Genomic DNA, 144,179 nt, shown 5'->3' with positions numbered 1-144,179 from the left:
GATAATCAGACAGGTTGTAAACAAGTAGGGCTCGGTTTGATATCATCATGGTACTGATCAAAGTATTTTGATTCTATCTACTTTCAAAAATGACTTGTTACTCTGCACCAAATTTCAATACTCAGGTTACATCCATACTAATACATGTTCATTTCTAAACATATTGTTACATTTACATAGGAGTAAATCTTGTCATCAGTAAACTCACTCAGTTTCAACTGAGGTAAATCTTACAGTAGAACACCTTATTTTTACTTGTTTCTAACTAGTTTTTGGCCTGAGTTTCATGTGCTGCAGTAACTGGAGGCCTCTCTGCGTTCAGCCAACAAGCTAGCGTCTAATGAAAGCCTGTTTGTGAAGCGGTTTTAGAGCTTTTTAATTGAAAGCATTTTATTTACAGCAGCAGTGAGAGTGAACCAAAACAGATAAATTACAGGTCAGACAGCTACATAATGAGCTGAAACTTCCCAATAAAACATCACTATGAATGACAGCTCTCATATTACATAATTGTCATTTGACACAGTATGATTATAAAACATTCAGACTGTAACGGGTTTAGAAACCTCACATTAATCGCTATTCCAGTGTTGCCAAGTAATTGGTGAGCACAGCTTTTGGTGTGTGTGTGAAGGAATGATATCTGGAAATCGTACTGTGTTGACAAGACTTCTATATGTTGTCACTGCACTCAAAGATTGATTAAATAAAAAAATAAAAACTATTCAAACAACAAAATAATAGCAATTCAACTTCTTAACACCATACCAGTAAACTAAAATGTAAGGGTGTTGGTGTGCCTCCTCATCATTGCATTAGGTAATTGCCTCAGATCACATTTGATTGGAAAAATGTACACATACACCTTTCAAATAGTTTTATAATAAAGGGAAAATAGAGATTTTGGAATAAAAATAAAGAACATACTTGTTATATGCCAGGAGGTAACTACAAGGAGGCAGGAGTGGATCTTGGAAAAGAGTATTTTCTATTTCACTACGGGGATCAGAGTGTCTCCCAAAAATGTTGAAATATTCTCTTAAATCTTCACCACACATTTTTTCCACTGTGTATTTTTATCTTCTGGTCCATCTCTGTGCAGCACAGACATGCAGAGTGATTTACATAAACAGAGAGGGAAGTGAGAAAGAAAGAAGCAAAGAAGTTAGTGGGACAGTGAGGGAGACAGAGACAAAGACAGACGAGACAGACTGATAACAACACAGACAAAAGGCAAAGATAAAGAGAAAAGAGAGATGGAAGGAAAACCAGAAGACTGAGCGAGAGGCTCTGCGAGAGGTGGAGAGAGGTGGAGAGAGAGAGAGAGAGAGAGAGAGAGAGAGAGAGAGAGAGAGAGAATGAATTCAGTGGCATTTTCCTGTGCATGCTGTTAACAGGCTTATAGCAAATGAGTGCATGGTGTATTATCAAGCTTTTATAGCCTGAAGTAAAACACTACACACACACACACACATTCATAATCAAACACACCCTCACACACAGACAAGCACATACAGTGTATACTTATACTCACAAGCATTTACGCCAGCAAACGCATAAATATAAACACATGCTGACAGTGTCTCTCTCTTTCTCTCTCTCTCTCTCTCTCTCTCTCTCTCTCTCTCTCTCTCTCTCTCTCTCTCACACACACACACACACATTGCACACACAGATGCACACTGTCATTAGTATGCCGTGGCACAACGCTGTGAGGGCAGCAGAGGAGTATGATGAATATGTTTTTGGCACAGAGCGAAAGAGACAGAGGAGAGGAGGGAATGGAGAGAAAGAACAGAGGAAGAGGGAGGTGGAGGAGAGAGGAGAGAAGAGGAGAGGAAACGAGTGATAGCAGGAAAGAGAGATGTTCCTAATGACTTTAGAAAGTGACAGAAAAACAGCAACCCCATTACCACTGCAGGAGTGTCCTTTGTCTCTATCTCGCTGTATTTCTCTCTCTTCTCTCTGCACGCTTGTGATGACAGATCACCTTGGTCAGAGCAAAGTCAGGCTTAAAAGTTCAATCTTTATATAAAAGCACAGCTTCAGCTGGTACAAATGCCCAGCACAGAAAGGGGAGCGTGGTCATGTCGACTACACACCGTGGCTAACTGCGAAAACATTATTCGTATGTGTGCTGTTACATGTTGTAAATGTGAGAAAATGTCAGCTGTGGAGGTTCAAGATACATCTACGGATTAAATCAGTCTTAAAGAAATAAACATAATAGCCTCGAGGATGTGCTTGAGGAAAGTGGTCGACGAAGGTGGTAAGTGCTGTATTCATCCAACCGCATCTAATTAGGACTGCTGTTGATAAAAGTCCGTCAAGTCAACACAAAATTTAAACCAACTTCAACTGGATACACATAGTCAGAGGTTTTGGCTTATCACAGTCGGAAAAGCAGAGACGTTACGTAAAACATTAACAATGGCTCTGTTGTGTTCAAGTGGGGCAGTGAGTCAGCATAATCAGTTCCAGGATACTGAAACAGGTAAATGTTATTCATCAGGCAAACCTGATTTATTTTTATTTCCTTAATCTAGACATTCTCTTCTAACTGCAACACGTCGTAGAACTTGTCCTATGAAACGTGAGTCTAAGCAGTGATTACCAAACGTGAGTCAGGTGGGTCATGCAGTGGATCATTTAGTTTTTCTTACAAAATTGCAGTGATGTTGACAGATTTGGCTGTTGGTCTCCACCAGGGATTTAGTTCAGAGCACGTAAACGAGCGTGCACACGAGTGCGCTCACGGGAGTCTGCACAGTTAAGCTGTGGCTTCCTATTTTAAGATTGTATACTGTTCCTTCAATAATCGATAATGTAAATTTAAAAAAAGTTCAAAATATACTCCTGCCATTTTTATCAGTTGTCCTTGATTACGCATCGAAGTGTTATTGTCCAATATCAGTCCCAACACGTCCGTGCAATAAAAGCCTTGTTAAAAATGCTTTTGTCTACCAAACGCTACAGTGTTTAATTTGAAATGGATACAGGACGTATTAAGTTTGTAGTAACTGAATGGCGCAATAATTTTAACAGACAAGCAGGTGTGGATCAAAACGAGGCTTCAAGTTGATGTGAATCAATCAATCCACTTTAAATGTCAGTATGACAACGTTGACCAATCCATTTGTTTTTATTGACTCTCTTGCATTTCATATGCTTTAGATGTGATTGGGTCTTCAAGTTCTTAAAACATGTAAATTAATTTGATTATGGGAACAGTGAACATGCTGTTTCCTCATTTGGAGAAAAGAAGCACCAAGGTGCTGTTCGGGTTCGGTCTAGCAGCACCGCACCTTTAGTCTCTACCGTTCTGAACTTGTTGAGATTTGTGAGGTTTGTTACTTCCCAACAATGCTACGTTCTGCTTTTAGTAGACACTGAAAAGCAAGTGCACAACGTGATTGGTTGAAGACTGCTCCAACAGTTTCAAAATTAAGCCGAGGTCCACGCCCATTAACCAATCTCCACTGACCTTTATGTTCCCACAGTGACTTGGTCTGGTCATAACAGGCTATCCACACAATGCATTCTGGTGATTGGAGTAACTGTTGACAGTGTTTCTTGGTATTGAGGTGAGCAGGGCCGACCTTTCACCGGTTCACCGTCTAAAGTATATAGTTATCGCCCGACTCCAAACCACAGTTTTGGTTGGTTTGACTGTAACGGCAGAAATGTATCATAAATAAAGAAAAATATGAAATGTGTTGATTGGATGTTTGTAGAGAAGACAAGGGCGGTAGAACAAAGGTCAAAACACTCCATGGAGCGGGACTTAAATTAAAGAAGCTCAAGCCTGAGTTTTGGAATAATTATCCTTATTGTTGGCTGTGGTCATTTCCGTTAAGATTTATTGTCTGTATAATCACCAGTTTTGCTAAATTGCTGCTATGATGCAGAACACGCACCTCATCATGTGTTTGCTCTTGGGGTGATTATAGGTATTGCTTCTCAGAGCTCCGATTATGTCCAGTGGCATGAACTCTGTATTATGCGCACAAATTATGTCTGTCACAATGCAGTAGGATCTGTACTATGTTCTGCTAAGAGCAGCATAATGTATCCAGGGGAAAAAAAAAAAAAAGAAAAAGTGCAGAGGCTACTGATAAATCTTAGAAAAGAGATAACATGTAACAAAGAACCAGCGCAAACTACACAGTCAGCACAAACTATAGCAAACATGGGTGTGTGAGGTATGGAGAGGCATCGATCGATGAGTTCAAAAGGTTACTGAGTAAATGGAAGGGGTTAAAGTGAGTACATGGGCTTAACGGCATGTGTGAAACCAAAACGTGTTCATTTTGTCTTTTACCCACTGTATATGCTCGGTATTGGATGTCTCAAACTGACTCAGGAAAGAGGCGAGGATGACCGTCCAGGACAGATTAAAGATCAATCATATTTGTGAGCTCAATCAGAAGTCTTTGAGGATGTAAAACTCTTCAGTGGACTAACTGTGTCAAATCCAACTGGCAACCAATGGAAAGATGCTAAAATACGGGCTCTGGAGTTTCTTTGTTTTTGCACAAGTGAAAATCCAGAAGCTGCTTTATTTTCAGCAATGCAACCTCTGCGCGAGAGTTGCATCAGAAATTCAGGAATTTCAACTCGGCATTCAGGTGTTAGAAATGCTTTACAAAGTATCTCACGCAAAGTAAAGCGACATCGTAAAGACAAGCAAAGAATTCATTGTTCAGTTGCCGTTCAAGATGGTGTGGGGGTGTTTAAAGCCTTGTTAAAACTGTATTGCCGGGAATGCTGTGAAACATTTGGATGTCTTGCACCCACATGAGAAAGAAGAGAGAAGAGGATATGGAGATTTTAGAAATAAAATCATATACGTCTCTAAAAGCTTTAAGGTCTGAATTGTCTGTCTTTCGGTAAAACAGCTTGTCCTTTTTCAATTCAATTCAATTCAATTTTATTTATATAGCGCCAAATCACAACACAGGTTATTTCATGGCGCTTAACACATTAAAGTCCTTACAGCAAGAGTTTACAATATTATACAGAGAAACCCAACAATCCAACAATTCCCACATAAGCTAGGAGGGGAAAAAAACCCTCCTCTTTAAGGGTGAAAAACCTCCAACAAAGGGAAGGAAAAACTCCCTCTTAACAGGAAGAAACAGGACATATATAAAAGAAAGGACAGAAACTACGCGAGCGAGGGAACTGAATGGAGACAACAGACAATAAGCAAAAACTATGGGAGAGAAAAAGATGGTGAGGTATGAGTCAGTTAAAGAGTAGGAGGAAAGAAAAGAAGCTCAGCATGTAATGAGGTCCCCCAGCAGCCTCGGCCTATAACAGCATAACCAAGGGTTGGTTCAGGTCTACTCGAGCCAGCCCTAACTATAGGCTTTATCAAAAAGGAACGTTTTGAGTCTAATCTTAAAGCTAGAGAGGGTTTCTGCCCCTCGAACACAAACTGGGAGCTGGTTCCACAGGAGAGGAGCCTGAAAACTGAAGGCTCTGCCTCCCATTCTACTTCTGGAAACTCTAGGAACCACACTTTACGGTCACTTTGTCAGGAACAACACTTGGAGCTGTGTTGTAACTGGAGATTGAGATTGAATAAACACCGGTTGGGTTGTTCTTTATTTAAATCCAAGTAAAGCCACCAGCTAGCTAAATATATTCACACATAGATCCTCTCCATGAGCCCTGCAAGTCTCTGCAAAGCCAAAGATCTAAGGAGGTTTGTTGTTCGAGCCTGCAGCTTTGCATCGATCTATCAGAAACTTCTCTGGTCCAGTTAATCACCTTTTTCCTAGAAAGAGAGAGAGAGAGAGAGAGAGAGAGAGAGAGAGAGAGAGAGAGAGAGAGAGAGAGAGAGAGAGAGAGAACATGGAGCCAGAGGCAAGAAAAGCTCTTCTTTTTGTTTGACTAATTCATTTTAATTGTTGGGTTACAGTGCTTGGAGAGAAATTAATGGGCGATATTTGCAGAAATTGAGTTTACAGTTTTTGTTTTGTTATTGTAATTGATGTAGTCATGTACAAAATTGACTGGGAGTTGACAAAGGGGGGGAAATAGGATGAGGGAGAAGGGTGGGGGTTAGGAAAGGCTTCACTGACAAACTTAATCACCCCATTCTTTCACTGAAAGGAGGACAAGTATGAATAGAAATAAAGGCGTGAACACAGAGTGGGGGTGAAGAGAGAGGGCAGGGAGGAAACAGGGGAAGGAGAGGATAAAGGAAGAGAAGATAAAGAGAAAATAGAGAGGTTTCCTTGTCATTTTAGTGCTCTTCTACTTATGGATGAGAGGAGAGAGGAATAGAGCTCATTGAGGAAAGAAAAGTGAGGGTAAGAGGAGTGAAGGTTGAAGAGAGTGAAAAGGAAAAACTAGATGTTGGCTTTAAGTTGCAGCAATAAGTAAAGTCTGAGTTGTTCTGTAGTTTTTATTCCCTGTAAAATACTTCACAAACCCTCTTTATAACAGCCTGTATATATATCATTTCAATAAATATTACTATCATTTGTAGTTGCAGTTAGTCAGTCAGTCTAATTATATGACTTTTAAAATATAGACTTTTATATATTTGTGTGCATGTGTGTTTGTGGGGGTTACTTATCCATGATATCGTCTCAGGTCACTATTGATCTTGAATTGAACTTAAGGTGCAAATTTCTAATGCATTGTTTTACACTACGAGTAGTATTAATATTATCCACTAAGTTATTTAATATATAGAAATTGTAAGTATGGAGCACACAATATGCAGAGTTTAACACATACATTTTCATATATGTTATTGTTTATATATCAGACTCTGGTGTTGACAGAGTAGGTTTCATATCCCCACATTTTGGCGCTGTCTTGTAAATACCATGTATCTCCATGTTTGGTCAGTTATTCTGATGAACTGAAGGATTTACCTGAACATGTTTCTGTGCTGTTGGTTAAACAAACCAATGCATGATCTGAGCTGTTTTTGATGCTCATTAAAAGCTGTTCTTAAGATACTTGGGTTGACATCTTGTTGATTATTTATTTAAACAGTGCTACTGTAATTTAATTTAATTGAATCTAATCTAAGGATCGATCAATTAACTGACACTGTCCAAGGAATGGATTTGAATCAAGCTGTGATGATCAATAGAATCACTTTAATCCTCACTGTTGATTATGAAATACTGTATCAATCACACTATAGTGTTTTTTTTTTTATTATTATTTGTATTTTCAGAAACAAAATAGGTTTCCAATTGTTGCCTAACAAGAACGTGACCAGTCTGATAAGAAGCAAAGCCATGACATTCATCCTGTGTTGGATATATTCTTGATCTTGCACAGAATCACATGTTCTCCATTTTTCTCTCCGTTATTTGTACAAATTGTCCTCGGAATTAAAATATGAATATAACCTTTAGTCTATGTTTATGTGTGTTGACAGGTGTCTGAGAAGCCCAAAGCCAGAGGCACAGCCCTAAGGTAAGACAAATAGCCTTTGTAACATTACAATTCATTAATCTCAAATTGTATTTCCATTGTGTTCCAAAAATATGGAGCGAAGATGTACACATTTTGAATATCGTAGCTTGTTAGATGTGTCACTCGTTTTGGCCAAGAGAAATGAAGTGAAGTGAAACCCACACATAGTTTGCATTCGGACAAGCAGTTCGAGCCTCATCCTTCTGTACTGTGTGGTGGCCAGTATACCTTTGGTTGAGTATATAAAGTCATTGCAGTCAGTGACTTTCAATATCAAGCCAACAACAGGCTTTAAACGAATGTTCTACATGTGAGGTAGCTGTGGCCAGTGTTAGATGATTCTTTGGTCTTTTTATTTCTGTTGTTTTTTTAAAGCCCTGTTACGGTCAAAGACGTCTCAGTGGCTGTACAGATGTATCAGATAGTCACTGAACCCTCAGTGGGAATGTACAGATGTATTATTTTGAGTGACCAGAGGCTGTTTGAGGGTTTCAGTGAGCATCAGAGATTCATTTTAGGATTGGTAATATTTGAAAGCTTTTGTAAATACAGTCACTATTAAGGCTTTTGGAGGTTCTATTTCACTGAAACATATCAGTGATAACAGGTGCCTACATGACACCCTCAGGCTGCATTCACACACCCAAACCTAACGTTCACATTTAGGCATCCAGTGTCTGTCTCTACATACTATTTGTCACGCATGGGCCCTTTTTCTTTAACACTGCTGTGAGATATTTGAAGCATTTAGGAGTGTGTTGTTAGGTTGTTTGTTATCCTGTGTTATGTTAATGTACGTAAGTGCAATTGTGAGATACTTGTACTTTTCTTCCTGAGTATTACTTTAATTTATATAACCTTACACAGCTGCTCTACTAGATTTCAGTTAAAAATAAAACTTTTTACGCAACCATGTTTATTAGACAACTTTACTAGTTTTCTCAATCTCGACCAGTTAACGAACGAATTACATTATTTTTAAATGTTAATGCATCGCTAATAATAAGTCTGTAATCCGATATAATATATTGAACTGAATAAACTGCCTGCTCTTAGTGTTTGGCTGTCTGTGCTGTTTCTGAGAATTTGATTCTGAAATTTAAAATTATTATGTATTGATATTAGATTTGTTGTAAAAAGCTACAGTTGTCCAGCTGTTCAACACCAATTATTCATGAATTAAATAAGATGAAAGATTTTAGTCATAAATTACCACTTCTGGTGGTCAGTGACAGATCTGATTTTTTTTTTTTTTTTTTTTTTTTGAAGTTGCAGAATATCCTTTTATCATAAAACAAAGTGTCAAACAATCCTATCCAGCAAGAGGGCGGAGCTTCTGCCGTTGGAACAATTTAGATACTTGTCTACCATAAAAACAAACCCTAAAGTTTGTTAGGGCGAGCAGCTTATTATGACCCATAAATAAATCTTTACTAAGACAGCACCATGTAGCTGCTATAGTAATTATAACTGCAGAATGAAGTGATGAAGTTGTAGAGCCACAAAGTCCATGTGGGGTGGATGGATGGGTCAAAAAAGTCACTTATCTATTACATCCTTAGACTAAGTTCAAACTCTTCTTTTTCTGTCTCAAACCAATCCAAATGTTTCTTTTAACCTTGACCACTTTATAACCTTGACCATGTGTTTACCATTGTGACCGTGACAACAAAGGTCCACTTTTAAGCCTAAACCATAATCTTTCCCTAAACCATTTAATTTTGTGCAGAAACCTTTTCAAACAGAGGTAAAAATATTTTTGCTATGTTTCATGCCAGCGGCAGTCGCACTAATTCAGGAAACGCTCCTATGGGTGACATTTAGAGGGGACGGACAAATGACCTATACAGTCGTTCAGGTTGGAGGACTTCTTGGGAATTTAGCAACAAAAAACAATTATAAGTGGCATATTTTTTACACTTAAAATTCATAATAAATACATAAACCATATTTTGATATCGGAATTACAGGCTTAGGGCGTGATTACACAAATATGTTCAGATGTTTTAGTCATCACTGCTAAAGTCCAGCTTTCTCTGGAGGAGTGTTTTGTTTTTTCTTTAATTTCATGTAATTTATTCTGACTATGGGTTAAGGTATGAGCTAATTTGTAATTTGAACTAATGGTGAATCTAATTGGCAGGAGACAATGCAGATGGAAGACTAATAACTTTTCTGGAGGTGGTACAGTCCATTTGCATTACTTTAAACATTGTTTCATTCATCATTCAGTGCTGTGTGGGCTACATATTATTGTCTTCTTGTTCAGTGTTAACATCTCAGGGGAACATGTCACCTACTTAATCATTAGAAAAAATGTTAGTTGCATTTGTAACATCACAGAACGTTGGAGAGAATTCATGTAAACAGCTGATTTTGGCACCGAGATACATTTTTTATAAGTTCTTCTTTAGCTTGGAATGTGTTTTAAAGCCCAGACAGCTGCATGAGAATATAAGAATCTTTTATAAATGAGGCTCGTTGTGTTCACAATCTGAGGATATTAGTATGCAAGTCTGGAGTGACGGTGTGTGCGCGTGTGTGTATGTGTGTATGTGTGTGTGTGTGTGTGTGTGTGTGGTGTTGAGTAGATTGGGCTGCAGAGTGAATGGGCTCATTAGCGGTAGCAGAGTAACACATGGCCTGGGGCACACACAGACACACAGACATACAGCACACTCTCGCTCTCCCTCTCTCACACACACACACACACACACACACACACACACACACACACACACACACACACACACACACACACACACACACACACACACACACACATCCACGGTGACGCTGGGACTAGAGATGCTGCAAGCAATCTACTGGCTGTATCCCCCATGGAAAACAACACACTGTCTCACCCACACTTCTTGCACCCTCCATACAGACACACACACACACGCACACACACACACACACACATATATATATATATATTAATCCTTGTTCTGACAGACTCATCCACACACCAATCATTATTCTGCTGCCACACACACACACACACACACACACACACACACACACACACACACACACACACACACACACACACACACACACACACACACACACACACACACAGATGCAGCCACCCACCATATCACCCCACCACATTGTATATTAGATCATATCATTTTTATATTACTGCTCTGTAATCTTGAATATCTGTGTACTGTCTGCCTCTGTTTTTTGTCCATTATATTCTTTGTGCATCATTCATCACCTTGGTGAGCAAATAACGATATGATATGGATTTGTCTTTTTATTCTAATTTTGTTTAATATTAATGGCACTGGAGTGTAAAAGAAGTACTTGTTGTAATTGTGGGGTTGGTGATCCTAGTACTACCATTACCATCTTACTGGATGGGTAATGTTAGTTCAGGCTACCGTGACTTGTTTGAAATGGATGTTGGCTGAGAGCTGTTTGATTTAAAGGTCCTGTGTATTCATTACTGGGATGAGCAACTTTTCCGTCATGGGGAAATCAATACGCTGATGCAGTAAAACTCAACAAAGATAAAAACAGGTTGCTGTTGCAGGTTGCCGAGTCCCTGTTTCCTGTGCTGTGTACACCAACAGGAAACTTAACAGAATGCTTTTGGGGTAGAGAAGAATCTAGTTGAAAGTTACATTTTCTATTCGTTGCTGAGTAGAAACCTTCCTCCAGATTCCACTAATAGCTGCTGCACTGTCTTTCTAAACTACTCTGAAAGTGTTCAGAGTGAACACCAAGCACATTTAAGAGGTAGCGTGATTGCAAGTCAGGAGAAAGATGGACGTAAATAGACACAAATTCTCTGCGGGCCGTATAGTGAGGTGAACAGTGTGAGCCTAAAAACTTCTGACATGCACAGAAAAAGATGTCCTTGTTCTGAGGTTTTATGACATCCATTCAATAATGTACCAGGAAAAAAGGAAAACGAGATGGAGATGGAGAAAATAACAACCAGAAAGAATCAAACTTTTTTGAGTTTGAGATAACCAGTCTTGGTGCAGTCAGCACAGACGCACATGGTCAGTCAAATATATTGACCTGGCAACAGCCAGCTTAAGCTTCAGCTTTTCTCCTGATGACACCATTAAATAGCACAGCAACATTTATAAGCACTAATAAGCTTGGTGATACACTTAATACACTGTAGCTGGTAAGCTAACAGCTAACAAATAAGTGCTCATCAGCTGCAAACTGTTACTTAGCATACCAGCTGTCCGGCTGGTTGCCAACAGGACAATAAGTTAATACATATTATATATTGAATGTGTGCCATTACATTCTCTCCGGGTACTGCGGCTTTCTCCCACCTTCCAAAGACATGCAGGTCAGGTTAATTGGTGATTCTATAAATTGCCCTCAGGTGTGAAAGAGAGCGTGAATGGACTTTGTATCCGTCTGTCTCTACGTGTTGGCCCTGTGATGGACTGGCGACCTGTTTTGGACTCTTTGGCTTGCTGTTTCCTCGTAGGTCATCACTGTCGAGATGGTTTGCTGTTGGTCAGTGGTGTAAATTTACTTGTTAAAGATCACCAAAGTTGAACTTTGCAAAAGATATGTACTGATTCACTCTCAGTTTGCTCGTAAATGTCGCCATTAAATGCGGGGGCCCTTAAGGTTACATTCCCTGGTAGCAGGTTTGTTTATTTGTTTGTTTGTTTTTCTGTTTCACTCCAGTGTTTATTTTTGGAAATTGGTTTGTTTGGCCTTGTAAAATCAATGGCTTTTGACATCAGAAAAGGCTATCTCTGTCTTCTTCCAAGCAGGTAGTGATAACCTTAAAACAACAAGAGTCTTTACTTCTAAATGGAAGCTTATAATGAATGCCTTTGTAGAATGTAATACTCAGATATTTATCTGCAATAAACTGCAGAAACATAAACCTGCTGAAAGAGAAACCCGTGGTCTCACTTCACTTGTCCTATAATGTAACTCATCAGAGATGAATGCACTCCCATTCGTGATCAATAATACAAACATGTTGGAAGGTTACAAACAGACAGGTTAAGCAGGGTAGGTGCACCCTGCCAGTCAGGTGCATGTAGGGTGACATGAGTTCAAATGTGAAACACCTTTTCAACACTGTCACTCTCATGGCTGCCAGGGAGCATTACACCACATATGTAGAAATGGAAACCTATTATAGCCTTCTCCACAGTAGCGCCCCAGGCAAACACTCTCACACTCAACCAAACACAAACACAGACGTACACGCTGAATGATTGAACTCATCAGCAAACGTTCTCATGAAAAAGTGAAAAAGTTATATTTTTCTGATTTGGAATTTGATACAAGAAACCATCTAATATAGACGTACTGCAGGATTTTGTCTGATCCAATCCAAGTATTAACTTGAATAATTACTCAATGAACCAAAGTGCACTGAAAGATGATTTGTTGTTTCAACATTATATTTCAGGGTACCAGAAATGTCAATAGCACAACCTCCTCAAAGTTGTAAAGAAACAAAGCAGCAGGGTAGAGATCCTGCTTGTATGTGCCTGCATGGTACCATGAACAGTCACTGCATGTTCCCTCCCAGCCAACATGGTCTCAAGCTCGTGTGCAGCCCTGAAACACAGATACCCCCCCAAAATGTCTCCTCTAATTAATGCATTTACAACCAAGACTGTTACTGTTGCACAAACAGAGCAAAGCACAGTGATGTGCACACAGCAGGGGCGGGTGCAATAACCTTCATGAGTAAGTATTCCAAGGTGCATCGCTTCATAAACATCAGTACTGGTTTTACACATCTTTCTATGACCACTGGTACATGCACATTTGTGATTTCAACATCGGCAACGAGCTGTTCTAGAGAGCCAGGCGAGGTGTTTTTAGTGACATTTGCATTTTAGGGGGAGCAGAACATCACTGTCCAAGACCGAAAAAGGCACGTCAGGTCAGGAGCGCAACCAGGTGGACACCACTGTGAATTCATCCCTCAGCGTCAGACTGTCTACACCAACTGAATTAGACATTCGGAGGGATCTGAGGAAAAACATTTAGCGCCGACACCCTGAACTTTGGCGCAAAGGCAATTGGATTGTCCAACATGACAAAGTGGCTCCTCACAGCGTACTGAAAACACACAAGTTCCTGTCTTACAACAACACAGTCATTGGTCCCCACAAAAAGAATGGTGCCAAATCTGGCGAGTCCCCCGACTCGCCAGATTTGGCACCATTCTTTTGTCCACCAAAAATGTGACACAAAATTTGATGTAAGCTCTGCTCAAGTTTCAGGTCCACGGTGAAATAGCAACTGTGCACATAACAGTGGTCACAAAACTACGTGTAACACAGGTGCTTGTGTTGATCAAGCTACGTAACTTGGAATAGTTACTCATGAAAGGTATTGGGAAAGTCCTGAATGACAGATGAAGTAAAGATAGCAGATGTGTAACAAATACAAGTAGTAAAATATAATAGTTAATATAATTACAGCCATACATAAGATATATTATCTTTACATTACCTGTAGTTTTAAAGTATAAAACTTTTGCTCCCTTAAGGATATATTAGAAACAAGACAATGTAAAAGTAAATATCAAAAATAGCCCAAAATGAAAGTAGCACTGGGCATTATAAACTGTAGAGGTCTCTCTTTAAAAATGCTCATCTTTATAACATTCAAAAAATGTCCACATTTAAGTTCAAATTGGGTTTCCAGGAGGGGACAGACTCAGGAGTGTGTTACTGAATGAAGAGTTTCAGCTCATAATATGGGTGATAAACTCGAAAATAATGATTGCAATGAAAATGATGATGATAAGGATATTCCTTACCATCCGTCTTTATAATAAACCATATTCCTCAACATCGTTAATTTAACTTCCAGTGATTATTGATTGGTGTCTGAATTGTACTCAGCCACTACTGATACAATTTTGCACCAGGGTTTTGTTAGTGGGTCAGATAGTTTAATGCACTTGGTTTACTGCAGTAGACTAACTTTCTTAAATCCTGTCGAAGTGCTCCATAAATTACAGGTTTGCACACAGGTCTGAGGAAGGTAAACAAGCACACATCCAAGTCGGCACATAAACACACAAGCGCACATGCTGGAGTGTACACACACATGATTGAGAGGCAGACAGAGGGAGATTGTAAAGCCAGCTGTGCAGCACGAAGCTCTGCCAAGTGGAGGGCAGAAGCAGTGAGCTGAAGGCAGATGATAAGATGACAGATGAACTGAGCCCAGATGGCCTCCACATCTTCACTTCACAATCCAATAACACCGTCAGAATTTTACATATTTTCACTCAGCTCTTCAGTTATTTTAGGTAGCTATATTTACCTGTTCAGCATGATCCCCCTTCCTCACACTCGGTTACATTTTGTCTCAACTGGCTGCAGTTTATCTGAGCCATGGCCTGTCTGGCCCCAAGCCATCCGCTCCATTGTCCACAGAGGCTGATCAATTCGGTTTCACAGTGGAAGCAATTGCAACATTAAAAAAAAATCTGCAACTGTGTATTGTATGGTGATTGTCCTCCTTATGTTCAATTCCTGCTGCCTAATTAACGGTGACAGAGTCCAAACTGAACAGTGTTACACAGTTCGACCCCGGAGGATTTAGAAGAGAGCAAAGAGGAGAATATAATGATTGTAGAAAAATACAGTGTGTCGCTTCTCTGAAAATCATGTATGAGAAGTAGAACTCTCTGTATACAGGATTGAATATAATTAACTATAATTAATGTCCAGGTAATCAATACATGGACAGGACATACCACCAAAAACAATATTGCTAAAACTAATTTGATACTAATTAAGCAGCAATTTCTGCAAACGTTAATATCAGTTTTTGTTTTGTGTAAAATAGTGTAAAAACAATGAAGATCTGCTTTATGAATCCAACATGAGTTTTCTGTAATTTGTCACTACTGTTAAAAATATAAATTTCTAAAGTGAAAAATAGTTCTTTATCGTAATCCTTCTTGAATTTTGCCTTTTTCGTTGATTTATTCTTTTCACAAAATGATGTCAGGGTAGTTTAATAAATAATCTAAAATAAATAGTAAAATAACAGAGATGTTCGACGACCCTGTAAATGTGTTTCCAATGACCTTGGATGGAATATAAAGTCAGACATATTTCAGAAGTACAGTTTTAAGAGAAGAGCAGGGACAGTTGAGGCTGAAGTGTCTTAGAGGGAGAGAAGAGGCTTCAGGACACAATCAATACATACAGGTGGTAATAAAGACCTTCACTCAAGTCATGGTTGAACATTCATAGCATCAAAGAAAAGAGGAAAAATGCTCCTCATATCCTTTATCAGGACCAACCATGAATCTGAACTGAATGTGCCTGCTGGGAACAGGCCCAGGTGTCCAAGTTCCCAGGGGGCTACTGGTCTGTGCCAGCAAAATATCCAAAAAAGGACACAAAATACACAAATGAAACACAAAATGACAACAAGGGGATGCAAAATGACCAAAATCATGATACGACCACAAAGAGATGTAAAAGGTTACAAAGATACTCAAAACAGATATAAAGAGATGCAAATTAGCTGTAACCAGATGCAATTTTTCTCAAAAGAGTCATGATACAACTACAAAACCTCTGAAAGATACACACTTTGAGACAAAACGGCTACAAACAACACAGCTATGTGGTGTGTGGTTGTGTTGTGTCTCTTTCAGTCTGGTGGTCTTTCTCATCTGTAGTAGAGATGGTGGAGGGGCGTGCACATGTCTGCACCCAGGGGCCCAGTGTTGCATAACTATCAACATCTTTTAACCCAAATACAGTTTCCCAGTTATGTGCCAAAATATGCCACTAAGTACCTTACCAAGGTGTTGTGATTACTACATAAATTATATTCCTATTCCAGTTTGAAAAGGTGCTATCAGCATTGCAGAGCAGTTGCACAAAGGTGGTCAGCGTTGTTGATGAGCATAAAAAGCACAGTAAACATGACTTATTCTGTTCTCAACATTTAACCAAGGGCATGATATTTCTCTAACCATCACCATGTTAGGAAACAGAGTTAATGCTTTGCTAAATTGTGCTACTAGCTAATTAGCAACCTAATGAAAACAGCTATCAATAATCCTCCCTGACAACAGAGCAAAAACCCTCCACTCAAGGGCTTTTAGAAGTGCACTCATGTAGTTAAACGCTCTGGAAAAAGCTAGATTAAGACTTTGAGGTAAGATGATTTTTGATTGTTGTTTTCAAGGTCAGAAATTAACTTTCAAGTGTTACATTTTGAGCTGCAGTTTATAATGTTTTATTCATTGATTGTTACCAGGAACAAAGGGACAAACACTAAAAGCATCCATTTAAAGTGTTTCAGCAGTCAAAGTTTGAAACTTTAAGATGATGCCCTTTTACCTGATGACATAACTGAACTGTGTCTCAGGTGTGATGTAAGCCAGTTCCCCTCTTGACCTTTTCTGTGTTTCCAACCATAAATACTGGCAGCTTCGTGCAGTCACTCTAGACATAAGCGTAGCTCTGCAGCAGCCTTTAAGTATGTGGGTGTCATGTGGATCTTGTGAGGCCCACTGGACGTATCAAACCAACAGATCATTTTGTCAAGGCTGTGAGGCTTTCATTTCCCCTGTTGTGCTTGTGATTTTATCACACAAACAAACAGACAGACACCAAAGCTTCTGTTGGAGCCTGAAGATCTGACAAAGGCTATTTTGTAAGTCTTATCTGTGTTACTTATGCAACATTGACACAGGCATACACACAATAAATAGAGAGCTCTGTGTCCTAAATAAGCACAACAGGCTTGATGCATAAGATACAGAAAAGAACAGAAAGTCACCAATGTCAAACACTGAAGAGGAAAATGCCTTTAATATAACTCAACTATACTCTGAATGTTATTTTTTTATATATATATATATATATATATATATATATAGGTCTTTATGTTCTACACTATTGGGGCGGAAAAAGCTTATAATTGCATGAATTATTTTTCAGTGGACAGTTTACCAATGTCCTCAACATTAGATAGTACCCTGCTGGCTGTGCACACTGTCCACTGTCCACTCACTGCAGTGAGCGTAACTCGGACAGATATGTGGCCAAAAATAACTATGAAAACAATGAAATAAAGTATAAGATTTACCAAAAGTAAAAAAGGGATTTTATCTAAGTATGGTAACCCCTGTGGCTCACTGATGCTGATAAGATCTACTCATGTGTTAACACAGCAGAAGTGATGTGTTTAAAAACAAAAACACGTTTGTGTGGATTTAGCCTAGATATCGAAACTTGGTACTGAATGACAAGGGACTTCAGCAGTAGATAGTATCAGAGCAGTTCCATTGGTGGCAAAAAAAAAACTTTGAATTTGGGAAAAATTATAATTTGGGTTAAAACGATGACTTGAACCACGTGTTAAGTTGAAGTTACTTAAAATTATGCAACTTTCATCACAACGGCAACATTAAAGACGGATTTAAAAATCTCTCCTGACTTGTGGTTGGAAACGGAAAGCGAACACCAGTATCTTGCAACCAGCGCTGTGCAACCTTTTTCATCATGACAACAATAAACGTGACTTCAAAAAAATATCCCGACTCCTGGAAATGGAAAGGTAACAATGGTCACAACCTTTGTCGTCATGACAACAACATGGTGATTTTAAAAATCTCTCCTGACTGCTGCACTCAAGTTCGCATTCGTATCAAATCAATCATCAAACTTTCTTCTTCCTGACAAGGAAAAACTCTCAATAGAAAGAAGTCATCTGCATGCATCACCTCTCCAAGACACCACATTGTTTTTATTTATGTGACCACTTGAGGTCTTCTAACTATAAATCGTAAAGTTAAGCGATGAATTAAAAATTTTAATTAAAAGTTAATACTCTGAAGCAGAACCGCTGAATGTAACAATAACTTCAGCAGAATGGTTGAATTGTGGGTTGTAATAAGCTGCTTGAACCAAAGGTCGTTTTTTTGGAGGAGGAAAGTCTCGGATAAAGAGCTGCACTTCACTGTTGTACTTCAACCACAAATACATTATGTTTTATCATTTCTAACTGACTACAAGAACAATGTATTTAAAACAAATACTATAGTAACTCGATGTCCATCAAATCATTCATCAAGATATTTAAATTCACTCCTGCCTGAAGTTTACATGTCTTAACTTCAGCTAAACATCTTAGAAATGTTCCCGAAATGTCCAGTTAAAGCCGATCTGTCAGATTGCACCAGGTGGTGTTGCATTTTAATTTGGCACCAACTACGACATAAAAAATTTTTTGACAGCTGACGGCTGATTTCTGAGAATAGAGGAGGAAAGCGAGCCAGATGTAATGCTTTCACACACATACTCATCTCCTTTCATCTCGTTCCTCCAACACATACTGTTTGTGTTGCCAGAATAAAATAGGCAAGAGAGCGCTCAACTGAAAATCCCATTGAGAGCAGGAGACACTCACACTTCCCTTTAACTTCACACAGCGCTGTTTAGACAATAAAGACAAACTTATCAGTGTGGGAAATATAAACTCCCCTCATGCTTCCAGTCAGTTTTATCTTTTGGCAAATGAAGGGATGAAATGAAATGCCATAAAAAAAACGACCATCAAATGTATTAGATGCCCCTTGCACTATTTTGTCTGCCATGCACAGTCTGTCAGATTTTCTATTGGAGCTTAAAAGAGACATTTCATGTCGTAAACATCCAATAACAAGACAGTGAATAAAAAAAGTCATGCAGGCAGACTTAAATCATTCATTCCTCTATGCACTGCTTAAGGCCGCAGACGGATTCATACGTAGCGAAGCCCGGCACTCGCAGAAGTCCTCTCTTATCCAGCACTAATGACAAGTGAGAACAGTGTACATCTATACAGCAGACACTCAGCTCATGTTTGCTCTCGCCTTGATTTCTTGCCAAAATGTTTTATCGACAATGTGAGCTAGCCCACCAGGGGAAGTGATTTGTTTCCCTGAGTTACAATGTAGGCACTCATCAAACAATAAGGTGCTTTAGTTTTAAGCGCCCTCCAAATAGTATTATTTTTTGTGGCAAAAGGAGAAACAGTTAGACTGTATATGTGATAAACTGAAGACTCTCTGCACATCCACTCTCGATCAATTTGAATCGAGTGGGGGGAGAATCCTGTCTCATCAATATTCTCCAGGAAAAATAAATGCCAGCTTTTGTTCTCTAAGCGGCTTTTGTCTGAAAAAATAAGTATCCAGTTGGGGATACTGAGGTCATGTCTTCTGTAATATTTTGGAATTTTTGGGGGTTATAATAATCTCAGGGGATTACCTATACGGTTATCAGACTTTTTTTTTTCTAAGATCCAGCACTTTTTCCAGTGTAATTTTATGCAGATTGGTCGATGAAACAGCATTTAGACGGTTATGTAAGCAACTAGTAACTAAAAGTAATTACTGGGAAAACAGAGACAAAATCTTTGGAGTAGTGTTTTATGTTCAGTTTGTTAGCGCTGTCGACTTGAAAAGAAACCAATTAAAATAAACGTGTAGAAAATATAACTGAGCAGCTAGTATGAAACTACAGAGCCCCCGAAGGGTCATGGCGAGATTTTTACTCTACTTTTGCGTTCCCTCCCAATATGTTTTGGGTTACCTCGCAATACTTTTCTTCTTTCGTTCACTCGTACACAACACTCCACATTGAACCACAGCAGCAGCCAAAGTCCAAACTATATCCAGCCAACAATATCCTTCTCTCACAGCGGGCACAACAGCTGCAGCTCTGCTCACAACAAGCCGAATACTGTCGGACATCGGCCTTTTTAAATGAAAGAGCATCACAATGTGTCACAACATCTCTCCTTCCCATAATATGTGTGTTTCCTTTAACTGGAAGCAGGTTACAGCTAAAATGGACCAACACACTACTGTTTCATAAGGACCAGACCAGCTGAATGCAAACAGACACGTGGCTCAGAGTGAATGGAAGAAGAAAAGCATTGTGAGGTAACACAAAAGTAGTCCTCACAAAATTATCACCATAACCCTTCGGGGGCTCCCGATGAAACATCTCACCCCAATCCCCCGAAAAAGAAAAAAAACCCTGATTAAAAGAAGAAAAATAACGAGACTTTGGTGACCAGATTCTTTGTCTTGTGAACTCGGTATTCTTAAAATCATGGCTCCCGCCCTATTTTGCAAAGTAAAGACATTTGGAGGTCGAGCAGGTGGCAGCCTCATGTTACGCTGTCTGCTGCTGTTCAAAACAACAGAGACTTGATTAGATGTTTGCCTCATATGTCCATCCAGAAACTTGTCCATTTGATAGATGAATAAAGAGTCCAATACTGCAGTTGCACCGCAGACTGGATCTTTTGGATTCGAACCAATAATACTAATGAGCCTCCCCTGCAAGAGAGAGCTGCTGCTGACTCACACACAGGACACTTGGTTCCCTTTAGTTACACATCAAAAGATTCTTTAAAGCCAATAAGGGACATAAAAAGGAGACCTAGACATTACTCCGGGATATGTCTGCTATCACCATCTGTCTGGCATTTCTACCTCGGTCCTCCAGTAATTCATGCATAAACAGACTGTTCTTGAAAAAAAAAAAAAAAAAAAATTAAAAAGAGAATGAAACCATGTTTGACAATCCTGACCCAAGAATGTCATTTCTCAGTTATTTCAGCACATAATTTGTCAGACTACACCTAATTTTCTTAACAAACAGTCATAGCTGCTGATGGACAGAACACAGGACAGTCCAACATAAACAGATACTTCAGAAACAACCCTGCTGCCAAACAAAAACATCAATATGTGAAAAACTAGGAAAACCCGAGAATATGTTGAAAGAGAAAGAGTATCAATAAACAATTACTTTTACTATAACTGAATCTGCAGATACATTTTTCAATTCATCGATTATTTTGTCTAAAATAACAGAAACAATTTAACTTGCCTTTAATATTTTCCCACAGACCACAGTGACATCTTTAAATGCCTTCTTTCGTCTGAACAAATTTAAAAAATTTCGTGTTATTATGTTTACTTAAAAAAAGGCAAATATCCTCGATTCGAAAAGCTCATAATAGAAAATATTTGACATTTCCAAAAAATATTAATATTCAATAACAATTCTGAGATTTATAAAATTTAAAACAGATGATAAAGATATAATTAAAGAAAATAAAAAAACATAATTTTGTTATCAAAATAGTAATTATCTGGCAATTGACTGATTCATTATTTGATTACTAATCACCAACTGTGTGTGTCATGTATGCACAATTTAAAAATTACAGCAATGTGAAGAAAACAGTGTCCATCACCCTGCACAGTATTCGTTGCAATTTTATAGATGCAAACATTATCATTGTATGACTCTACAGTTATCAGTGGGGGCATTGAATTGATTAATCAGCGCTGACACAAAATAATTGATTGCTATGAAATCCTAATTTCCTGCCGATCATAGACTAAGATACAGAGTGTCTATTGTATAGAGAGTAGGGAATGAGTTAACGAGTGAATGATTTTTCTGAAGTTCAATGTACAAATTTTAAAATTCTTCCTCTCTAATCTATCATATCTGTATGTATTATATCCACTATGGTATGTTTGAAGCTGCATTAGCTAATATTTGTAACTTTGATAACGTACTTGTGAAATATGTGCGAAGGGTGTCACTTTCGGTGATAACCCCGCAGAAAATGATCACTCTCTGAACTGTCCAGTTCTCCTCCTTCACCTCCTTTTCAAGAGCAGCAGACAGATATTTTCCACTAAAAATCTCTGACAAAGCCGCCGTACACATCCTGCCTTCAGCACCAAATGGCAAACAGACAAGATTAGCTCATGAAAAAAGCGGAGCATTTAGCATCAAAAGAGCCAAATATTTGTTTCAGGAGTGGGTGGAGACCAAAAATACAGTTAAAAGATGACTTAAAATCATCAAAATGAAGGACTTAAGGCTGGTTGTTTTTAATGGGCAACTGTTTGTTGACATGTTCACCATATCAACTGTTAATGTGATAACATGTCAACTTGTTTGTTCACAGCTTATCATGCTGCCTCCAAGTGGTCAATACAAATATGTTAATACTTTGTATATTTAAAACTTAAGTAATTGCACTGATGATGGTATGACCATTGTTTAATATGGTACAGGGTTGTCTTTGGCACTCCTGTTGTGTCTCCTCGCCCTGTCAGCAGTGATATACAGACTGAATCTTTGTCTGAATTCACTTGGCCTCGTCAATACATTTTCCCCCGGTCACAGGAATAATGTGGATGAAGGAAATTAAAATGATGCTGCTAAAAGAAAGAGCTGAATGGATTGAGGAAAACATTTATTGAATGGGGAATTGTATTGCTGACTCATTTCTTGTTTTATTTTGATTCTGATTTACCAGCCAGGCATAAGCAATGAAAGACAAAACAAAAACTTAGAAAACATATTGCTATTCTCTGTAGGTATTGCATTGTTCAGTAAAATAAAAACATATCTAGTTTTCTTGTATTGGTGCAAAATATTTTCTGAAACTGCTTCAATGTTTTACAAACACACAACTGGCTGGGAATGCATAAAGTATAAGGACACACATACACACAAACATGTAAACAGGGATTTAACTCAATGCTTTGCCAATATTGTTTCAACTGGGATGCTAGTAGAGCAAACGGAGTTGAAAATTTAATTGAAATTGAAAGAGAGAGGAAAGGGGAGACAGACAATACATGAGTAATGATAGAAGAAGAAAAACAGGGCAGAGACTGCATTCATACAGTATCTGTCACTCTGTGTGTGTGTGTGTGTGTGTGTGTGTGTGTGTGTGTGTGTGTGTGTGTGTGTGTGTGTGTGTGTGTGTGTGTGTGTTGCCTGAGGAACAGTTGATGGATTTGCTGCTTGACTGCTCACACAGATTGGTGCCTGCTGTGATGGCAGCCTTGAACTGAAATTACGTGCACACTCACACACACATACACCCACAAAGAGAACTACACATAATTGCAATTTCTGTGTGTGCGTGTGCGTTTGTGTGTATTCTTAAGTTCGGCCGAGCTGGTGTATTGCCTCCAGGAGGCCATTTAAAGCACTGTGGAAGGATGGATGAACACAAGGCCAGCCGAAGCACCAGAGAAGATGAGACAATTGAACGGGTTCAGAACGCAGTGTTTACGCGTTTATTAATAGCCGTTTTATTATATTCTCTGTCTGATGCTGTTTAGTGAATCTGCTACAAGGTGGTTGGCTTCTCTGATTATTATCCTTGTCTTAAAAACTGCTGAAATGAAAAAAAAAAAAAAGAAAAAAAAAAACAGAAAGGAAAAAGGATTAATTTATACAGCTCGGAGAGTTTTACTTTTCTTAAGAGCATGATGTTATGTTAGTAGGAGGAGGAGATTATTACTTATCTTGTTTTGGTAACTGAAGATAAATGTTTCCATCTTCGTTAACAGTAAATCCATAAATTAGAATAATGTGTTGTTTTGAAAGTTGTGGTGAAGATTTGTTATGTTCCTGGTGGTTGTGTTAAGTCGGGATGTATGCAAAGATGAGGCAGAATGAAATGAACATCCAACTGCACCACCTGGAAATTTCCCCACAAGAATTAACCAAAGATCATTAGTAAGAGTAACATACGGTGTTGTGAACTGAGACTGTACTGTATAAGTCTCCACCAAACATATGATAATTGTCCAGTGCTCTTCTTACCACTTCATTGGAATGGCAAACAGTCTCAGCTCACAGCTCATCTTATTCAAACTAGACTAGTAGGAAGCTAAGATTGTGACACCAAAGCCGTCGAACAAAAAAGGAGCAAGACAGAAAGCTGTGACCTGGCGGGAACCTCTAATAACTTCTGACACTGATCTATGACTACTTCTGAAGTAGAAACTACCTGGCAGGATGAGTAAAAAAAAAAATTTAAAAAAATAAAAATGCAATGAGTCAGTGAGGACTGCAGGGCTTCATTCAATAGCTGTGAAGAAAACACTTCCACACATGCCACTTACATTTGTAAACAATCCATCAGGCTAAAGTCCATTAAGGGTTGTGAACCATGTATAGATACAGTCTATATACATGTATATAAAAATAACATATGCAGGGCATTTCTAAGATGTTTTTCCTTTTTGTTTCACCATCCAAAGTTGAGTGTGAAAAAAAACAATTAGTGAACAAATATTTTTTATTTTTTCCAGTAGAAAAGTGAATTTAGCATTTAAGTCTATTCGGCTGCACAACGTTTGGAATCAATAACAAGACATAAGAGACTTGAGATGGAGAGTAAGAGGTTTGCCCAGCATTTTAAAACCTTGTCACCTTTTTTTCCAGATTTGAATTTTTTTATTCAGGTTGACAGAGTTCATGGAAGGAGAATAGTGGTGAGATTGAAAGTGTGACTGATTAGACCTGTTTATGGTGTTATGGTGTATTTTATTTAATGGTTCATAAGGCTGACTATTCCCTTTGGTGAATCTGTGGGCCCTTGAAGATAAAGTCAAACATCATCGGCATAAAGAGGAATCTTGCGTTTGGAATTTGCTATGTGAATTCTTTTTGTTTCTGTCGGACACTGTTAACAGGTGGTTTATTTAATGTCAAACAGCAAAGGAGAAAGTGGATGTCTCTGTCTAGTCCCACAGAGTGGGAAACTTTGTGGTGAAACTTTTTGACATAAACCTATTGGAAGTGACAGCATCCAATGGTCTGCTTCTTGGCGTCTGGTAAAACTGTTTTTGTTTTGTTGTATTGTGACATGTTGCTTCTCTTCCCCCTTCTTCCCTTCTTTCTGTCTTTCTTTCTTTTTTAGCGGTGCATCGGGGAGCAGCAGTGAATCAGAGAGCAGCTCCGAGTCTGACACAGACGAGTCAGAGAGCAGCTCCAGTGACAGCGAGTATAATCAGGCCTCCCGCACAAACACTCCGGAGGTAGGATGACAGCTCTGTGTTTGTGTGTATCTATTCGTCTTCGCAGTAACTGTGTGCACAGTGGATGACATGATCATGTGGAATGGTTAAGTGCAGTTCAACTCAAAGTTGTTAATTGGGCAAACAAACAAATACATTTTTCTTTTGGGAGAAAAACATACTATAACTACAATATTATAGTCCCAGAACTAGAACTACTCGATTTAATGTGCTGTAAAATAAATGGGAAGATCAGTCAGTACATGAGTCATAATGACAGGTTTCACTTTTGCCAGCTATCAAAATCTTGTTTTGCCAGCTTCTACTCTGCCAAGGTAGAGTTAGCATTAGCTTCCTCTGCAGAATTCTATTTTAACAATCATTCATCATTTCAGTGATAAAAAAATATTGATATCATGGGTGTCTTCATCTCTTGCAAGTGTCTCCAATTTTGTTTACATTTTGTAAAGCGGCAGATGCACTTTCATTGCCTTTTTTACTCTCCCTTGATTCACTATTATTCACTGGGACTCTGACTGTCTGTGCATTAAACAGTCTCTCGATGGTCTTCTGAATGTCATAAAACTCCAACTGCAGAAAGACGAATTATAACATTATTTATCACATTATTTTAATGACTCTACGCTTCCTGGTTTAATAGGCTTATGCAGTCACACACACTGGAGGAGAGTCAGAGAAAAATACAGATTAAGAGGAAGAAAATCGTGACGGTGGTCCAAACATGCGAGTAGCATACAGCACAGCTCAGCGGCAGCTATGACACAATAATCCACAAAACAGAAACAGAATAAATTGTTGTTTTTAAATATCAATGAAGCACTTTTTAATGATTTATTACTTTGGCAGCCTTTCAAAACATCATTTCAAACCTCCCTTGAGTTTTCCAGGGGTTTGTGACCAAGTGAAATGTTGACACTTCAGATATGACGTCCTAATAAGATGTAGGTGTTGTAGAATGTATTTACTGAAATATTTATCAACTTGTTGTTTTTATCCTCCTCTAGCCAGAGCCCCCTTCTACTAACAAGTGGCAGTTGGACAGTTGGCTGAATAAAGTCCAAGCTCAAACCAAACCCCTAGTACCCCCACAGCAGGAACATCATGGCTCAGGTCAGTAAATATCTTTGTCTCTCAGTAACTACACACCAGATGGACGAGATGAACATGTTTCAGTTTGATTAGAAATACTTACTCTGGTCAAACGGTCCACTGCTTAGGATCCATCAATCAGGGTCCAGAGACTTTCTCTCCAAGAAATGAAACAGCAGGAGTGGGTACAGCTGCCAAGACCAAGCCCTGTGGATCCAACAGCAACCCTGTTCCAGCTGCACCAACAGTGGAGCACAAGGATACGAGGACCACCTTCTGGTAGGTGCTACAAGTGTGGAAGACTGCCAGAGTAACTTTTTAAATAAGATCTGTTGAATAAATGAACGAACGAAACATTGACAGATTGATGAATAAATTGTTGGCTGCAACTGACAAAAATGTGTCTGTAACCATAAAAGAAAAATCCATGTTTGCTCTGTGCAGCCCGGGCAGAGAGAAGGCCAAGGCCAAGCTCAGCCAGAAGCTCTCAGGGGAGGGCCAGAGGTCGAAGATGAGGCTGTCGCCGGGCCTGTTGTCAGGGCCAGAGGTCACAACTCCGAGGAGGAACACCACAGGGAAGAAACAGCCCAGACGGACCGAGAGGTCAAACAGTGTGGAGGATAATCAGAACCAGACATGGAGCAGAGCAAATCAGCACAGGTACGAAGGAAGGGAGGAACTTACAGCTGTTTTATGTTTTGGATGAAAGAGCAAACAGAATTATGAAGAATGTTGATTTATTGGCAAAGCTTTTTGGCCTCCTTTACACAAAAGATCAGGCTGTTTTCTCAGTTTCTCATGTGAGATAGTGTCACATTTCCCTAAATTATTACTACAGATCAACACTGCAAAATTATTCATTTATCTGGATAAAAAATGGCAGATATAGCAGTCATGGATATATTGTATTTCAATGAAAATAATAATGGTCACTCCCCTTGGCAACCTCACATTCTATTTTTAGAAATAGAAAGTTTACATCTACTTTTAAAACAGGATTAAACCACAAGTGGCACTGAAAACGAATGGCTCATAACTTTAAACAGTAAAACGACATCATCTTTATTGTGTATATATGAAACAAAAAACTCCCTTTTAATCAATAAAGTGAAGTTAGTTATGCTTTTTGTCTTAACTACATCTGTAGAAAAACACAACAAGAAGACGAAGTTGCTCATTCCGTTTCAACTACAGCCTGAGATTCTGAAGAGAACAAGACAAATGCAACATCATATTTACTGATTAGTAGCTGTCTATTATAACTGCCATTATACATGTTATTATTATAACTATTACGATTACTTTTAAGTGCTGTAGAACCCTGCCTAACACTACCACAGTATGGAGAGCTGACAAAGGCTCCAGAGGATCTCAGAGTTTTTTGGCAGCTAACCCCTGAAGACTGTCCCTCCTATGTCTGAGGTGAAAAATGCTCAGACTGAGTGCAAACCACATCAAACTCAGTCTTGATGTTAGGCTAATTAGAAATTAGAAAAAAAAAACTCCTTCCTCTCCTTCTTTCCATTTTAAGGTTCCCACATCCAAACAAGTTCATCTGAATGCAAGCTGTTTTCAATTATTTCATGCTGTCTTATATTTTTTCATTTGAACACACGTTCACCCCCTGGAGCTCGTCAAAGCCAGCATTATCTCTGACTGTTTGTCAGTGTACAACTGCACATCCGTAGCTTGGGCGTCAGTGCCTTGCTCAAGGGTGAATCTAATTCAGGTCCTCTTATTGTATTTCCATCCGCCAGCCCTGCAGCGAGAGAGAAGGACCTGTTGCCTCCCCCCTCCCTGGAGCATCAGAACCCCCCGAGGCCACGAAGCAAACCCCCCAGTGGGAAAACAGCTCCGAGGAAAGAACCTCGCAGTGCTACCACCTCCAACAACAACACAGTCACTCCACCAGCAGCGCTACAGCAAGCACCTGTGCCCGCGCCTGCTGTCAGTGTAAACCAGGTTAGTTTTGTGTGTTTTGACAACTAGAGTGTATGACTCAAGCACAGTCGGACCATTTCCCTGCACTTGTACACATCTGGAATACAGTTCAAAACCAAGTCCTGCACATACTGTATGGAACACATTTTCCATGTATCCTGTACTGATCACTTTATTTTAGTCTCTAGATAATTTGTCAGTCACACAACTCAACAACATGAAAATGTATTATTACTTGACAAATGTGCAAAACATTGAGAAAAGGTAGAAAGAAAATCACTCTAAGACATATATAGAAAAGAACAGGGAAGATTTTATAACAAATATAGCAGTGAAATGGATGCAGGATGTGAAAATAGAGCTCTTCTTTACTTCAGTGGTTTAAAGCTTAAACAGCAGCATGTAAAGGAGTCCAGAGCAGTGTTTGATGGTTACTTATGACATGTAATAAGTGACAGATTACTATTACCCTGTTAAAAATATAAGAAGTAATGTAACTATTTGGATTACTTCTTTAAAGTAAGGTAACTTACTCCAACATGTGTTTTAAACTGAGCGATTAAGCTGAAATGTCCTAAAAAATAAATGTAAACTAGGCCATGTAAATGTCACAACAGTACTCAATACCGATTACTGTCAAACTTAAACTAAAGGCTCTACAATATAAACTGAACTAAGATTGGAAGGTTTTGGTTTTAAAGTACAACCAACAAAACAAATGACAAGACAGCAGTAAAGGAAAAATGTTCCCACAACTTCAAACCAAGTCTACATTCAGGTTGATTTCATGCGGAGTCATGGTAGAACTTTCAAAAGGGGTTTGTACAATTCACAATTTTTGACACCGGTTCCAGAATGATTCTTTTTAAATGTCCCTTCATTTTACCCGACTCGGTGTGGTCGCTCAGCAGTGCACATTGATTTGATTGGCAGATGAGAGGCGGTGCAAAGTCAAACAAGAGAACCAGTCAAAAACTGTGGTCAGAATTTGAGTGCTTTCTTGAAAGCAAAAGCACGCAAAGCAACAGAGTGAATGTTACATTCTATATAAGATATTTAACAAAAAGAATAGATTATTATCAACCACATTTTTTTAAATTGACTAAAAAAAAAAAAAAGTATTCTCAGTAACTGTGACAGATTAGAATTACATTTATTGTGTAATTTAATTACATGTAACTAGTTACTCCCCAACACTGGTCCAGAGTTATAAAAAATGCTTTAAATGTTGATTATTTAAATTTCAAGACAATGCAGTAAACTTAATTTATAAAAAAAAAAATTGGAAGAACAAAAACATCAGCATTACACAATGCTTTGTGGATTCTTTTAAGGAAATGCCATATTTGTTTTGTTTTTTGTTTTTCATCTAAATGACACTGGTGATTCACATCATTATTGTTTTTTTGCCTTGAACAAAATGTTCCTCTCCATTTTTATGCTCCTAGTTTGATGAAAATACTCTTAAAAAACTCTTCACCCACTGAGACAAAAAACAACCTACAGACTGAGAGCCAGCAGTCAATGAGAATGCAACAAGGAAAACTGCAACAACTAGCATATCCAAACATGTCCTGTCATAACATAGGACAAGACTTAGAAAAGTGACCCAGCATGACATGTGTGACCCTGATATCTGCCAACACATCATCAGCAGTCTGAGCTTCAATCAACAAAGCAGCCACTCAGAGCCCCAAACTTTATTTCATTCTCACAGTACACATAATTAATTATCCGCTGCCTACTTATAAACATGTTGGTTTGTTTTTGAAATGATAATTGGCCTCAGAAAAACTAAATAAAAGAATATCTTTCCACTTATCCCACTAGTCATGAGGCTTTAACTCCCCTAATGTGTATCAACTTAAAAGTGCATTATTTTAGGTTAGAAGGCAAATGCAGAAATAATCATGACACAAAATTACACCGAATATTGTGTAATGGTTTTGAGATTAATTACTAAGGGATGGGTAGGAATGAGGGGGGATGCCCTGCCCCTTGTTTGCAAAATGACCAAATTGCATCCCCCTTATTAACCTGCAGCGCTTCCTTCTCCATCCCCCAAGGGTAGAGAGAGTGCCGGCGCAAAGGGACTGCTAACATGAATATGTTTGTCTAGTCCCATTGATCTGTTATCTGACTGAGGATTGTGCTAGTTAGAATAAATGGCTTTGACCATGGCTCTGAAATACCAGTAGCTTAACTGGGTATGTATGTATAATGCTCTTATCAGACCATCCCAGCTGTTAAAAATATAATAAATCACACGCTGTCATTTTTTATACAATATTTTATGCTATACCTATCGAGGTGCATCACAACGCCTCCTGTCAACGACAACCCGAGACTACACAGCTGCACATTCCCCTGTGTTGCTAAAAGATATAACCTCACCTAAATTACCTGAAAATCCAGATGAGTGCTCACATCTGCAACCTGTGCTGTGAGTGCTGTCACGTCGTTTGATCCTCTGCCAACGTTAGCTGCGCTGAACAGCTGGCAGGACAGCTAATGTCAACAGTGAGAAGAGGTGAACTTTCCAGAAAGCAGAGCTGAGGACTTTTGTTCAAGAAAAGAAAAGCTTTTGCCAGCAGTGTAAATAAGCATTTTACTGGGGACAGTTTTCTCCTTTTTTTTCTCTTTCAACAAAACACAACATGGCATTTACAGAGAATGGATTTTGCAGATGGCAACATGCATTGGAAAGATTCCAATTTTCATGTCTGCCAAGTGAGTGGGTTTTGCTGAAGACTGGGAACATTAGTGGTGTTTTCCTCACTGCATCTGCCTCTGTAGCAGCTTTCTAATGTTGATGTAGCACAGACAGTGCTGCTCTTCGCTCGCTTCTCTTTGTTTCAGTCGAGGATAATTGATCGGCATTCAGCATCAAAGGGTCAGTTTTGATTCAATTAAGACGAGGCCAGAGATGTAGGTGTATACATAGCTTTTGTAGAAGAAAATAAACAAAAGGGATTGTGGCTGCTTCTGCTACCTGGCACACATCCTTCATGGAAGAAAAAGAATTGACAGGATGTTGAATTAATGATGCACAAGAGACAGAATCAGTTTCATCACTGGGAAGATTAAATTAGGTGATATTTCATATTTTTGTTATTATAAGACATGGTCTCTGATTAGAGCTTACAGGAGATGTGATCTTGTTCACCGTCAGTTCTGCAGACAATGACCTGCTCTATACACACTTGGATAGTCGGACATTATACATACATTGTTCCAGGAAGCTTGCGGGATAAAATCTGTTTAATGTCCAGTTCAAAAGATCCAGACATACAGCTCCTCCGGCTCCTTTCTAGAAAAGTTCAGGGTTGCAGCATATGTGAAAGCAGCTTTCAGCATTCATTGGGTTGACCAATGGCATCACTTTGTTACTCTCTCACAGGCATTCTGCTGTAAATACTCACAAACACCAAATGTGTATAAATACACAACAAACAAGAAATTAAGTAACCTTTTTAAAACATTAAACTATATGTGACCTGTTTGTGAAAATATATGACTTCAGTAGGAGTGAACTGAACTTGAAACTGAGCTCAACAGACAGACTGAGGAAGTTAAAAATTCATTCTTTAAATAATGTGAATGAAAAAAGAAAAATTTCTATGGAAGTCATAAAATTGATTTCTAAGATGGAACTGTGAGTGTTCAGCATTCAGTACTTCTGTGTGAAAACTGGCTTCCCTTGTTTTTCTGAATGTTGGCTGCACTTCTTCTCAAGTAAAAACATTTTAAAATGTATTAATGTTGACAACACAGCAGTCAGGAACAAATATCACTGCTGCCATCAATGAGGATGCACTTTCTGCCAACTTTTTGAAACTGTGCAATTCCATCTAAGAAAGGATTCAAAAGAAGAAATGCAACATGCATCTTTTAATTTGCATGTGACAAACAGATTGCCTGCACTGAACTGTGTGACTTGTGTTCACTGAATATCTCTGACATTCAAAATTAGACACTAAGACATGTTTCATTTCACTTCACAGATCAGTAGAACAAGCTGGAAGCTTGTGCTGCCTAATTTGCATGGCATTATCACATTGAGTAACACTGTATATGCTTTGCTTTGATTATAATGTTTGACTACAGTAGGTTTTTTTTTTACAGGGGGTTAAAAGTGCATCAGTATATCAGCCAGATTTATGAGACTGTAGGTAGCTGTAGATAAAAAGCTTCCTTTTTATTGCTGTAGTGGTTCGACTAAGTGGAGAAAATACAAGCAATGTGTGTTTTATATGTGCCTTTTCCACATTTGTGTGTATTTCTTTTAGGTCTGTGCATATGAATAATTACAACTTATTTAAATTAATCTCCTTTTTCTTTGGCCTTTGTTGTCATATATTTTCATATATAACAGGACAAGAGGAAACACAGAGGTCCTAGCACCAAAATCACACCCAAGTCCCGAGAATTCATCGAAACAGATTCCTCCTCCTCCTCGTCCGAATGCCAGTCAGATACAGAGGAAGCCATCAAAATCCCGGCTGTGCCACCTCAGACGACACGTTCGGCGATTAACACACAGACTCTGTCCAACACGCACATACACACGCCTCTTCCCCCGTGCCTCAGCTCTGCTGGCGGTGTGGGGAGTCTGGGAACATTTGGAGGGAAGGGACTTCGAGTCAAAGATGGTAGCAGTGTGACCATTAATGGTAGCAGCAGTAGTAATGGTAGCATCAGCAGCGGCAGTAATGGCAGCAGTAGCTGTAACTCCCTCAGCATTAGCAACATAAGTGGTTCATTTGGCACATCTGTTCCTGATCCTGGAGGGTTAGGAGGGCAGAGCAAGGACCTGGAGTCCATGTCACCACCTTCCAATATGGGACATGAGGTGCCTCTTTCACCCTTGAGGGAGTACCATGAGATTCAGAATTTATGGGTGAAAATCGACCTGAGTTTGCTCAGCAGGGTGCCCGGCCAAGGTCTGGGGGAGAGATCCCGGGTGGGAGATGCTGGAAGGGATGGGAGTGAAGGGAGAGACAGAGAGAAACAGTGCGAGAGGGAGAGGATAGGTGTGGCAGAGAGAGAAAGACAGAAACAGGACGAGAGAGAGTGGCCAGGGCTGAGAGAGAGACAGAAGCTAACGAAGGGGGAGAGACAGGAGGAGGAAAATGAGCGATTAGTGCAGGACAGAGAGAGGCAAGGTGACAGAGACAGATTAACAGAGAGAGAGAGGCAGACGGACAGAGAGGACAGAGACAGATTCGGACTCGGGGAGAGGACGACAGCGAGGGACAGAGAGAAGATATGCCAAGGTCTGGAGGTCCTGGACAACCCCCCAGCGCAAGAGCAGAGTAATCCCAGGCTGGCTGGGAGGACGGAGAGAGGAGAGAACGGCGGTAAACACAGGAGGCAGGCAGCTGCAAACATGGTGGTTCCAACAGAGAAACACACCAGCAAGAGCAAGAGGAAACACAAGGTGTGAAGCAGGATTTATCTCCTGAAATTCTCCTCATCTGTGTGTTTTACTCTCTTTAATCTCTGTGTTTTCTGTCTTCCCAGTCTGACCACGGGGAGTCATCAGTCAACTGCAATAAGAAGCTACGATTGGACAAAGACTGTCTGCTCCTCCCACCCTGCATCTCTCCAATACACAACCACAAGAACAGCTCCACAGAGTAAGTATTAACAAAACACACTCACAGGATTAGCTCTGTGAAGGGACAAAAGAGAATTAAGAGGAAACAATACAGTAAGGACAGTCAGTGTATAGATCAGATCTCAGCATCCGTCCCTCACTACCAACAAGGCTGATGTCCAGGAGACATTCTATCAGAGGAGGTGGTTGCTGCGCTGATATACAGTCCACCATAGTCTCAATAGACCAGAATGCAATGCAGACTCAAGACATCCTGTGAAAGGTATTATTTATCAATCAATCAAACTTAGTGTAACACCTTTGGTACAGGTGAGAGTAGTTCAAAGAGCTTCACAGATGATTGGCAGGCTGATAACAGACAGTTCAAAGGGAAAAAAAAGAAATGAATTCTGAGAGCAAAGCGCATAGGAAATAAAAATGATGGAGAATTCATAACTAAATCGTTATCATGTAGCAACAACTATAATTGTAAAACTAAATTATTAAAATAAAGTAGATTAAAAAAACAAAGGGAAATAAAACCAACTAAAGGAAACAGGAGACAAAACAAGATAAGGTCAAAATAAAATGAAACTGTTGCCACAAAGTGTTCAAATCAAAAGCAGTGTACAGTAGGTTTTAAATTTGATTTTAAAGATGTCAACGATGAGAGATCTTCTCAGATCCTCAATCAGAGAATGAAAACTTAAAGCCGCCTCACCAAACGTTACTGTCTTACACTTTGGAACAACTAAGAGTCCTGAGAGACCACCCGGGTTCAGAGATGGAGGCATGTCAGGTTGGTGCATGACCATGAGAAGACAAGGAAAAGACTGCTGACAGCCGTTAATGTAAGGACTTTAAAATCTGTTTAATGTGTTCTCTCACTCTGGTCCTGGTCAGCAGAGCTCTGAAGAGTCAGCTGTAAGTGATCTTGAACTTTTTTAGGCAGACCAAGCAGGAGAGTATTACAGCAGGCTAGCCTGTTGAATATAAGTGCATTTTACTTTCTTCAACTGAGGGAATACTTCCTCTGAAAACAATGCAGCTTTAGATCACACTGAGAAACAAGAAACAAGAGGACCTCCTTAGTTCTACTTGTGGTCCAAAACTCAACAGGATACTTTTAAATCTGTTACATCAAAACAAATTTCTCTCGACACTTCACCACTGGTATGGTAATCATTCGCCAGTAGTGGAAGAAGTATTCAGATTCTTTACTTTAGTAAAATTATAATTACAGTAATGTGAACATTTTCTATTATAAGTAAAAACCCGGCATGAAGAATCCGACTGAAATAAAAGTACAGAAGTATTAGCAGCAAGATGTAGTTAAAGTATTAAAGTAGAAGTACTGGTTAGATCCCTCTGACTGATATTATTACATATGACATCATTAGATAGAGACTGAAGCATCAGTGTATAAACAGCATGTTAGTGTTGAAGCTGCTGCAGGTGGAGCTGGTTTGAACTACTTTATATACAGTTTCATATCCAAGAACAGCAGATCAATGTGAGGGGTCGTCAGATGATTACTGGAGGAAAAAAAACGAAATCTTTGTTCCACAAATCTGTTTTCAGTTTTTCTTGAGATATTGAATCATTTGAACATTTAGTGAAATGAAACCATGTTAGAAGTTCAGAGGGAACAATCGCTATTTGGTGAAGCTTTTAACAACTCTCAGACATCAGAAATGTGACCGGACTACACACTGCTCTTTGAAAATGCCAGAAGACAAAAAGGTTGAAAACCACTGGTTTAATCTTGAACAATGTATTTTGAAAGTTTGTTTTATTATCCATTGTTTAAAACCTTCATCTGAAAAGTTACTAAAGCTGTCAAATAAGTGTAGTGAAGTACAAAGTAGAATACTTACCTCTGAAATCTGAAGTGGGGTGGAAGTACAAAGTAGCAAAAAATGGAGATACTCCACTTAAGTACAAGAACCTCAAAACTGTATGTAAGTGCAGTACTTAAGTAAATGTACTTAGTTACTTTCCTCCCCTGTCATTTGCAATCCACCTTTACAGAGCAGTTTAGTGATTGTGGAGAAACAAACACTGTCATGGATTACTTCGGTGTTGTCAGTAACAGTATGTCCAAACCATGTTAGGAAACAGGGTGGAGACGTATTCATGCTTATTGTGATCGAAAGTTTCAAGTTCCCACCTTCCAAAAAAGGATTTAAATAATTCCTTTGAACTGAAAAAGTCGTCTTCTCATACAACTATGAGTTTACTGGAAACTGAAATTTTTTAGGAAGGCTTACAAATTTGTATGTAGTGATGAAGCCACTAGACAGGCAAGTTCAGTTCACACTGTGACACAGGAATGACAAACTGTGAATTTCAGCTTTCCCTGTGAATTATTAAAAACAGACTAAGCTGGCTGTCGCTATAAATAAGCCTCAACATGACAGCTACAGAGGAAATATTTTTATAGCATCTCAGCGTTATCAAAGAGCATACAAGCAGCAAGAGGTGGAGGAGAAAAGAGGGAGCAACCTGGAGTTGAACCTGTGACACAGTGTGGTCGTCGCCTGTTTAGCGTCCAGGAGGATTTTCATGGAGGCTGTAAACTGGGTAGTGTGAGCATCCTGCTCAGACCCAGCTAGAGTTTCTTCTGACAGTTATTCTAGCTGTGTTAATCAGTGGGGTCACATTTTCACAAGAGAGCGATGAACTATTCAAATGAAAATTCTCTTTTAGCTGTTTTTGTTGTTCAGCATTTAAAAACTGGAAAAACCGAAGTCTTGAAATGTCATTTATGGCCATAAATAGACTGAAATCACATTTAGTCACCCTTTTTGCCGTAAAAAAAAATATTTCAGTGTGTTGGATGTCTTGTTAAATCACTAAATTCATAGAATTTTTTTTTTTTTTTTTTTTTTTTTTTTTTTTTTAATCTATTTTTCACCCCATACTAAAATATAGTTGTAAGCTCTTTTCAGCTCCTTTTAAAACTGACATTTTATCCTGATTGGTTATAACATATGAATCCATTACAGATTTAAATTTCACATTATCTTGTACTTTTAAGGTAAAACATGCATCTAATTCTCTGCGACCATACTTTAGTTTGACCCATCAGTAACATTAAAATTAAGCCAGAACAACTTAGAGTGAATTTAACTCAGTATTAAATAGGTGGGGTAATGTCCTAAACTGAGTCTCTCTCCACCCCAGTGATTTTTAGTGTGTGTTTGTGTATGTGTGTGTGTGTTTGTGTGTGTTTTCATTATTAAAAGGAAGAGAAAACAACTCTTGGGTGAAATATCAGAGGTATTTCAGCTGGATGAAGGAGTGTGTCGGTGTGTGTTGGATTGACAGCAGACTGCAGGCTGAGCTACAGCAGCAGGACAAGTCACCAAAAGTCAACAAACTTGTGCTGCAGCTCAGTTTAGTTAGCAGTGGTATTGAAGGGGAAGGCACATTTACATGCTGTTTAATGCGCTGCAGCTGAGCGGCTAATTAGCGGACTGACGTCAGCAGCGCTCTTTTTTTGTTCATGGTTGTAAGAGACTTTAGCAGAGAAGCTAATGCAGGCTGTTTTTTCAAAGTCTGTAGTTCTTGTGTGTTGCTGGTGCTCTGGGACTCAGTATCTGTTTGGCTGTATTGAAATCATTTCTCCATAAAAATATTTCTACAAGAAAGGAAACCAAAACTTCTCAATGAATTTCAGGAATTTCTGCTGTTTGGTTCTTTATTTTTCTCAAAGGAGAACAAGTGATTTACAGAGCAGATATACTGTGTATGCTGCAGCGGACAAAAAAAACCTGATATTTAATTTCAGTTGGACCAGAAATCTTCCCACTTGGCCAAGTAACTGTTGAGTCATTTAAATATATTACAGAGGAATATTTGGCAGATATACTGTGGTCATTTTATGCTAAGGGCCTCTCAATTTCTTAACTTGTTATGGCTGTAAAATAACTATCACCTGCTTTCACATACACACACACACACACACACACACACACACACACACACACACACACACACACACACACACACACCAGCATCAACTTAAGGACAGACACACACACAAATACACGCAAATTAGCATAGTCATACACACAAACACCCTCACACACATCAATTATGCCATGCACAGACGCAAAAGCACAGACGCATGCTCATATATTCACACACACACACACACACACACACACACACACACACACAGCAACTAATTAGTCTTTGTCTCCCTGATTTGGTATATTATCACTAATGTCGGAGCCTGGGGCCTTGTTCTGCGAGCTCAGCAACTTTCTCGCTGCATCAAACCCCCAGAGTTTCCAGCAAGAGGAAAAACATAAAAATATTATCTGTTGTGTTGCAAACAATATGAGTCACAAGAGCTACAATAAGGCGGCTGAGGGAATAATCATCGATGTGCTACCAGGGAAGGCAGAATTACAACAATTTTAGAAGGAAAATATCATTCAGCAGCTGCAAATGAACTTGCAACAACATACTGGAGTTAAATCTTGTTAGCTCAGCTTATAGAAGCAGAGTTTTACATGCTGCCAGAAAAACAAATAATTTTTTTTTTTTTTATAAACTAAAGAGATGGGGGACACAGAAAAATGAATTAAGCACAATAAATCTGTTAATTAGCTCCTAAATTCTGTCTCATGTATCGGTGTGTCACATCAACAAAAGATTTATGACGCAATCCAAAATATAATATGAAAACAAAAAGACAGAAGGATCTACACATCCGGTGTATATTCTACACAGAAAGAGAGTCCTTGAAAAAGAACAGCAGCAGCTCAAAGAGGGCTGGAAGGAGGTTGAGGAGACGGGGTAGCTCGGAGGGTCGGTGAGGGGGTCGCAGTGCTTCGTGGGGCAGGATAGTGTGAGAGATGGAGGTAGGCTGGCTCTTTTAAAATAACAGAAACCAGTCACACAGCACAGACTTTAGGAGCTGAACACAAGAGAAACCAGCATTATTGGGAGCCATGTATCATATGATCATCGATTCATTCCAAACCTCTGTTCTCCAAGATAATTACAGAATAATTACAGCACAAATCCTGCACAAAACCTGCAGTAAAAAGATAGTATTCAGCACCTTTATGCAAAATAAACATCTCACTGCTTTGTCATTTCTGTGCTTGTGTGTGTGTGTATGTGTGTGTGTGTGTGTGTGTGTGTGTTCAGTACCTCTCTAAACAGGAAGCAGTCTCGACGGCGCGACGAGAAGCTACTCCCACCCCTCCTGTCCCCCCTCTCTGACGATCCCCCCCGTAAACGAACCTGCGACGGCAGTTCCTCCCTCAGCCAGGAGGGCGGCGCCGCTGGCGTGCTGCCCTGCCCCACCTCCTCCACGTCTGCCTCCTCTTCCTCACACAGACACAGGAGGGGTGAAGGAAAGGCCTCATCGCATGTGAGAAATGGAAATGTAAGTGCTTGTCACAGGTCAACGAGCTAATCTGTTGTTATTTAAATAATATACCATTTTAGTGATGAGAACATCCATGTGAGAATAAGCCGCATGTCCTGAGTTCTTATTATGAAACTGTTACACTGATGTGAGGTCATGACATACCTGTACAGTTGTATTATCTCTGACATGGATTTACATCGTGACTTAAAAAGCAAATTTCAGTATGAAAAAGAATAATTAATGTGAATGAGGTAGCTGATGTGGTTCTTTCACCGCATCTCCTTCTATCAATCTCTACTCAAAACCTTGACAGCTGTAATTCAGCCACAAAGTGAATCCATCACTGTGCATGAGAAGCCAACAATAAAGTTTAAGCAGCTGCTCACTTAAAACCACACACTATAAAACGAATTAACACAATTAAAAGCACATATTTCAATTCCCTTTGTACTACAGGAAATGGATTCCCACGGTGAGAAGCCCTTTGGAGATGGTTACCATGCCAACGGCCATTCAGACTCCGAAGCGTGGTCAGAAACATTGATGGATCCTGCAGAACCTCGCAGGCCGAGACTGTCGTTTAGTGACACGTACGTAAAGATTACACACCACAATGTGCCCTTTCATGCATCTAATGATTCATTACAAGAATAATACTGATTATTCAACAAAATATGTTGTTTTGATTTATATTATTGTCACATTTAATTAATTGTACGTTTAGAAAAAAAAAAAAAAGACCATTAAAAAAAAACAACTTAACATGCATGAATCACAAGACTCAGTTTAAACAGACCTGAGGTTGGCAACAGGTCAGCGATTGGAACTGATCTTTCCTAAATCCAAGACTGCGCTCTCAACTTTTAGTTGTTTCAGAGAGATCCATCTTCTCATCGAGCTTTTGCTCTTGTTCAGTTTTAATACACTGTTTTGGAAAGAAGCATCTGCTAAATGATAATGATATAATGTACCAGTCCAATCAAAAAAATAGACTTTTCTGCAGGTTCTAGCACGTCCACTCAAACCCGCTCACATCTGAGACATATTCACCTGAAACCTGCCAGCCCGATTAAACTTAATAATATGTGGACCCAGCCAAATAATATTTGAATATTATGAACTGAGTGGACCCATGAGAACCTCTTATACATTCTCCTGTCTGTGTTAAAACAACTTGTCTTATTTTTCTGTAACTCTAAGGAAAGGCCTGAATAGCAGCTTGTCAGTGTAGGTGGTTGAAACAGTGAAACATTTGTCCAGTTATGTTGAAACCTGGAAAGATGATACATTTTTCTTACTTGTCCCACAAGGGTTCTGCATTATTCATGAAACAACATGTTTTGTTGTTATACTAAGGTTACACTAAGCCTGAGGTATGTATACCTAAGTAGGCGACTGTGTATAGCTCATTGCAAGCTACTTGTAGTCAGTGATTATGTAAATCACTCTATATCACGCAGGATGGGGGGTTTTTTTGTTGGTTTTTTTTCATTTTTGTTAAACAGAATGTTGCTGCAGACGTGCTCTTTATGTTCTATCTTCCACTCTGCTGTTTCCAGAGTCCACAGCGCCGACTACTACATGCAGGAGGCCAAGAGGCTGAAGCACAAGGCTGATGCTTTGGTAAGATGCAGTGCGGCTCAACACCACACTGACAATCAATCACTAAAAGATGCACACATTTCCCCTCAACGTGCTCGAGCACATAGAAGAAGCGAAGGGAAGACAGATGGTTGGATACACACAGATAGCAAAAACTGATAGGAAGACACACCATGTTAACATCTACAGTCTAGACTGTTAATTATGTGTGCACTGTAAGTCTCCGCAGAATGAAAATCTATTCCGTACTGTATAATTTGTGTTATTTATTGCACCATTTGTCTCCAAGGGAACATTGCATTCAAGGACTGATGATGTCGGCAAGATTATACAATATCAAAAGAATTATCGGATCCCCCCCCCGAACAATGAAATGAGATTTATTTAACTTGTTATTTATCTTGTGTTTACGCGTTGTTTCCTCAGATTTATCTGGGGATTTGCATCTTATTCAAGGAGAAGGCTGTGCTTTTGCCATAATGCTGTTAAGACGTCGCTTACTCATGTCTTCTCTCACTCTCTATTATATTTCTTTCATCTTCATCTCTGTCCCTCTCCTTCTGTCTTTCTTTTTCCTTTCCCACCTGCAGATGGACAAATTTGGTAAAGCAGTGAACTACGCAGACGGCGCTCTCTCATTCATAGAGTGTGGAAATGCCATGGAGCGAGACCCACTCGAGGCCAAATCACCGTATACGATGTACTCGGAGACTGTGGAGCTAATCAGGTAGGGATGGATGGGAAATGAACAAACAGGATTCACTAAACGCTTCATTTTACAACTCTCTATTTTCCTGATGAGTTTGTAGACTGAAAGAGATCATTTATATTATTTCCTGGGGAGGTTCCTTCAAAGCATTGTGTCATTTGGTACTAATTATAGCGGAAATGAAGACAATGCTTAATTGTAAAGTTAGCCGAGTGTGGGGTGCTGAGAGAAGGTTACTGTATATAAAGATGTATAGTAATTATGTTAAATGGCTTTGGTCCTTTCTGTTAGGACCTAATATCAATACTCTGCAGCCATTGAAAACAGTAAAAAAGGAGGCAAAGTGAAACATGTTTTTAAAGCAGCTGCTGCAGTTAAACCGAACTGTGTTCAGGTGTGAAGGTGTGAGGAACAGTGAGTGTGTGTGCTCTTATGCAAGAACTTCAACCTTGTCCGCAGTTCCTCATGAAATATAGCAGAAAAATGCAAAGTTTTCAGAGCAGTAGTGAGTAATAATAATCGTATATTATTGTAGCGGACTTTAACTCTTGCTCATTTCCAAAACATTTGACAAACCTCACTTGTGTCTCTTTTGGTTATTTTGATTCGTGGCCAGTTGAAAACTTATGTGTGCATGATAGAAAGACTTTTGTGAATGTATCAACAAGCATTACTTTCTTAAAGGATATATTAATACATTAAAATGCTACACATTTTGATGATAAAGAAAAGCAAAATAAACATTTGTTCCTTCTGTTAACACCGGTGGGCAACGTTGCAAGACTGCGCCTGATTAAATCTGGCTGCCATCCCCTTCAAAGTACTCCCCTTGTACAGGAAGTCCCGTTCCGTAAGCGTGTCAAGCACCATCGGCAATTCCTCCTCCACCGTGTCAAAACGGTGACCCTTCAGCTTGAACTTCATTTTGGGGAACAGAAAGAGTGTCACAGGGATCCAAATCCAGGGAATAGCAGTGATGAGCAGTGACGATTGTGTTGCGAGTGAGAAGCTCGCATGTTTTGAGCATGCTTTGAGTGGGCGCATTGGCATGCTGGAGAACACCAAGTGCCATCGCGCCACAGTTCAGGTCACTTGTGCTGAATATTTCACCTCAGACGCCTCTGAACATCACAGCTCAACTCGGTGTTGACAGTCTGATCCTGGGGGACGATTTCACCGCACAACCCAGCGATTGTCAAAGAAAACCACCATCATGCCCTTAGTTGCACTGCTGATGCGTCTTCTTCAGTCTTAGACTGTGACGTTCTGCCCTTCTTGAAAGATGAATACCACTCAAAGCATCTCGCCGGGCTCTTTGCTTTAGTGCTATTGGTTTTCTGAAGCATGTCATATTCTGGAAATCAACAGTTGATGTTCGTTAGCTGCTAAAGTTTCAGGTACTTGGCGATATCGTGAATGCCCACATACAGTGATCACAAAAACATGTGGAATTCAGGTGCTGATGTTGGTCATGCAACTTGACTTGAAATTAAAACAATAATTATTGCCTCCCCTTTATCCATGCGCATTACTGTGCTGCTCTTTGTTCGTGAGTTACAGGAAACAGTCTCAGAACCTTTTGATCACATCTTACCTTAAACCCAAGAAAACAAAAAAACAAAACAATTTTTAATTTAATCGTGACATTTTTGAATAAAAACTAAATTATTGTGAAGCCAGTGCTCTATTCACAAACAGCTCGACTCTTTAAAATGTTTTGCCCTTTTTTATCCACAGCCTCACAAACTTGCAAGGTTGCTAATCAGTGTAATTCAAATAGCATTGCATTACAGGGTCTCTGCAGGTTTTCAGCATTTGAGAGCTGCCAATGTGTGAAGTCGCTAAGTGCAACTTCGGGAGAGCAAACTGAGAATAACAAATGACTGCTGTGTCTGAAAGCTGGCAGCTTGACAGCAGGGTGGTGTAGTGGCACACGCTCTTTTAACTCAAGAGCTCAGGTTCAAGATCTGCAAGTCTGCACTCATCCATCGTGCTGAAGTGTCCTTGAGCAAGACACTGAATCGCTAGCTGCAGGGCTGCCGATCAGTGGCTTTCACCTCTGACCTCGCTGAGGAGAGAGCAGTGGGAAGGACAGGGATTTTCCTTCAGAGATCAATAAAGTATTAAGGCGTAACTCGAGTCACTGCTGAATTTCATTTAGACAGATCTCACCATCTCACTAAGCAGAGAGGGCTGATTAGATCACCGAGAGCAGGAGGCAACAGCTGACCCAACAGTATGCTTTGAAATTCCTCGTAAATAAGCAGAGGAGAATCCATCCTTCCATAGGGTCAGATAAAGCTAAACTGGAGCTTGTTCTGCCTGAGGCCACTTTAGCCGGGGTTCAGTTGGCGGCCAGCGAGCTGAAGGAATTAATCAGACTGCCAACTGTGTCTTTGAAGGATTTTATCATTTAAACAAACTTTGAGTGTACGTGAATTCACTTTTTGAGGAAAAAACATTTATGTTTGCATTTAACCCTTATAAATCTCTGGAAATACGAGCAGAGGATTAATGAGCATCTCTCCGCTGCAGGTATGCCATGAGGTTGAAGAACTTCACCAGCCATTCAGCCACCGTCTCCGAGAAGAAACTAGCTGTGCTGTGGTACGATTCTCTTCCATTTTCTGTCTGTGTGTGTGTGTGTGTGTGTGTGTGTGTGTGTGTGTGTGTGTGTGTGTGTGTGTGTGTGTGTGTGTGTGTGTGTGCAGACACCAAAAATTTCTCCAAACTGTCTTTTCTACCTGTTTTGATTTTTTTTTTTTTTTTTTTTATATATATCTAATTTATAAGTTAATTATTAAATTAGCCTGGGAGTTTTGTTACACCCCATACCTTCCCTCTCATTTCCTGTCATCTCTCTACTATCAAAGGCAAATAATAATTAATATGATAACCACAATTTTACAATAAGAATGTAGTTTCAAAGGATACAAAAATAAAAAAAGGACGTTTTCCGTTTCAAAAGGATTTGTGGTGTTTCAGGTTAGAGCATTGGGGCTGTCATGACATTTCATCTAATCTGCAAAACTGATGAGTAAGACCACTGTACATGTTTGGACAAATTTAATTTACAAATATGTAACCCAAGCAAATCAGCAGCCTAAAAGTGTCTCGTTTTATTATGAGACCTGAAACAACAATAAGTCAAAGCAGGGCTGCGGTGCAACAGAGATGAACAGAAAAAGATGTTGGATGCTAAAAACATCGTTCTTGCCAAAGCCAAGCGGTCCTTGACTTAGGCAGGAGGTCAAGGGGATTTGTCAGTCATGGAGATGGATAAGAATATTATAGGCTTGTAGCAGGTGACGGTGTGCTGTTGGGTGCAATGACCTGACAGCGGCGACGGAAACCTGCGTAAATACTGTGAGGATGCTGCTGCTGTGAGAAACTCTCCATTCACTCAGAGACAACCTGTACATGACTTAACGACAGCCCTGCACCACTCACCAGTTTCATTTGTTCCTATATTTTTATGACAGATGATTGAAAATTTGTTAATGTGACAAATTCTCTTAAATCACTCGCTCATGCCACTTGAGAACAAATCTGTGCAAGTGGTTCCCCATGAGGACCACTGAATCTGAATATACAGGCGACAGACCATAAAATACACAACATGCGCAGCTTTTTATTTGTAGAATTATTTGATTTTACTATAAACCCACAATGATCCACAAACACTTTGAGTGTGCGATTAAATTAATTCACAATGCACAAGCATTGTAAACACGAAATGTGCTTTTATATAATAGTATTAAAGATTTCCCACATTGGTTACTTAACTGAAGTTCTTCGTAATCCACCAGGACTTTTGGGGCGAGTTTGAAGTCCGGGTGCATTTTGTGCAGATGACATGAAAATAATATTGAGGATAGAGCTTTAAAGGGAATTTGTACAGAGGATTCATCTGCCTTCTAATGCTTTTGTTTCCATAGTAACCGCTGTCTGTCTCTGCTGTATCTGAGGATGTTCTATCTGAAGAAAGACCACGCTGTCAAGTACTCACGGTCGCTCATGGAGTACTTCAAGGTAACACACACACACACACACACACACACACACACACACACACACACACTTGGACACAGACTTTATTTCCTTCCTCTCTCATTTTCTCCCTCTGTGACAAACACGCAAAGCCAATTACAATCCCTCAAATACATTTCATATTCATTTTCATGGTGCCTGTGCATTAATTTTGCATGGCGTTATTAAAATCCATTCTTTCTCTTTGATATTAATGTATTAATTAGCTCCATCAATCATCGCAGTGGATTGTTAGGGTTTAATGTGCTTGTTTTGATTAATTATGTTTAGTTTAATTAATTACTGAGGATGTCATTATCACAGTGCTGCATTTGCATTGATGGGATTGGATTTCTGGGAAGCGACTGACTGGGGTTTAGCTGTTCATGTGTGCGCAGGCTGTGTACATACAGTATATGTTGACAGAAAGTCGGAGCAGATCATTTAAAAAAAAAAAACCTGTCTAACCAGTTCTGTAACACAAGACACACTCATGTGGCTCTTAAATTTTCGACACTGAATAATATTACATCCTATTTAATGTTCAGAAGGTAAATATTTTGGCTGGTGCTTTTGTCTACAATGGTTCTTTTGAAGTATTTCAATCCAAAATAAATTTTGACTTTCAATATGATTAAATAGTGTCTAGTGTTTAATTACGTCAAATTAAATCAGCTAGTTGAGCCTTAACGTAAATTTCAGCTTTGTAACTTTTGAATAAAAACAAGCTTTTTGGCTGACTGACACATTTACAACAATGTTTATTAGTGTGCTGTCCATGTTAAGTAAACTAATAAATGAATAGGGAAATAGATAGTTATAATTAGAGAGTATAACCTCTTGAGAAATAATCATTACTGAGTTATAGGGAATGTGAAGGTACACACTGCAAAACAACAGTATTTGGACAATTTAAGTTTTGTGATAAACAACATAGATCGTTGGCAGTCCAAGACCGAATAACAGGCCCGATGCACCACCTCCACTCACAGACCTGGACAATTTGTTTTTGGACTGAGTGCATACACTTTTCCTTAGTTTAAAAATGATGAATCCTTAAAAGACTGGGAAGAGTTTTATGGTGGCTGGGTGCAAGATCTGCTAATTCACAAGCCGCCAAAATAAGAGCAAAGTCAACTTCACAAGAGCAAGGTGGCACTCCTTGTTTTGGCCCAATTAACCAAACCAAACAACAAAATATTCAGCTCTGGGATTATTTTAATCAGTTATAGGCAGTAGGGTGGATTCCTCGCATTATTAAGTAAAAGGGCACTCGGACCTTCACCAAGTTCGATTGTCCATCCTCCCATGATATTGCTAATCTGCAACTTTAAATGTCTTTATATATTCGCAATTCGCAAAGTCACCAATGACCCCAACTGCTATGCAATGCAGTTTAAGATTGGAGGCATTTAGGATGCCAAATTAGCTTTTTTTGCAATGTTAATGAAAGGTAAATATATGTTGTTGATCTGCCACGTGATTCAGGAAAAATCAGGCCAGTAGTTTTCCAGTAATCCTGCTGACAAACAAACAAACAAACAAGCTACACTAAAAACATAACCATTGGCCGAGGTGATAATTACAACAGAAAATCAAACAGCCTCCAACTAATAGGTCCAATTCACCAACAGAAAGGCAGCAGCATCCTCAAAAATTCAACACAGTATGACATCCACATTCCCTGCTGTCAGAGTTATAGGTGGTATCACAATATGATGCTGGAGACAGCAGGCTATTTGCATAGCCATACACATGCTCGCAAGATTAAAAGTAAAGGCAAACAGCTAGCCTCGTTCTATCAAACATTTATATAATTACCGAAACCATAACTTTTTACACATTTGCGTTCCTCTGGATTAAACAAACGCCTCACAGTTAGTAAGCTTTCAAGATTTTGTCTCTGTGCTAAGCTAAGTTCCTTGTTGTTGCTTCATATTTAAATGGGGGAAATTAGAGTAGTTTTCACTCTCCTATTCAGCTCCTAGCAAGAAGGTTCAAAATTATTTTGAATGTAAACCATGAGTTCTGGTGACCTCACTGTAACTTTAATCAAGTACTGCAGCAAAAGGCAATTTTGAGGTATATATATATTTCCATATTTAGATTTTATGCTACTTTATAATTCTACTCCACCGTATATCAGAAGGAAAGGTTGTACCTTTTAGCTACTTGTTACTTTACAAAATAAGATTTTACATCAAAGAACTGAACAAATCCTTTACAATAAAAAACCCTTGAGATGTTTAAATTACAGTGAATAACTGTATTTAACAAAAGATGAAGTTTTGAGTAACATAGAAAAAAAGCAAAAAAAGAAATCTTACCCAGCAGTCACTGAAACCAAGGTCTTTGAATTTTAATACTTAAGCAAGATTTTACTGATAATTCTCATGTACATTTACTTTTTAATTTATATTTTGAATGCAGGAATTTTACTTGAAATACGGGTAATCCATTTACATGGGTTAATACATTTGTGTTTTTCTGATCTAGAATTCTGCCAAGAGCTCCCACCAAGCACCTTCTCCCTGGAGGACCAATGGGAAGTGAGTACAGACACATGCAGTATCACCCCCCTTCATTCACCTAGTTAATTGAGAATTTATAATTCACCGGAGCTCTGCTGCAGAATACCACACCGCCCCTGACAGCCACTTGCTCAAACAAACCCCTCAGGAAGCAAATAGAGGGATTGATTTGTTGTAGGTGTGAGAAGGAGAAGACTGGAGGGGCTGCTGAGTGCCGGGTGAGGAGTGATGGAGGGAGTGATGATAGATGGAGGAGGAGAGGCGTGGAGGAGCTGAGGATGTGAAGCTAATGAGTTTGGACAGCTCTGACGCTGCACAACAGCAGGATTTGAGCTCAGTGTGTGTGTGTGTGTGTGTGTGTGTGTGTGTGTGTGTGTGTGTGTGTGTGTGTGTGTGTGTGTGTCACTGAATCAGGCACACGTTTTGGGTCAGCGAGGGTCAAGGCCACATCACAGACATTACATCACAGTCAGGGCCACACATCCAGCTGTGGAAGACAGGGGAGCATTTTGTACAAACATGTACAGTGAATATCAAAAATGCTACAACCCTCTCACATTTAACATTTGTATTGCCCTGAAATTAGAACTCTTTTGTCATATTTGAAGTAGTCACATGTGATGTCAAAGCCACAAGAATAGACTGTTATTTTATCTGCCAAATTTCCACCATAATTAATGTGCAGCATTATAAAGATTAACGTACTGTATCATTGTTAATTTAGCTGTTGTTCACCATTTTTTTATCAAGCAATTGTAACAGTTTGTAGCCTTTTTGTCATTTTTCTGTGATGTTTCCTGCTCTAACAATCATTGCACTAATTAATGTATTTATATAAACAATGGTTAAATGACTATAAATGATGTGAAAGATACCAGTTACAGTGAAAACCCCACAGAGAAATCACCAGATGTTCATGTCCATCAGCTCTGCAGAGTGTCTTTCAGCTTATTGTTTTGGTTTTAGTTCAGTCTTACTGCAATCAACAGCATCTTTTCCAGCCACACCAGACAGCTGTTTCCAGTTTTCAGATCAACAGTCTTGCCAAGCAGCAAACAAAAAAAAGGACACAATTAGCAACTAGCTTGTAAAAAGTCTGGCTTGGTGGTCACAGGGCTAAAAAGTGTGTTATTATGTCTGTTAATAGGCCAATTGACATTTACGGCTTGTACGACTGCCCCCTGGGGGCCAGAACAAAACAATGAAAGATAATACCACATTTTCTATTAATGTTCCAAACATGTTAATTTGTTTAATTTTAAAACAGGATGAGTATGTTTTTCTCCATCAGCCCCTCATCTCGTGTACTGACCTCCGTACAGTTCTGTATGTGCTGATAAAAGATTGCTTTTCCTGCAAAGCTGCTTGTCTACACTGTGACTATATATTTGGTCAACTTTGAGTTAAGACCAGCATCTGACTTGTTGATTCCTTACTTCTCCAAAGAAATTAATATAACATCAAAAAAAAAATCAGTTTTGGGGGGGAATAGCATAGAAATTATTTACAAAAACTATAAAAAATGTAAACATGTAAAACCAAAGTGCTCTGACTGCATTCTGGATAGTTACCACTAGCAGGTAAGATAGCATTAGATAAAACAAATTTACTCACTTTCCTGGAATTGAAAAAATATTACCTTAAGCTACATTTCTAATTAAAATTCAAATCTAACAAAGGCAGAGAAAACGCAGCACCAGATGAGGTTGTCTGAGTCAGCACATAGCTACGCCTATAACAACTAAACACTTCCTCTTTACAGTATTCAGCTCAAACGCCCCTCCAGCATACAGAGCCCGTTTAGTTCCCATGATGTTACTGGGACTTACCGCCTGTCTGGCTTTTTCAGGGTCAACGGGACTCCATCGCCCCTCTCACTCAGCCCCTCCCCTGCCAGCAGCGGAGGAGGAGCAGGAGGCGGATCAGGAGGTGCACCGGGGTCATCGGGCAGTGTAGCTATTCCCCAGCGGATTCACCACATGGCTGCCAGTCATGTTAACATCACCAACAACATCCTGCGGAGCTATGAACACTGGGAGACGGCTGACAGACTGGCCACTGACAGCCAAGGTAAGACTACAGGGACTTTACTTGACTGTGTGTATTTTCTGATCAGTGCCAGCATACGAACATCTGCTATCATGTCCATGAGTTCATGTTTCTAACATCTGGAAACATTGTTAGTGCTAAATCTTTTTTTCAGTGGTGGTTTCACAGCACACTCACCAAAGATCTATTGTTGCTGTCATTTTCTTCCATAGTGTGTTTCACTGCTTGTAGTAAACTGCTACCTCTTCTCCCGCAATACTAAAGCCCATGCTCCAGAGGTGTTCAAACACCTACCTGACAGCAGACATTTAGAAGAGTAAATATAAAAGCTTCTTTATAAACTGGCTATAGGTCACAGTCACCGAGTAGGCAGCTGAATATTTAAGTCTGAACAAATGCTGTAGATTCATACCACTAAGTATGAAAAACACCAAGTTTGTGAGCTAAACCCAATTTCCAGATTTAGTTTAATCGTGTATAAATACCTGTTAAAAGGCTAAAACAGTTTACCTCACATGTTGAGGGGACAATGAAGACGAATTATGTTGTATGTTATATATAAATTTTTTACATAGTATATAGTAACATAGATACACCTTTTAGCACTGCTTTGTCATTGCTTTTTGTTGTAAATGTAGAAAACCATTCTCTGGACTCTCATGTTTGCACGTCCCTTTTATTTTACTCTTTATGTTGAGAATATTTATTCTTTACTGTTCAGGTATTTCACTGTGTATATCAATGGTTTTGGGGTGAACAAAATTATCATCTTATCTTTCACAACAAAAGTAATATGTCTTCCTTTTCTTCCTTTCATTAATATACTGTTCAACAAAAGGTAGGCCTGAGTCAGAACGTTATCGCGCCAAGCATGTAATACACCCGCTGGAGGATACTGTGTCAGTGTCACATTTTGCCTCGCCTAGATGTGGAAAGTATACGCATGTAGAATCAGGGTAGGTTATTTGATGGAGGTCAAAAAATGGAGTCTGTCCTCACAATAAAAAATAAAAAAAACATGGTTGATTGTTTAAAGGTGTTAAAACAATCTGTATGTACTTTTATTTTGACCTCTAGTGGCGGTAGTAGTCGGAGGACATCAGGTGGCAGACAAACAGTGACAGAATCTGAGGCACCTTACTTTTTACGACCAGGCGAGACAAAACTGATAAGATATCCTCTAGCGGTCCAACAGGGATATTACATGCTTTGGCGTGATACCGGGTTTTATGACTTGTACAAAGTGCAGAAAGGTTTGATTGTGTCCCGTTATGAATAAATAGCTCACCTCTTGAAGCCTGCGGCTCCATCAGAAAAACATCAGCTGTGGATAACGTGTTTCATTTGAGCACCAGCAGCAGCAGATACAGAAGCCTTCAGTAACTCTGTCTCCCTCACCCTCCTTCCTGTAGACTTCTTCCAGGAGCTGGACTCGGTGATGGAGCCGTTGAGTCAGCAGAGCAGCATGACTGAGCTGGTCCGCTACATCAGGCAGGGACTGCACTGGCTTCGCATAGAGGCTCACCTGCTGTAAAGACTGGACCAGAGCCAAAGTTTAAAAAAAAAAAAAAAAAAAAAAAAAAAAAGAGAGAGATGGGCCTGGGAGCTAGAACTGAGATAACACACGAGATGAGACCCAGGACGATGCTTCAGCTCCCACTGGGATCCTTCAAATGACCCGACACCATACACAGTGATGTAATGGCAAATAGTGGGTGGTTTAATTGGGCTAAAATTCACCTGTAGTTACGACTGAACGGCAACTAAGTTTAAGAATTTCAAGTGTGAATCACAGAATACAAATTTGCATATTACAAATCTGGCTGATGCTGCCTTTTGGAGGGACTGCAACAGTATATCAGTGCAGGTATCTTAGATTCTTGAAGGTACAACACATGTTCCAAACCTCTGTGTCCATGAATAGAAACCAAACAAGAGAGGAAAGGTAAACAATGTCTTTACTAAGAGAGTATAATTTTAAAAAAGATAAGTGAGAGGCTGATGTGATTCTGGAGGCTGAATGTAGGGAAAGAGCACAACAGAGGTTCCTCTCCTCCAGCAGTGCACCAGAAATGTGTCAGTGATTGGGACTAGAATTAAAGCCTCGGGCTGATATTGATCCAAGTGGAAAAGTACTGGTCCAATACATTAGATAAGGACCACACTAGTAAAGGAAAGAGGCTCAGCAACAACGAGCAGCGCTGAATTAATGGAGGCTGAAGTCAGTCTTTTGCTTCTATTTCAGTCCACCTTTAGTCTTCAGAGATGGATCCTCCAAAACAAACTAACAACCAGCAGTTGGAACCTGCCAGTGTTGTGTATAACACGAAGCTTGCGTCCACAGGGGAACACAGTTCAGTTCTGATTTATAACTGCAGTCATAAATCTATCAAATTTTAAATGTTGACATCTGGATTAGATCCTTAAGTCAATGACATTATGTTGAAACATCAGTTTATTTAAATACCTAACCTGTGCAGTTAGCCTCACCTGCCTCTTAATAAGGCTCGGTATTGTTTACATTTATCCTGCTGTAGTGCTGATACAATGGCTGAGCTTCATTACCAATAAATGTAAGAAATATAAACTTTTAGGAACTCTCTAGGTTGTGGCCCACATATTACAATGTACATGCTTTTTTTATGGTGTAGTAAGTAAATACTTATTGGGAACCTTTACTGGGACAAATCTGTAATTACAGAGGAAGAAAAGTTAGTGAGGAGCAAGAATTTTGTGATAAATTATGTGAAAGCAAAATTGGTTTTTAATGACTACATTTATATTAAATAATGACAGACAGGGTATAGTAATATTGTTACTGGGTAACAAAGTAGAAAAACTGATGTTATAATAAAATGAGCTTTGGTAACTTTGATTGAAAATAATAAAATTATGATAATACATTTTATTTATATAGGGCTTTTCAAAATACTCAAAAATGCTTTACAGGCAAAATGTGGTGGAGATTATTATTATTGTTGCTGGGAAGGTGTGCCTTTATTATAAATAATATAAATAAAAAAACAAGATAATTATGTTTGCTTTTTAAATTATAATAATACACTGGGAAGCAGTAATGTTATGTTATATCCATCAGATGATGAAAACAGATATAGAAAACGTGGTATCTTTTCATGACATAGCTATTAAGACTTGTGGTCTATACCTGTTGGTTAAAAAGTACTTTGTGTAATTTATTTTCAGGCCCCTTCTAAACACATATTTTGTACCCTCTTGTGGCCATGTCTTTTTTTTTTCTCTTTTTTTTAATCAAAAGCATTACCAAAGTCTTTTTTTTTTTCATTTAATGACGGAAGTTAGAGTTACCAAATGTTAGATGGAGCCCTGCTTCAAACAGAAAACGACAGCAGTGGTCGGTTGTTGAAGGGGGTTAAAAAACAAAACATCTTTACTATTAATTGCGACCTGTAGTGGTCGCAGTAATCATGGAGGAAGTCAGGAGACAGACAAAGAATAATAAAGTTCATGAAGGATGTAGTTTCAGAGTCTTGCAACCAGGAGACTGCTTTTCAAAAGTTACCGTTGACTTAATTCAACTCACGTGATGTATTTAACGTACATCGCGTGGGTAACGTAACCTATAAACTAATCAAGTCTATTTTAAACAAACCAAAATCTTTTCCTAAACCTTATCAAGTAGTTGGTAGTTGTGGTGCCGACATGTAACCAAACTGTGAACATTTCACATAATTACCAGGTGTTCATTATTGTTACCAGGTGTGGACGTGTTGGTCATCAAGATGGCGCTCACAGCTCTCAGTGGAAATCGATCTGTCGTGTCGTTTTTCTATGAAGACGTGTTGGTTAAATATTTTGTAAACACAAGCAGGCAGCCGTTGGATTTCCTAAAACTGCAGTCTAAAAGTGGCAGATGTTTTATTGAAGTCAGGAACTATTTGATCAAAGAATAAGTAAACAACATCAGAAATATGGTCAAACATGTTGGTACTACTCTGGGCTCTTGGTTAGGACGGTGACGCAGACATTTTTGAAGCTTCAAATACAATTATAATCAGAACAAATCACATGAGCTGTTTAAGTAGAACCACATCGAGTTGCAGTTTGGGGATTAAACATATCAGCAGAACAAGCACTTAGTTTATTGGTCCTACCATTGAGGGCATTTTTTCTATCAAATAAAGCATTCGTCTGGTTTCTCTCTTGCTGGTTATGGGCTTTTGTGAAATTTCACTCAGTTCTAGTTCCCATAGTAACCCACCCACTAAGGTGTCAAACTCTTACGGAGAGGGGGGGGGACTACAAGATTCAGTATGATTTGGCTCTAATTAAGCCCCCACCCACGTGCAGCGCAAGTAAACAGGGTGAAAATCTCACATCAGCTTTTTTGCCCTGATGTCAAAAAAATAAAATAAAACGGAGACTTTGTACAGCACTTAATGAGATCAAATCAGCTGCCGGGTATCTTATGGTCTTTTCCCGACATTTGTTGTGTTGTGTTGTTAGTGTGTACAGCTGATTGTCAAGTCTACTTAAATCATTACCTGACTGAACAATAATGATGTTAGTGTACCATAATGTACAGACTGTGACTCCTGAAAACAGTGTTTGTTTTTGTTTTTAGTGTCTTGTGAATGATTTAATGTGAATGAATGAGGAAGTGAAGCAAGAAAGTAGGGTATCTATATGTGTGTGTGTGTGTGTGTGTGTGTGTGTGTGTGTGTGTGTGTGTGTGTGAGAGAGAGTGTGTGTCCATACACAGGCTATAGCTGCATTTACACAGCACCAAACATAATAGGATTTTTAACTCTTTGTGGTACATTTAAGACAATAGACCACACTGCTCCAAAGAGGTTTCTCTTCTGTCTTCACATGTACTATGAAGACTTAAAATCGGTTTATTATGGTCTCTGTAAATTCAGCACATCAAGCACGAGTTTTTAAGTTTTTGATCATTTGACCATTTCTGAATGTGTATGAAAGACAACGGGGATGTGAAAAGTAATTTTCACTTTGACAAAAAAAAAAATGAAAAAAAAAAAAAAAAAAAAAACTCAAGTGCCTCTATTTGTGTCCGGTGGGAATTGCTCTATTTATTTAAAAACAAAGAATGAATCTAAATGATTTTCCATACCATATTGGTATAAATATGAGATAGTTTTTCGTAAAATCAAATGTTTCCATAAGCTATTTACTGGCGTTTATGATGACACCAGGGTTTGGCTTTAAGAAAAAAAAACGTGTGATTTAACATGTCAAATTTGCATCAGTTGCTGTATTTTCTTTTCTTGATGATTTGAGCAAGTATGGGTTTGTCTAAAATGCCTGAAATTTTGAACTCATCGCATGCAATAAATGATAGCTTCAGACCAAGAACTACTTGTGTCCATCCCGAAAAAGACAAAAAAAAAGGGTGTATTTCTTGTTGCATAAGTCATTTACAGTGTGAATGTTCTACATCACCTGAAAAGCCGCTTCAAAGGCACAATTTGAACAGTCTGAAGGAGATAATACAACACTCAAGAACAACAACAACGCTGCATGAAGTAGCCTTATTAGACATTTTGGGAATCGTGCTAATTCTTGTTGATAGTAACATGACGAGTGAGACGGATACATGTTTGTTTGTAGGCGACATTAAAGATAAGGCTACAACCAGCGGCTAGTTAGCTTAGCATAAAGATTGGAAATGGGGATTGGGTCTGTCCAAAGGTGACACATCTGCCCTCTTACCGCTCAGTAATACAGATGTTGGATCTACTTTGTTTATTGTGTACAAAAACATTTTTAATAAGTGCAAAAGCAAATGTTTTATATGTGGTTCGGTGCCAGACTGTTTCTGGCGCATTAACTTGACAGTACACAATACATTTTTTTTTGTACAGCTTAAATAAAAAAGACATCATTTTTCTCTGGAGACGCAGGTAGTCCCAGTTTCTTTGGACAGAACCAGGCTGGCCCAGTGTCAAGTCGTTATGATAAGCTAAGCTAAGCGGACGCTTGGGTAGCGACATCCTTACCACACAGACACAAGAGCGGCGTCAATCTCCTCATCTAAATATCTGCAAGAAAATTAATAGCAGTGTTTCTCAAAATGTGAAACTATTCTTTGAACGTGGACTCATGGTTCTTCATCTTAACACTTGAAAATGTTTCCCGATGACCGACAGTCCAAACTCCACTTCCTGCTGTTTGACAAAAATGCTTTAAAGTTGTTTTTCTTTTGTAACAATTTGAAGTCATGAAGCCAAATTAGGAGCGTCCCAATGAACCGCTGCACTTCTGTGACTGCCAATAAACACAGCCCACAAACTGTTTCTCTCAGTCACAAGTCAATAGTTGATTGCCAGTGTTGCTCAGTCCAACTCAATGATGTTTGATGTTGTTTTGTTTTATGGTGAAACAGTGATGTTACTATGGTTCTTGTTAATTTCACTGAGTGGTCCCTTAGTTTGATTATATGCAGCGGTACAATATACAATAATATGCTGTAAAAAGACAAAAACATTGCAATGGTGACATGGAATCAAGTTTCATCCCTCCTATGCTACATGTCAAATGACGGCTACGGTAAATGTTGAATTCATGCAAAAGTTCCTTTATATGCAATGTCAGTATGTGAAACATTTTGGAAATAGACTTCCTCAGCATGGCCTTTTATTCTTCTGGCATCGTATTAAATATCCCTATTAGCTCCTGTTGCATTATCACAGTTGTCAACTTGTTTATCGAAGGCAGCAGTGACAGAGAAACAACATCACTGCTGTTGTGATTACAATAGCGCTGAAGAGACTGATTTAGTTTTTGACAACAGATGGTAGCAAGCTGATAATACAGGGATAATCTCTCCAGTAGTGATGAGCATCTCTAATATTTGTTTACATTTCACAAAATCACACATACACTTCGCTTAGGAAACTGGCAAACCTGCCTCAGAGTAATGAACTAGCAGTGTTTATAAGGATATTAAAGGTTTGTTTTCTCTTCAAATTCCTGTAATCCAGCAGAGACCCGGCTTTCTTTTTTATAAAAAAATAAATAAAAAATGCTCCGTTTGACTGTACTCAGTTGTACTGTCGGAGTCATGCAAGAGTGTTAGAAATACATATTCAGAAGTCTCGTCTCTGTCCAATAAATGATTATTTGTTGAGACCACATTAGTACGCTCTCACCACCATACAGGTCACTTACAGAAAATAACATGTTACATAATATGTCCTAAGTCCCTTTCAATTTGTTACTGAGTCAAAATTAACACAATGTTTTGATAGATTTCACCACGATGCCAAATAAACACTGTAACCGACTTATCCTGCTGTATGTCGGATTTTATTTTAGTTTGCAGAATGATAAAAAAAAAAAAAGTTACCGAAAGAACTGCATTTTCCTAAATGTGCTTTATCACTTCCTGTGTTGGAGATGAGTACGTTAATATTATCTACACATTAAGGCTATTATCCTAGCTTAGCATAAAGCTAAAAAAAGCCAGGGGTTTCACACACTCTGTTCAAAGTTTAAACATTTAACTTGTTGGGTCTTTTTTGTTTCTTTAATTCGCACATTTGTGGGTTTAGAAGGAGCTATACTGTGTGCCCATGTAGGCTATTTGAACAGTTTATCCATCGAACTCCTCTAAGTCTCTTTTCGAGTTAGCTTAGTGGCAATGGTGGTCAGACTTTTAGCCTCCTCGACAGAGCGAGGCTACTTGTTACTCCCACTTCCAGTCTTCATGCTAAAATAAGCTAAGCTAATTGCCTCCTGACTCTGGCTTTGTATTTATTACTCTGACGTGAAAGTTGTACTTTGGAAAATATCCAAAGTTCATCGATGAGGGTAATGTTCAGAAATATTCCTTTTGAAATCATGTCTACCATGAAGTTTACACTGCCTCATGTGTAGCATTTCTCTGATTGCTATTTTGCTTCCCTCCTGGAACGTAACAGAGTTAAATCATGTGGGAAATCAAAACGGTCCAAGTGAAACCGAACCATTAAACAGGAAGTTTCGTTAAGGCTTTCATTCATTCTGTTCCCTGCAGTTAAAATCTGTTCATCTGGTTTCTGCTCTACAACTCTTAAAAATGTCCAAGTTCATCTTTTAAATGTGATATGTAGCAGTTTTTAACACTAAACCATAATAGTGAGATGCCTGAAGATTCATTGGGAGAATGACAATTAAACTTGGGATTGTGGTAACATGTAATGACTTGTTGAGCCTTCCTCTCCTTCAGCTTGTTTGAGTTGGAGGAATAGTGCCCTCCTCCTGATTAGTGCCATAAAACATACAGCTGATTTCCAGCCAAATTAAGTCAGTGTACAGGCTAACAGTAGTCCTGGGGATAGACTGATTTGGTTTCTGCAAACACACAATAGAATCCACATTCATGGGGCATTTAGTAGGTTAAAAATAGTAGGCGAACCTGTGAAGTGTCGACCACTGAAACGTGGTACATTTGCGTATTTCATGCTAGACTTTGGTGGTTTTGAGTGAAGCAGCAACACGGTGCCTCTGATCCAGCCAGACAAACCTCTGTCTGTGGATGTGATGTAGATCACTGGCTAAACGCAACATTGTAAAGAGTTCCCCAAAACGACACCCCAGTACACATCTGTCCAACATGGATTGCATTGTATTTTTAAAATGTGTTGCGCAACTTCAGCTGTTTTTCTGTTTCTATCAGTGCTATCTTTTGGCATTTTATATGGTTCTTTTTATAATGAAGTTGTTCTATGTGATGATCAAAAGTTGTGATGCAGTTCCATTGTTTTTAAATATTTAATGTGTCTGAAATATGGATTAAAATCTGTTTGAACCAGTGATCCTGCAGTATTCACCATCTTACTTCTGTTTCTTTAAATGGATTATGATGCTGTCTTGCAAGGACATCAAGTTTTTAAGTCATCTACAAGAATATGCTGAAATTTACTTTGACATTGCATGATGGAGTTTCCTATTTAGTAAAGGCAAAAAGAGAGCCAAGAGGTTCTGTATAGTTTCCAGCATGTTAAAACGATAATATGAACACCATAGTGTGCACTCTTACAATAGGAGCATGATTGTCCTTAATGAATAAAAGCCGCACAATTTTACACTCAACAAGATTCTTTTATGAAATAAGACCCAAGCCTTTGAGTGGCCTTGATGTGCATTATAAGAGCCAAGCTAGTGCTCTTATTAGCACTAATGAACTCTTATTTCTACATCATAGCAACTATTAGCCTACTTCACCATGCATGATTAATTCATTGAATGTAGCTGCACATTAGAATTCAAGAGGGAAGAAGAGGGCAGTGTGTGATTGTGGAGAAGAGCGATGGACTTCAGAGTGTGCGAGAGAAATGAGAAGAATGAAGAAAGACAAGAAGTCTTGTGTCGAAAGTAAGTCAAAAGTAGAGTGTATTTTCTGGGAGACATAAATCCCATCTAATTAAGTGCTGCCATAAATGAGTAAGGAGGTGGAAAGCATTTGCAAGCCTTCAGATATACTACACTCTGTTAGACTGTGTGTGTGTGTGTGTGTGTGTGTGTGTGTGTGTGTGTGTGTGTGTGTGTGTGTGTGTGTGTCCTTGGTGTAGACAACACACTGACAGCTTAGATTTATAGGTTTAATTGCCATAGGTAACCATGCAGTCAAATAAGCTCTGAGATATGGTTTAGTGTGGGGGACACACACACACACACACACACACACACACACACACACACACACACACACACAGCAGAATTAAGTGTCCATTAGCAGCAATGGTCAATCTGACCCGAGTAGAATACAAAAATGCATATAAGACAAGGATCATGCTAACTCAAACATCCCCCTTTAAAAATGCCTGTGTTGACTGTAAGTATTGAAGTGCAGTATAACTGCTCCTCTGTATCCACTCAGCTAAAACCCACTGAATTTATTCTCTGGGATGTTTCAGATGTGTGTTGAGACAGCTGGCTAGAGACACAGCTAATGGAGCATGAGCACTGGAACCCTGATGCACACTGCCGTTATCGACTTTTACATGTGGACTGGCGCTGTGATCAAGACAGCCGGAGCACTAGTCTTCCCCCTTTATGAGCAGTCCCAACACACAGACAAGAGTTTTAAAGTTGTGAAAAGCTCATTATCCATTCCCGTGTTGCACTCTTACAGACTGTGTGAACACAGAGCTCCACGTTGGGCCTTTAAATGAAAGCATGCTGGACTTAACTTTGAGAGGAAGAGAGCTCGTGGAATGGATATACAGTATATTTAAATCAAATACAGACTTTTTAAAAGGACGTCTGGATTTAGATTTGTCATTTCAGAGATTAGAACAAATACTACTGAAAGCAAATGTATGCATTGCTGAAATTAAACAGTAAACTATGTTTACCAGCAGTAACAGGCCGGTTCGGCATGTTAACAGCCAGTGTTGCCAGAAGTACTGATTATCCCTGTGACATTTTTCATTCATTCAACCTACAGATATTCTAGCAAATGTAATGAATCCTGCTGTCATTGCAACAAGGACATTTTACTTGTATGTACTGTATATTAGTAGTATAATGGAAGTTGGGTAATTAGAGCCCACTCTTTCTCTTGCACAATGTCAACTGGATTCGGCTCCAGGCCCACCGCCCTCCAAGAGGCGAGTGGAATAGATGATGGGATCGATAGATGGCCGGTTAGTTGTGTCTCTCAACTTAAACATTAATGAAATTGAATCACACCATTGAAACCAGTAATCGTTCATAAGTTCACAGGGAACTTATTGATAATTTCATCACAACATGAAAATGTTTTCACTGGAATCAGAAACTGAGCGAAAACATTTGTCATGGTGGCAGAAATACACTGCCATACTAATACTAAACAGAAAACTGGCCCAAATCGTTACACAGAGCACTGTATGAACTTATCATTATACATAAAACAGCAGCTTGAAGTTCTTAAAATAATTGAATGACAAACAAAAGCAAATCATCAATTTTGTTTTGATTAGAAGAATAAAAAAAACATGTTTGGGATGATCTGAATTTCTCCAGTAATGCAGGCTTTGTTCTCCTCAGTGTTTGTAGTTAAGATCAGCAGGTCAGCCTTAACCTACAAGAGGGCACATTTGTGCATGTATGGGTTTCGTAGCTATGCGTAGATACAAACAATACTTTTGAAAAGCACATTGTATAAATAATGTATATCTGATCAGCCTAGCCATTTTGGAGTGCTGTGGTAAATCTGACAGAGCGATGGCCAAGACTTCATGAGCCTAAAATACACTCAATAAATGTACAAATAAATACATAATTCAAGCGATAAATATAAACTAAGGGGATTTCTTATTCAAAATGGGAAAAGATGACAATTTAACATGTGAAGGGCCTTATGAAATTGTCTTGACTGTTACTTTTGGAGTCTTTCAAGTCGATGACATTAAATCATGTTCTTGTTATATCATAAGCACAAACTGAAGCAGACAACACACTTCTATTCAACATCACCACTTCTGTGATATTTTTTAGTCTGAATCTCCAAACAATAGCCCGACATTTCACTGAGACTGCATTTCACCCCATTTTCAAAACCACAGACCTCCCTCAACAGCTACCACCAAAGAGTTGATTACAGCCATTCAACTTCATTAAAAGAAACGCACTCAGAAATCCATTCCCTCTGTCTGGACGTGCAGAGTGGCAGTTTTAATAGATTGCCCCTCCCCTCATTCTTTGCCAAGTGATTTTGTTAAAACAGGGAGTTTTCTATTTAGCTCTGTGGTTCACAGCTCCAGAGGCGCTAACGAGGTAAGAGCTCGTCAGCTCTAATTGAATGACTCCTGATTAGACTAGCTTCACACTGACAGGCAGCATATCGCATCGTGTCCGACTTCTAATTGCCTGCTTCCGTGATGCTCTGTGTGCTCTGGAGATACAGATGTCTACATTCTGGGTCAGACACGACAGTGGAAGCGAAGAAGATATGAAAACACCAGCACATTGCAAAGGATGAAAATGCACAATATTCTGCGAATAAACATGACGACATCTTGTATTTTTCAGGACTGGATTGTCAAACAAACAAATGTCACATCAGGTAAAAATGTATGAAAAGGTTGTTGGTAAAAATTCAGGTGTAAATTATCACACTGCTCTGTGGACGATGGCATTCTACTTTACGAGTTTGGTTTTCTCTGTGTCCTGTTTTGCTTTAAAAAAAAAAAAAAAAGCTTTAAAAATCCAGCAACACTTTACAACAGCACAACACCTACTTTTTCTCTCTTAGTTTGATGTCACCAATCTCATGTCTGTGTTAAGCGTGAGCTCGAGCCGGGAGGTGAATCACACTCGAATCGATTATCCTAGCATTTTTATTTGACCTTTATTTAACCAGGTAATATCAATTGAGAACCAATTCTCATTTACAATGATGACCTGTCAGCACAGTCCATAAAGACTGGAAGCGGCGGAAAACAACAAGGCTCCGTCTTACACCTGGCAGCATCATGTACCACACAAGTGTCTTTACTAATTTCAGACTGACACAGTTGTCCATTTCCTGTCCAGTGCCCACCTTGTTTAAATGGCAAACGTACTTGCGCTCATCTAAGCATGTTGGTCTAAAAATGAGGTTTGGTCAGGTTCTATACTTGGTGTTTTGTACCTTAAAGCAGCAGACAGCGATTGACTAACAGAAACTTGGTCTCAAGTCAATGATGTAACATTTTACTGTCATTCTGAGATCCCATTAATGAGACAGTACTTCAATACACAGTCTGGTGCATCACACGCAAATACTGCTTGTTACACAGGAACATCAGCAGCGCACAAATATGCAAATGATAACAAATATATAGATATAATTTTTTACAATGTGAAAGATTATTGTTGTGAACATCAATCTGCTCAATATGTGCATTGGTTTCCTATGTAAAAAGGAGTTATTGGCTTCTACTTGGCAAATCCACTGCTATATGAGCAATCGGCCAGGTGCAAGAGCAGCTGGCTCTTAAAGGAAATGAGAGTTAACACTCTGATTGGTTTATTCCACGTATACACCCAAAACACACATACGATTAATTAATAGACAAAGTAAAACCCCTTTGAACCGAGCCTCTTAAATAGCACTGAGATTTTCCACAGGTAAACAAGCAAAAGTGGATTTGGACAAACCCTAAATACACGTGTACCATGAGCTTTAGACCGTTCACTGATGATATTGCCCCCGAGATTTAAGAAATAACTCCCTCGGAGTTATTTTGGGGCTTCGTAGTTTATGCAGACATGAGATTGAACCATTTCTTGAAGCTTAGTCTAATTTATCATTAAACCGGAGCAGTGCAATTTAGGGCCCAATGAACAAGTTTGGTCTGAATCTTTTGCACATGTAAAATGTATGTGTTTTTACTGTGAGGGACACAATCTGAGTTTTACAGGAATGTACAGCATGGTAATGTCAAGCCTCCTTAGTAAATTACATTGGCCGATGTCTTTAAGGAAGAACGATGGTTTTATCTATTTCCTGCTAAAGCTCATGTGCTATTAGCGTGTCCTTTTGGCTAACAGTCAACATGAGACATCGAGGCAGTGGCACACAGACAAGAGAAAAATTTGAAACGACCATTTTTGACAAATATTGCTGAAAAACAAAAACAAAATATTATTATGTAGATTAAATAGTAGTGTTTGAGATGTATTTAATTTTAATCAAATTAAATTTAAATGTAAAATATATTGCATTTTAATTAAATGTAATTTAACACTACATAAACATATATTTTTGGCCCACAGCCTTCTATCCAGATTAATTTTGGGGCCCTTTGAAATAATTTGAGCACCCCTGCATTAAACTAACATTTTAGTTAATTATGGGGACTCTATGGGTTGTGTGAAGTCCCGTAAACTGCCTCACGTGATGTCACTTGAATTAGCGTCAGCTGAGTCAAGTCAGTCAACTACTAGTCAGCTACGAGCATAACACACCTGAGGCCTGTACCATGAAGTAGGTTCAACAAACCCACGATATCTTTCTGTTATCTGGCTCAAAAAACCCTGATAAACAAGATCGCGCTAAACTGTCACACAAAGCTGGTTAACAACTCGCCATGTCAACTCAGGGTTTCTCAATTCAGCTACGAGCGCGTTCACATAAAAGAGGAGGTGTTTGCAGCATCTCACCAATCACAAACACAGACCAGAGGACTGGCTGCAGAGCAACATGTTTCATAAACGAGGAATAAACTATGAGAAAACATGAGAAAGTTAAAGACATAATCCAGGCTGAAAGGAGTACAGCTGCAGCTGCTGTATGATAGAAGAATGTGCTGGTAAAAAAATAAATCGCTGACTGTGAATGCTTCGCCAAGTTGAAAGGCTTAGTAAAATGGACTTGGGAGCAAATAAGAAATAAATATAAAAACATGATTTCAAGCGGTAAATTCGCTTACTGTTACATAAGTACAACAAGTACAAAGGTTCAGAGCTTCAGCCAGTCTCTGTTGTAGGAAGATATCAGTAAAAATACGATGAAATAGAATCTATATTTCATATAAAAATTACAAGGTTTGTTGGTCTCTGAACATTCTGCCCTCCACAGAGGACTGTCTCACTCCACAGAGGACTGTCTCAGTCTGCGTACTGAGCTCCGTGGAATCTTCTACAATTGGTGATGATGAGAGGATTGATTGGGCACTGCTGTGGAGCAGGTTCTGCAGTTACCACGGCAATGTATCACGGTAAGAAGTGAACCAGCTTCAAAGTACTAAAAATACCCGCAATTAAACCTATAGTTACTTCGCAAACCGCAAATCCTTTTTCGTAGTACAGGTGCCAGGTTTTAACTATAGACTGCATATAAAAGTGGATGTGGCTTCCGAGTCTAAAAAGTGAGTTCAGTGCTGAAGTGCAGTTCCACTAACAGTGACTCGAGGTTTGCTCCAAAAGGCTATTGCTCCATTGACTCCCATTCAAGTTCTCTCATGAAATACAGACTTAATCCATTATTTACACAAGTCACTTTAGTGTCCTTCGCTAAAGTCACTCCTTCTTATTAAATTGGAGCAGTTCATCTGAAAATAATCCTATCAGTATTTAGATATTAGGCCCAAGCGACTGTCAACCACGACGTCACCCACTGGTTTGTAAACTGCCGTTCTGAAGCCTCGAACTCTGTATTTTGGCCGTTGCCATCCTTCTATTTTGGAGTCAGAAATGACCATATTTGGAGGAGCTGAGGAGGAGCGATCGGTGGATCCGACTCGATTTCGGAGGACACTAAACCTGCCCACCTCTGGCTGATACCTGACTGCTACATGTCTCTCAATCAAACGGACACTCCCCCAAATATACCTGTTTTTTTAGGCAGAACAGCAGTTCACAATCAATGAGTGATGTCACGGTTGAATGCCATTTGGTCTTAAGCGGAGAACCATTTAGGGAAGAGATTATATATGTGCTTCTACTGAATCATTTTTTGAAAGTGGCCATTGTTTTCAAACTGTAACCTTAAAATGGTGGAGTAGCCTTTAAGTCCAGTTACAGTTTCATATTACTGAAAGTAAGAAATGTTCCGTTTTCTGATTTAAGTTTGATTGACAGCAACCAGCAGGCTGCCAGCAGTGTTACACAACAGGAAATGAGAGACAAAGTAAAGTGACTCGCGGCAGTCCTCTGAACATCATAAACAGACTGTGTGTTGTTAGCAGCAGTATTGAATAGTAAGGAGCACGCCAGCATCTAACTTAGCGACTTTCTACATTTACATGCTGTTTAATGTGCTGCAGCTGAGCAGCTAATTAGCTAACTAGCCTGCAGTTCTGGAGAAAAAACAGCTCCTCTGACAAAGTACTCTTCAAGTCCTTGGAAGGCAGCGTAGTTTGTTTACTATTCCTGGATTCATTCACACATGGTAAACACACACACACACACACACACACCCTTGAGACGAACTCCAGTCTTAATGCAGCTGAGCTAAGCTTTTTCTACACACATACACACACTCTCCCTCTCTCTAATGTAATTGTGTATGTCACCAGCGTTAACAGAAACACAGTGTGACCTGCCAGAATATGAGCCCATAGCGGTAATGCGATTACCAGTGTATGAAACATAATGATAGACGATGAGAGTGAGACAAAGACAGAGTGGCGAGAAGGAGCAGGTAAGATGGAGTGAGAAAAAGAGAGCAGCAGAGGTAGAGAGAGAAAAAAAAAACAGTAGGTAAACAGTAATGTAATTGCCATTAGATCAATTTGATCGTGGTCAGAGATCACTGCTTGTGATGATAAATATTGATCTGATAAAACCACTGAGGCAGAAATATGAGCTGACATGAATACAGGCAGAGTAGAGAGTGGTTACAGCTGCACTGACTCACACTTTCAAAATGAGTATGAAACTCAAGGTGGAGGATGCTGGGAGCTGCCCATGGGCAAGACACCAAACCACAAACTGCTCCAATGAAATGTGAAACTAAATTAGGTCGTTCTGCTTAAAGCAATGAAATGACTATATGTAAAGTGAAAAGGGTCACTTTTAGTGACAAATCTACACAGAAATATCACTGACTCTGTGGTGTCACTCAGGCTAACGGAGCTTTATAGCACCTTTTAGCACATCCTTTTGTTTCAGTTATGTCTTGTATAGCTGCTTCGGACGCAGCAGGATAATTAATCATGAAGTACCATCCCTTTGAACCATTTGCCTTACTTTGCAATTCGCTGTTATCCGTCACTAAATGAGCAAAAGTGGATTCGACAGGCCCAAAATATACTTGTGCCAAGTGCAATTAGATCATTAAAATACAGCCCAAAGAAAGCAGATAGGTGGTGAAGAAAGTAGAGCGTTTAGCAGTTCAAGAGCTAGATATCTCATCCAGTGCTTGTTGGAGACCAAAACAAAGTTAAAAGAGTTAATATAAAGAAATGCATGTACAAAGCAAAACCGAAGGCTGATGTGTTCAAAGGCGAGGTAGATGAAATGAAAAGAGAAGAAATGATTAGAAGAGTTGAAGCTGGCAGAGAAGAGATATCTAACCCCTCCCTGGTCTTTGGGAAATTTTATGACTTTCATTTGTGGCATACAGACTTCCCTTTAAAATGAGTTCTACAAATTGTTCTGCATGATTGCTCAGAAATTGAAAATGTAAAAAAAAAACCTCCAAAGGCCTGAGACTGAATTCATACTATATTTTAAAATGCAATTACAAGGCTTTTAAACCTTTGTGTTGCCTGGGCAGATCGACTCATGCGCAAATTAGCCAACGTTCGGTTCGGGCCATATTCTTCCGGTGCCGGTGAGCCGGCGTATGTATGTTCTACTCCGGAGGAGAGAAACGACATAAGGGGAGGACGCAGAGAAAACAGAGTAGACTGGAGAGGTCCCCGAGGATCTCCTTCACCACTCTGCAGCTTTACACTTTCTGCTGTGGGTGAGCACAAAATGCTTTCCAACAGAGCGGTGGGGTGTGTGTGGACGGGCAGCAAACACACAGGAAAACAGACACAAAGAGGAGCCGTGATTAGAAGTCGACTATTGCAGCTCGCGTTCAACACATTTTTATTTTAAACAAATCGAAACAGACATAAATATATTAGCAGTGTGTCCTTGCCAAGTCTGAGACCTGAATTATTTCTGCAGTATTTATCTTTTATTTTCCCTTCAGAAAGCTGCAGCTCAGATTTCAAGGATGCTCGAATGCAACTAAACTCAAGGTTAAGTTAATTTTTTCTTTGTCGGTGTCTGTACGGACAGATACTGATTAAACTTACTGCTCCCGAGACTTGTAACATATTACAGCACTAAGGAAATGTGGAAAAATTAACCAATTCAATTTCATCTACGGATTTCTCCAACATCCCAACATATGATAGAAGCCCACTGATGATTCAGGCTTCATTTCTATCCCATTAACATGAAAGCCAGTGCAGCCTACAATAAAAGTTGACAGACCAAATCCCTTCCATTTATTGTTAGACCTGAAATTCAAGCTAAAATTGCTTTCTTCTAAATTACCGCAGCACAAAATGCTCATACAGTGGAACCACAGTAAAATGGAGCTACATTTACTGCTCTACTTTCATTTGCATTGAATTATTATGGGTGGCTGTAACTCATTTCATTTCAGGTCTGTGAATTGATCTGAACTGACTGTTTACAAGTAGGGCGGGCAAATAGCTGCAAGTGACATCAAGCGCAAATAGAAATGTCATATTGTTTAACACCACAGTACAAAACTGTGGAAGTCCCTGTTAGCTGTTGTGGTACAAAGTGAGAGATGACACGTAGAAGGTTCCTTAAAGCAGACTGGACCACCAACGGTTCTGCAGGTTTCCTCACTTCTACATGTGATCATTTTCATGTAGGAGTCAGTAAAGTTCATCAGAATTGTCCCTTTAACATTTCATTCCCCCTAAAAAAAAAAGTGTTAAGAAAAACATTGTCGGTAGTTTAGCTACTCATTCAACTTTTTATATTTCTCTCTTTGTACAGACGACGCGAATGACTAAATAAGTTAAGTGAGCTTTAAAGGCACGGTTTTTATCAACGATGAAGAGAGCTGCGATAGCCTGCTCCCAGTATTTATGCTAAGCTTGTCCAATTTAGCTTAAAGAAATTTGAGGTTACTGAGCTTCATCAAACCTTCTAACAAAAAGACTGACTGCTCGTGTAGCTACTGTAGATAATCAGAAATGTGTCTACTGCTAAACTTGGGATGGATCATCCTCCACACAAGTTGATGGTCAAGCTTACACAGGCATGACCAGCAGATGTGAAGAGGCCAGACAATAAAAACACTGGAAGTGTGTTTAGCAAAAGGAAGATGAATTATGTTTCTACATGCACGCGGTTTTTTTTTTGGTCAGAATCAAAACTAATTCTTTGCAAAGCATGAAGACCACTGAGAGAAATGTTTTCTTAGAAAAACAAGTGGTTTTTTTATACACTTTCGCTCATGTGCTCTGCCTGCCAATGAGTTCTAAACATGGAACATTAACTTCAACAACCAGGTCCAAATAATGAATATGGATGCCACATGATACTGAATCATGTTAGGATTAGTAAAAACAGCATTGCTGCCTGTTTCCCTTCCAGCCATCCATCTTCCCTTTGTTCCCCATCTGTCCATCTGTTGTGTTTCATTCTCGTCATCACACCTTCCCTCTACTCGTCTTCATCCCTGCTGTGACGAGGTTCAACTGCAGCTTCAATCTCATTTGCAGACTCACCGTCTGGACGACGACCACGAGTCAGGAAACAAGTAAACAAGAAAAATGAATGTTTGATTGAGGTGGAACTGGTTCTAAGATTAATTCAAACTTACGGGAGAAAGGCTGGCCATCTTCTTTATCACACTGTGGTCAGTGTCATTATAGAGGTTCTTGTCCTGACCGGGGTCGTCTGCTGACATGTACAACTCTCCAGCGTGGACATCTGATGTATTCACCTGGATACAGAGACAGATGGATGACACAGACAAATATAATCTGTTTCTGTCGTGGAAAATGTCTCCAATATGTTGTGTGAAACAAGATGGATGGATTAATCACGCTCAACTCCCCCAGCTCCAATCTAATACATTCACACAGAGAAGAAGAAGACAGAGGCAGATAAAAGAGAGATGATTGTCATGCAGCGCAGGTTTGTCAAACACCTACCTGAAATGTTTTGGGATTGAAGCCCAGCCACAGCGTGTATCTGTAGTCCCAATTTCGCATAGAGTAACCCATGACCTTTATGTCTTTAAGGTCAGGGAGGTCAGAATTCACCTAGAAGAAGAACTTGGAATTAAAAGCCATCTTAAAATTGAGGAACCCTCCAAACTTTGCAGCTGCCAACTCATCATGCGAGCTGGCTGATGAGCTCATGTCAAGGCTGCCAAACTGTTGCGTACAGAGATTGACCTGCAGCAGGTGCAATGCTCATCTGGATACTTGAATCCAAATATTTAAGCGAGGTGGAGGGTCGAAGAGCAAGTCGAGTTTACAGTCAAGCAGGTGACATTTTAAATAATAGTTTATAGTCGATAAAATAAAAGTACCAGTGTGATATTTTTGAATTAAAAACATACCTTCCTCCTTACTGATAAAAAAAAAAAACACAAAAAAAACAACAACTATGATTTACCCTTTAACCAGCTCATGAAAGCTATTTAAAAACACTACCTGAGGTGTATCAGCAGGTCGAGGGTATTGGCTGAAAGCTATGTGCTCCTCAGAGTATTCATCTCCGTGTTGAAAGGCCTGGTTGCGTCCTTCTGTACACAGCTCTTCCTGAAAGCAAAGAAAACAGACCAAAGAGTGAAGGAGACAGATGTCAGTGCCAATCAGATCACATTCATGTCAGGTATGTTTGGGCCTATTTATGGAGCGGTTGTACGTCTCCATTGATTTTGTTTGGCCATGTTAATGCGGTGTCCTTTGAACTCAGAGGGTCCTGAAACAAAACATGTGAAATTGCAAATATCAGTTCTGTTCTGATTCAATGTGCAGAGAATGGGATTTGAAACAACCAAAAAAACTGATTTCAAGCCAGAGGGAAGCTGATTACAACACACAAAGTCCAGACTTAATTCTGTTGAGCTTGATTTTTGAATCCCACTTCTTTTTTTTTTCTTTGAACCTTCAAATAACAAGTTCATTTCACTAGTTACTGTCACTGAAATAAATACCACAAGCCTGGAGTCTGCAGCCACATTAGCAGTTCTGTCAGGCTGCACGTAGGCACAATGCTGCTTTAAGCTAAATGCTAATATCCTCACAATGACAATGCTATTATGCTGATGTTAGCACAGTTATGCACTATTACCTCGATTATTTTATTTTTGTGGTACAAGCAGTTTGTTAAAAATGCAAATCATTTTTGAAAAACGCCTTTTTAAATACGCTGCATTTTACTCTGTTAGAAATAAAACAAGTTTTTATTTAGATTGTATCTAAATTGCCAGTGATGACAATCTGTCACACTTTTCACAGAGTGAAAGGAAAGTCCTTATATCTTACTTTGAAATCCAAGTTGGAGGCTGACATGGACACTTATTCCCACTTGAGTGATCATATGTTACTACAGAGCCCCAGCAGTGCTATGAGCTCAATGCTATGCTCACAATGCAAATTGTACCCTGCTGCTATTTAACAGATACGGTACCATGATTTCCATTTTATTTTAGCATGCTAACAATTGCTCATCATCACCAAGAGGTGAGTCTGATGGGAATATTATTAGTTTTCCATGTAATTTGGTCTTCAAAGCATAGGACAAATTAAACTTTTGACCTGTTGATGGTGCTGAAGGAAACCGCAGGCAGTTATTACAAGTCATGCTGAGAGGAGCATGTACCAAATTTCATTGTAATCCATACAAGTTTAAAAAAAATAAAATAAAATAAAAAAATAAAAAATGTCATCCAAATCTGCAAATGTCAACCTCATGTTAACGCTCGAGGAAAAGTCAGAGCATTCGTCTTCTTACCTTGAGTGACTCATCAGGGCAGAGTTTAGGTGCTCCAAGGCCAGCCAGGTAGGAGACGGTAGGAAAGACATCCACCAGCTCCACTATATTTTCTCTAACTGTGTCACCTATGACAGAGAGTAGGGTCATCCAGTTGCTGAGTTGGATTGACCCACTCGGACAAAGCAGTCCAGATATCCTCTAAAATGTGCTAAGTATCCTGCTCTTAAATTTCATCATCATTGCACCACATGTATTTGAAGTAAAAACTGTCCAGAGGCAAAAAAATCAAAGTGTATCCCCGTCTAAATACTTTTGCAGATCTCTGTATATCAAAGAATTAATTAAAGTCAAGTTGGCATATTAATAAATGTTTTAACAAGGTTTATAAGACCAATTAAATATATATGTAAATAATTAAATCAAACTTCAGTTCCCTTTTGCACACTACATGTTATCAATGCTAATTATTTTGTTGTCATGGAGGGGGCTTACTGTTGAAGCTGTGCTCTGATTGGGTAAACACATCTACAAACGGGAAGGTCGACTCTTTCAGCCAATCACGGATTGTTGTGACTTCAGGATCGAACAACATGAGGGGGACGCGGGTTGACATGTCAAAATTTGAGTATTTGGCCCATTCGCCGTGCTCACCTAATGACCAACCTAACACGGGGAGGAGAAAAAAAAGAGATAAAAGACCAAAAACAAAACTAAAGCAGTTGGGAGAAGTAATCAGAAATGAATCAATGACGCCATATAACACAAATATTTTTTTTTAAATAAAGGGTATAAATCTGAGGCAATCCATTTCACTGATGTTTTTCCAAGTTGTTTTATATTTGAAAATAATGGCACAGGATTCAGTCTTCCATCCTCCACTGAAGGAGACATTAAAACAAAGTGAGTTTAGAAGACACAAAGTTTTAAAAAGAAAACAGAGCTGGGGTTTGGAGTTCAGGAACATTGTGTGAAGATGTTTGCTGTTACAACACTGCCATCTGGTGGTCACAGACATGGGCAGCAAAGGTATTTGTTTGGAAAAACTTGTGAAGACCACATCACTTTCTAAACAATGTGGACTGAGAACCTGATGACTGATGTTTTATTTATTCTACTAAACACTGTAAAGAGACACAGCCATGTTAATGTTTTAATATTACTAGCTCTTCATTCAAAGCCTGTGTGTACCAACCATGATCAGAAGTGAACACCACCACGGTGCTGTTAGTCAGTCCCAGATCATCTAGTGCACCGAGCAGCCGTCCGACCTGAGCATCCATATACGACACAGCAGCGAAGTAGTGCTGACGAATACGCAGCTACAAGACATGATCCAGAACACGGTCGTTTTACTTCTGGTTTCAAGAAGAGGAAACATGGAACCAAATTATCAGTGCTGAGAGGAGTCAGTTCAAACCTGGAAGTCTTTAGGAATTGGTCCATATGGGAAACTAATGTTGAGTTTTTGGACATCGTCTCTCTTCCTTACATCCATCCAGGGGTTGTAGGCCACAGGAGGGAGGAGTTTGGGGACATCGGGGTCAGGGGCCAGAGTCATTTGATCGAGGGGATATAGGCTCAGGTACTCCTGTAATACATAAACAAGATTTATAGGGATGCCAGGTACAAAAAACAAAAGCATACAAAGAGCTGCATTTTCATTACAACAAAACAAATTCTGCTTTGTACAATTAGTCAAATCTAATTGGCTCATTTTCAAAAATAAAACAAGTGTAAAAAAAAAAAAGCCCCTTGGGATTACGCCTGATCCCAGCCTGGACCTTCAATTCCATGTGAATCACTCACTCAGTTGAGATTTTTCCAACTAAGCAACACTGCAGAACAACAGATCCAGGAGCCCACTGGGCATTACTACGATCACTCGGATGCCTGGTCTTAACTCCGACGGACTTTGAACTCTACAGCTTGTACCAACGCTTCTTTCTTTATTCTACTTCCAGCAATTGAAGCTTGCATGCCTTGATGGGTGTAACTTTGGGTATTTCCTATAAAACTTATGTTATTTTTAAAGCATCACTGCTTTTCTTTTCTACTGGCTCAAAGAGAACCGAATTCTCCGGGAACTTGCTGTTGCTTCTCTTCATCCAGACTCAACACTTTTTCCAAATGACAATTCTTCCTCACTTCTTTCTGTTCTGTTCTCGTTTCCACATGCCGTCTCCTCCATGTTAATACCATTATCCACCTCACACCCTGGCAGTGTTCACCCAGTCCTTGGTTCCAAAGGAACACTGGTAAAGGTGCAATATGAAAAATATATAGCTCACAATATCATAATAATAAAATGTATTTAAAAAAATATTAAAATTGACAAATTATCCACAGATTGTGAAGAAATCTGAACCGAAAAACATTCCAAACGGCGTCAATGTGTTGTTTTTCTATGGTTGCTTTCTTGATACTATTTTCTTGCTAAAAATAGAGATAGCAAGCCCAAATGTAATCTATGGGGCCAAATTGATTGCCATTTTTTAACCAATTCAAGGCTGGATCCAAACAATTAGACTTTATAATCATAAGTTATCAAATAAAAAAAATAAATAAAAGTTATTTATTAAGCTAATTATTAACTAATGACAGAGCAAGAATATGCAAAACTCGACTAACTGCAAAATGTCTGAGAGCCAGACAACTACAGTGACTCACAATTGCCCCTCCGGTACAAAGTGGTATTACAAGTTCAGTCTTAAATCTTACATATTGCACCTTTAAGCAAAATTGCTTCATGCAGCTGGACAAAGATTTTCACTTTCCCCACTCACACTCAGACATATTTATGCCAGTGATGAACTGTTCATTTAGGGGGCAGGGAAGTGACTGATTTGTTCCATATACCTCAGTAAGTGAATGTCTGTCTTTGTTCTGTGCAATTTACAGTAGATACGCAACAATAGTTGCATAGAATGAAGTGCAGATAATGAGAAACATAGTGTTAGCATACTTGTAGTATCCCATCTATGGGTTTGCAATATTAGTTTATTTGATATATCAGTGTGAGTAAAATATTCTGCCAAATGCACACGGTGGTCACAATTCTTAAAAAAAAATGTTTAATAATATTGAATAATATACTACGATCAAATTTGTGTATCTGCCTAAAAAACTAAAAAAATGATTAGTCAGGTTATGAACTAGAACTCAGTCCAGGGTGAAAGCGTTATAGCGTATTCACAGTAATCAATGAAAGTTTATCCAGTCAGAGTCACATTTCTTTTAAGATGACTAAAGTGTAACAAACAGCCTGGACATTAAAGAGACATGTTACTGAGGGTACTGAGGAGGGGGGCTGTTTCTGCCCTGAAAATCATGCAACTAAAGAATGTGATCATCTGACAGGAGAATGATACCGTCATGGATTGCTCTTTCAGCTGTGTAAAACTACACTCTCAGTGGGCTGTCACAGAGATGAGAAGCATCCCCCCTGGTTGATTCAAAATCTATATTAACAGATGAACTTGTTTTGCATGTTGTAATCACATCAGTTTATCCAGCTCAACGTGAGCAAAACTGAAGTTCCTCATCAACAACATGTGTTCGAACTGGTCCATTTAAGGACTTGAATTCAGATCATGTTTCAAAAACTGCTTGAATGAGAAATAGATTCCCTTGACAGCTTGCCAGTAAATTGTTACAGAACTGTTTTCCCTGTTGTCCGTGTCTGATGGAACACGTATGATTGGGTTTTAATCAATCCAGCTGTCTACACAGGCCATGTTCGACTCGCATTTTAAAATGCACTCCAGAGCGCATTTTGGTGCTTCAAGCAAGTGTCAAACCACCATGAGGTCACCCACTGGTTTGTGAGGTGCAGTTTTAAAGCCTTCAGTCTGGCATTTTGGATGTCGCAAAGTTTATGGAGCCAGAAGTGATTACATTAGAACAAGCTGGTGAGGACTGAGGGGTGAATCTGACGGAGAACCTGAGGACACTTTGCTCACCCAACTATACTGGAAACCTGACTGCACACTCAATCAAACCAGGTACACACCCAAACAGTTGTGTGTTGGGGTGTTCTTTGAAGCCTAATATCTAATAATCGTGGATTACTTTTCAGAGGGACCACTGACGTGAGAATGATGTTAGCTACTGACACCAGAATGACTGAAAAAAAAATGATCGACTTTGTATTTAATGAGAGAAGTTGATGCTTTTTAAATAGAAGTTTATTGGACCCAGAGGTTTTTAAAGCCAGTCCTTAGTGGCCCTCGGTGGTAATGCATTTTACAGAGCTTAAATATTGACTTCACTTTTCAGACCCGGACATAATGGCCATTTTCATATGCAGTCCACGGCTTTGAGCCTGTTAACTGTAGTGATCAAAAGTGATTATGTATTGGGCTGGAAAATGTAGGTGACTTACAACTCTGTACTGTGTCTGAATACGTCCATGTCCACGAGAGTGGCAATATAAAGCGCTTTTAACCCATAAAGTGTATGTGTATTCAAATTTTAAGTTCTAACATTCATTGTTATTATAATTGTTTTGTTATATTATCAAGTAGTCACCAAGAAACTTGCTGAAGGTCAAAAACTCCTGAGCTACATGAAACCTGCCAACATGAACTCGGATTGAACTGAAACACAAACACAATACTGTTAATAACTGTATTGATTTGACTATTATCAAACTAATATGTACATTATATTTGTAGGTAAGGTACCTTTGGTATCCTAAAAGGTATGTGGGGTTTATGAAAGCCCACAGCCAAGAAGAAAGGAATGTCACAGTTGACCCGACTCTTCAGTAACCTCACTGCCTCGTCTGTGCTCTCCAGGTCAGGAAGGGTTCCTCCAGGCTGTTCGCTCACGTTCACTGCACACAGCAAGTTGGCGTGGAGTTTCCCATCCTCTCCTTTACACATCTGAAAACAAGGTTTTTTTTAAATATAAATTATTAAATATATTTAAATATCTACAACGAGGTGCAATCAGAAAGTTCAGAGACTGTTTCCTGTTGAGCATGAGCAGAGCGCAGCACAGTAATGCACACGGAGGGGGAAGCAAAAACCTCTGAGCGCAAGTATTTAGAGTAACGTCACTTGATCAACATCAGCACCTGTTATTCGTGTTTTTGGGACCACTTGGATGTACGCTTGTGCAATTTCAACATGGACTTGAAACTTGACCAGAGAGCGCACATCACATTTTGTGTCAAATTGTTGGGGAGCAGAAAGAAGTCACAGGGAGCCAAATCTGTCACGCAGGGGTGGAGGGGAGCAACGACTGTGTTGTTGCAGGTCCATGGTGAAATCACACATACGCACACACTATTGGTCACAAGCTCACATGTAACTCCGGTGCCGATGTTGATCAAGAGACTTGGAACACTTAATCTTGAAGGTTATCGCCTCCCTCTGCTCCATGCACATTACACTGCTGTGCTGTCTGTGAACATTTTCATCACACCTCAGTTACCAGTTCTGTTCGCTGCACTACAGTCTCTATTAATTCTTGAGGGAAATATCTGTCTCTTTAGCTGCCAATTTAGACTACAGTGGGCTTTTAGATCTGTTTTGATGAAAGCAGCTGCCTTGTTTGGCTGAAAACAACATTAGGAGCAGAGAGTGAACCTAAATAGTAAACTTATGGACCGGGCAGATAAACAATGAGCTAAAACTCCCTGTAAAGATTCCTAAAGCAAAGGAAAGCTACAGATTTTGATGCCGATTCTCAGGTTCATCACTACAAGTGACCCCTCTCACACTTTCATACAATAGCTTCATTCTTTATTTATTTATTATTATGAAAGATTCATTAACCCACTCTCACAGTACAAGAGTATTAACAAATGATTTATATTCCCACAGGGTAGTCATCGTGTTAATGGGGGAAATAATGGATAGTTGTATTGATTCAGCACAGTTTGTTTCTGCCTACCACAACATGAGGGAATCAGATCGATTGGTTACATCTACATCAGGCCACAGAGTTTTTTCTGTTTTGTCTTTTTTTTTTTACTGGTTTTCCATTTCTAAATTGATAACATAAAAATTTCCCTCTGAGGGATTAATAAAGTATCTATCTATCTATCTATCTATCTATCTATCTATCTATCTATCTATCTATCTATCTATCTAATCATTGTGTTCATTGGTAAGTCAAATAAAAAGATGAAAATCTGTGATTCTTATTCTTTGTGATGCAGCTTTGTGCTGATGTTTTATTCTATTTTTTTCATGTTCTGACTCTGAAAGCTAATGTCCATATTCATAGATTGGTTTGGCCAGACTGTATCAGATTGTGGTTGTGCCTGTCAATTTGCAATCTGCGCCGGCTGCCCGATCTTTCTAAACATGCGTACTAGGAATCACTTTCCTTTCACTATTCCTGCTCAATTTATACCAGGAATATATTCACATTTTACAGTCCTGAAACACTTTACACCTGTCAGCCAAGTGCACCTGGCAGCAGACAAGGAGGCAGACATTCCTCCTTTCTCATGACGGGGAGAAATGAGAATTTATGAAAGTTTGACAGTCCAACAATTCTTCAGGAATTGAGATGTCTGTGTTGTGTTTAAAGGTGAAATCTTCTTAGAAAAACTGACTGAAAAAAGCTAAACACAAATCTTATCACCAGCTGCTGAGCCCAGTAGGCCTCCCTCACTTTAAACTACAGAGCATTTTTATATGAGCATGTGTATCCTGGTTATGTTGCACATGGATACATCCTAACTTGGTTTTGGAAACGTTGTTTATGTCTCATCCTGGTTTTGGATGAACTCCAATGTAAGTAATGTCCGATGTAAACACAGGACACATCTGAACACTGATGATCAGGAACCTGCATACTCGGATATGAATAGCCAGCTTTCTTATGTTCATGTACACTTCATATAATAGAGCGCATGTAATCATACTCAGTGACTTAATACTTAAAGTGTGGGAGAAATAGTTCCTCCTGAATACCTTTTCTTTCTCAAATCTAAAGGAAGCTGGGTGGTAGGCAGGGATGGACCAGCTATAGGGGTAGTCATCAGTGTGGTTAGAGGCGATGCCTGCACAAACACAATACAACACAACCATTGTTACAGCAACACAATCGCAAATAAACAGTAAATTAAGGCAGACTGCATTCTTCTCAGAAACACAGCACTGGCTCATCATCAAATATGTGCAGACTGTGCTTTACCCCATAACATAAATGTTTCTTAAAAAACATACATGTTGATACTCTTACCTGGATGAAATATCTTGCCCACAGACATGGTGTAGTACCCGTTAGATTTAAAGTACTGTGGCAGAGTTGTGAAGTTCCCAGAATGGACTCTCCAGTAGGAGTTGAAGTCGTAGAGCCTGGTCGTGTCTGGTCTGCGACTAGTTAACATGGATGTGCGACTGGGAGCACAAACAGCTTGCTGAGAAAGGAAGAGAAACACACATTCAAACACTTCAGTAGGGTTTCACAATCCAATCATAGTCTCACAAACTGACTGAACCGATTTAACAATTTCAGACAGTAAATATCACCAAAACTGACTGACCTGTGCGTATGCGTTGAGAAATACTTGACTTTTGGATGCCAGCTGGTCGATGTTTGGCGATTTTACCAAAGAGTCCCCGTAGCAGCCCAGTGATGTCCGCAAATCATCTGCCATGATGAAAAGGACATTTCTCCTCTCTGAAGTGAGACACACCCACAGATTAGGTGTGTTTTTCTACCAAATTAGTTCAGGCTTATCTTCCAGTTGGCTTGCAGGGGGAGTCTAATACCAGATGGAGGTAACATTAATCTAGTAAACAGAACTAAGTCCTGAATAACATGGAAGTGATGGGAGGAAAGGAACCTGAAATTAAACTGAACAGAAACTAACAGCTTTTACTGCAGCTTCTCTCAACACAAAACGCCTGCAAGTAAAACACAAAGCATCTTTCAGTGGGTAAACTAAATCAACTTCATAGCTAACTCCACTAAATAAACAAATTAAAGCACCCATTAACGCTAATGTCTGCTAACTTAGTTACAGACATTTACTGTTCAGCCAAACCTGACCCAAACCCTTCATATTAGCACAACAAATCAAAATAAATACAAACAAAACCAGCGTGCAATTCATCAGAAAGCCTGTGAAGTCTGTCTAGCAAATTCATTTCCCCTTTAGTAGAAACTTAAACTACCTTTTGTGCCAACAACAGCAAGTGTTAGCGTGTGGAGGACCAGAAGGAGAAGCCATCTCCGGAGAACTGTGTACATTTTTGTTTTTCTCAGGTGACTAAAGACAGGAATCACACACGATCCACGGGCAAGTCTTCCAGTATAATCTTCTTTCCAACTGTCTTTAAAAAAAACTTCCTGATTAAGACGTCACCAGACTGCTGCATTTTCATTGGTCCGTTCATTAGCCATTAAAAAAATAAAGTTGTAATATTTACAGTGTCATAAAAAAAATATTAGATGATCTCCATATGATGATAATTGTTGAAACTAATACACATCAGTTTACGATGGGGAAAATTACTTGACCGCGAAGTTCCAGGTCGACAATTGGTGACTGGATGTGAGTAATATTTTGAGTGAGACATCCTTCCTGCTGTAGACGATCTTTGGTCTCGACAGCAACAACACAGAACATGGCAGACACCGCGGCTAAACGGGAAAATGAAAAATCGGTAAATGAGGAAATACAGCAAGTAAAGAGAGCGAAAGCTGAAGATGAGAATGGTCGGGGAGCTGAACAGGAGTCTGGATGTGAAAATATTTTGTCTGGGTTTAAAACATCCAAAGTGTTGAGTGATTCAGCCCGGGAAAAGAACATCTTTATCCATGGAAAGGTACTGCTGCTGCAAAGTTAGACAACTCTGTATAGTTTCCAGAAGGTGTTTAGCTAATACTAACTGTGGTTATGGAGCTATAGCAATTGTTTGAAGAGGGAAAGATTTATATTGTTAATGTTCTTTGAAAAGGAAAAGACAACATTCACTTCCGGTTTTATATTTCAAAATAATTGTCTGCTTGATAGTGTATTGTTGTTAAGATTCATTTCATAGAGTTTACGAAAGGACAGTAGCGCAGTTATTTTCCTGAAAACCCAGGCATGAAGGTACTTCAGAACTTGTCATCTCCAGATTGCAGATCAGGATGCTGTGGTTATCCTGGAGAAGACTCCCATCAGAGAAGACTCTCTGGCTGAGCTCCTCAGCGGTTCCACGCTCAAGCTGGAGATGAGAAATGACATTTACTGCACATATCGACTCCAGGCCCCCCCTCAGCTGAATGGTTCGGTTCCCGCACACATAAACTGAGAGAATATTCTTTAAACTCAGCGGTTGTGTTGTCCTGGCTGGAGGAAAGTAAGATAACCTTTTGTGTTTCTGATATCCAGAGATTAAGACCACAGTGGTGTGTCCAGCCACAGAGAAACACGTCAAGAAATACCAGCGTAAGGAGAGTTTTCTGGTGGAGGAGACAGGAGAAGACTACCGGTTCATCACTCTCCCCTACATTCAGCAGCAGAGTTTCAGCGTGCAGGTCAGGGCCCTGAAATCACCTCCTCTGCTACAGTGCACACTTTGGAGTGTACAAAAATAACTTTTGCCTTCATTTCCACCCGTTCAGTGGGTTTACAACATCCTGGAGAAGAAGGCAGAGGCTGAGAGGATAGTTTATGAAGATCCCGATCCAGATGTTGGCTTTGTCCTTCTCCCCGATTTCAAATGGGACCAAAAGCAGGTGAGAGACCAGAAATACTGACTATCTGAAAGCAGTGGAAAACTTCCTTGCTGGTCACATGACCTTCGAGCTTACACGTGTTGTTAGGAGGCACAGACAACTTTTGCACTTCCATAATTAAGAGACAGAAATGAACATGTGAATTATCAGTTCAAAAATTCCTTCCTCATCCAGCGGTTCTCATTTTCAATACAGATAATAATGTAGGAAACATTTTCAAACGCTATTCTTCTTTCCTTTGAGAAATGTCTTTTTTTTTTTTAAAACTGCACTCGAAAATAACTGCTTTTAATGTGATGAAAACACACAATGGTTCCAAATCTGACCACGGAAAAAGTAAACTGCATGAGAATTTTGACAGTGTTTTAAACAGATAACAGCTCCTATCATGCAGCGTGACTGAGATAGAACTAAATTACTGGAAGATGAGCTTTTGTATTTTTAGGCCACTAAATATTCTCTAAATACGTGTCCTTCTCTTTCAGGTGGATGATTTATACCTGATTGCAATAGTACAGAAGAGAGACATCAAAAGTCTGAGAGATCTGACGTCAGAGCATCTACCGCTGCTGCAGAACATCTTCCAGAAAGGAAAGGTGAGTTTTCAATGAACCTTGGATTTAGCGGAGGAGATCTTGTTGGAGGAAAAGAACAGTAATGTAAAGTTACAGAAATGTTAAACAGTAAAACAAAAAGGATGATTATACTTGTGTGATTGTGATTTTAGGAGGCCATCCTGCAGCGCTACGCCCTCCCAGCCAGTAAGCTGAGAGTCTACCTGCACTACCAGCCCTCTTACTACCACCTCCACGTCCACTTCACCAAGCTGGGCTACGAGGCGCCGGGCTGCGGCGTGGAGCGCGCCCACCTGCTTGCAGACGTCATCCAAAACCTGTGGTCTGACCCGCGGTACTACTCAACCCGGACGCTGTACTTCCCCCTGAGGGCAGACGACGGACTGCTCAGCAAGTTCAAGGAGGCAGAGAGGCTGTAACGGACAGAAGAATACAACACAGTCATCCGTCTTTCTGCAGATTTCCATCCAAAGTGGGCTTTTACACACGACCAAGAATCTCTTTTGTTATTACTGGAAGTGTTAGTCCTGTCCATACGAGGTGTGCTGGTTAGGTATTTAGCTACAAATATTATCTCTGTGAAAGGGGTTGTCCTATTAATGTCGTTTTACAGCTACATTAAAAATGTTCGAAACAATTTTATTACTGGTGTATTTAACACCTCAATGTTTTTTAAACATATTTGGCTTCATACTTTGTACAAGTTTGACATGTTTCTCTACTCATGTTTGTATTGTTATGAGAATATGACAGACCAGTGTTTTTTAGTCCGTTTTTAATGTGTTGTCTGACTGAATGTTATCAACTTATTGAAGTCATTTTTCCCATTGAACTCGTCCATTACCTGCACCAAGAAGGTCATGTTCTCTGTTTGTTTGTGTGTTTTCCAGCAGGACTAAAAAAAAAAAAGACGACGATCTGAGTTTCATGAAACGTGTTTGAAGGGTGTATCATGGGTCGAGGAAGAACCCATTCAAATCTGGAGTGAATCTGAATCACAGGGACGCTCCAATCATTATTTTTTACTTTCATTAACATCTTAGAATCCAATAGATGGTAGTAAAGTTCAATAATGACAAAACTATCCCATCCAGAATATTCAAGAAATACAAAAGACTTCATATCATAATCAACTGTCATTGGTAGCCTATCAGTCATCCTCAGGGATACATAAGTACTTCTTAAACTTAATACAGCAGGCGTTCATTATGGCGTTATCAGCTGGGACCAGACTACCTCCAGCACACTGACATGGTCACCCGGCCTGGTAAAAAGACAGACAAACTTTATTATTATAATTTTCGACGGTCCACGGACCAACTGATGCAGCGGTCCTCCAGGGCGGCCGGTCCACTGCTGTGGACCTCTGGGACAGTGGTTTGACAGGGGTGAACAGGAACTCGTACAATTATGAAATTACAGTTATAGACATATTCAGACACGTAGTGGCCGGGGTTTCAGATCTATATATCTTTGGAAGAGTGGATCATTGACCTTGGCAGAGGTCTCTGTCTACTGTATATTGATTTTGTTTAAAATGTTGGCTTTAGCGATTCCTTGAAGATAGACATGGTTCTAATAAAGTTGTGAAACCTGCTGTGTCATCAGCTTGCTCCAGTAAAATTCTCATTTAGTTGGCCTCTTAATGTTTGGTTATCTTTGCTCGTCTCAATGACCATAACACTTGGATAGATCATGTCCTGGAAGACCGATAATCATCACAGACATTTCTTCATTAGTGTGACAACATGTTTTGAATGCTTGGGATGGAAACAACAAACTTAAAATCAGTGCACTGGCTGTGTCTTCTAGAAATACCTGTAGATAATGTATGAAGGTTTTTGGTACCAACATACCAACTTGTCATCACAGTGCTAAAATATAATGGTGGATTCATGATAAGGTATGACATGGTACCTTTTAAACACAGAGGTCATTCAAACTCCTATTACACCATCAACTTTCATATTTAAACGTATTTAAATATTCAGTGAAGTACTCCCATTACGTCATCTACAACACTGGATGGCAGTGTTGATCCTAAGAAGTTTTTATTTTTTATTTTGTTCGTCAAACTGTAAAACTAAACAAACTTTCCAGTCTGTGAATAACATGCCGGGCTGCTCTTTGTCTCTTTTCTATATAAAAGAGAGCAGAGAGTGTGTTGTGTACTACATTTATGCAGGTCATGTAAACACAAAGTCATCAGTTTTTACCAAACTATACTTAACCCAAGACTGCTTACATACTTTTGGTGCCGAGGTACCACATTAAATTAGATTGGTACCCGCGATGCCAGAGGTTCCCACCTACATCCACAAACAGTCCTCCAGTGAAGATGACAGACAATAAAATCTACGAAACAAATAAACTGACTCTCAGATGATATTTATGGTAGTTTGGATATTTAATTGTTCTGCTTTTGGCTTCTTTATATGCTCGGACCTGATAGAGGAATAAAGTGTTTGTCAAAAAGGAATGTTTTTGCAGAATTTCTTATCTCATCAGAAGTCGGTTGGGCGGTGCTTCGCTTTGGGCTTAAGGTGCGTTCCAGTGTCCCTCGTAAATATGTAAATCAATTAAGAATAATGCACAGGAGCCGATTGTGATATGATTGTATGTTTCTTACTAATCGTCAAGAAGCGTTCAGTGGTTTGTTGAATCACGGCGGCTGCTCTTCACCGGAGGCCTCGTCGGAGGCCTTTTCACTTACGTCCTCTTCTGGACCTTCTTGTACGGAATGGTGCACGTGTACTAAAATAATCGAACACAAATAACCCTGAAATATTTCTATCTCATGCTTCGTAAACCATTAACATCGTCTGCCCTGCTGTTTGTAGATACGTCATTAGTGAAAGATTTAGATTTTTAGAAGTTCATTTCAAACTGAAGGAGGGAAGCTGGTTAAATGTCCAGGTTATGTGAGCCTTAAGTTGGGGAAAACATAGAAAACAACATTTAATCATTGGACAGCCCACTTGAAAAGTTTTTGAAAGTGGGTTCTTATGATTAGGATTTATTGGGTTATGCTGGATTTAGTTTTGACTTTGATAACCACAAAACAGAAATGTGGTACTCCTGTGAAGGTGTTGTTGTTGTTGTTGTTTTTGTTTTGTGTGACTCAATTTCAAATGTTATATGTTAGAAGTAAACACAGAATTATTAAATTTTTTTAGTAGTTATCGCGGGGTTTTTTTTCCCCATACACAGCAACACACTCGAAGATGGCTGTGGTGTTGGGATATTATGCCACTATCAAATGTCATATAAAATGAAAATACGATGCATGGCATCAACGTTACAAAGTCTGATCCATAAACAATGAATTGAGAAAGAGGGATTGTGGCCATTTTTATTTCTTTGAATTTACACTAACGGACAGACGACTTTCCGTGCAGTCCCTTGAACGCACCATCACAAAGCTGTGGACGCCAGTTCAGGACGGAGACTCATAACCCAATCATTAGTCCACTACCAGAGTTGATGTCTTGGTTCCAGTCTCTGAGGGATGAGTTCACACTGAGACCGTTTGAGATCCAGCAGACACGGTGAGTTTCCCCGCCGGTTTCATCATCCTTCCAGGCCAACATGTCTGTGACAGCGGGCAACTTTGGCTTTGTTTTCACGCGGAGAGGAGTTAGTGGGGATGTTTGATTGGTAATCGATACATGTGGCTGATACAGTGCGCTGCAGTGCTCTGCTTTTGTTTGTACGTGAATTGAAGTAGTTTATGGAGGAAACGTGTGTTTTCCGTTTGGGTCCTGATTTGTTGGCTACAAAAGGGGCCGTGGAGGTGGGCTTTAAATTTGTTTATGTAGTTCTTGAAGTCCTGCAGTGAGTTTCTAAGGATTCTATTTACGACATTTCCTGGCTACTAATATAGCCTATATTCAAGAACACTTCAAAGTGTTCCGTTCATCAGTTTCAAACGTTTGTTAAACTATAAAAGGTTGTTGTTTATTATATAAAACTTTGCCAGAAAAATAATAAGCTTTCCTCTCAGACAAGCTTTGCTTTTTCCATGACAGGATTCATTCCCAACATAAATGTTTATGTTTATGTTTATTCTGTTTGAATTTGGGCCTTTAAATTGTATTTCAGGTTCAAATTTATTCCACAAGTAGATTTAGACTGAACTATTTTAAATTAGTCAATCTGTCAATAGGACTCTGGTTAAAATCCACTTACTCCTTTTTTTACTTTCTCCTCAAGTAGCTCACTAGGTGTACATTGCACAATGACTGCATGTTTAAAGATCAACTACCAACTCTCATGCAAATGTTTCATATGCTTTACTTTTCAATCATAGACTCATATTTAAAGGCAGATTCCAGCTTTTTCTGTTGTTCTTCACAGCTCTGTGATGCAGTCAGAGCTGTGATTTCATCCCAACACACACACACACACACACACACACACACACACACACACACACACACACACACACACACACACATTCTCGGTGTAGCATTGTGCATGTGAGCTCAGTGTTTGTTAGGGCCAGGTCAAGGACAGTCCAGATTAAACAGTTATCTTTCACTGTGTGGGAACCACTGTAATCCTGAACACAGACACTGACTGATTCAGAATAGAGTTGTGTTGTGTGTCAGCATTAAAGACTCTATTGATCCTGGATCAGCTGATCTGATCCTCACAAGGACGTGCTGTAAAATCATATAGACAACTGATTGCAGCGTTTCTTTGTGCTGTAAACGACAACAAAGCAAACACCTGATCCGCTGTAGAGCCTCCCTAGCCCTGATAAATGATGATGTGACACTGGTTACTGGCAATAAATTGAGTTAGCATTATCCCACTGGACGAGGATACATGAGCTTAAGGGCATCAGCGCTGGTAATCTGACTGAAAAGCCTGATAAATATGCCTCTGCAAGTGTGTGTCTGTGTGTGGCCTGTCAACTGTCACTGCCTGGCTGATTAGAGGGCTGATCAGGTCATCTGTCACTGGGTCACTGAACAAACCCCCTGAGGTTTTACAGAGACGTCCTGTTCACTGTTCCTCTCTGTGAGGAAACGAACACTGTCATGATAATTCACTGAGATGTAATTAGACAATCAGTCATGTCGCTGTCACTGTTGTCCTGCTCAGTGTGTGTGACTGGATGGCTGCTTGTGCTTCACGTCTTGCATTCTGTGCTGCTGTAGTGAGAGTTGTCTCTTGCTAGTGATGGTCCGATTGGGGAGAAAACAATAATCCGTTATTTTGCATTGTTTCAGCTGCCGTCCTGTTCATTTAAAACAGGAGAAAACAAATCAGTGTCAACTAGACTTTAAAGCAAAATGTATCAGGAATTAACTCCTATCTGTAAAACTATTGGACTGCTGCATGACTGAAACCCTACATGGTGTCTTACATTACTAAAGGGCCAATCCACTGATTTTCTGGGGGGCATTTATCAAGAGAGATTGGTATTTGTGGGTGAATTGTGGGCATTTTTTGACTCTTTAATATCTGGCCCAACATTATGGCAGTGCTATACCAAACAGCCAGGGAACTTTGAATGCAATTTATGTAGTCTGGTGGTGTAATGGAGTCCTAAACATGGTGATGAAATAAATTCCAATTACATCATAGTTCATCATTATCATTTTGTATATCTATAGTTAATATCTACATTGCCAAGCATTCAGCAGTATTTAGTTTGTGTCATGTCTGGGTGGGTTGTTCATGTAAGTGGTGATCAGGGTCTGTGTTGAAGTAAAGTGAACTCTGAACCGGACGTCTGCCGGAGCCGTCAGAGATCACGCTACGACTGGTAACACGCCTGATGTGTGTCTGCTGTGTTGGCTCCGTCTCCGTCTCCATCTCGGGTGCCAATATTAGCAGGTCAGGAGTGTGATGTGACTCTACCTTCAATGAGTGCTGGAGAAGTTTAGTTTTGTTGGAAAGTCCAGCTCTCTTTTGAATGGTAATGCTGATTAAAGAAATGTTTCGGACCTCGCTTTGGGAAAATTTGCATTTGTAACTTTTTTATATTTTTCTAATCAACATCCTGGTCCCTCTCTTTTGTGCTTTGTTATTTAGGCTGATTTTTAGATGTGTATTTTTACCTGCTGAGCATTCAGCAGTATTTTGTCTTTGTCAATTATTGTCCAATAAAACTATTAGAGAGTACAGTATCTGAACAGCAATTAGTGGAACTTTCCTTGAAGAGGGGATATCATTTGTTCGTTTTGTTGTCGCCATTTCAGTCTCCCTCTATATACGTACACTTCTCATACTGATAGAGGCTTCATTGTCTTTTTGCTACCCAATTTCTGACTGCTGTGGTTTTTCTTTCTGCAGCCTCTCGGATGAGGTTAACACACTCTTGTTTATGAATTTGCCAGGATGAACTTATGCTACAAAATCACATCTTCAGGGAGACAAGGAGGCACAACTGTCCAGTTACCATGACGGTTCAACCAAACACAAACACAAACTATGCCTAAAGATACGCAGCAAGTCAGTGTTTTTGTTCTTTTTTTTTTTTTTTTTTTAAGAAAACACAACAACAACGTGTCCCTCATCATTTCTTTTGATCAGCAGTGTCTCTGTCCCCACTTCAAGTCGGTCAATCAGTTTGATTTTACAAATGCTATAATGGCACAATTAGATGCATCGTTCGTGTGCTGACTCTCTAAAGCTTCAGTTTCAGGTTATTAGGTCACCGTCATTCACTTAAACAATCAGTTGCTCGTGTGCCTCCTGTTGCTTTAAAACACACATTCAATAGATGAGTGAGTGAGCAAGTAAAGTTGAAGAAAACTCTTTTCTTTTTATTGCCCCATAAACCTCAGCTGGGACCTGAGATGGAGAGAAAGAAGAAGAGATCTCAGTTAGTTGGAGGAGTGTGCTCTTTGTAAGACTTCTCTCTCACACACACACTCACTCACACACACACACACACACACACACACACACACACACACACACACACACACACACACACACACACACACACACACACACACACACCACCCAACGCGGCAGGCTTAGAGCACAGTATGATTACAGAGCTATTTACATTACAGCATAGAGCGACAGGGAAGGGGGAGAGAGATTAGCAAAGAGAGAGAGAGAGAGAGAGAGATGTTTTCCAGATGTGAGGTGGAATTCGGAGCGCTGCGGAGCGACTCCCTTCCCCTTCCTCTGTTCAGAGAGATGTGGATCAGCCTGTGCGTGTTGTGATAGAGAGACTAGGAGACAGAGAAAAACCACAAAAAGAGAAGGAGAAGGCGTTGCACTGCAGGGGTGAGCGAGAGGAGGTGCAGCCAGCACAGGGGAAAGAAGTGAAGATGAGGAAGGGGATGAAAAGAATAGAGGAGAAAATCAGGGCCTCCTGGTTGACCACAAGTCCAGAGGTCTAACTGGGGGAAGTTGAGCTCAGTGGAAGCTGTTCGAGTGTCCTGGTAAGACAGACCAGCATTACATTTCAATGATAGCACGGTGTTGTTACAGAGGGAGTCCTGTTGCACATGGCTCCAGCAAAATGAATGACACTTCCCATTAAAAACAATTTACCATGGCTCAGCAATTTACTGTTTTAGTGTGACATAATCTAGCAATGTTATGTGTTAGTCAAAAACAATTTTTTAATTTTCCCCTTTCAAGCACGCGAGAGAATCCGAGGGTACTTTGAAACTCGCGAAAAAAGGAAAAAAATCCCCAAAGCAGTGTTTGGTTTGTCCCTCCTGGGCTGCCGTGGAAAGATGCCAACGCAACCATAGACTATATATAAAAGTGGACGTACGTTCTGGGTTGGAAGAATTAAGATGATGCGTAACTGCCTTAAGATGCAATACCACCGAGTGCCTCTAGAGGTTGGCTCCAAAAAGCCTCCGGCCCCACAGACACCCATTCAACTTCTCAGGAAATCTGAAGTCAATACATTTTTTCAATGAGTTATTTTTGTTTTGCTAGCTTAAATTGCTCCTTCTCATTAGTTTTGTGGCGATTCATCTGAAAATAATCCCACCATTAATTATAAAATAGGCCACAAAAAGCAGTGTTTTTGGGGCGTATCTGTTTGATTGACAGGCCTGTGGTGCAGTCAGGTTACGGCCATCGGTGGGCGCGACGTAGTATTGTCAGGTTTCCCCATCAGATCAGTCAGATTCACCACTCGCTCCTCCTCAGTTTGTCCAAATATGGTCACTACCGGCTCAAAACTGCTCCGAACTAGCAAGATGCCGCCGGCCAATATCCAAACTCGAGGCTTCGTGACGGCCGTTCACAAACCAACGGGTGACGTCATTGTTGGTTGCCGCTTGGGTGCAACATGGTTTGCTCTGTAGAAGAGGACCTGCTCTCTATGTAGATATAAAGGCTCATTGTGGCAACAAAAACACAATGACCCTTAGTTTCAGGGGATTATACACTAATTATGAACGGAATGTTCCCTTTCTGCTGATAGAGGACCTAAAAGTTTACATCCTTAACCCTTAAGATGCTGGAACCAGCAAATAGTTGGCCCTTTGGTTAATTAAATAGCCTGAATGATTAAGTGAAAAAGCCTAACATTATTTTGTATTGAGATGAACTGAAAATGAAATAAACTGTGTATTTTAATAAACTGTACATGACACAACTTGAATTTACAACTCAACCACTTTGTCAAATTGTTTACTCATAAGTCATTTCTCAGAAATGTTTTGAGAAGTTATTGAAGTTATTTGAGAATATTTTTCTTGTGAATTTTTTAGATTCAGTAAATATTTGTTCTCGGTTAGAAACCTCTCTCTCTCTCTCTCTCCCTCTCCTTCTATGGGTCCAGACTCGGGGTCGTTTCAGGAAATACCAACATCCACTTTTTTTTCTGCGAAGGGAAGCTGACCGACATTCCTCTTTGCTCTATAAACAAAAAAGTCATATGATTGATACATGCATACACACATAGATACACGCACACTCATGCACACTTATAGATATCATAAACAGTTGCGCAAGGCTCTTGGATCTGTTTTGAAATGGCCAGTATTAAGGAAATTATACACGGAGACAATGGATAGCCGTGTTTTGAAAAATTCCTCCTGTAGATTTTTGGGAGGTAAAGAGAGTGAGGAGCCAGGTGGTTCATACTGAAATGGAGGTCATAAATCTCCCTCAGCAGGGGTGTATTTAGATTCCTTTGCAAAAGACTTGGAGTCAAGTTAATTTTTAGCAGCAACAACATGCCTGGCTTGGGTGTGTTGTTCCTGATATCTAGAAAAAGACGAATTGCACAAGTTGCACTAATCAATATTTTCACAGTGGATCAAATGTTATGTGAAAGGTATTGTCTGTAGTGACAAACCTACTGAAACTGATCCACTCCCCCTCAGGGATTTGGCATCTTTCAGCTCAATGTTTTGGTTTTACAGCCTGTAACTGAAATGTTTTGGTTCACACTCACCGCAGAAGGTAGCTGACTCCTCCTACCTGTTGCCCACAGATTTAGTCTTCGCTGTGATTATAGTCTGAAAACTGTTCACATCAAGGTTTGCTCAGCCACTCTGAAGGGCGGAACAATCAGCGACCTGTGGGGGTGGCTAAGTGTGATGACGTTGAAGTCAAGCATTTGTTTCTAACTGTAGTTCCAACAGTAGCAGCAGTGTTAGAGCAAGATGAACCAATATGAACTGTTGTAGCAAATGTCGAGGAAGTGAAGCCGGAGTCTGCAAACTCTGCAAAAGTTATTTACTGACACTGCTCACACTGGAGGTGGGTCTCTGTTGTGTACAGCTTGGTGACTTTCGGGGCACAACATGCATCATATTGGTCCGTGCTTAGAGGTTAAAGATCGTTACAATTGTTTAAAATAACCCGAGGTCGGCGCCTCACCGCTCCATCACTGCCTTCTCGTTGTCTGGCAGCCAAGCACCAACTCAACTTGTCTAATTGGTTTGACCCAGTTTTATGCGAGAGAAAGAAGACTGGGTGTGTTTCACTCGTCCTGATTTTGAAGTTTTTTTTGTTTGTGAATAGAATTTCATTACTGAATCATCCAGGAGTCCTTTGACATCCTCAAGAGACTTCATTGGAGTTAGCAAAATAAGGATTTGTTGGAATTATTTCATTTTTTTCATCATCTTTTTAACATCTAAAGCAGTGACTGCTCTTATTAGATTTTACTTTCAACATGAATGAGTAAGTAATTTAAAGCAATGCGTGTTATTTGAGAACATATACACTGTGTATATGTTTGTGACTCATTTAGTCTTTTTTCCCCGAGTGTCTTAAATTGGAGATCACAGAGAGGAATGAGAGATTCAGAATGGGAAAACCCAGGATCCTTGATCCAAGCAAAGCCAATGTGGCACTGAATGTATTGGCGGAAACACTGATTAACCCATAGGTTACTATCCTCTGTCAACACTACTTCAGCCTGAGAGAGTCCTTCCTGATGCTTTGTTGGCAGTGTCATGACTCAACGCTGTTTGTGTGAAGAAATTTCTTCATCTCAGTGTGCCAAAACTGATCTTGGTGACTTTGTGTTTGTTTATTATGCTGTTGAAATGGAGCTGCTGAGCTCTGGAACTGATACAGACCGACTGTCTTTGTTTACACTGACACACACACACACACACACACACACCACACACACACACACACACACACACACACACACACACACACACACACTTGTGACTTGGAAAGCCTCAACATGTCTAGAATGAAAACTGAATCACACAGACAACATTCAGTCTGGGCATGTTGAGATTGAGAAATTCATTCCAGGAACGCCATTCTTCTGTGAATGATTAATGTGAATTGTATTTATTTGTCACTTCCTTCTGGAACATTTCCTGCAGTTTCTTCAGAACTAAGATTATACTTTCTGTATTTGTTCGGTAGGATTCAGTTCAGAGGATCTATTGGGTGACAAAGCATTTTTCCAAAAAGTAAATCACACTTGAAATCTAAAGAGCAGCCCTGTCATAAATGACAACATAAAAATCCAGCTTGTTTTTATCGAATGATCTTAAAGTGATTCTTCAAGTAAATTGGCCACTTAGCTAAAATTGACTCCTTCTCTTGATTGTGTGTGTCTGAGAGGATCTAAGAGCAGGGAATCTCAGGATCAACCCCTGTGTCACCTCACAGCCACTCACACATATAGTAGTGTAAGCACTGTGAGCTGTAGTGGTATAGTTAAGCTCCCTACTTATAGTGATTAGCTGCGACAGGCTGTTGCGCGACCGCTCGGCTCCCTACAGCGACAGATAGAATGATTAACGTGAGGCTCCATGTTTGAGCTTTCAAAGACTGACGTGGCCACTTCAGTGTTAAACTAAAGAAGCTGCACATGTGTGTAGCTGAATAGGTTCTCTTGGTAGTGATGTATTGTATACTGTACATGCTTTGTGAAAGAGAAAAACAACTGCCTCTGTTATTGAAGTCCCATTTCAAGTGAGAAAATGAATGTCATCACCATCCAGGGCTGTATTAATGTAGAAAATGCAAACCCATTACATCAATGAAAAGGAGAGTTTGACAGTATGTAGTCCACTAGTGACTGGATGCTTAGCACTTCCACAATCTAATATATCTTTGTGGGTTATATATGACAACCTGATGCAATTTAAAGGAATTGTTAGATTGTTACCACTTTGTATGTTAATGATTAAAACAGCAGGAAATTAGCCGAGCATAGTATAAAGACTGGAGGTGAGGGGAAATGCGTAACCTGCGTCTGTCCAAAGGCAAAAATGAATAAATCTGTCTAAAACCTCAGTAACATTATCTCTAGTTAATTTAATCCATTTAAAAAATGAAATTTGGATATGTGTTGGAGTTATTTTGGCTGGTGACATCTTAGAGTGTTTTTCACTATTAGGTTGGAGCAGCTCACAGCAACAGTTGACAGCATGTATGAGTCACAACATTATTACATTTCTGTCTGTCCGAATTAACATGTTAACTAATGAGCATTGGTGATGCTGGCAGGTGGACTTTGTTACCTTTGGAGAGAGCCAGGCCAGCTGCCTCCATCTTCATATTGGACAGATAGGAGAGTGGCATTGATTTTTTTTCTCACCACTCAAAGTTTTGTCTCGTCTAAAATCAGAATTTATGGTGAACTTTATAATACTCTTTCATCTTCAGGGTTAACTCTAAAGAGGATCCTACATTTTATTGTATATTTTTGCTGCAAATTACAGCACACTTCTTTTGCTGCAATAGCCATTGAAAGCTTAGGACGACAGTTAAAAAGAAAGATGTCTAAAATCTATAATTATGAAGTTCAATTATCACAGGAACCAATGTTAATGTCAACAGTTTAATATTTACATATTTACTAGTCACAGTCACTTAAGCAAGACAGTGGTCATTGGCTCACCAGAGGTGGGGAGCTAACTAAATGTTAACATTATCCAAACATATAACAGATATTATTGAACTAAACATGCCTTCATACTAAGTAAATGTATACAGAATAGCATTTCAAAACATTACAAAGTCAGTTTGTCTGTGTTATCAGTTGCTATTAGCTGGTGCTGTAAAGAGTTCTCCAATATGGCCGCCAAAGTTACACAAGGTGAAACCTTGTGTAACTTTGCATCTGTTTAAAGCCAATAATTGATCTCACAATGGATAACTATAACACAACTAAACAGAGGGAAGAGACAAAAGACAGAGCAGAGTGAAGTTGATGGGGGGGGAGTATCTTGTTCGCACATGCCTCCTCCCTCCCTCACTCCTCCCTCTTTATCTTCCTCCCTCCCTCCGTCTGCAGCATTACCAGTCCTGGTGACTGGGAGGAGAGGAGCGAGACATGCAGCAGCCAGTCACTCATTTAGTCCATTGTTTTCAGCACCGTATTGTGCCACTCCAAGGATTTGTACCATACTTCTTTTGTGAGACGTGGTTTTGCAGGAAAAGACATTTTCCTGTTTTTGGCGACTCATAAAATCCTGAATCATTTGAAAAGGAGACTGTTTTTTAATTTTTTTTTTTCTAATTTACCTCCTTTATTTTTGTGCCTTCTATATAATAATCTGATCCTGTTATAATCCCACTTTGGCTGCTGTTGTATGTGAGCACTGGAGTGGTTAACATTGGCTTGCTGTTGTGACTCTGCTGCCAAATTCTGGAAGAGGGGAGTTCTGTATGAAATTTGACTTTAGTAGATCTCTAAAGGAGGAGGAACCTCAGAGGATGGTTTGACTTTGAAAAGAAGGCGATCTTCTTTCGTGGAGTGGCATCTTCTCTGTGGCAAAGAGAGAAGTCATCAGTTTACAGCAGAGGAAAAAGAAGAAGAAAACCTGAAGGTGTTGGATTTGAGAGTTTTATCTTCACAGACCATCGAAACGAAAGAGGATCATCTTCTATTTTAGGGGAAAGTTTTTGCTTCACCTCATCGTTCGGCCATGGCTGGGATGTATGGCTGCTTTAAGGGCCGGAAGTAAGTCTCAATCATGAAATATTACCTGAAGATTTCAACAACCCATGCTAACATGTCATGTGAAAACACAGTATTGCTCATCACTATTGCTTCATGGAACTGCTCCTTCATATCATCATGAACACAATCTGTAAAGCTCTGTCTCACAGGACGTGGGTGTAATTTGGCTCTTTAAAAGGATTCATCATCTTCAATACATAATTCTTTCTTAATACACCACTGACTGCCACTTGTACCACAGCATGTGTTCACAGCAATGCACTCTGTTACTGCAACTATTTATTTTAAAACAAGCTGCCCACAATATTTCTACGAGTGCACACAGAAATAAATATTTTCTTAGAGTGCAGGGATCTTCATTTGCTTCTTGATTATTTTACCAGAGTCTTCTCTTTGCGGCGGTCTAATCAAACTGTTGTTACTCTTTATTACTAATTCAATTGATGGCTTGTTGTTGACTCTAACAATTAGCTGTATGTCTCAGAGCTGATTCAAGAGACTGAGTTTAATTGGGAGTGAATGATTAGTCAGAAAATCCCTGAACGAAAGTTGCTTTTGTTTTAGGTGTTACGCAGGAGATCAGAAGGATGAGCATGATTTCCTGTAAATTTCCCTGGCACAGGATCAAGTCATGCTGTTGCTCAATAAAAAGCTTGATACTTGATAGCTGTGGATATATCAAACTTTTTTCTTAATAAGATTTGAGTGCATGTTCCTGTTCTTGCTGATGGAAGTCCTCAGTGATTTTAATGCTTTGAATTGTCTAAATATAGGACTCTGGGCTTGGCAGTGCAATCAGACCACAGAGGGTTAGCATAATGAGTGCCTTTAGCTTTTTGACTACAGTAAAGTATCTTTTTTTGTACCAGAACTGAGTAGATGTGGTGTTGCTCGCACTGATACCCCTTCCAATGTCTTTGTGTTTGTCCTTTCAGTCTCATGACAGGACAACAATGCAAGCTTTTATGGCCCACTCAGCAGAGTTGACTTAGACAAACATTATGTTTGTGTGTGTGGGACACACCGAAAGAAAGTGAATTATAAGGAGAGGAGAGGAGATGAGCTGCAAGACAGCTGCACACAAATAAAGAACCACAACTGTGTTGAACCATAGCCTACTGAAGGTAACTTCATTCACTTCTTACTACAAGCTGGCAAAATGTGCAAAATTAAGACCAGGGCTGCCTTGAAATTGAACTCATGAGGTTGTAATTTCCGCAGGGGAAGCCAAGTAGTTGATATGCTTGGTATTTACCATTGGCAGAGCAGTTTAGTTTGGTAACATACAAAAGTACTGTATTCATTGGAATATTGTCTGGTGTTTCTTTCAATGTTTGTCTGTTGGGAAAATTTGGGCCACAACAGTGTGTTCTCTCCTGCAGTACTGCAAATGGCCACGTGGTAATATTGGCAGCAAGGCTGAGGCTGCACCGTATCCAGCCTGGTTAATACATCGATGCTGCTGCTCCTTCATGTTTGCACAGGTTTTTTTTTTTAAGGCCAATGCTATTTACCTTTCTTTAAATCCTGTCCTTGACCAGCAGATCTTCACGATTGAGCGGTCATAACTTGTTACTAAAAGCCTCGGATATCACAACATGCCACAGTTTCATTCATGAGGCCATAGTCAGAGCGATACAGAAAAAGTTGGAGGTGGTTTTTAGCCTTTTCAAAACCCCACATGCGCAAAAATGGAACAAATAAATATAATTGTTTGTATCTACTCTAATGTAAGCTGCAAACGTTAGCATGCCAGGCCAACTAGCTTACTAGTTACATTTACAAGGCTAAGGTAGCATTACTTCTAAGTCTGAGACAATTGTCATTAGCTAACAAAATTATTTTGTCTGACTGTTTGGATGCCACTACAAAATGTAGGTAAGAGTATCAGGTGTGTTCTGCTCCTTGGTGGATTTAAGGAAGCCCGGCTAAGCTATGTGTGATAACTTTATGATTTCCAAACGTATTTGGAGGGTTAATTGAAACAAATTGTTTCAAAATATAAACAATAAAGCATGAATCTAATGATTACTTTTTTTAAAAACTAGTCAGCTGAAGTCAGTTTTCAGCCAACTCTGATGCTAGTTTAACAGCTAAAGATCTCCTCTGGTTAGTTGTCCTTTCATCCGATGAAAATTATGGTTGCTTGCTAAACATATTAAGCCTGTTATTTTCTCACTCATATTTCCACTCAAAAATATTGAGTGGAAATATGCCTCTCTGATCACTGTAAACTGCAAGTGCCACACAAAAATGAAAAGCTTAACAGGCATAATAACAGTGAATAAGCACAAGGCAAAGAAAAGGCTGAATTTTCTATGAGCCAATCAGTAATGGAAGTCATTTTCACTCTTTGTGTTTGTCTTAATATAGCTTTTGCAAACTTCAGCTTCGTTTCAGCTCAGCAGCAGTGCAGCAGCACTCCACATTACAGATATCAAACCTGCAGAGTGGTACTGTTTTTGACCCCTTACGGCAGTGAGAGTATTGCAAAAATATTTCATTGCTACATAATGTGCTATTTTACAAATATCAACCTGTTCGAGAGCAATAATATGTCCTCTGTGTCTGCCCTCATTCCTTTCGCTTCTCTCCAACACAAAAAGGCCCACCAATGACCATCTGTGTTTGTGCCTGCTGTTCACTGTTCCCTGTTTTTTTTTAATAGTTTTTCCTCTCAATGCTGAGGCTCTATTTTTATAAAGCATATCCACTCAAGAACACCCCCTCCACACACACACACACACACACACACACACACACACACACACCCTCCCCCCCCAAAAAAAAAATCGCTGGTGGTGACTGGGTTAATCAGCATTGTGTGGATGAGTTTGGCTGAAACATACCAAACATTCATGTATATGTAAAAGTCCAGCACTAGAGCTGAGGACAAGTATGTCTTCTCTCTTTCTCACCAGGCCCCAGTGTGTTTTTCTGATCCAAGAGTCATTATGTAACCACAGTAGGTTGAGTTTGTACAGCAGGAATGGTGATGCAGCTGTAAATGAATGTAGACTGTACCAAGTGACTGATGGAAGTGTTTGGTCAGTTTCTGTCTTGAGTCCATGTAAGGCTTGTTGCTAAGAGCCCTTTAAACAGGAAGGGAAAGGAGACCAGGGAGGGAATGTGGCAAAGGAAGAAGAGTTGGAGGACAACAGGAACCCCCAAACCCAACAGAATGGTTTCTCAATCGCAGCCAAACCTCAGGAGTGAAAAACATTTTGGGGCTTTTTGGACAAAAATGCTGTTTTCAAGAGTAATTCTAAATCTGAATTTGACTTGATCTGGATTTCAGCTCAGTTTAACACTGTTCAAAAGTTCATTCAGTTGAAAATAGTAAATAAAAAGGATCAGAGTTGTCATTAAATAGATTCATCGAGATCTGTTTGACAAAAGCTCCAAAGACTCACTTGGTATAAACTAATCTATCGCATCCATTGGTGTCCGCAGGTAATGACAATGATACTGTGTATTGGCAAGAATCTGATGATACATATTATGACATAGGGTGATAATTAAATAAATTGTGATTTTCTTTTTTTCTTTTAGGAAAAGTGTTATAGTATAGAGAACACACCACCATAAGCATAACATCGGAGTAAAAATAAATACTCTTTACATGCTATCAGAGCTTTGGGATCTGTGTTTACATTTATCACAGTAACTGTAACATCCAACATTATAGAGAAATGAATCTTTGCATGGATGTAAACGATTAATTAAAAAGCATTCGTGTTTTTGCGAATACAGGACAAAACATAGTATTGTGATACTCAAGTGATTCAATATTTTCTGATACCCCAAATGAGAATTTGAGGAATATCAATGAAAACCATTTGATTACAACAAATTCTTGACCTTGATGTGTTTTCAATGAAACTTGTCAAGCTTTACTTACTCAACACTGACTGTCAGAACATTTATAAGACTCGAGGTCGTGGCCAATTACCATGTTGCTTCACTGTGTTCTGATGGATTACTACAGATCAGATTAATACAGTCAGGCGTGCTGGACTAAGAAGATCCACTCTCTATTCTCTATAATCTGGGACTCTGAATTGGTTTTATTTCAGGCACTCTGTTGCTACTGTTGTCGTGTGGTGTTTCCCATTTTCCTCCTTTGACTTGGCACATATTGACCTCAAAACAAACCAATTTTTATAATATCCACGGATTGTCAGTTTACCTCACCACCATTGAATAGAGGATTTTTCAAGCTTAGTCTTTCAGTCAAATATAAACTTACAATTTTAGATATTTTATTGGTGCTGATGCACTGTGATTTGAGCAAGCAGGAATGTGCTACATCATGTTGAAATTAAAGGTTATTGTAGTTCACTGAAACGTTGTAATGCTCAATGGGATTAAATCATGACTGCTTGAATGCTTGATGCAATGCTGGGAATTTCAAGGTTCATGTATCAGGGAAAAGTAAGTTGGATATTTTATGTGTACTCAGGTTTCTCTTTTATAAACAACCAGCGGCGGGACAAAGGAAACACACTGGCAGAATTCTGTATTTAGAAATGAAACAATGTGCTGGGAACCTGTCAAAATGCTGTTTAAAGGTGCATTTGTATGCAGCGCTGGTCCTTGCAGTTTCAAGATTTTCTACCACGTCAGGTCTTGGTAGCTGACTTGATATGTGGAGTTGGAAACAGCAGCTTGTAGCAATGATATTGCTAACCTGAGACTATATGCAAATACCGAAATGTGTAATCACTCAGCAGAATGTGTTAAAGGCTCAGAAAATACCAGTATATTTAAAAGAGAGAAAAACCCTACAAGAAATTCAACTACTATTAGTCAGTACAGTTCTCAGAAAGTCTCCAATAAGTTTCTCTTTTTTTGCTTTACATTGCATGGTAAAGTCACTGTGACATTCTTGAGAGTTCAGGACTGACATGTAATGAGTAATTTCCTTGTTGGTCACCTTCTCCTGCTGACCATGCAGGTGTGGGATGGTTGAATGGGTCAAGAAATAGCACGGCTCTAAAGGCCATGTTCTCAGCTAGGTATGTGCAGCTGGACGAGAGACAGAGTAACACACAAAGAGAGAGGAGGGATGGTGAGATAATGAGACAGGAGGTAAAAAGATGGAGGGGAGGCTGGAATAAAGACATGTTGGTGTGGAGCTCTGTTATCTGGGTGCATTCTTTATATATTTCTCATTTCCTTTTATGGTGCTTTCTCAAATTAAGTTCCTTCAAGTAATGGAGATGGGTTAGACAATAACAAAAGTCATGTAAAAGCTTTTAAACATTTGGGAAGAGAGTAATGGGCGAGTGGAAGATGTTTATCCTGCTAGGACACTTTTTTTTTTTTACCTGCTGTTCCCCATTCATTTTTTATTGAATGACATGGAGAGAGGCATGTGACAAGATTATAGATTAAACAGACTGGACCTTGTGCAGTGTAGATGGAGGATCGAGGAATAGCACCAATGAGGTGCATCAAAATAAACTATTCCTCTATCTGTTGTGTAAATACATTACAAAGTCTGAAGCCCTGATATGTCTGCTCTACTCAACAAATACTTTGGCTGAACTTCACGAATTCATAAGATAGATGTCAAAACTGATGCTGTAGCACCTTTGTGTCTCTACATTACATTTATCTATGCTGAATACTAGAACATGCAGCTTATTTTAAGCATATAAACTGGATTGACAAGAAGTCCCTGCAAAAATAGTTGAAGCAGATAGCTCTCTGTAAACTAGAACGTGTATATACAGCATGGTAACTGAATTTTAGAGGCTGTGCATATACAGCCAGGCCGACTGTTTTAAGGTTCCATCTTTGTGCTAAGCTAAGCTAAGCTAACCACCCGCTAGCTTCATATCTACGTGATCTTCTCATCTAACTCACCAAGAAACTCATTTAGTTTATTTCTCAAAATATATATTTTTTAAACTATTCTATCTTTTCATCATGGAAGATTTGCTGGTCTTTGTGAATGCATTGTTTTAGCACTTCAATCAAAAGTATTCAGTTTGATTGAGATCAGACACTTGAATAGATTTTGGTTTTACTTGATCACATTTTCTGCACAAGACAAATAGGCCAAATACCTCAAATCAGGATAACAGTTCTCATCATAGATCTGGTTCAACAATTTGTTGTTTTCATAAAAAGATGATGTGCAGCATTTCCTGTTAAGACTGTTCTTCACGTCCTTTGTTGGTTTCATTATGTTGTCTTTTAGAGGCCATTGCTCTGTATTAGAAAACTGAGATAAATGCTGATTTTTGTTGGGAGTGGATGTGCTTGGTTTGTCACTAATAGTGCTGATACAAGATGACAATGTGTGCTGTTTATAGAGCAAAATAACAAACCCTTATGTGAAGCCTGCCTACATAGTTACTGTGTATTTTGTGTACTCAGTACTCAGTCCCAAAATGCATCTTGATTATTCAGTGCCTTTTTTTTTTTTTTTTTTGCTGAAATTGACTTCAGCTGTTAACAATTAAAAAATAATAATAAAAGCTTTTCTCCATCTCTGATTTGGCCCGATAATTGTGCTGCATTTAAAGCAAAAGGAGCTTGCAAATGAAGTCTGAATAGGACTTTGTCAAAGTGCATGCTGTTGGTGGGCTAATCCCTGTATGATTCATTTCACGTGCACACTCGAGAAAATGATGGATAAAGAGGGGAGAGACAATCAGAGACGGAGAATGAGATTCAGCCAAGGTCATTAGCCTGATTTCAGTTTGAATATAATTCTCGTCAGCAGAATCTCAGGTTGTCTCAAACATGATGATGGCGTGCTGAAAACGAGTAACTAATCTGAGATTGCATATGGTAGCCTACATATTTAGCATTGTGTATACACTTGGAAGTTGACTTTCATGATGCTGCTGTCTGGACATACAACATGCCTGTCGACAGCTGTACAGAGTGGTTCAGCCCAGTTTATCATTTGAGCTGCCTGGAAATTTCCGTCTCCTCCCTCGCTGTTCTGTCTTGATTCATTTATGCGACTCTCTTTTCTCTCTGTGGAAATTGAAGGCTTTCGGCTTGTCATGGACCCACTAACATCATATTACCCGGGCCAACTTCCTCTGCTCAGCCTCTCATCTTCTCCTAAGACTTAGGAAATAGGGAATCGTTGTTGTTTTTTTAACTTCTTTGCTGTTGTTGGTGGTGAACCTTGCTGCTACCGAAATTAGAGGCTAAATATTGTAGTGAAAGAGTCTAGATCAGTGATGGTCATGTGCAGCATCTCCATCAGGAAGTTGTTTTTTTTAACACTTTTTTTTTCTGTAACAAGGATTTGTGTGTTTAAAAAAATGCAAAACACTCGGAGCAACTAAATTCTACATTTAAAACCTTCACTGATCATCTGATAATGAGCAGGTTTACACCAGGAGATTGAATAAGGCAGAAAACAAAAATTTAATTCAAACACTGTTGGCTCGTTCAGCACAAACAGCCCTCACATGACCTGAGTTTAGCTCTGCTTGTGTACAACCACACAGCTGAGGGGTTTGTTCTGCTTGAGCCTGATGGAATATCAGTAGCGGGCCTTAATCACGTTATCTAAACGAGAAGGCATTACAAGGTTTCTTTAACCAGTCACAGTGGCAGCGATGGAGGCTGGATTTCATTCATGTTTTAATCACAAATAGTGAAATACTTCTGTCATTCACTATACTTTGCTAAGCTCTTGGCCTCCGTCACTGCTGCTGAGGCGATGTAAGCCCTTCACTCTGCAGTCCCTAATTGCTGTTGTAATGTAATCAGGTCGATATTAGCCTCGTTTAGCTGGTCGTACAGAACAATTAGCACTGCAGTGGAGTGGATTTGTGTTGTCCAATATGGGACCTGCAATATGTTACTTATTGTTCCTTTTAGATAGATAAGAGGCTTTACTCAGAGAAATTATTTTAGAATCATAAGTAGGTTCATTAACTGTATTAAAGGATTATTTTCTGAGTCACGTATCGGTAAATTCCGGATCTCCAGAGCTACCAGTCAAACATCATGTCAGACATCCACATGTCGGTGTGGGCAGTATAGCCAATTAGTCATCACCGTAAACCTGTGGTGCACTGAATCTGGCATCACTGGTTCCATTGAGAGATTAGACTGGACTAGATTGGATTTGCTTTACGTCACAAGAGCAGAAACCCCCGTGGACAAAGATAAAGTCATCAGTGTCAGAAGAGCTCACCGTTCATTTCTGTAGCCATCATTCTGAGTTTGTGAGTTTCTCCACGTAGCTTCAGTCCAGTCATGATGGATCTGTGTGGTCGGGATTTGGACGGTGTTCTGTCGACATCAGCTGGACAAGACTTAACTGGCAGCAGATGGCATGGCACTGAAGTGTGTGTGTGTGTGTGTATGTGTGTGTGTGTGTGTGTGTGTGTGTGTGTGCGCCGCGCGCGCGTGCGTGTGCGCGTGCGCGTGTGTGTGTTAATGAGTCTATTTCAACTGTCTAATGAAGGCAACCCCCACCCCCCAACCCCCACCCCCAACCCCCACCCCACCCCACTGGTCTGAATACCTCTACCTGCTACTAATCTTGTTATGTAATGAGGCTGCACACGCACACACGCTCATTCTCTCATGTACACACACAGACAAATACAGCTAATGATGTGCTTGAGAGTTTACACTGCATGTAAAAGTAATGGTGCAAACAGATTAATATCTAAAAATAAGACAAAGTTCATGAATGCTGTCAGAGAAATGCAAACTTTTTTTTATAAGTGGTGTAAAAGAAAACGATGCTTCCAATAAGCAGACAGAAAGAAGTAATTGAGGTCTCAAAATGTCTCTTGTGGTTTGACATTTTATAGAGTTCCCATTTACAAAAATATGTCGGCATATTAAGTACTCCTGCTATGTAAACATTGCTGTGCCTGAAATATAGTTTTACTGCAATGAGAACAGACTCGCTGCAGATTTATAATGTTCCTCACACCCTCTTTAATATGTCAGACTGCAAGATTATGTTATTTCTGTGCCATAAAATGAATAATGTTGGCTAAAGGAGTGTTGTTATTCTGTCTCATTTACACTAGAAAATTACAGAAATCTCACGAACGTTGCTGGTATAATAATAGAACAAATTCGACGTCACAGTTTCAAGGTATTTTTCTTCACTGTATGTTTACTATGTAAGAAAAATATGGAAAACTGACTTTGGTCCACAATAAATGATTCGATCACATCTCTGCTGGTGACATAAACTCTTTGAGACTGTATTTAACAAATTTTTTCAGGTATGATATATTGTACAAAACATACCTCATGCAACTTGTGTGGATACATGCAAGAATGCGTACACATCCATGTACAGAGTTTGTTAGCTACACTGCTCGGTTTCCATCACATAAAACCCTGATAAATTACAAAACGGACCAGCTTTAAAGTGAGTAAACTATTTACCAGGTTCACATTTTCTGATGATTCAGTTGGTGGACTAATTGCAAAGTTTGAAATCAGGCGTTAGCGACCAGAGTTAACTAATGACTCTTGCTGTGACACAGTTACGAAATATTTTTGGAAAATTAACTAAAAAGGTAATTGTTTGCAGATTTCGGTCAGAGAATATGAAGGTGTTTGCATGAGGGTCAAGATCTACTACATATATTTTCTCTTCTTCATCAAATTTTTTTCTTGCAATTTGTTTATTCATTTAATATATTAGAGTGAAGAAAATCATTTTACTAAGCCCCTCTTACCATCTTTGGTTTCAAACCTCACCACTGCTTTGCACTGGAAGGCCTCTGTGTTTACTGTACGACTGTTTTCCATTTGGTCTCTCTTCGTCTCAATATTCTTCTGTTTATCTAACGACTCTTCTTTCCTTTCATGCTGCTCGTTCCCACAACCCCTCTCTCTGACCCCTTTCCCTCCCTCTGTCTTGTGTTTGTCCCTCCTGTTCTCTCACTCCCCCTCACTTTTTATTTTTGTGTTCTTTCACATCTGTAATTTTCTGTCTTTAAAGTCATCTTTCTGCCTGTCTTTCTGTTTTTCCTTCCTTCCTCTCCATCCTGCTCATAGATGAAGCAGAGGATGTCACCATGGGGAGCCAGCTTTGGGCGCAGGTCAGTCACTTTGACCCCTGACCCTTGAGCCGAACATTTGTCCACGATATAAAAATCAACTCAAAAGCCCAGTTGCACCATCATAAAATGACAGTTGACCTTCAAAACACAGCTAACCATTTTAGAAAATACACTTATTCACTATCCTGATGGATTTAATTAGCCTTCTGTAACCGAGCTTGGCGAGTAGTGAATAGTTTCAGCCCGTGACTGCTCATAAAACAGAAAACATCAGTTTTTCTATTTACTTATTGAATGAACAATGGGATACTGATGGGATTGTGAGCTTTGGTGCTTATAAGTAGGTGTATTTTTTAATTTTTTTATTTGGAGAGAGCCAAGGTAGCTTTTTTTCTCTCATGCTACCCGCCTCCTGGATTCAGCTTTGTGCTTAATGCTGAGACATGAGAGGAGTTTTAATCTTTTCATCTGTTTAAAGGCAAGACAGCAAGTAGGAGTAATATATGTTGAACTGTTTGTTTAACAACAGTTATGTCAGTTTATTATTTATATAATCTCCGCTAAGGAGGATGTTTGCGGTGCAGTGTGTCTGTTAGTACGTCAGCAGGATGATGAAAAACTGCCTGATTTTCATTTAACTTGTAACCGTGTAGCATGGATCAAAGCAGAACACATTAGATTTAGGGAAATATCCAATTCAATATTTGGAAAATATTACATTTTGGAAAAATTGTCTGTGCAGATCCAGACCTAAATTTTCACAGCATGGAGAGATTGGGCCTTTGGCTCACTAAATACATCTGAAAATCCAGATGATAAACTGTGACAAAACATGATTCATATCACAATACACATACACTGGTACCAGTAATCCTCTGGGATACACATGTATTTCTCAAACTTAGTACAACAAGCAGTCGGGGACCTGGTCTCATGGGGGGAAGAACTGTAACCAGCACATCAGCTGAGTTGTGAGGCTTCTGCTAGGCACAAGCATATTTTGACATTATTCAAATACTTAATAATCCAGACAGATTTGCAAATGATAGAAGAGTTGACTATTGGCCTTGACGGAGGTCTGTACACTCTGAGGGCTGTTTTTAGGCTGTGACATTTAGCATTTCTTACTCACACACTGTAAAACCATAAAATAGGCCTATTTTGCTATTTTAGATGTGCACTGGTTGAATTTTTTTATTTCTAAATATAAGGCAAATACTATTAATTTGGCCTTCATCTATTTATTGTGGTATGTTCATTCTCCCATCCATTGTTATCAAATGCTAAGCCTGTGGTGTTATGATTTCTCATCTCTCCCTAGTACTTCATACAGCATGTTATATGACTGTCTGTGTTCCTCACTGTTCCAGAGTCCGTATCTATTTCTTATAGATGTTACTGTGTGTGTGTGTGTGTGTGTGTGTGTGTGTGTGTGTGTGTGTGTGGTGAACCCTTGGCTGTAGTGTCTCTCTGTGATATCAGACAGGAAATTGATCAGCTCAGCATGATCAGCCCATAACAAAAACAGCTTGTGTCTGTTTATGGCCATGTGATGCACCATTTAAAATAATAGATACCACAGATTCTGGTCTGAAGAAGTGCTGAGTGCTTCTTCAGTCTTACAATATAATTGAATTCCTTTGTTTATGTCTCTGTCTCATCTTCCTTTTCTGATTAAGGAAAAGGTGGCGACTATAATGATGATTCTCCTGACTTTGCCGAGGGTTAAAACGATGATATTAGCTCATGATTACGTGATGGTAGTACTGATGAAACGCTCTCGGCACGTCAACAAACCCTCTGGCATGTTCCGTTTGTTTCTATAATACAGAACGCACTATAAACACAATTGACATGAAGTTCTCCAGCTGCTTCCCAAACACGGAGAAGAGGCCCATTCACACCAACAGCGAACATGATAAATATGGCCGTCCCATTGAAAAGGAATCATCCTCCACCATAATAAAACATGTTTTATTTTCCCCAAAAACCTCCCAACTCACGGTCGACTTAGTAGCTTTTTTTTTTCAGCTATCAACCATATTGCACAATCTTCATTTGCAGATGCCGTTTGCTCATTTGTCATGGAGACAGGTCTGTTGATAAAAGAGCTAAGTGGCTGTTATGATTGTATTAATGGTACTTTAAGGACTTCTCGTTTGTTTAGGCTTCCAGTTAAGTAAACTATGTTTGTGGTTGGACTCGTCTGAGGATTTCAGTTATTTAACTAATGAGAAATCAAATGAATGCCAATGTTATGGTTACATGTTAGTCACTTTACATGGTAACTAGTCAATATGTGCTCTGCTATTTCTTCAGTGTTATAGATAAAGGATTTGTTTTGATTACAGTTTATAAATCCTGAATATACTTGAATTTAAAAATATGCCTTGTTTTTATGTTTCATTAAACGGTTATCTTTTATTTACTACTTAGTCTAAGGTTATACAACAAAATAAAGAGGTTCTGAAAGGACAGGAAATCTGGTTTAATCTTTATCTGAAAAACATAAGAAAATGATGAATTTAAAAAATATCTGATAACTAGCCACTGTGTTTTATAGTGTTTAGCAGTGCCCTTTAAAATCCTGTATTTTAACTTGAAGTCAATCTGTTATTCAGTTTTGTTAAAGAGATGTGTTTTATGTTCTCTTTGTAAAGTTCCTCACTGCCCACAAATGTTTGAGATATTTCAAATAGTTATATGCAGTATAGATATAGATAGACAGGACACTGTTAACAAATCATGGAGGAAAGGGGACTGGTGAATAGTATGTGATGCACAGTTTGTTTCCTCTTGATCAAGACTCACTTTAGTCAACATGCCAGCAATGACAATATTGACATGCTGATTAGCGGGTGTAACGTTTGTTGTGGTCACCATGTTAGCAGAGGTTGTTAGCATGCTACCTTCTGCTTGTTAGCACAAAACAAAGTTCAGCTGAGGCTGGTCCTGTTCTTTAGTTTAGCTATAAACCAAAGTATTTGTAATCTTGACCAGGTAATAGTGCTGCAGGATCACCAGAGGTCATTCTGACTGGAACACGAGCCTAAAAAATTATTGTCAATCTATCCAATAGCTGTTACGGCATTTCACTGACCTCATGATGGTGCCTGTGGGAAAGTCAGGGCATCTCAAAAACCAGCAGGATTCACCCTCTCGGTACCATAAACATCTTTATGAACTTTCATGGCAATACATCCAATATGTGTTGAGATATTTCAGTCCCAACTGACATGAGAATAAGCAATTAGATTATCTCAGCCAGAGCAGTGGTAAACAGGGCAGGCCAGTTTTGGTTTAGATGGTCTCGCTGTCCATTTCACCCGCTACCACTCTACTGTAGACTTCGTGGTCCTGCACATGCAGCTCGACATGTTTCAAGCTTATTGTTATCTGCTGTAAATGAAAGAAATTGTGCCAAGATAAGCTGAATTATTTTTCTCTCCCTGATCTTATTCTCATGACTTCCACAGACTCTGGGAGCATGACTGCATCAAAACTGATGGTCACAATTACTTTGATATATCAGTTTACTGAAAACTATATCAGTAATGACTCAGCTTCCCATCAAACTGCACAGGAAATATTGTTCATGCAGCACAGTGCATAGCTAATTAAATTTGAGACTAGAATAGGGAGTCATGTAGAACTTGGTGAATTAATGATCCCTCTATATGAGAGATCAACTAACTGGTTCAGCATGCTAGAGCTGCACTCTCACATGACCTTGAACTTCCTGTCTGCTGGGGAGAGCTCAGCCTGGTGAAATTCAGTGAAATAAGTGTTTGAAAACTGAAAAGTAACCAGATGAGGACTTGTAAGTGAACATACTGTTGTCTTTACAGTAAAGGTTCCCTTAACAGCCTGAATGTGATGCACTCCATGCTGCTGCACAGTGAGAGCAAAAAACAAGATACCACTTTATAATGGGATTTAGTGTCTGTTTGAGTTTGTGTTGGATGTTGCTGGGCAGTGGACATTTTAGTCAATCGAAATGGTTGGCAGAGCAGAGCACTGGAAACATACCTGAGATGCCTCTGTTGAGGCTGTTTGGATTGTAGTGAGGGATCGGACTGGAGATTGGATTTATATTGGACTGCAGTGTAACACAGCGCCTTGGACTGATACACAAGTTTAAATAACAAATCAAAGTGCATTTCAAGACACACTACGCACGTTCAGCTTTTAAAGGTCCCATATTTCCATTTCGTTTTTGATAATAAAGCCGGTTTAGGTGCTAAATACATCAAAGTGTCAAAACCTTCAGTCCACTGAGGAATGCACACAGCATGTATTCAGCAACTGTCTTGTTTGGACGAGCCTTTTGGACTTTCTTAAATTTGTGATGTTGCAGTAAATTTGTGATGTTGCAAACTCGTGCTCATATCACATGTCGGCCCTCAGCACAGCCCACTGCCCAACATTTTATGCGAAGAAAACACCAAGTGGTCATTTCATTGCTACAAGACCAAAGCAGACCTGTGTTTGACCTGGCTGTGTGTCACTCAGAAAAGAGTCAGCTGATCAGAAGAGCTTCATTGACATAAATTAACCTTAAAGACACCGACACAAAACAGCCTGTTCTTGGCAGAGCTCCAGAGAGATGCTTAGGGGAGAAGATGTAAAACTATACTGAGATTGTTTATCGTGCTTAAAACCACAAACATATATTCCTATGAATATCAAGGCTGTAAATAAAAACTGGAAAAGAGTAAAATATGGGACCTTTTAAGGAAGGAAGAACTAGATTATCATTAATGCATTCAGGGGTTATATAAAGGGTTTGAATGAATGTGTCTGTCCTTTGTGATGCCACAGTGTTTGCCACCTGTCCTTTTATTAGTAGTCACGACACTCCCGAGTTTGACTTTAATCACTTCCATCCAGTGATTTTGCTCACATTACAAGTAGTGGCTGCCACATGAGCAAAATAAGGAGATGGAGGTAGATTATTATGATAATAATAATAATAATAATAATAATAATAATAATAATCTATAACAGAAATGCAGTTGTGATAATATAATCTCATTGTTTTTTGTTTGACCAAATGTTGTTGCACAGATGATGACTGCAAAAAAATATATATATTTTAATTTAAAGTTATTTTGTATGACCCAGTGAATGATCTGAGTATCCAGCCTTTCCTTGATCTATTTGTGGAACTCATCTGATTGTACTTACAATCATTAAATAATGAGAAACAGTTGTGCTCATCTTCTGTATCTCTCTGTCTCCCAGCAGTGACAGTGCTGCCATGGCGTCAGGACCTCCAGACGTGATGACCAATCAGGAGCCTGCTGAGGTCCAGGAAGAGTGCTCAGGTAACAATTTGATTAGGTGTTAGCTTAATAATTGACTGAATATCTAATCATTACATATTCACAGTGTGTTTCTTCAGTGAAATCCCACAAAAACGTTTTGTCTCCAATTGTTAGCCTTTTCTTTTCATCTTGAATTGGGATTTAACAAGGTCATCCAACATGCAGGAAGTGTGAAAAAAGCCTTTTATGGATTTTGTATGAACTGTTCCTATTCAGCAGATAACAAATTGCATACAACTTCTCAGTTTCTATGGTTATTGAGTTACATCGTTAAAAAATAAATCCTATTTGCTCTGCCCTGCTACTAACCATTAAAGCTGTGACCAATGTGACTGCAGCAATGAAGGCAGTTTTTATTCATCCTGAAGGTGAAACAGCTCACAGAGTTTCTTGACAAAAGTAAATGCTTTCAGTGTCTGAATTTTAATTTTAGGGACAACAAAAACAAGATTATTAGCTTGTGTTTCCAAGTACAGGGATGCATCTGCTTGTGATACCCAGGCAATTTAAATATTTTAGCAGTATCATATACAGTATAAAAACCTTCTGCAAACAATTGTAAAACTGCACAAACACAAAACTATTTGCCCTTGTTTTGATTTGATTTTGACAGCTCCACACAATGTGTACACACACTCCCAGCAAAGATCAGCTTTAAAAATCTTAATCTAGTTGCAGCTGGTGGCAGGAAATGAAGGAACACACATCACCAAATGCTCATATACAGACACACACACACACACACACACACACACACACACACACACACACACACACACACACACACACACACACACAAACAGATGGACAGCAGTACATATGCTACAGAATGGGAAGCAGGAAGAGATGTATTTGGAGGTCAGAGAGGTGTCTGTGTGGGTGTGGGAACTGAAGCTTCTTGGATTTTGTGAACACAGTATGAGCACAACATGCTCAGTGGAAACAGTATTTCATGCCAAGCTTTAGTGTAGACCTGAACTAAGTCCTCTTTAGATTCTGACATTTCAGTGAAAAACGATCTTATGAAGTTAGTTACAGGAAACAGGCCATTAGTTCTCAATTTAATGAATCACTTCAATTTGACTTCTACATATAGGACAGTGGAACATCAGGCGGGACTCCACAGAACATGGAGTCTGCCAGCCATGTCCATCTCAATATGTTGATGTTAAGCCAGTGACAGTGCAAGACAGACAGCTTATCTCTGATTGGTGACAGAGTATGTGCTGTGTTTTAATTGGATATGCTGAAGTCTCTGTATAGCAATACAAGGTTGAACCAGCTTTCTTCTTCCTGTCCTTCTGTTTTATTATAATTTAAGAGACTTAAATTGAAAGTTGGTTTCAAATTTGTCGTATTTTTATGCCTCCACACGGATGACAACTGCCATCTGTCCAATCGTCCATCTGTCCATCAGTCCCATTCTCACGAACAAAATATCTCAGTAAATCATCAAACGTGCCTCTGTGACCTCACAAAACACGTTTATGGCCATAACGTCAGAATTCATATGCAAATTACAATTGAATTTCACACAGATGTCTATTAGTATAAAATAATATATACCAAGGGTCAACTTCACAGTGACATAATGTTCTGCAAAAAAAACATTTTCTGGCCATTATTCAACACCATAACGTTTGTTCGGATACTGAATTGCACTAATCGTGGATGTGGTGATTGTACAGATCTTCTGTGCTTGCAGGTTGAAGACGTGTGTGAAGCGTTTATGTTTTAGAATCTGTAGCATTTTTGCAGCAACATCCATATTTGGCTCATGACTACAACTTTGTCCTCTCAGTTATTGGCCAAGCATGTGAACACATACAAGGATTCCTTCAAAGTCTTCACTACAGGATGCAGTAATTCTAGCTCTTTTTACTGTTTTTATGATGACTGTGCTGGATCACAGAGATAGGCACTAAAAGTAGTTTGGTGCTGTGGACCACAGGGAGCGTTGCTGGGAAGATTAACTGGTCATTCTCCATCACTACAACGAGAGCCAATAAATAAATAAAGCTGGCCAGCCTCCCTCATTTTTCATAATGCAGGAAAATAAGTAAGGTGCCTTTGGTCCCTTCTCCTTCTCCTGTCCATGTTTCCCTTTCAAAGGTCACCATCCTCTCAGTGTGTAAGCTGAGATCAGTTCTCCCTAATATTGACCTTAGACAGCATTGAAATTCCCACGCCCCTTTTCTGAGTATGTGTCAGTAGTTATGTTAGTGACTGAAAGAACGTATATTGGGAAATTATAATATCTTTGTTCTACAATGACCACAGAGCTACACTGACCTTCCACTGAATCAGTGGCCTTTTTCAGCTCTCTATGAGTGCAGACCTTTAGCTTAATAGTGTATTGTGCCTAAAATAGCAGAATAAATGGCACTGTGGGGTGGTGCTTCCCCTTGATATTTCATCTTGGCCCTGCAGAAAGGCCTCTGAAGCTTCCTCAAAAAGCAAGTTGAAAGCAAGTTGAAAGCTCTTCAAGTAAATGTAGAAGTTCACATTGTGGTGTCAAACAAAAGAGGAGAGAATATCCATCCAGCATATCATTGCAGAATTGAATGAAAAACTACATTATATTCAGTGTGGTTTAATTGCAACTCATCAAGATGCTATGTTTAGTACTCCATGCTGGAAAAATAAAACAGTTTGTTGCTGCAGTTTGACTGTAACTTGTAGTTGTTGCGATTTAAAAAAAAAAAAAAAAAAACAATGTGACGCACGCAAGGTTTCAAAAGAAAAGATATGTGCTATAAAAAGTAAAATTCTTCTTAAGTAAATTACCCAGAAATTTAAAGCATCTTGGACCCTGCACCAGGTTTAGATACCAAACATTTTTCAGTTGTGACTTAGCGCCAACCTAAAATCTTATATTTAGACAAGAAGGAATGCTCAAGGATTCCCCACAAGGACACAAAAATGACAGCTCATATAAATAAAGAATGTATGGGTTTTTTAAAAGTCTGTTCCAAAATGTTTTTATAGATGGCCCAGGGATGTGAATTGTCAAAATAGTTTGACCACAGCTGTTCTGTTTTTGTCTTGGCTACTCCTTAGTCTGTGCCATGTTTCCCTCTATTTTTTTTTTTTTTTATCTCCGCACAGTTCAATTCAATTCAATTCAACTTTATTTATACAGCGCCAAATCACAACATAGGTTATTTCATGGCACTTAACACATTAAAGTCCTTACAGCAGAACTTTACAATATTATATAGACAAACCCAACAATTCAACAATTCCCACATAAGCTAGGAGGGAAAAAACTCCTCTTTAAGGGAGAAAAACCTCCAACAAAGGGAAGAAAAAACTCCCTCTTAATAGGAAGAAACCTCCGACAGAACCAGGCTCAGAGGTGGGCGGCCATCTGCCTCGACCGGTTGGGGTGGGAGGAGAGCAGAGAGAGACAAGGACAGCATAGAGATACAAGAGAAGAACTGTTGGTGGGCCTGACAATCACAGAGCAGAGACATGCAGCTCCATGGCCGGGACATCTACAAAAGAAAGAACAGAAACGACGCGAGCGAGGGAACTGAATAGAGAGAGACAACAGACGAGAAGCAGAAACTATGGGAGAGAAAAAGCATGAAGTTAATGAGATGTGATGTTGAGACATGAGTCTACAGACAGTTAAAGAGTGAGAGGAAACAAGCTCAGTGTATAACGAGGTCCCCCAGCAGCATCGGCCTATAACAGCATAACTAAGGGTTGGTTCAGGTCTACCTGAGCCAGCCCTAACTATAAGCTTTATCAAAAAGGAGAGTTTTGAGTCTAACCTTGAAGCTAGAGAGGGTTTCTGCTCCTCAAACACAAACTGGGAGCTGGTTGGTTCCACAGGAGAGGAGCCTGAAAACTGAAGGCTCTGCCTCCCATTCTACTTCTGGAAACTCTAGGAACCACAAGCAGACCAGCGTACTGAGAGCGAAGTGCTCTGCTAGGATTATATGGTTCTATAAGATCTCTAAGATATGATGGAGCCTGGTCATGTAGGGCTTTGTAAGTCATCAAGATAATTTTAAATTGTATTCTTGATTTCACAGGAAGCCAGTGAAGAGAAGCTAAAACTGGAGAAATATGATCTCTCTTGCTAGATCCCCTCAGTGCTCTTGCTGCAGCATTTTGGATCAGCTGCAAGGTTTTTAATGAATAATTTGGACATCCTAACAGCAAGGAATTACAATAATGCAGCCTGGAAGTAACAAACGGATGAATTAGCTTTTCTGCATCACGCTGAGGAAGGATTTTCCTGATTGTATTAACATTACGTAGATGAAAGAAGGCAGTTCTGGATATTTGCTTTATCTGGTGGCTAAAGGACAAGTATGATTCCAAGGTTCCTCAGTTACTCTGGATGACGTTGTCTTGTCCTCCAGCAAAACTAAGTGATTAGAGAAAGAGTTTCTGAGGTGTGTAGGACCAAGTACAATAACTTCTGTTTTGTCTGAATTTAGAGGCAGGAAGTTTTTGGTCATCCAGGCCTTTATGTCTTTTAGACAGACTTCAAGTTTTACTAACTGATTTGTTTCATCTGGTTTTATAGAAAGATATAGCTGATTGTCATCTGCATAACAATGGAAGTTTATACTTTGCTTCCTGATGACATCTCCTAATGGAAGCATTTAAAAAATATTGGGCCTAACACTGAGCCTTGTGGAACTCCATAACTAACTCTTGTTTGTCTGGAAGACTCATTGTTCACGTGAACAAACTGGAATCTATCTGATAAGTTCGATTTGAACCAGTCTAATGCATTTCTGGGATACTTTGTATCTATGTACCATGTCTTGGTGGATATTTTTGGAGAAGTACTTTTTTAAATATTTCATCTTCAATTTGTTTTACATACATTCGTATTCCTTATCAAAACCTGGAACCTACATTACCCACAATGCAACTCAATCAATTCCAGTGTGTTATGCTCCAGCAGTAACAAACAGTGACGTCACCCATTGGTTTGTGAACGGCCATCATGTGGCCTCAAGTTCAGATTTATGCTAACGCCTTCTTGATAGTTGGGAGCGGTTTGGAGCTGGTAGTAACCATTTTTGGACAAGCTGACTCGATTTGATTGGAAACCTGGATACTATGTCCCGCCCACTGATAGCCGTAACCTGATTGCACCACGAGAGTGTCAATCAAACAGACATGCTCCCCAAAAAGCACAGCTTTTTGAGGCTAATTTTTCTAATTAATAAAATTATATTGAGATGGACCACCAGAAAACTCATAAGAAGGACTGACTTTAGCTGGAAACACTGAAATAACATGATGAAGCAAGAAGACAACAAAAACAAAACAAAAAAATGTCCCCTCGGGGATTAATAAAGTAACTACCTAACCTAACCTAACAAGAGGCTTTTTGGAGCCAACCTCTAGTGGCAGTCGGTGGTATTTCAGCTTAAGGCACTTTCCGCATTGGCCTCATTTCTCAGACCCGGAAGCGACGCCCACTATTATATAGAGTCTTTGGTTATCCTAGCCATGGCAAATGTAGCCACACTCCCAATTTTTTTTTTCTTTTTTTTTAACTTTGCTAAATATCAGTATGTTGGTATTGTCACAATATACAGTATGTAGCATTTAGCTCAAAGCACGATTGTACTTCAGTCAGCCTCACTGAAGTGCCAGCAGGGCTGCGGTCCCACACTCTGTATACTACTGCTTGATTTGAACAGAAACCTGTAGTATATAGATGCAGAGGCAGCCCACAGCCCTGCTGCCTGCAGGCCACAGAGCGGACCAGTGGGCATTTCAAGCTGTTGATGATTGCCTTGGTGACTAACAGCAATGAAAGCCGTTTGTAGCTGTTTAAGGAGATATAAAAGAGCTGTTGAGTTTTTCCACTGTGGTGTTAATGGACGTGGACTCACTGTGGGGGAGGGTTTACAAGCATCAGTTTATGCGTGTGTGTATGTCTCTGTCTTGGTGTGTGGTTCCTCCTGGGCTGCCTACCTGCGCCTTTACAGCCAACACAGGGCTAATTGCTCTTTAACTGGGGTAGTGTGTAAAGATGCCGTGGCTGTAATTTTCTCATTAATATATCACTGTGCACCACTGTGCAGTCGGTCGTAACGATTCGGATTTCTGTCCTCTCAGGAAAGAAGAAGTCCAAGTTCCAGACGTTTAAAAAATTATTCGCCAGGAAGAAGAGAAAGGAGCCGTCAGCCTCCGGAGCAGACGCGGGCCTTAAATCCAGCCAATCCAGCGACAATGTCAGCAAAACATCAGAGAAGAACGCACTCACTCGGGCAGAGAAGGATAAGGATAAGGGCTCTGGGTAAGATAACACGTGTTCACTGTGACTGCAACACGCACACGACAGTACAGACACAGACTGTGAGTTCCCATCAACAGGCCTGATATCTGTTTCTGTAGGGGAAAAAAAAAAAAAAAACTGCAAGTTTTCTGTGTTGTTTAATGGAGACATGTTTCATTAATGGTTTGTTAAATGCTCAAATCTGCATCTCAAAAGACAGAACATTTTGCACTTTTTATGAGCTGAAAGGTTAGATTTATTGTAGCATTTAAGTGTCATCCAAATTCTGCGCTGTTATGAAAGTGATTGAGTTCTTCAATTACTTCTACAGCACTAGCATTGCACTTTTTTCTTGCGTTTAATTTTTATTTACATCATATTTGTCTCAGACAAAATCCTAATATTAGTTTTTACTGTAAATACAGTACCAGTCAAAGGTTTGGACACCTTCTCATTCAATGGTTTTTCTTTATATTTATTTTTTTCTACATTGCAGATTAATATTGAAGACATCAAAACTATGAAGGAGCATATATGGAATTATGTGGTAAACAAAAAAAGTGTTAAACAAACCAGAATACCAGAATATGGTTTATATTTTAGATTCTTCAAAGTAGCCACCTTTTGCTTTGATGACAGCTTTGCACACTCATGGCATTCTTTCAATCAGCTTCATGAGGTCGTCACCTGGAATGGTTTTCCAACAGTCTTGAAGGAGTTCCCAGAGGTGCTGAGCACTTTTTGGCTGCTTTGCCTTCACTCTGCGGTCCAACTCATCCCAGACCATCTCAATTGGGTTTAGGTCAGGTGATGGTGGAGGCCAGGTCATCTGACTCAGCACTCCATCACTCTCCTTCTTGGTCAAATAGCCCTTACGTAGCCTGGAGGTGTGTTTGTGGTCATTGTCCTGTTGAAATACAAATGCTGGTCCCAGTAAGCGCAAACCAGATGGGATGGCATGAGGTGTAATGGTGTGGGGGTGCTTTGCTGGTGACACTGTTGGTGATTTATTCAAATTTCAAGGCATACCTAACCAGCATGGCTACCACAGCATTCTGCAGCGACATGCCATGTTTTGTTTACCACATAATTCCATACGTGTTCCTTCATAGTTTGGATGTCTTCAATATTAATCTACAATGTAGAAAAAAAATAAAGAAAAACCATTGAATGAGAAGGTGTGTCCAAACTTTTGACTGGTACTGTACATCAGTGTTTCCCTCTTACATGTTTTTCTATGAAGGTGGAAATGCATCTAAAATAGCACTCAGAACATCGTAGGACACTAAAAGTGAAACCGAGATTGATGAAGTGATTTTTAGGGTGGTACCAGCTTACATATGTGTGTTGATTCATTCCTGCAAAAGATGAATCCAATATACTCATAGTAGATACCAGTAAGGATTTGTATCCCATACTGTGTTTTTATCCACTATGTTTGGTGTCCATCTGCCAAGTCAGATAAACATCTTCTCTCGTGTAAAACCAACAGAGTTCGTTTAAGAGAGGAAGATCATGTTTTAACATTCATCTCCTGTTCTGGCGAACTCACCTCAGGCTCGTGGCTTCCTGTTTTTGTAAGAGGTAGTGGAATGTCTCTTCCTGTGGACGAGTCCTGAATTTCTTTTGTTTTTCTAAGCAGTGCCACTTCCTGCCTCGTCTGCTCTTCGTCTGTGTCACAGGATATATCCAGTTAATCATCATTAAGGGGCAACAAACCATACTAGAAAAAGCAAAATATCAGTTTGATGGATAATTATTTTCTAAATTCGAGAAGATAAATGACTCAAGTAAGGTGAATGACTTTTAAACCCTCTACATTGTAAGTTTATGTTTATGGTATTTATTTTAAGCCTCTGAGCTTTCATCCAGTTCATTTCACATTATTTGTTTTCATTTTAAAGCTGTGAAACATCACTTTGTGCTTTATTTATTTCTTTGTCTTCCTGTTCCCCAAAGGTCAAAGATCAGTCTTGGCAGCAAAGCCTTGTCACATGACTCTGTCTTTGTTTCGGACTCATTGGAGGCCAACGAGGCTCTCAGGGCCTCTCAGGACAGCATCCATGGGAAAGTCAAATCACTGCAGGTAAAATACAAATAGAGCAGGATAATGTTCAACCACTGGATCAAAGTTAAGCCAAGCATAAAGTAAATCCCTCCCAGGTTTAGGATGTAATACTGAGAAAGGAGGACTTTACTGCAGGGATTTATAAGGAATAATAAACAAGTTAAGATTCATGTCTGATGCTAGTTTTTGTGTCTTTTGGAGGGATGATGTCTGATCCTGTGCTGCTCACAGTTGTAAACAGTGTTCATCAGACAGAGTATATTTAAGTCGTGCAATTACACCGTAGGACTGAGTAGAACAGGTAGCATCCCATAAGGTTACACTTTTATTTAAAAACCACTTTGTAGATCCATACTTAAGTGTAATGTGGTAAACACGACAGTTCAAACAGGCAGAACTGATGTGTATGACAGAGAGATGAGAGCCCTGTCACTGCAAAATGAAAGGATTGCACGACAATAAGAAAAGCAGACAGATGGAACAAATATCTGTCACAACAATGGGCAAAAACAGGAAGACATGAGACCCAAACGGACAGACTGACCTCCACTAAACTGCAGGGGAGTGAGAATTAAACAGCGCTTTACGGGGTTTTTGCTAAAAGGGAAAACTTTCTCTTGAGGAAGTGTTTGATTTGAGCCTGTTTGCAGATGAGACAGGATCCTAGACAGAAGCTGCTAATACATTGATTTGCATAAAGTGAGTTTATAGTGGAAAACAGTCTGATGGAGATTTCCTGACCTTAATCCTCGCTCTGAGCTCAGCTGCCTGTTTGATAAGCAGAAAGAGGTCGTCCTGGAGCCAAATATAAACACATTATGTAAGGATCGATATGTTACGAGGTGCACAGGTATTAGAACATAATGCACAGTACAACACTGCGGTGCATCTAACTTGGTCACGTAATGACCAAAGTGTTATTTTGGAGAGATTTCAAACAGGGTTGTGCTTCTGTCATGAAGATCATGAGTCCAAACCTGTTAAAAGCAAAACCATCCCAGGATATGTTTGACATCTGTATTATTTTCTTACTATTTGTAAGTACAATGTAAATTAAAATGATTAAGAAACATTGTTTTTAATGTATTTATTGCCCTATAAAACCATCCAAATGTTTCAAAGCCCTCTTCATAGAGCCAGGATATAATTCTGATGGAGACACACCAAATCCCTTTAAGTTATTTTTGACTTCAGAATGTGGACTAAAAATACCAGAAAGTAGTTTATATGCAGCATCGTCAAAGGTAAAGTACTGACAGGCTAATGGCTTTGCAAGCATATTATGCAGAGCTGAGATATTCACTGAACCAAACTGAACAGTTGGCATCACACAGTTAAAAAAGAAAGGCAAGAAAAAAGAAAGAGGGAATGATATTTCAGTCTTTTCAAAACTGAAGTAAGAAACTGAGTTTAACATGAAAAAAGATTGGATGCTGACGTGGCAGTTTTTTTGGTCTTTTGCCACACACTTGCACCAGTAGCACATCTTTAGCTGGACCACAACAGCGGGACCAGCCCTAAAGGCACATTTCTGTCCCCAAAGTTGTTCCAATAGTTGACCGACTTCCACGACTTCCTGATTTCAGCCTGTCACAGATTGTGAGGTCTTCTGGCCTGCACAGAAAAGCTCATTTCAGCCTCTCTATATCTGTCATGTTATTCTCTCGGTCATTACCCGGAGTTCATGACCAGGTGAGGGTAGGGATGTAGACTGACCAGGAAATAAAGAGCTTTGCCTCATGGTTCAGCTTCGTCTTCACCACAACAGTCTGGGACAGCAACCATATTACTGCTGCTGCTTCTCCCATCTTAATCTGTGGTTTTATTCACAGTTATATAGTAGGTTTTGACATAGTCTTTTTAAATCTTAAATGAAGTCATAAATGTGCAGCTATCACAGAACCAAAAAACAAAGATATGTGTAGATAAAACAGCCATTTGTACTTTATCAAACACATTTAAATTCAAATTTAGCAATAAACTCTTCCAGATTAATTTGAGCTTCCTATTACAAATGTAAGCAGAGCGATAAGCTATAGTGGGAGCTCCTCCAGTTGTAACGATGTTTAAATATCAACATTGTGTCCTGTGTGTGTCAGCGTGTGCCAGCCCGGCCAAAGAAAAGGTGTATTGTTCGGTGTTTGCTTGGCACCCGAGTCCTTGAGTGACTGTTACAGGGCAACATGCAGATAACAACCCTGTTTGAGTTTCTGTGATAACACACACACACACACACACACACACACACACACACACACACACACACACTTTCTCTCTTGAGTGCCAGCTAACTGTCCTCACAAGTCACCCTGTGTCAGTCTCACTCGTCACTGGTAGGAATTTCCAGACTGTAAAAACAGTGATACTTAGTAGCAACAAGAATGCATACTGACACACCTTTTTTTTTTTTTTTTCCCCTTTTTATAAAGCTGTAGTTTATGATTTAGTATAAGATTTGATGCTTCATCATCTCAAAGTAATCATACAAACAAAACACCTTCTCTTCCTTCTATAATATCTACATCCATGTTTGAAATTTCTCACTCTTACAGGAAGGTGAAAACATACATGACAAGTACGCATACAAACTCTGTCTGCCTCGATGTAAATGTGTGTTATTTTTCTGCAGCTCCAGCTGAAGCAGGCCATGAGACTGGGCTCTCCTCCTTCCCTGATGTGTGTGAAGAGGACAGAAGATGCTGGAACCATGTCTGAGGACAACGGTCTACCCTGCAGTCCACCTGAATACACCACACTTCATGCAGCCATGGTAACATATATATTCAACGCTGTGTTTCCTCTGTGGTCCACCTGAACGCTGGTTGCTGTGGATTGCATTGATCATCGTCTTACTCATTCATTGTGTGTCTCTCAGAATCAGGCTCAGAGGAACAGTTCCATCAGTCTGGAGGGAATAGACAGCGATGACGACCAGGTAAACAAACACCGAACACTCAAACAGTTTATCATTGCACACTAAAAACAATGTCAGTCTCACAATGGATAGCTTAAAAATAACTATCAACATCAATGCTGCAAAACCAGAGATAATTTCCTTGTTTATTCCCTGCATTCTTCTTTCCTTTGAAACCGAACACACCTACAATCACCGCAGTACTTATAACTTTGGTCTGACTAATGTAACTCTGAGCCACTGAGGGGCACTCAGGTGGTGACTTGTAAACTCACTTCTGTCTTTATTCAAGCCTAAATTTGTTTGTTCCATTTCAAACGCGTAATCTTCAACCTCAGCTCATGCTGGATCAAATGACATCACTTGAGTACAATTATTAAATTCCATGCATCTAAGCTGTGATATTTCCCCACACCTGTAAACAGATTTTGCGGTGGGTGGAGATCATTTTTCATTATTACTTTGTAAAGTTGTTCTGTCTAACTTGTTGGTAAACAAATATTCAGCAGTTACAGAGCAACATTAGGGTTTATTACACTAATGTAAATCTAATCTAATTTAAACTAAGTTTTGGTCTCCACCAACTCTTTAACTACTTAGGCAAGTATAATTTCCTCATCAGTTTTTCTCGAATTTCACAGTCTGGCCATAAAACCAAATTAACAAGCTAAAGGTTGTTAAAAAGCTCCGTAAACCCACAGAGTTCGATTATAAGTCTTTTTAGGTTCAGCACTGTGAACAATCTGTTGACATTATATTTTGACTTTTAATTGTTTGCAAAGAAAATGTAATAGGCAGGTCTTCAGTTTCATCCAGATCCTCTGTCTTTCAAGGTTGGAAAGCAGCTTGACCCACTTATGCACAATTTCTTGTCTATAAACATGTCATACTTTTTCATGGTTTTTCAAAAATGCAGAAAGAAGTCAGACTCAAATGTCACCCTCAACACAATGAAACCCCTCAACAGGGAATCTGCGTTCGTGCTGTAAAGGCAGTTTTAGCTTTGGGTTCATAAATACTGACGGGAACAATTTGAAATTTATTTAAATTGACAAATTTACTGACAGTATAACTTCCTGGTTGCTAATCAAGACTGAATCCACTAAACCTCTGTACGTGATGCTATTTCAAAATGGGCATCATGGACGTAGTGTTGTGATTGGATTGCCCCTTCAACAGCTTAACAACCATTCAAGTGATCTCAGGTGAACTCCGTATGATCTCGTATGATATGTGATTTGTAAAAGCCAGGAGGATCCTTCAGGCTGAATGAGTGTGGAGCTTTATGTGATTGTGACATTTGTCTTCATGTGACTACGATGGTGAAAACATCTCATGATCCTCTCTAATCACTAAAACACTTCTCATTATAAAAGAATCCCTTCAAGCAAATTGACCTCTTTCTGTTTTTCCCCTTTATCGCTCTCTTCTCCATATGTTGTTCGCTCTTTTACCATCTATCACTTTATCCTTTTATGTCCTTATTTCCTGACCTACTGTATGAATGTCTGTGGTTTTAGCGCACGTGACTTAAAATGTCCCATTTGCTCCCTAACAACACTGTCAGTTTAAACAATTTAAAATGACTACTTTTGGATGGAGAGGATGTTGAGTGCCAGTTCATGATAAGACAAATGTCCTGAAAACCTCAATTATCCATTTAGTCTCTCTGGTTGTAATGTGGGCCAAAAGCACAGTCAGCAAAGTATGACAAATGAGCATTTAATGATAGTGTAGTTTTAGCAATTTCGGAAGGGTTATGGCTGGTCATTTTCCCACTGGAAACGCCACAAACGGCCAGCTACAAAGACATTCATACAAAAACATAAAATATCCCCTTTAAAGTGCAGTCAAGGAGGACAGTAGTGACTTATGAATTGCAGTCGCAGTGGCACTTTCTGGAGTTTTTCCATTCACTCATGACAGACTTCATGGAGACACAGAATGTTTCATTTTTTCTATTTAACTTCTAAAGAGGAAGTTGATGTCATTGTGGCACTTGAAGCTTTCTACGTGTTTTACACGTGTTCATATCAGCTTACGATCATCCTGGGCACTCGGGTGGAGGTCAGTCTTATATTTAGTGTAAACCCAGTGAAAAGAGTGAAGGCTTTGTCACCTGTCAACATACACTTTAGAGCAGAGTTCCCGAACTGTTCAGACCAGTCTCTACCACTTTGTAACAAACCAAATATAACAAGGCAATATCCTTGTTAAGTCTAAATAATAACAACATAAAGCTGCTGTTTCAAAACCAAAGCATACATTTCCATCTCTTGCTAGAAGTGGTGTCACTCGTCGACTCCGACTCCTCTTCAGCTTTGAGAGGTTCATCTGACCTGTCAGGTGTCACTTTCCTTTTGACCTTTTTTGGACCTTGTAGCAATTTCAGATTTCCACTGCGCTTGTTAATCAACAACGAGGAGTCCAAATCTGACTGTGTCGGACGTGACGTCAGCCTACATGGGGACATGTACACAGGCACATTTTATTTCAACAAGTCATTTTTAAAGCATCATACTGCGATGTGTATATTTAATAACTTTTGTCTGTAATAAATTAGATAAAATATTTTAAAAAAAACTAAATTTGGGGGTTTGGATCTATTAGAGTGAAATTATTAATCATTTCAGTGAGTCTCCTGCGTATCACCAGGTGGCTCCTCACGTGCAACTGGTGGTACATGGGCCACAGTGTTGGAATCACTGCTTTACCCCACAAGTTATGAGTTTGTTGCTCTTGAATTGTGCAAAATGGAAGGAGTTTAGCTCCTGGGTTATCTGAGCTTTAGAGATTCATTCATTTAAAGCTGCACTATTCAATATTTTTATTTTATGGCTGAAATAAGCATGTGTAAGGCAAATGAGTAACAAACCCACAGAGAATTATCACTTAAGTCTGCTGTTCCCCTCAGGTCTGCAGAGCAGTTTAGCATCTTTAAACTCTTCACCGTCTCTAATCACTGTGTTTCGGTTCACTCTCACGCTCTCATCAGCATCATTTAGCTGCTTTTAACAAAAAAGCCCCAAAAACAAAAAAAACACAGCCAGCAATTATCTGTAAACATAGACACCTTCATCTCATTAGCATCAGCTGTTAAGAGCTGCAAACAAAATAGAGATAAGAGATTAAATATTGGACTTTCATACATGGCCAGAGATACAACTCTTTCACCTGTATGGGATGATAATATGTTAACATTGTGTTTTCGCTTAAAATAATCAGTTATTGCAGGTTAACCGAGGTTACATTGAGCTTTTAATTCAGTCAACATCAGTTTGGGAGGCTGTGAGTGAAGTATCAGAAAGAAGCAGTCCTTTAAATATAGCTGTCTGTCAGTATTGATGTTTTTGGTCTTTTTTATTCTTTTGGGATATAAATAGATTCGTTGGATTTTTGGATCCTTCTTAAATCAGATGTATGTTAGATTTCCATCTGAGGATTTAAATAACTTCTTAATTTTCAGTTCATACATTCATTTCAAAACACAAATGTATATCTGTGCTTTGTTGTGAGGCTTGAAGATGGACTTTGTGTGTGTGTGTGTGTGTGTGTGTGTGTGTGTGTGTGTGTGTGTGTGTGTGTGTGTGTGTGTGTGTGTGTGTGTGTGTGTGTGTGTGTGTGTGTATTGGTGGGTGTGGTCATAACCAATCCTCAAGCTGCTCTTCAAACCTTAAATGGTAGTCTTCAGTTAGACCCCCTCTTCCTCTGTAAGCCTCTTTCTGTCTTTCCTTCTCTCTGTTTTTCTGACCTTCTTTCTCTTTTGTGCAGCCACAGTCCTGTACATGTTATTCCACTGACCTACTGTGTGTGTGTTCACAGTGCATTCCAATGGTTTCTTTGGCAGTCAGCATGTCTGCTTGTAGTTATAGTATTCAGAGTCTGCCTCGACCCGCCTCTCCACACACACACACACACCCCCAACCCCTCACACACACACACACACACACACACACACACACACACACACAGAAAGACACGCATACACACGCATACACAGACTCAGTAAACCTATATGTCATTAACCCTCCCGTTGTCCTCTGGTCAAAATGACCCGCAGCTGTGTTCAACCAAGTTCTATTTTATTTTCATATTTTTTGGGATCATTGGTGACAAGGAGGCTGTGAGGGTTTCTTTAAAGAATGATGACCAATGATCCCAAAAATATAGAAATAAAATAGAACTCGGTTGAACACAGCTGCACGGTTGAAAATTATATTTGACAAACTGAAAAGCAACAAAACTTCTCAGGATAACTCGCAGACTTTGCGGCGCACCTTTCACTTTCTGTTGAAATAAGTCCAAATGTGAGAGCGGGAAACTCCTCCAATGGTGACAGAGTAAGTGTTGGTCCTGCAGATAAGGACAGCTAATGTTTATACAGCTGGACTCTCCCTCTCTCTGCCGGTCTGTTTCCTCTGCTTTCTTTATCTGCTGCCCTCATGATTGAAGTGAAATTCCACCTTTTGTCATAATCCACACACACTATTCATCTCCCCTTTAAACAGTTGGGTGAGTTTCTCAAAGACAGGAACAAGAGTCAAGTCTGCGAGGTGACCAGCTCTGTCTGGAGCTGATCCACTGGGACACAGTTGGTGGCAGACTTTGTAGATACAGTGGCATGTGTGTGCCTTTTCCTCATCCTTGCCAGTGGGGCTTCCCCAAAGGTCTTTCCAGATTTCAGTTTTGGTTCTTTGGAGTCCAAATGTTGCAGGGAGTTAGTTTACTTGTATTCACAAATGCCTGAGGAGTGTTTCCCCTGTTAACGAGTTATCAGAGAAACGTTTAATGAAACCTTATGTTTGTGTCTCCTTCTCTTCCCAGCTGTCCTGTGCAGCCTCCAGTAGAGCAGTGAGCCCCCTGGTGGTTCCAGGAGACTTCAGTCAGCCGGCCAGTCCTTTCAGTGTGCTGGATAATTCTGCTGCCAAACACAAACTGGGCCTGAGACACAAAGCCTGCAACAAGAGGAAGCCTGCCAGCGTAAGACACGTGCAAAAACACCAGCATGAGCACACACACTAATACTCTCATTGCGTGTGCCTTAAACTATCTTTACTACAACTTGGGTCATACTTTCACAGTTTTGGATCTTGTTTTTGTTGTTTATAAAACTAGACTCAGCAAAGTAAATGCTGAGCTGTAAAAAGTCTCTTATAAAACACATACTGTGTAGTCTCGCTTAGTCAGACCTGTCGCCACCATCCTGTGACGGTGTTTGAGAATGGCCTGCCTGCAAATCATTCTGCTATAGGGGGGGAAAAACAGTTCTGCCTGGTTTGCATCTTTAAATGAATCTCATTTGTCTTGGGCGGCACTACCCCAGTACGCAGTAATAGTGCCCGTGCAAAATGGTGTCAGGAGAAACTTGCTTTGGTTGAAGATTTGCATGCAGGGAGGCGAGCCGTGGTATTCGATCCCCACAAAAGACCAAAAAAACAACAACAATACAAAAAAGAAGCAGGCTTGCCGTACTGTATGATCAAATCTTCATCAAAACTTGCCATTTTCAGCTAGCTCTGAGGCTGCTCTCGTTGTTTCCTGTAGCAACTGGGATTTTTAAAATTGGTAACACGCAGATAGTGGAAGAGGAGGAGCATGTCGACTAAAATATTTAGTCAAAGGCATGTTTAAATCCAAAGTCTACATTGAAAAAGCCAGCAGTTTATCTGGATGACCTTAACACCTTTATTTAACGGTGAAAGTGAGAGCAACCCAAATGTTGTAATAATTACAAATACAGTTGGTCAAGTTGACAAAGAAATCTGCTGACAGCAAACAGTTTGGGGATATTTTACTCTTTACTTCTCCTCCTCCAAGTTTTTCAAACTTGCATGATGGTCATGACTGCTGACTGCAGGTTTCCTATTCTGACATTTAACGTCTTCTTAACAAAGTTGATTATTCTTACATATTAGTAATGAACTTGGTGAGTGGATTATTATTAATATTATTATTAGTGTTGTTATTATTATTATTATTACTGGCAATAGATATAATGGTCAACACTACAAAACAAAGACCTAAGTTTTGTAAAAGAGGATTTATCTTTTAATCTTCTGCAAATGTTCTTTTCTCAGATTCATTGCAGCTGTTGCTAAAATAAGTGTTGTTCCGGCAGTGGTTCAGTTCCTCCACAAACATCATTTGCATCAAATGTAATGTTTCAGTTCTGGTTATGATGTCAAAGGTCATCAGATATAAAACAACTCTCCTGTCCCACTGCACTGTGGTTCTGTACTTGCCCATGTTCTGGCTTTAATCTGCATCTTCTGGTTAAAGGACTGTCTTACCACAGCGTCACCGTGCCCACGTAAATGGTAACTGAGGATATTGATGTCATCACAAATGTCTTGTGTCTGTGCAGCGGCTGGAGGGGAAAACAGAGGGAGACTCTTTCACGAAGGAGGTGCTGACAACCTACACACCAGAAGCAGAAACGGACGCTCTGAAGGAGCAACAAGAACCAGAAGGTCAGAGCGCTTTTTTTCTGCTCAGCTCAGTTGCATCTTTTAGTGAGTCTAAATGTATGGAAGTCTTTGAGTGGCAATATTTAAATGAGAGCATTTAATCAAAGTGAAATTGTAAATTATATTTAAGTGTGCATAAGGCATAATAAAACTAAAATAAACTTTTGTTATTTTTAAAATAATTAAAGATAATTTGAAAATACATACAAATTGCAAATCTATCATAAACAATGCATATCATTTTCATTTTACATCTGACCTATAATGACAGAGGAATTTAAATTTTCAGTTTGCAACCCAAACTTGAAAGTGTAATTTCAGTAATTAAACTATGTCTCAATTTTATAATGATTCAATTTCTTCATAATTTTTGTGTCTGGGAGAATCCTGTGAATATACAATTAAAAGTCCAATCCAAACGTTTTGTATTTGAATACCGAAGAATATCCACTAGTTTGAAACAGAAGAATTCATGTCCCATTTAATAGAGTCTAACATGTTTAAGACTTCAATCATTATTTTTATTTTGACTTTGAAAAATTCTTCATTTTTGAATAAGAAAATTGTAATTTTTTTACATTAATTTTGTCACACGCCATGCCGATTTTTACGTTGGCTGCCAGATACGTCCATAGACTTGCTCCCTTTGTGTCATATCAGATTAATACATGAGACCTTTGTTTATGTCTGTAATTCAGATCTAAATGACGGTCAGCTGAAACCAAAAGTGAAGATGGAAGAAGGGGAAGAGGAGGAAGAAGGGGAAGAAGAGGAAGAGGAAGAGGAGGAGGATTTGGAGGAGAAAGAGCAACCCCAGTATTCGAGACGATCCCTGTTGAGAGAAGAGGAGGAGAGGGAAGAGGAAGAGGAGGAGAGGGAAGAGGATGAGTCGGAAGCAGAACAGGATGTTTCTCACGGCCTGGACACTTCCTGCCCTCCTGAGCTGAGTCTCTCAGAGGAGGAAGCCTCGGACGCCCGGCCGCCGCTCTCCTCCAAACCCAGCTCAACCCCCTCCTGTCTGGACAGTCCCAGGTGCGACATATCATTTCCTCCTGATTTTCTCCTCCTAGCTCTCTGATTTGTTTTGTTTTTCTCCTTCTATCCATCTTACCTCTTCATTTCTGCTTCCAGAGCCACGCCAGAGCCCCCTACTGGCCCGAGGGAGTTCCTGCTGGACGTTCCAGAGGACAACAAGGATGAAAGTGACTCGATTTCAGCAGAAGAAGATGGAGTCCATGAGAGCATAGAGGAGGAGAGCTCCTTCTTACAGGAGGTACTAAGCTCCTTGAAAACTCCCCTCGCGTCTTGCTCGCTGGACATGGAGACTGAGCGTGTTGCCCTGGAGATGAAGGAGGAAGCGGAGGAAATGGAGAAAGAAGAGTTGGCAGTAGAAGATGAGCAGGGGAAGAAAGAGGAGGAAGAGGTAGATGAGCCTGTCAGTTATCAGGCTGCTACCTTGTGCTCCGTCCTGTCCGATGACACCACAGAGGAAGAGGAGGAGGTTGTCACTCCTTCCTGGCAAGAAGAAGAGGTTGCTGTTGAAGAAGAAGAGGAAGAGGAAGATCTAGTTGTGGAGCGATTCACTCAACAAGAAGTATGTATTTTTGATTATTTGTTAGAACTGTGTATTTGTAACCTTTTGAACTGATTTTCTACAAAACACGAGGCCTCACACAACTTTAAACTTCTCTTACTGTTTAATGTGAAGCACCAAAGGGTCTCTATATTAGGCAACCTGCTCCGCTCAGAACAACTGAAGAATTTCACACCACAGAGATGAAAGTCCTGCTGTCAGAAATCGGCAGACAAAAATAACTGTCAGTGTCAGTAAAAAATATCCCCACAGATGTGAGTGCTGTCATTGCACAGAGGCAGAAATAAAGACGGGATGGTTTGTCAAGTAACAAATGCAAAAGTGGTCCATGACTAAAATTAAAGACAGTAGAAGGAATGTGAATAGTGAGAACATATTTCATTAGCGGTGTATCTGAACTGTGTGGTGCAACAGAGGACGTTGCTGAGCAGCAATTATCCATTAAGATCCTGTGACACATGTTTGAGCATTTTATTTTAGGGTACTGTGGTCGTCATGGTTTCAGTAGTAACTGTGGTTAAGGTAATGCAACAATTGTTCTTGACCAAGACAAAAGACAGTAATGACTGTGATAGAAACAGGAAAACATCAACTGTCTCCCATGTTAAAGTCTGATGTTCAGTTGACCCACTGTTAAAGTAGAAATATTTATATTAGCAGGCAGAAGGCTAGAAAACCAAAACAGCTGAAAGTTTCTATAACGCTCCAACAGGTTTATCTCTGGAATTATTAATAAACGGTTCCCTTGCACATATAATATGATACACATATATTTGTTCCTGACTGTCTGCACCTCTCATTAATTTAGTTTGTACTTGGCACATACAAGAAGTTTCTCTGTGTGTGTGTGTGTGTGTGTGTGTGTGTGTGTGTGTGTGTGTGTGTGTGTGTGTGTGTGTGTGTGTGTGTGTGTGAGAAATTGAACTCACTTTTGTTCTCTTCTTTTTCCTTCACTTATTTGTCTTTCAGCATGAAGAGGAAGGAGAGAAAGAGGAGGCAGTGGAAATCCAACCTGAGGAAGAAAACCATATGCTTACCAGACAAACTATCAGCCAAGCAGGAGGGGAGGAAGAAGAAGAAGAGGAGGAGGAGGAGAGTGAGGAAGAGGAGGAGACGATAGAGCTGGAGAAGGTGCCAGAGGGGGATGGTGATGGGCAGGAGAAGAGGGAAGAGGCTGACGACAGGGAGGTGGAAGTGGAGGTGAGGAGAGTAGAGGAAGCAATGGAAGATGACAAGAGCGAAGCAAAAGAGATTTCAGAGATGTTTTCTGATGTGTGGGATGAAGTTCAAATTGCCACGTCGATGCAGGAGCCAGGTGAAGTTGTGGCACTCGGAAATGACAGCGTCTCCACAAAACACACAAATGTTGGTGGAATCCCTGCAGAGCTGTGTGATCAGGCACTCGACATGCTGCAGGAGGGGCAAAGCAGCTTCAACCAGAGCTCTGGAGACGTGGGGCTGGAGGGAGCGGAGGAGGGCGAAGACATCAACTCCGTGGAACAAGACTCGGATCAAGAAGATTTGGATGCATACCGGTCTGAGGCAGATCCAGCTAACCAGGTCCTGGAGCAGGAAACGCCACATTTAGACATGAAACGCGTGGAAAAGAATCCAGCTGACGCCACAGAACAAGACACAGTTTCGCCCAGGCCTTCATCTTTGTGTCTCCCAGAGTCACAACATGAGACTCATTCAGAAGAGAGTGGAGTCATCTCTCCCAGTAAAACCAGCACTTCCACCATCCAGATAAATCTGCACTCTCCCAGTTCAGAAAAAGCCCCATCTTTATTTCAGCTGCCTCCAGCTGCTGCAGATCTCAGTCAAAGTGCCACAGAGTCACCTTCTCATGATGTAGTTCCCACTGTGGAAGAAACAGAACAGGTCACCCAGGAACACGGAGATACACCTCCTGAGTCTGCGGAGGAAACGGTCAGCCAGCCTCCCTGCAGTTCGGATCAGAATAAAGTCCGCTTCACCACCGCCCCCGCCTGGCAGAGATCACAAAGTCTGAGCCCTCCTCCTTCCCCACCTCCCTGCATCTCTTCTTCTTCCGCTGTGACAGGACCTACAGGTGAGGAGCTGGAGGCTCCAGCGAAGATGGATCCATCTGTGAAAACAGAGCCAGTGAGTTCACCGAAAGTTGAATCGCTGTTGAGCCCCAGTAGATTGAAGAATACAGAGAGCACCACCGCCAAACTACAGAACAATGCAACGCCGGCTCCGGTTAAACCTCAGACCTCGGCTGCTGCAAGCACAGGAGGTAAGGACGCTGAACGTGAATGTTCTGAAGAAGTTAATGAAGATTACGTGACTTAATCTAAATCAGTGAAGGTGAGTTTACTGTTGGAGCCAAAATTAGTCACCAGAAACCTTTTCCACCTTCCCACCTGCAGAGAGCTCCGTCATCGTGGCGGGAAAGCCCGACAATCCATTTGGAGTTCGGCTCAGGAAGACGTCAGTTCTGCTCCGCTTCAGCTCAGAGGAGGAAAACACAGAGGTGATAAACCCAGACTGAAACTAACCTTTCAATCTTTAAAAGCAGTGCAGATGCTCAGCTTTGAAGCTTTCTACAATTAACTCAAGTTTCTTATCTTTGAAACATAATGCAGGAAAACTGAGATTTAGGATTAAATCCTTCATCTAAGGAATTTAAAGAAGCTGCAACCAAAACTCTTATATCATCCGCAGATGAAATTGGTACTTTTGTGAGACAAGTGGGGCTCATGGAGCGCTTTAGTGATCAAACTTTTTTGTTTTCTGTTGCAGCTTCTTTCTACGAAAACGCTCTAAAAGACTACCATAAACCCAGAGCTAAAAGAAGAGTGAATATTGGGCTTGAACTTAATGCTGCCCCCTTTCTGCTGGATAGATAAATAGGCAACTGTTCACCAACAACTTCAACATGTTTAGTGTGTATAGCTGCTCTGTGCTGCCTCCAAGTGGCCAAAAACATGATTTAATTCAATTTTAAGAGTTTTGAAAAATGTCTTTTTTATCATTTTTTTTTAGCCTCCAGTTGAGTCACCAACTCAGCCAACAAACTTTAAAGTTGACTCACCACAGCCAGTCAGCATTAAGCCCTCCGTATGTCAGCCAATCAGCAACAAGCCTGCCCTCCCGAAGAAACCAGAAGTACACGGAGACGGTGGAGGGAAACTGAAGCGCATCTCAGGTGTGTGTTCACATTCACAAATCACATACCGACCCTTTTCTTAATTTCGCAAAGCTATAATAATCCACTCAGGTGTAGCAGTCTTAAACTTGTTGACGTAAAGTAAGAAGAGAAGAGGCTCTGATGCAGTCCGTGTTGTAACAGTGTATCTGCTGTGTTATCGACTCAGACCCAGCTGCAGGCCGCGGTGTCGCCGTTGCATCAGACTCTCCCAGCTGGATCTCTGTGGCCAAACAGAAACAGAAGATCTATAAAGAAAACTCACTGGAAGAGGTCACTGTCAAGAAGGTAATCTGGTGTGTGTGTGTGTGTGTGTGTGTGTGTGTGTGTGTGTGTGTGTGTGTGTGTGTGTGAGCACTGGTCGCTAAGGAACAAGTTTTGTTTGAGTGACAAAAATGGACAATTATCACTGTGGTGGTCATAATGTACAGAGGTGTTACTGGAGAAAAGCTCATATACCGTATCACTATTCTGTCACTGTCATCATACAATAGTATGAATGCAGTACATGGATTTTTTATTTTTTTTTACAGCAGGATGATGAAGTTGAAAAAGCTAGACTGCAAATAACATTCATATGTTTAGATATAGTTCTCCAGCATGCTGAATATACATGGTTCAGATGGAAGTGAAAGGGAGAATTGTTTACCTTGCTTTCATGTGTGTTTAGTTCACTACCACATAATCTGTATAATTTTCTGTTGTCCTGCTGCTTTGTGTTGTCAGGAGGAACAACAGAGAAAGTCTTCACTGCCGATGTACGTCAGCTCAGCTTCAAACAAGGAGCATAGCAACAAAACAACTGAATCTAATGGCAAAGGTCAGCAAAGGTTCTCACACTCTCTCTCTCTCACACACACACACACACACACACACACACACACACACACACACACACACACACACATACACACGTGGCCATTTGAACCTGCAAAAGATTTTGTATGGCCAAAACTCGGTCACAAAGGACTCATCAGCTGCAGCATGGCCGTGTTTTAGTCAGCGTTATTTTGTTAAATCTTCTTGTGATTTGAATTTAAATGTGATCTGCTTAAAAACAGGAACTGCAGTAATGACCTCAGATGTGGTTCAAGTACTCAAAACACTTTGTTACTACTATGTGTGCAGCAACTGGACTTTATGCAATTTCACTGTTGCACTGTTGCAATGCTGCCCTCATCTGGTCAAACTTAGCTACTGCAGCATCTTAACAGAAGGCTGTGATATATTCAAAACCAACTGCATAGACATCCATTGTACAGTGCATCTGGAAAGTATTCACAGTGCTTCACTTTTTCCACATTCTGTTTTGTTACAGCCTTATTCCAAAATGGATTAAATAAAAAATTATCCTCAAAATTCTACACACAATACCCCATAATGATATGAAAAAAGTTTTTTTGAAATTTTTGCAAATCTATTAAAAATAAAAAATGAAAAGATCACATGTACATAAGTATTCACAGCCTTTGCCATGATACTCAAAATTGATCTCAGGTGCATCCTGTTTCCACTGATCATCCTTGAGATGTTTCTACAACTTGATTGGAGTCCACCTGGTAAATTCAGTTGATTGGACATGATTTGGAAAGACACACACTGTCTATATAAGGTCCCACAGTTGACAGTGCATGTTAGAGCACAAACCAAGCCGTGAAGTCCAAAGAATTGTCTGTAGACCTCCGAGACAGGATTGTACCGAGGAACAGATCTGGGGAAGGGTACAGAAACATTTCTGCAGCATTGAAGGTCCCAATGAGCACAGTGGCCTCCATCATCCGTAAATGGAAGAAGTTTGGAACCACCAGGACTCTTCCTAGAGTCGGCCGCCCGGCCAAACTGAGTGATCGGGGGAGAAGGGCCTTAGTCAGGGAGGTGACCAAGAACCCGATGGTCACTCTGACAGAGCTCCAACGTTGCTCTGTGAAGAGAGGAGAAATTTCCAGAAGGACAACCATCTCTGCAGCACTCCACCAAGCAGGCCTGTATGGGAGAGTGGCCAGACGGAAGCCACTCCTCAGTAAAAGGCACATGACAGCCCACCTGGAGTTTTCCAAAAGGCACCTGAAGGACTCTCAGACCATGAGAAACTAAATTCTCTGGTCTGATGAAACAAAGATTGAACTCTTTGGCCTGAATGTCAAGTGTCATGTTTGGAGGAAACCAGGCACCGCTCATCACCTGGCCAATACCATCTCTACAGTGAAGCATGGTGGTGGCAGCATCATGCTGTGGGGATGTTTTTCAGCGGCAGGAACTGGGAGACTAGTCAGGATGGAGGGAAAGATGAATGCAGCGATGTACAGAGACATCCTTGATGAAAACCTTCTCCAGAGCGCTCTGGACCTCAGACTGGGGCGAAGGTTCATCTTCCAACAGGACAACGACCCGAAGCACACAGCCAAGATAACAAAGGAGTAGCTTCGGGACAACTCTGTGAATGTCCTTGAGAGGCCCAGGCAGAGCCCAGACTTGAACCCGATTGAACATCTCTGGAGAGATCTGAAAATGGCTGTGCACCGACGCTCCCCATCCAACCTGATGGAGCTTGAGAGGTCCTGCAAAGAAGAATGGGAGAAACTGCCCAAGAATAGGAGCCAAGCTTGTAGCATCGTACTCAAAAAGACTAGAGGCTGTAATTTCTGCCAAAGGTGCTTCAACAAAGTATTGAGCAAAGGCTGTGAATACTTATGTACGCGTTATATTTGCGTTCTTTATTGTTAATAGATTTGCAAAAATTTTAAACAAACTATTTTCACTTTGTCGTTATGGGATATTGTGTGTAGAACTTTGAGGGAAAAAAATTAATTTGATCCATTTTGGAATAAAACTGTAACATAACAATGTGTAAAAAGTGAAGCGCTGTGAATACTGTCCAGATGCACTGTATTTATAACCCAGCCACTGTATACAGTGAAAACCCTGTTATAATTTACTGTATGTCATACATGATGCCCATTCAGCCCCACTTTACTTATTATCTAAACATAGCACTGTCTCCACATCAACTTAAAAAAAATTATTTAATAGTTATTTGAATTTATATCATTTACGTACAGTTGATGAATTATGTGCTGCAATGTCTAATGCAAAGATTTTAAAGCCCCCATTTATTCACATTTCATTTCTAACTTTGTACCTTTTAAATATGATTATGTCATCCGAAAATCTTGCCAATCACTATCTGTCACATTTCCTCAATGCAAGTCTCCTTTAGTTTTGTTTACTTCGGAGTGGGTGTTTTATTTTTTTTATTTTTTTTTTTTTCTTCCAGTGAGTCAGCCAGAGATCAATAAACTGTCAACATCTCCAGAAAAGGAGGCTACGAAGGCTCTCTCTCCTCCAACTCCAGTGCCACCTCAGCCTTCAAAATCCCAGCTGCTCCCCTGCCCTGTTTCTCCCAAACCCCAGCTCCCCGCTGCTGCAGCAAAACATCCATCACAACCGAACCCGCCCCAAAGATCCCTGTCACACCCCACTCCGGTCCCGGCTGTTCCCCAAAAATCTCCTTCTTGCACAAGCCTAACACCAGCTCTCTCCAAACCTGCCATTTCATCCAAGTCACCCCCCATCACCTCCCCTCCCTTCTCATCAAGACCCAGCCTGGAGAAGCCAGCTTCACGAGCTCCAGGACCCTCTGGTCAGACCGCGTCCTCCCAGCGAGGCCTGCCTCCCGCAGCCCTGCCCCAGGACGAGCCCCCCTGGATGGCGCTGGCCAAGAAGAAGGCCAAAGCCTGGAGCGAGATGCCCCAGATAGTCCAGTGACCGGCCAGGTTTACGTAAGGTCTGGTACAAGTTGGCACAAAATGAGCCCAGGTGGGTCAGATCTAAAGGGTCTGGATGGACCAGGATACATTTGCACACAACATTCTTACTCTCCTGCCTTCAGGCTTCTGATTGGTGTAAAACCGCCAATCGAACAGCTAAAGACAGGTTCTGTTTAACTCCTTTCTTTACGTCCTCATCTTGTACAGTTGTATTAAGTGTTTTTCTAAGTGACAGCGTAGGACCCTAAAAGATAATGCGTCCTACCTGAAGGGGATCCATATTTTTTCACCGGTCTTAGACCTCATAGTCTTATGGGGTGCCTGAATGAGAGAACATACATGTAGTCTCACAGCAGTGGGTATGAACTTTTATCTAACTCTGATCCATTTCATATCACCAAACATTTCAGGAAAGGAGACAGTGTTTTATAGAGACAATATTTTATTGACATAAATTGAATGAGGATCAAGAGACAGAATACATTTTGGGATTAGCAATTCATTTGTTCCATCATAATAATGAATGAATATGATGATCCAGTATATTTCTGCCATACATGCTCAGATTTTGAGGAATGTGAAAATCTTCTCTGTAAAATGGGTTAACATCCAATTTAACTGCAGCTGCTGGTCTGGAGTTTCAGCAAAATATCTGATCCACTTGTCCTGTAACTCCAGTTAATGTATCAGGTGCTTTAGAGAAGCACATTTCTTCTTAACGTGATCCACAGACGCTAAAGTAACGGTGTTTGTCGTGTTAGCGTGTGCTGTGTGTCCCATGTGTTTCTGGCTGTCAATGTAAAGTATATTTTTAATTTTCTCTTTTGATATTTTTGAATTATTTTTGGATATTTTGAATACACATCTACAGATAATCCATAATCGTCCTACAAAAAGTCTGATCTCTCCAGTAAGTGAATTCAGGAATCAGTTTAAACTATCGTCACATTGACTTTCATCTGTTTTTAATACGTTTTCAATGCATCATAATGTTGCAGAGTGTTGTGGATCATGACAAATAAACCTAAATCATAAGAGAGCTATTGAGTCACTCGGAGTTTGGTTTCCTGCAGGATGCAAAGCATCACTGAAGGAGAGAAAATGTCACAGCTGAACGTTTTCTTTGTATCAATTAATAATCTGTCTTACAATAACCATCTTGTACTTTTTGTTTTATTTTGTATTGCCTTTTGAGAATTTGTCTTGTACATAAAATGTGCAGTAAAAAACAAATGACCACTTTTTTTCTGTGTTTATTTTCTAAATTTGTTTTTTGTTCATGCACAATATTAGCAGTGTAGTTGAATTGAAATGGAATTCTGGTACATGAAACAACAAAGTCCAGCTCTTTGAGTTTAAAAGTCAAAACACCTTTTAATGTGCAGTAAATCACTCCGAGGTAAACATCAGCATACATGTGTTTTATGTTTTACTTCACCAAGTAAATCATTTTTATTGTTCCTTCATGTTTGTCTCCAGCAGTTCCTGTTCTGCAGCCAACACTGTGGTTCAGCTGAGATCACGTCTGTATTTTTACAGGAATTTTGGCATTTTAGAAACTTTGGATCAATTTACTTTGTATGATTTAAAACTGACATTTGGAGGATACTTTATTTTCTGGCTCCAGTAATTTGACAATAAATAGATTTTTAAAAAAAATGGGCAACTGGTAGGCCAACCAATAAGAAATATTTAACTTTGTTTCTGCAATAAATTATCATTCCTAACATTTCAGGCTTTTAGATTGTTTCTTGTGGGCATCTGATGAAGTAAAATATATTCTTTGGTGTGAAAATAGTTGTACATTATTATGTAGCTTGGATACATTATCCAAGTAATTGCCCATCCCCATTACAGTGAGGAAATTGGTGAAATAATTAATTCTAGTCAAACAATGAACCCACTGTGGGCAAATTTATTGCAGGATGGACTGAAAAAACTGAAGTGCAATCAAGCTGCATTCAAGTTAAGTATCTAAAAGGCTAATTATAAAAATAAACTTTATTTATACAGCACTTTTTTAAAACAGTTACAAAGTGCCTTACATAGAAGAGCCAAGACTAAAGCGTTTAAAGACGGAAGCAAATAAAATCAGACCATGAAAATAATGCAAAGCAAAAATCCATCCAAAAGACATCCATCCATCTATTATCTATACAAGCTTTAGCCTGAACAGCAGTAAAAATAAACCAGGTAAGAAACATGTTAGAAATAAGACAGTGTGCTATCATTATTAAAGGCTTTTTAAAAACGTGTTTTGAGAATTGATTCAAAGGATCTTCAGGTTCTCAGGTCTAATGACAATATCTCGAGCTTTATGCTAAAAATTGATTAATCTAAATCCACTAAAACATTCATATGATATTTATTCTTTTACTTTTGATCAGTGTCACTGAACAGATTTTACATCGTTGTGTCTCATGATACTTTGGTGAATTAACTGTAAAAGTAATAAATGATGTGACATTAAAACTTGTCTACAGTCACTGTACAGTCTTGGCATGTGCTCATGTGTCTGCTGTGTGTGTGTGGGGGGGGGGGGGGGGGTGTATGTGCACGTACAGTGCATCCGGAAAGTATTCACAGCGCTTCACTTTTTACACATTATGTTACAGTTTTATTCCAAAATGGATTAAATTCATTTTTTTTCCTCAAAGTTCTACACGCAATATCCCATAATGACAAAGTGAAAATAGTTTGTTTAAAATTTTTGCAAATCTATTAAAAATAAAGAACGCAACTATAACACGTACATAAGTATTCACAGCCTTTGCTCAATACTTTGTTGAAGCACCTTTGGCAGAAATTACAGCCTCAAGTCTTTTTGAGTACGATGCTACAAGCTTGGCTCCTATTTTTGGGCAGTTTCTACCATTCTTCTTTGCAGGACCTCTCAAGCTCCATCAGGTTGGATGGGGAGCGTCGGTGCACAGCCATTTTCAGATCTCTCCAGAGATGTTCAATCAGGTTCAAGTCTGGGCTCTGCCTGAGCCTCTCAAAGACATTCACAGAGTTGTCCCGAAGCTACTCCTTTGTTATCTTGGCTGTGTGCTTCGGGTCGTTGTCCTGTTGGAAGATGAACCTTCGCCCCAGTCTGAGGTCCAGAGCGCTCTGGAGAAGGTTTTCATCAAGGATGTCTCTGTACATCGCTGCATTCATCTTTCCCTCCATCCTGACTAGTCTCCCAGTTCCTGCCGCTGAAAAACATCCCCACAGCATGATGCTGCCACCACCATGCTTCACTGTAGAGATGGTATTGGCCAGGTGATGAGCGGTGCCTGGTTTCCTCCAGACATGACGCTTGGCATTCAGGCCAAAGAGTTCAATCTTTGTTTCATCAGACCAGAGAATTTAGTTTCTCATGGTCTGACAGTCCTTCAGGTGCCTTTTGGTAAACTCCAGGTGGGCTGTCATGAGCCTTTTACTGAGGAGTGGCTTCCGTCTCGTCACTCTACCATACAGGCCTGTTTGGTGGAGTGCTGCAGAGATGGTTGTCCTTCTGGAAGGTTCTCCTCTCTTCACAGAGCAACGCTGGAGCTCTGTCAGAGTGACCATCGGGTTCTTGGTCACCTCCCTGACTAAGGCCCTTCTCCCCCGATCGCTCAGTTTGGCTGGGCGGCCGACTCTAGGAAGAGTCCTGGTGGTTCCAAACTTCTTCCATTTACGGATGATGGAGGCCACTGTGCTCATTGGGACCTTCAATGCTGCAGACATGTTTCTGTACCGTTCCCCAGATCTGTGCCTCGATACAATCCTGTCTCAGAGGTCTACAGACAATTCCTTGGACTTCATGGCTTGGTTTGTGCTCTGACATGCACTGTCAACTATGGGACCTTATATAGTCGGTGTGTGTCTTTCCAAATCATGTCCAATCAACTGAATTTACCAGGTGGACTCCAATCAAGTTGTAGAAACATCTCAAGGATGATCAGTGGAAACAGGATGCACCTGAGATCAATTTTAAGTGTCATGGCAAAGGCTGTGAATACTTATGTACATGTGATTTTTTTTTTTTTTTTCATTTTTGATTTTTAATAGATTTGAAAAAATTTCAAAAATTTGTATTTCACGTTGTCATTATTGGGTATTGTGTAGAATTTTGAGGGAAAAAATGAATTTAATCCATTTTGGAATAAGGCTTTAATATAACAAAATGTGGAAAAAGTGAAGCGCTGTGAATACTTTCCGGATGCACTGTATGCCTTTGCGTAAATAGCTGTAGATCATGAGCCAATGTTTGCATGTGTCTGATTGATGGTTGAAGTGCGTTTGCGCGCAGGAAGCTGTAATCAGTGAGAGGGCTGCTTAAACTCCCCAGATGTCTTTTCTGGGTGAGTTAGGTAACGCTGCTGCTGCCCTACTTCTGATACACACACTATCACACACACACACGTGGCTCCAAAGTGGACCAGCCAAGATGTACGGTGTGTGTGTGTGTGTGTGTGTGTGTGTGTGTGTGTGTGTGTGTGTGTGTGTGTGTGTGTCCGTGCCAAGTAACCATGGTGATGATTGCTGGGTGCTGACCTTCTCATTTCCAGGTTATATAACTAACAAACTTGGCAGGAATCAGAAGCAAAGAGGTGAGGAGGGGTATTGATGTCGACTTGGTGTACTAATGTCAGTCAGAAATCACAGAAAGTTTCACATGAGAATTTTATAAACTAAAGGAGCTAATAATCATGGTTGAGTTGACATCAAAAGTAATCACAGTGCCCATCTGTGTTGAAATTAAGTTATCGCTAATCCATGTCTGATGAAATTCAAAGCATTAAGCCTTTATACCCAAAGCAGTGATGAATATCACGAGAAGCTTTCATGAAGACAACATAGACATTTTTATTTACTGATGTGACTTGATGTACTGTAATTTGATAAAGTTGATCTCTCAACAGCAGAGCAGAAAAGTGTAAACAGCTCAGTTTATATTCTGGAAGTACTTACACCTGCTTTATGGGAGAAACATTTTTAAACCTGCTTTACCTGACTTCATTGGGCCACGTTGAAAAAACCCTGTAAATACAGCACTGCCATGAAATCACCATAAAAAGTTGGCTGACGTGTTCAGTTTCTGATGAATGAATTCCAAAACACTGCACTAACTCCTGAGCAAAATATCTGTCTCTCTTACAGCATAATAGGTTAGCACTGTCACCTCACAGCAAAAAAGGTTCCGGGTTCGAATCCGGTCTTGGGCCTTTCTGTGCGGAGTTTGCATGTTCTCCCTGTGCTTGCGTGGGTTCTCTCCGGGTTCTCCGGCTTCCTCCCATCATCCAAAAACATGCACCTCAGGTCAGGTTACCTGGCGCCGCGCTAGTGGCAGCCTGCTGCAGCATCTCCCCCCTGAGAGCCCCCCTGCTGTAGTGAAGAAATTTCCCCTCGGGGATTAATAAAGTGTATAAAATAAAAAAAATTAAAAATCAAAATAACGCTCCTCTATATCCACCTAGTGGCTTCCTTTGTCTGCGGTTCAGTGCTGAACAGGTACAGTCTGTTCCTGAGCTCGCTTGCCTCTTTTCAAAGAAACGAAGCTAACAACACCTATGGCTGTGGTTAGTCCATAGAACTCAAAACAAGCAATGAAAAGACACAAAAAAATATTCTGGCTTTCTATAAAGATTCTGAAACTGCAGAATGAGTTGATAATTGTCAGACCATTCATCACTGTAATCACTTACACGCAGGCATGTGGTTTGGTTTTTCTCTCAAATTACAGATATGTGCAGCTTTAAGAATCTGCAGAGGAGCTGTAAGGTATGAATACTGGCTGTTACCAGTTTGAGGTGACGTTTTGAGACTCGTTTTCTGTCTGATTGTCGGATACAGGCTGCCAGAGTTTCTCTATATTTCTGGACATGAGATCCAGCATTGCTCTGACAGCAAAGGACAAGCTGTGCTTTTATAGCAAAGGACCTCACTGACCTTTGTGTGCGAACTGGAGTGACCCTGTGGACCAGGTGAGGTGGACTTCTCAAACAGTCATTGTCTAAAGTGATGTTACAGCTGACTATCTGATCGCCACTGTGACAGTAAATTTCAATTAACACAACAATGACAACCCTGGCTGGTTTACACTCGTAGGGAAAGCTGACCTCTCCTCCCATCGGTGAACTGTCTGTTTCCAGTGAGATATTTATGGACGGTGCAATCGATGAGGAGGTTATCATGTTTACAGTGACAGACATTTTACTGGTCCTCTGACCACATTCAAGCCAGATTTATCCTACACTTCGCTCTTGTTTTTCATTCTCATTTTATCACATGCAAAACTGTGACAGGTTCTCTGAGTGATTGTTATTTGCACAAACAGCTTTATACAATATATAGACATGACAAGATTGTTAGTTACAGTGATGCACTTCCTAATCTGTGATCATGTTGTGCTTCCATTTATTAGCAGTTGCTCTGTGTGGAGTTAGAAAGTGAAAACGAACGTGTCAAAGTTTATGATGCGACTTTAAATGAAGTTTATACATAATCATCAGTAACCTCGTGTCATGGTTTACTTCTTCGATGAATTAATCTTGCCGTGCTATCTTCTCCGTCAAAAATGCTGTCAAATCACTCATTCATAATTCTATCATCCCCATATTTGCCCGATGATATTTCTGTCTGCGCTTTTGAGCCAATCAGTTTTTCATCCCAGTTCTGTAAATATCATCGGAATTCTGCCACTCTGCCTATCAGACCTCCTGATGCTCAACTCACCTCCTCCTCATCAGCACCTGATCCGTCTGGTTTTCCTGGGAATCTTTACTTAAATTTGGGACATCGCTCTGTGATGTGGCCAATCATTGTCGCAGTCTAATCGCCAAAAAGTTTAAAGGTCAAACTGTCATTAACTCAATAAATCATTTTTCACGCCTAATGATCTCTAATCATTCACTGTGACAATTCAAGTGTTTTTTTTATGCTGCTGTAACATAAAAATTTTCCTCTGAGGGATTAATAAAATATCTATCTATCTATCTATCTATCTATCTATCTATCTATCTATCTATCTATCTATCTATCTATCTATCTATCTATCTATCTATCTTAGTCTCACTTATATTTTCAAACTTAGAGACACAAATAAAATAACAGATCAAACACATTCACCATGAAATAAATACAATAATAACTTGGGGAGACGATCCCTGGCATAAAACTGTCTAAGTCATTGCAAAGGCCAAAAAGAACCATGAAGACCAATCACATTCAGCGAGTATGTCACTAACAGGAGTCGATGTCGTTTACCGTAGCGAATGGGATTTCAAAAACGGAAATACAAAAATATTGTGAGGGGAGTAAAACA

The 144,179-nt window shown here is 39.7% G+C and overlaps 4 protein-coding genes across 8 annotated transcripts in view; 3 read left to right on the top strand and 1 right to left on the bottom strand.

The window, feature by feature from the left end:
• Positions 1-59,057, top strand: part of aff2 (AF4/FMR2 family, member 2) — a 149,691-nt gene extending 90,634 nt beyond the window's left edge. Inside the window, exons 10-26 of the mRNA XM_069170446.1 lie at positions 7,412-7,449; positions 25,201-25,318; positions 26,323-26,428; positions 26,536-26,686; positions 26,852-27,067; positions 28,165-28,369; positions 32,724-33,788; positions 33,872-33,987; positions 39,114-39,354; positions 39,796-39,929; positions 40,899-40,962; positions 41,532-41,668; positions 44,186-44,257; positions 45,589-45,682; positions 48,176-48,228; positions 50,060-50,280; positions 51,672-59,057. Of these exons, the coding sequence (XP_069026547.1) occupies positions 7,412-7,449; positions 25,201-25,318; positions 26,323-26,428; positions 26,536-26,686; positions 26,852-27,067; positions 28,165-28,369; positions 32,724-33,788; positions 33,872-33,987; positions 39,114-39,354; positions 39,796-39,929; positions 40,899-40,962; positions 41,532-41,668; positions 44,186-44,257; positions 45,589-45,682; positions 48,176-48,228; positions 50,060-50,280; positions 51,672-51,793 (3,153 nt within the window). The 3' untranslated portion in view covers positions 51,794-59,057. The remainder of the gene's footprint in view (positions 1-7,411; positions 7,450-25,200; positions 25,319-26,322; positions 26,429-26,535; positions 26,687-26,851; positions 27,068-28,164; positions 28,370-32,723; positions 33,789-33,871; positions 33,988-39,113; positions 39,355-39,795; positions 39,930-40,898; positions 40,963-41,531; positions 41,669-44,185; positions 44,258-45,588; positions 45,683-48,175; positions 48,229-50,059; positions 50,281-51,671) is intronic.
• An 8,679-nt stretch (positions 59,058-67,736) lies between these two features.
• On the bottom strand, positions 67,737-79,932 carry ids (iduronate 2-sulfatase). Of its 2 annotated transcripts, none has more exons than XM_069171626.1 (13): positions 79,785-79,932; positions 79,151-79,287; positions 78,847-79,024; positions 78,576-78,664; positions 76,329-76,529; positions 73,064-73,234; positions 72,839-72,965; positions 72,139-72,309; positions 71,665-71,771; positions 70,359-70,466; positions 69,852-69,962; positions 69,518-69,640; positions 67,737-69,425 (listed from the first exon to the last, which is right to left on the bottom strand). In XM_069171626.1, the coding sequence occupies exons 1-13, from the start codon at positions 79,858-79,860 to the stop codon at positions 69,345-69,347; spliced, it is 1,680 nt and encodes a 559-aa protein (XP_069027727.1). In that variant the 5' UTR covers positions 79,861-79,932; the 3' UTR covers positions 67,737-69,344. The 2 variants fall into 2 exon arrangements, with proteins under 2 accessions (XP_069027727.1, XP_069027728.1); XM_069171627.1 differs by having other exon boundaries at positions 79,151-79,257.
• A 285-nt stretch (positions 79,933-80,217) lies between these two features.
• dcps (decapping enzyme, scavenger) lies at positions 80,218-83,507 on the top strand. Its single transcript, XM_069171750.1, has 6 exons — positions 80,218-80,438; positions 80,733-80,883; positions 80,990-81,135; positions 81,223-81,336; positions 81,822-81,932; positions 82,064-83,507. Exons 1-6 carry the CDS (start codon positions 80,238-80,240, stop codon positions 82,328-82,330), a joined length of 990 nt encoding a protein of 329 aa, XP_069027851.1. The 5' UTR covers positions 80,218-80,237; the 3' UTR covers positions 82,331-83,507.
• Positions 83,508-85,368: 1,861 nt separating this feature from the next.
• Positions 85,369-138,612, top strand: LOC138211334 (capping protein-inhibiting regulator of actin dynamics). Of its 4 annotated transcripts, XM_069171121.1 has the most exons (17): positions 95,278-95,298; positions 105,313-105,356; positions 110,562-110,644; positions 116,744-116,924; positions 118,863-118,989; positions 121,601-121,741; positions 121,847-121,906; positions 126,710-126,865; positions 128,250-128,355; positions 129,051-129,384; positions 129,484-129,946; positions 130,916-132,206; positions 132,340-132,443; positions 132,956-133,118; positions 133,288-133,406; positions 133,845-133,938; positions 136,393-138,612. In XM_069171121.1, exons 2-17 carry the CDS (start codon positions 105,313-105,315, stop codon positions 136,881-136,883), a joined length of 3,957 nt encoding a protein of 1,318 aa, XP_069027222.1. In that variant the 5' UTR covers positions 95,278-95,298; the 3' UTR covers positions 136,884-138,612. The 4 variants fall into 4 exon arrangements, with proteins under 4 accessions (XP_069027221.1, XP_069027224.1, XP_069027223.1 ...); XM_069171120.1 differs by lacking the exons at positions 95,278-95,298; positions 105,313-105,356 and adding an exon at positions 85,369-85,459; XM_069171123.1 differs by lacking the exons at positions 95,278-95,298; positions 105,313-105,356 and adding an exon at positions 92,017-92,039.
• Positions 138,613-144,179: the final 5,567 nt, after the last annotated feature.

Source organism: Embiotoca jacksoni, unplaced genomic scaffold, assembly GCF_022577435.1.
Source record: "Embiotoca jacksoni isolate LCO1_2020_lvr unplaced genomic scaffold, fEmbJac1.0.p SCAF_5, whole genome shotgun sequence".
NCBI lineage: Eukaryota > Metazoa > Chordata > Actinopteri > Embiotocidae > Embiotoca > Embiotoca jacksoni.
The sequence above is the reverse complement of the archived record's forward strand: the minus strand, read 5'-3'. Positions and strand labels throughout refer to the sequence as shown.

What these genes read in the sequence shown, in the direction of transcription:
- ids (XM_069171626.1), bottom strand. Translation starts at nt 79,860, where the DNA reads ATGTACACAGTTCTCCGGAGATGGCTTCTCCTTCTGGTCCTCCACACG. An exon ending in ATCAGAGCACAGCTTCAACA is followed by an intron (nt 71,772 to 72,138) that starts GTAAGCCCCCTC and finishes TCTCTGTCATAG; the next exon opens with GTGACACAGTTAGAGAAAAT. An exon ending in GACCTGCTGATACACCTCAG is followed by an intron (nt 69,963 to 70,358) that starts GTAGTGTTTTTA and finishes TTCTTCTTCTAG; the next exon opens with GTGAATTCTGACCTCCCTGA.
- dcps (XM_069171750.1), top strand. Translation starts at nt 80,238, where the DNA reads ATGGCAGACACCGCGGCTAAACGGGAAAATGAAAAATCGGTAAATGAG. An exon ending in AGCAGAGTTTCAGCGTGCAG is followed by an intron (nt 81,136 to 81,222) that starts GTCAGGGCCCTG and finishes CCACCCGTTCAG; the next exon opens with TGGGTTTACAACATCCTGGA. An exon ending in ACATCTTCCAGAAAGGAAAG is followed by an intron (nt 81,933 to 82,063) that starts GTGAGTTTTCAA and finishes TTGTGATTTTAG; the next exon opens with GAGGCCATCCTGCAGCGCTA.
- LOC138211334 (XM_069171120.1), top strand. Translation starts at nt 85,395, where the DNA reads ATGTCTTGGTTCCAGTCTCTGAGGGATGAGTTCACACTGAGACCGTTT. An exon ending in ACAAGAGGAAGCCTGCCAGC is followed by an intron (nt 126,866 to 128,249) that starts GTAAGACACGTG and finishes GTGTCTGTGCAG; the next exon opens with CGGCTGGAGGGGAAAACAGA. An exon ending in AAGAGGTCACTGTCAAGAAG is followed by an intron (nt 133,407 to 133,844) that starts GTAATCTGGTGT and finishes TTGTGTTGTCAG; the next exon opens with GAGGAACAACAGAGAAAGTC.